A 121,896-nucleotide genomic window follows, 5' to 3' on the forward strand; every position below is an offset into this window, starting at 1 on the left:
AATTCTTTAAAGTTTGAAGGAATTTAAGTTGCAGATGGGTATGATTATTTAAAGGAGTCCAGTGTAGCCAACCAGAGTTTATCAAAGAAAAGGTAAAGATAATAACTCTTATTTTACTAGATTTATAGATAGAACAATAAACGTTGTAAAGTTAAAGCCTTAAGGAAAGCTAGGCTTTAAGTATGTTACTTTAATACAATTGAATAGTAACTGTATCAGTTTCCTGTGGCTGCTGTGACAGATCACCAAAAAACTGGGTGGCTTAAAAAACAACAGAAAGTTATTCTCTCACAGTTCCGGAGGCTGGAAGTCCAAATTAGTAGCACTGGGCTGAAATCAACATGTCAGCAGGGCCTTGTGCCCTCCAGAGACTCTAAGAGAGAAACCGTCCCTACCAGCTAGCTTCTGGTGGCTGCTGGCATCCCTAGGCTTGTGGCCGCGTCACTCTAGTCTCCAAGGTCAATACCATTAAACTTCTTTCCGTACTTCCCTGGCAGTCCAGTGGTTAAGACTCCTTGCTTCCACTGCAGGGGACACGGGTTCGATCCCTGGTCGGGGAATTAAGATCCCACATGCCCCGTGGTGCCGGGGGTTGGGGGGGGGACCTCCTGGGCCTTCTTCTTGTAAGAATACCTGTGCTTGTATTTAGGGCATCCAGGTAATCCAGGATAATCTCATCTCAAAATCGGTAACTCAATCATATCTGCCAAGACCCTTTTTCCCAGATAAGGTAATATTTACAGCTTCCAGAGATTAGGACCTGATAATTGTGTGTGGTAGGGGAGGTATTATGAGCCTATCACAGTAACTTAAAAAAAAGAAGTAATCACAGTCTCTTCAGGTGCACCAATACCACTAATGTGCATCATAGACACAGTGACAGGATTCTCTCCTGCTGAAATTTTTAGCGGTATTATTAGGCAATTAGACCAAGGGAACCCAGAGCACTTTCCTCTTGGTCTTAAAGCTCAGCCCTCTCTCTGTTATGGTGCTTCCATCACCAGGGTTTTTAGGTATAATCTCCTATCTCTCTCTCTCTGGCTAAGATACCTCAAGTCCTTTTCGGAAGTAGGTGACATATATGTATTTAAATTAGAGGGGAAGATTTTGGGGGCTGGAGGATAGTCCTGACTCTACTCCTATAACACATAGCTCCAGTTTCTGTTTTTGTTTTTTTTTGTTTTGTTTTTTGGCTGTGCCCTGCAGCTTGGGGGATCTTAGTTTCCCAACCAGGGAATGAACTTGTGCCCCCTGAAGTGGAAGCCTGGAGTCTTAACCATTGGACCACCAGGGAAGTCCCTAACTAGTTTTTTTTTTTTTTTTTGGCCGCGTTGGGTCTTCATTGCTGCCCACCGGCTTTCTCTGGTTGCGGCGAGTGGGGGCTACTCTTCGTCGCGGTGCGCGGGCTTCTCATTGCGGTGGCTTCTCTTGTTGCAGAGCATGGGCTGTAGGCACGCGGGCTTCAGTAGTTGTGGCACACGGGCTCAGTAGTTGTGGCGCATGGACTTAGTTGCTCCTCGGCATGTGGGATCTTCCCAGACCAGGGCTCGAACCTGTGTCCCCTGCATTGGCAGGCGGATTCTTAACCACTGCGTCACCAGGGAAGTCCCCCTAACCAGTTTTAAAACGTGAGACTAGTAGTTCTCAAACTTTAGTGTGCTTCAAAATCACCTACAAGGCTTTTTTTTTTTTTAATTTTGTATTGGAGTACACTTGATTTACAATGTTGCATTAGTTTCTGCTGTACAGCAAAGTGAATCAGTTATACATATACATATATCCACTCTTTTTTAGATTCTTTTCCCATATAGGTCATGACAGAGCATTGAGTAGAGTTCCCTGTGCTATACAGTAGGTCCTTATTAGTTATCTATTTTATATATAGTAGCGTGTATATGTCAATCCCAACCTCCCAATTTATCCCTCCCCACCCCCCCAAATGCTTTTAAAACAGATTCCTAGGCTTCACTCACCAAGTGTCTGATTCAGTAAGTCTGGAGTGAAGCTCCAGAATTTGCATTTCAAACGTTCCCAGGTGTTGCTCAAGCCACGCAGGTCCAGGGATGACAAGGGCCCCCACTTGAGAGCCATTGGTTGTGGAAAAGCAGAGAAGACAGAGGAGGAACAGAGAGAAGGGTTTTCAGAAGCCAGAATTTCACTTACCTTCGCATAATGGCCCCCACCTCTTCCAAGGACCCCACCTGTGGCCAGGAGTCCTTGAGCCGAGGCTCTGCCACGGCTCTGAAGAGTGACTCCAACTGGGCCCCTCTACCAGGATTCAGCTGGGGAGATCTCCCGCTTGGGAAAAAGGAGTAGCTTTACAAACCCACAATGTGGAACCCCAGGCAGAACTGAGAATGCAATGCCAGAAGGTGAAAACCCAGGGGGAAGAGGGCAGAAGAGATAGGAGGTCCCCAAGACGTGGATTATTAGGCTGGGCACTGGGAGCCACTGAGAAAGCAGCTGTGGCAGAGGAAAGATGCTAAATGGCAGCTGAGAGAACAGGGGGCAAAAGAAAGTATCTGGGTTCCCTGAGACACAGTGCAAAAATCCTTGGAGTTACACATGATTTTGAGCAATTTGTGGTGGAAGAGTTTTTTTTCTTTTCTTTTTTTTTTTTTGGCCGAGCCGCACGGCTCATGGGATCTTAGTTCCCCGACCAGGGATCGAACCCCTGCCCCCTGCAGTGGAAGCACCAAGTCTAAACCACCGGACTGCCAGGGAAGTCCCTGCAAACTTCTACTTATGGCAAATGACTCTTGCTTTTCATACGTTACATTGAGAACCAATATAGACTTAGAACCAGACCACCTGTGTCTGAATCTAGACTTGGCCAAGTAACTAGCTGTGTGATCTTGGGCAAGTTACATAATCACCCTGTGTTCCACTTTTCTCATCTGTAACATAGGATAATAACAGAACCTACTGGGAATTCCCTGGCACTCCAGTAGTTAGGACTCGAGCTTTCACTGCCAACTAAGATCCCACGAGCCACGTGGCGTGACCAAGAAAAAAATAAATAACAGAACCTACCTTGTATTGTCATGAGGATTCAATGAATTACTGCATGTTAAGTGTTCAGAATAGAGTCTGGCACTTAATCATCATTATACAGGTGTTAGCTAATATGATTAAATTTTCCTTTTTAAGTAAGTTTCAAAGTGAATTAATTTAAAGAATAGTATTTGGTAAATGATAGTACAGATGGTTGGTGGACATGGCAGAAGTTGAGAGATAACACGAAAATGCCTGAATTTGGCAAAGATCTCCCACCTGTGCTCCCTGAAGCCCCAGGGCTTTTGGGAAGCTTAGTCAGAGCTAAGCATCTTTGGCTGTAGTTCCACTTCTGCTTTACAGATAGAGTTTCAAGGTACTTGAACAGTGTTCTGTGATTTAAAAACGAAGTTTGAAAACCACACAGCTAAGAGTTTAGAAGAGAGAAAAGTTAATGGGGATACTGATCCCTTAGGAGTAGAAAAAGAGTGGCAGGGGATGGTGAGCAGTTTAGCCATAAATGGGTTAAATCCAGCTAGAATTCCCGAATGAAGGTGAGAGGAGGTCAGGAGGTGGCTGTGAGCAGAGTCCAAGGGGAGTTCCTGCAATGATTCTCAGGTGGAGAAACACAGCCTGGGCCCCAGGCTTAAAAGGACTTGGTTCCCCAGGAACCAAGGGGAGCTGGAAAGCAACCCGCATAGGTTTGGCGAGAAAGAGCAGGGCTAGAGGCAGAGCCAGCAGTCTTGAGAGGGAAACAGACAGGGCCTGGGAATGGGAACAGAGCCAGGTGCATCTAAGCCAAGGCCAGCTGACTGTAAAACCACCCACCTTGTTCCAAGCGGGCAGTGGAAGGGGCAAAGTGCACTCTGCCAGCCTACCATGTCACAAAAGCAGCTTCGTCATGGATGAGCAAGCATGACACAGTCCAGTGGGGGCAAGGGGCACAACAGATGAGTGCGGAGCCCCAGAATTCCCCACCCCAATTCCCCAAGGAATTCGATGTCCTTGGACATCGGCCATCCCTGTGAGAGGGGAGCCTGGCTGGGTCTGCCTCCAGGGGCCGCATTTGGCCTCAGAATCACAGGCACTACTCCCTTAACTTACCCTGTGCCAGGCCCTGTGCCAAACACTTTATTTACTCGATTAATTAAGAGTCTTTTACTTGTGAGTAAGGAAATCAACTCAAGCCACATTAATTTTTTTTTAGAAAGTGGGTGATGATGCATTGGTGGGGGGATGGTCCCTTGACTCCCAGGTCAGGAGGTCGCTGGCCTCAGGAAAGGCCCAGAGTGCGGACTCCGGAGCATCTGGCATTCTCCTGTGACTCTTAGGTTCTCCCTGTGCATCTGTCTCATTCTTCCTCCTCAGCAGATGGGGTTTTTCTGATACTCGGTCCATAAGGCAGGGAGAAGAGGCCCACCCACAGTTCCCATATTCCCATGTTACAGATCCAACCCCAGGGAGAAACTAAAGTTGGATCCACTTTGATTTCTCTGGGAAAGCAAGGCCCTGTGTGGGTCAGGTGTCCATTTTGGTTCCAACTGGCCATAGTGAAGGGAGGGGGACAGGCCACAAACAGAAATATGTCTGCTATGGTCCTTCACTCTGACCCTAAGGAGAAGGATACGGCCCTCAGGAACTGTGTGGCTTTGAATCCAGTTTTCTTTGCCTCTGAAGCCAAGAGGTGGCCCTCGACAGGGAGGACAGAGGCAGAGGTGCTGTGGTTATTAAGCCCATTAAGGGGCAACAGGACATGGACAAAACACAAAGTTCCATATGAAAATAAAACTTTAATTTGCCAAGGGAAGATCACAGCAACGCCTACACACCCTGCACACGAGTTCTCCTAGGACTGGGTGAGCAGGGCCTCCCTCCGGAAGTGCTCAGCAGGGAGGACAGTGACAGACCCGAGGCTGAGGCTGTGCTCAGAGGTGGGCGGGGGGACTGGCGGGCTGCTTTCGCCCGTCGCCAGCGATGGGCCGGCCTCGCTCCTCCCAGATGGTGAGCCCGTCGCAGGAGCAGATCTGCTTGGGGTTCTGGAAAAGGCCAGCAGAGCGTGCGATGATGCCACAGGCCAACCTGAGGAAGAGCAGTGGGGTCGAGATGAGCACCTGCCTGCCCGGCCCCTCCCGGTCTCCACGGGCACTGCGGGCAGAGCCCTCACCTCTCTCCCGAGTTCCCTGTGATCTTGGACAAGGGATGGCCACCCCGGCCCAGGTCGTCTTCTCCCTCATCGACGACCAGGCTTCGGCCAATCACATCACACACCTTTGAGGAGAGACAACGACCTCAGACAGTGGACCTGTTAGGAAAGGTCCCCGCCTTCTTTTCCACCTCACCTTCAGCCTCTCGTCCTCTATCCTGAAGACGGCTCGGCCATCAGCTTCAGCGTGGATGTTCCCCAGGTCTCCGCGGTGCTGCAATGAGACCCGGGGGGAAAGCGCACGTGGGACACGGCTGCTAACTTCTGGCTTCTCAGTATCTGGTTCCCCTTCCTCAGAGTACCAGTGTCCTCCTATGGGTCCAGTCTGGTAGGATGAAGGGACGGCCCAGGAAACAAGGAAGGCAACTGGACTCTCTCTCCCTGGAACTAAAATCCTGGGCACGCTGAATGACAGCACGCTGAAAATGGCCAGTGACTCCCTCCCTAGGAAGTCATGTCACTAGACCAGGCTGCTTCTCCTACAAGGCTGCTGCCCAGTCTGCATCCAAGCCTCAGAATCTAGCCCGGTTCCTGCTTCTTTCCAAGCCCACTTCTCCAGCCTCCCGATGACTCTGTGAGCCCCTGGTAGTCTGCAGTTCCCCTGGGCTTAAGTTGGCCAAGCTTGGCTTCTTGACCATCAGAGGCAGCCAGCATCCCTTCCCTGACGTCCGGCCTCCAGGAAAAGAAGAAACACAGGGGCGAAGGGCGTCTCCTGCCCCCAAGACCTGGTTCTGCCCACCTTCTCCCTTGAAGGTAATAAAAATGTCCTGGGACTTCCCTGGTGGTCCAGTGGCTAAGACTCTGCGCTCCCAGTGCAGGAGGCCCGGGTTTGATCCCTGGTCAGGGAACTAGATCCTGCATGTCGCAACTAAAGATCCCGCATGCCACAACTAAAAAGATCCTGCACGCCGCAACTAAAAAGATCCCGCACGCCACAACTAAGACCCGGTGCAGCCAAATAAATAAATAAATAAATAAATTTAAAAATGTCCTAACACAGCTACTGAGCTCCGCCTACATCAGACACCCTCTACCAGGCAGGGTGGGAGGTGATGGTGTATATGTGGTCAGCCTCCCTCAAGGGGTTCAGAGCATGGTGAGGAGCCAGACCTGGAACAGACTAGTGATTACAAAACATAGGGTTAGCACAACAGTGAGTGTGTTTCCTGGTGACAAGGCCCTACTGGTGAGTCACAGAGACCCACGTCTGTCTGTGCAAATAAACTGCCCCCAACCTGACACTTGGGCAGAAGTAAGAGCCTGAGCCAACATGGGCTGGTACACACGGCCTTGCTGCAAAGCAGGGTCACAAAGCATGTCACTGTGTGATGGGGCTGACGAGCAAGCAGCAAGAAGAGCCACTTCTGCTTTATCTTGTTTTCCTTTAGGACATCTGCTGCTTACACCTGGCACTTTTTGTTGTGCCAGGTGTTGGGGCCTTTTGCGGTAGGAAGATAAAGGAGGGGGAGGCGTTTCCAGGACTGGGCGGAGGAGCAAGTGGCCTGGTGTGTGGCTCAGAGGCGTGATCCGGCAGCAGAGGGTCGGGAGACGCAGGCTTTCTAGTCCCTCCCCTGCACACGGGTGGGTGGAACTGGGCCAGGTGGCACTGAATGTCACACCAATTAGCCACGTGAGATCTGTACCCTTGGGTACTGGGGAGCCAAGAAAGGTTTCAGGCAGGGGTGTGACACGGTTACTCCATGCTTTGGAGCAGTTCCTCTAATACCGTGCATGAAGGGAAAGGGCTGGAGGCGGATGGGGAGAGAAGGGAAGGAAGCTTAGAAACCAGTTAGGAGATGTGCAAAGGGACAACCAGGCTTGGACATAAATCCCCACACTGAATTCACTTCTGTCTGGACAAAACCAGACGCTGAAATCCAAAAGGAACATGCCAGTCATTATGGCCGCTTGGACACGTAGCTCTTGCTCAAGTCCTCCTCCGCCTATACCAAGGGCTCGGGTACAAGACAGCAGCTGGCTCCAGCCCCTTTAGACGCCCTGCCCCGAGAGGGGCCCAGGCCAAGGCACAGGTCGCGAGGTGGTCTCTTGTCTTTCAGAAACTCCACTTCCTAAGAGGCATAGGGCTGCCAGTTCCCAGACCTCCTTCTTGCCGGTTCAAGCCTCCAGGGCTTTGTCTACGGGGCGTCCCCTGTTGAGCCTCCATTCCCACTCTCCCTTCTTCACCTGCCTGATTCCTGCTCAGCACCTTTCAAGGCTTCAATGAGGAAGACTGCCTCTAAGATGCACCCCCTGGATTCACACCCTGTGTGCTCCACCACGAGGGTGGGCTGGACCTGGCGTCATCTCCAAGCGTAGGTTACAAAGGAGTGTGGCTTCAGTCTTGGGCGCCTTCTCTCTCACTCACTTGCTCTGACGGCAGCCAGCTGCTGTGCTGTGCACTGGCCTAGGGAGAGACCCACCTGGCAAAGGACTGATGTCTCTGGCCAACAGCCAGGGAGGCCCTGAGGCTGGCCAACAGCAACATGAGCTCGTGTGGAAGTGGGTCCTCCCCACATCGAGCCTTGAGAGACCCGAAGACAGAGGCCCCCAGCTAAGCTGCACCCGAATTCCTACCCCAGAGAAACTGTGAGATGACAAATGCTTGCTGTTTTAAACCTGGGAGTTCCCTGGTCGTCCAGTGGTTAGGACTTGGCGCTTTCACTGCTGTGGGTTCGATCCCTGGTTGGGGAACTAATATCCGCACAAGCCGAGCAGCTTGGCCAAAAACAACCCCAAAAAACCCTAAGTTTGGAGTAATTTGACTCTCAGCAATAGATAACTGACACACAGAACGCAAGTGTGACACTATGCGATGGACCCAACAGAAAGGCTTCCCCCACTCCCCAGGGGGCGGGGGGCGAGGAGTAAAAACTTTCATCATTAGAAATGTGACAGAGCTGTCAAAAGTCCAAAAAAACAAAAATCACTTACATGAATTAAGAAACACACACCATGTTTTCATTTGTTTGCCCTCCCCTGCACACGGGTGGGTGGGGCTGTGTGATGGGGCTGACGAACAAGCAGCAAGAAGAGCCACTTCTGCTTTATCTTGTTTTCCTTTGGGACATCTGCTGCTTACACCTGGCACATTCTGCTGTGCCGGGTTTTGGGGCCTTTTGCGGTAGGAAGATAAAGGAGGGGGAGGCGTTTCCAGGACTGGGCGGAGGAGCAAGTGGCCTGGTGTGCAGCTCAGAGGCGTGATGCCCTCTGAATCGCTGGGGAGGGGAACACATAGCACCGCACGTGGAGGAGACGGAATTAGGTGTGTGTGGACAGGGCATTAGGAAACATCCCATCACTGAGAGAGGAGGCCGTCCTCCTGGCACGATATCCAGGACAAAACTTCAGCTTTGTGTTAAAACGTCTTTAACGCCTCTCTGACATTCACTAATCACTCTGACAAAGATAAAGCAGGCTGTAGTCCCTAGCAGGAGTCTAATGACACTTTTTAGGTCTGCATTGATTTATTTTCACAATGATCCTCCTCTTGGGGCTAGAAGTACTGGTTTCCTATTTTCTGTGGCCATATCAAGTTTCTTGTTAAAAATAAATCTACCTTAATTACATGAATGATGTCTTGATTTTCTTCAAAATAATGGTGGAGAAGGGCCGGGGTGTAGATGAAGCAGGACTGGCCACGAGTTGGTAACTGGGTGACAGGGACATGGGGGTTCGGGACTCTACTTTCTCCACTTTAGAACTTGTTTGAAACCTTCAGTGACAGATTAAAATGTTAAAAATAACTAAATTTACCTAAGGGAAAAAAAATCAGTCAATTTAAATCAAAACATTGAGTAACTAACAGAACAAGTAGTACTCAGATAAGGTAAGAATCATTGAGGCAGCATGTGACTCACTGCCGATGGGGAAACAATTCTCTGGTGTAAAATTAAACTCCAGGGCCAGGAGCTGCAGCGTCAGGGACAGCCTTTTGTTTTTTTTTTTTTTTTGGCCACACCATGAGGCATGCGGAACTTCCCCGACGACGAGGGATCGAACCCATGTCCCCTGCAGTGGAAGTGAGGAGTCTTAACCACTGGACCACCAGGGAAGTTCTGGGACGGCCTTTTTAGTTTAGGGAAAACCTTTAACTTCCACACCATCACCTTCTCCAGGAAGCTTTCTCCCATTGCGTGTGCCCCCTGGGCTGGATCAGGAGCTCGCTCTGGGCTCCCAGGGCCTCCTGCAGGCTCCTGCAAGGATTCTCTCACTGCACTGCAACCAAGGAGTTCTCAGTGTCTCCCTCACCAGACTCTGAGTCTTAGGGAGCAGGCCTTCAACACAGAAAGTGTCAATAAATGTTTCTAAATGGAACCAAAAGAGTGAGGGAAAAAGACCCCAACAAAAAGGAATCATACTTTCAGGCCCCAAGAGCTGCCTGCCCTGCCTCTGAGACCTTGGGTTCTCTCTCAGCCCAAAATGAATACTTACCTGGTCGGGGAGTTCCCTGGCGGCCTAGTGGTTAGGATTCTGGGCTTTCACTTACCCGGTCAGAGTCCTGGGGACCCCCATGAGACATTCCATCAGGGTTAAAGTGGTCCCCACAGCTAAGAAAGAAAGATAACAGGTGGGCAGTGAAACAACAGCTCACAGGCCAGGTGATCCATCCTCTTACTTTACACTTGTTTCATTCATTCATTCACTCACTTATTCATTCATCCACTCATTCAACACACAGGCCCACTCTGTGCCAGGCTCTGGGCTGAGGGCACTAAGAAGAATCAGTCATGGGACCTGCCCTCAATAAGCTTCCAGGCGAGACACAGATGAGTAAACAACTAATGGCATGACAGCATGACAAACACCATGATATGGAGACCTGACCCTCCCGTGTCCAGGAGTCACCTTCCATCTCGGAGGCAGTAAGGTGGCTATGAGCAGAAACGTCTAGGTCAGATTTTGGTTCAAATCCCCACTCTACCATTTACATGCTCCAGGGTCTTTGACAAGTCATTTAACCTTTTTGAGCCTCAGTTTCCTCATCTGTAGACTGGGCCTTTGTGTATATGCCTCCCAGGGTACTTGTGAGGACCAAATGTGAAAGAGTGTGTAAAAAGCTGAACACAGCCCCCTGCACTTAAGTGGGTGCACAACTGGGGCAATAAGGATGCTACGAGGAGGTTACAGAGGACTCACCTGTTGCAGCTCCTTGTGAGGTCTCCGAACTCATGGACGTGCAGTCCGTGCAGCCCAGGCTGCAGGCCGTCAATGGTCCCCTCGATGAGGCAGCGCTCAGGGGTCAGCTGTAGGAAGTGCACCACTCCCTGCACAGGGCCAGGCCCCCCGAGAATGGCCACTGCTGCCCCCAGATTCTCTGTAAGGTATTAGACACCAGGGCTGGCTCGCCACCTCACCCATTTATCAACTTGGAAAGGGCGTGGAGAGAGCGCCCTATAACTTTCACAGGGTCCCCAAAGCCACACCAACCCAAAGCCCCCAAAGGCTATGGTTGGATCTGTACCACACCCAGGCCACCTCCCTCCCAGAGAGGCCAAGGCCAAGGTTACTCACGGAACAGCCCACTGCCCATGCCCTTGAGTACCGCCTGCCTCCCAGTGCCTTCTAGAAGGGCCTGCACCTCCTGGCTGGGCAGGGTGGTCTGTACCAGGACCATGTGGTTCTCCAACTGCACCTCCACACTCTGGACACCTGGGGGAAGACAGGGGACAGAGGGCAGCAGAGGGCTGGCACCCCTGTGCCAGGAGCAGGGAAGAGAGAATCAGGGGGCCATTCCCCATCTCCATCTTAACCAACCTTCCTATGGTCAGAGGCAAGCTCTGAAGCTGCCTTCTAGCTGTGTAAGGCCCTTAACCTCTCTGAGTTTGTTTCTTTATGAATAAAGTGGGGATAACGCCATCTTGTCCCCGGGAGTGTTGTGAATTCTTATTTCATGCCAGGCATTATTTATAACTTTTGAAACATAGTTCTTTTAAAAATGTTTCAGGGCTTCCCTGTTGGCGCAGTGGTTGAGAGTCTGCCTGCCAATGCAGGGGACACGGGTTCGAGTCCTGGTCTGGGAAGATCCCACGTGCTGCGGAGCAGCTGGGCCCGTGAGCCACAATTACTGAGCCTGCGCGTCTGGAGTCTGTGCTCCGCAACAAGAGAGGCCGCGATAGTGAGAGGCCCGCGCACCGCGATGAAGAGTGGCTCCCGCTTGCCACAACTAGAGAAAGCCCTTGCACAGAAACGAAGACCCAACACAGCCATAAATAAATAAATAAACAAATACTTAAAAAAAAAAAAAAGAATGTCATTATATAAAAAAAAAAAAAAGTTTCAGCACAACATTGTAAATCAACTATACTTCAATTTTTAAAAATTAAACAATAAAAAAAAATGTTTGTATAAAAGTGGGCTATCAATAGCCACATTACTCATGATAGTCAAAAGGTGAAAACAACCCAAAACCCCATCAAATGATGAGTGGATAAACAAAATGTGTACCCATACAATGGAATACTATTCAGCCATAAAAAGGAATGAAGCACTGATACATGCTACAATGTGGACGAACCTTAAAAACATTATGTTAAGTGAAAGCCAGTCACAAAGAGCACATATTAGATGATGTCATTCTGGATGAAATACCCAGAATAGGTAAATATATAGGGACAGAAAGTAGATTAGTGGGTAGGGGAGTAGGAGGGTGATAGCTGAAGGGTACAATTTCTTCATGAGGTGATGAAATAGAAAATTGATAGTGGTAATGGTTGCACAACTCTGCGAATATACTAAAAACCACTGAATTGCATACTTTAATGGATGAATTTTATGATATATGAATATTTCAATAAAGCTGGCACACATAAAAAAGAGGGGGTTATCACCACTATCCTGAAAGCTAACATTTACTGAACATGCACTGTGGACTTTTTCATACTTTACCTGTATTAATGCAGTAACCCTGTGAGTTGGGCACTATTATCCCCACTTTACAGATGAGAAAACTGAGGCACAGAGAAGTTATGCAACTTGCTCCAAGTCACGTTGTAGTGAATGGTGGGACTGAAACTCATCCCAGGCAGCCTAGCTCCAGAGCCCGAGCACTTCACCTGAACACTGTTCACCCTGAGAAGCAGCTCCAGCCTCCAGGCTGGCTTGGCACCCCCTCCTCCATCCTCCTGTGGCAGTTTCCACTTCTCCCATGTAACTCATGCTGCACCGATTACAATCCTCTGTGTGGGCAGGAGCTCTGTGTGGTCCACAAGGGTCAGGTTCAAAAGTCAGAGGGTCTCAACTGCCCTCCAAATCCCTGAAGTCACCCTGGTGTGTACACAACCGGCGGGACGATTCTGACACATGCTCAGTTTCGAGGGCCATCGAGCCAACTCAAAGAAGGATGAGAAGGGGCTTCTCTTTCACTCAGATGTTCAGGGCTCATAAACCTTTTAAGAGAACTCTTGAATCCTGAGCCAGAGCATGGGGGATGGCTGGGAACTCTGAGGGATGATCTCACCTGTGGAGCTTACAACCATTCTGCTCTGATCTTAGTAAGTGTGTCTGTTGCTCTGGCAGGGTAGAGCCCATGGGAGCCGGGAGCCCTGGGCAGCCCAGAAGACATAGGTTAAGCGAGGCATGTCCCTCTGCTGAGCCAGTGCTGTGTGAACTGAAGGTTGCACTGACTGTCTGCGTTCCCTTCATCCTTGGTTCCCCCACCCACCGCCACCCCCGCCCTGTATTCGTTCAACAAATGTGTGCTGGGCCTGGAGGAGGCCAGGGTCAGGGAAAGCACCAGTCCTAGTCCGCAGGGAGCTCATGGGCTGCGGGAGAATCAAGACTACACCTGCCCATTTTTGGATTGGGTTGTTTGTTTTTTTGTTATTGAGAAAACAAATACAGTATGCTAACACATATATATGGAATCTAAGGGAAAAAAAAAAAAAAGGTCATGAAGAACCTAGTGGTAAGACGGGAATAAAGACACAGACCTACTAGAGAATGGACTTGAGGATATGGGGAGGGGGAGGGGTAAGATGTTACAGGGTGAGAGAGTGTCATGGACATATATACACTACCAAATGTAAAATAGATAGCTAGTGGGAAGCAGCCGCATAGCACAGGGAGATCACCTCGGTGCTTTGTGACCACCTAGAGGGGTGGGAGGGAGGGAGATGCAAGAGGGAAGAGATATGGGAACATATGTGTATGTATAACTGATTCACTTTGTTATAAAGCAGAAACTAACACACCATTGTAAAGCAATTATACTCCAATAAAGATGTTAAAAAAAAAAAAAAAAAAGACTACACCTGGATTAACCATCAGGCAGTGACGGGAATAACAATCCCTGAGGCACACACAAGGAACCTCAGCTGTTCAGATTCCTTCGAACTTGAGGCAAAACTGGAAAACGGCACTGGGAGGAGGTAGCACCTGAGAGGCAGGACTGTTTGGCCTGCGGTTACAAAGGGTCCCGTGGTCTTGCTTCTACAGATCCCCTGCCCCACTGGTGACACTGTTGGGGGAGGGGCCGAATTTGTAAACAGAAATCAGACAGACACACCCATCTCCTCCCCGGCAAGTACCCGGCAATTCTGCAATTCTGCGAGAAGAAAGCCCCCCAAATAACCCAACTGCCCGTCACTTAACACAATGTCTCATCCTGGGCCACCTAGCGTGAAGCCTTGGAGCTCCAGGTCCACCCAGAGGTGCCTCTGGATGCCAAGGTGGTAGGGAGGACGGCAGGGAACTCTGAGCCTCTAGGGAATGCCAAGAGCTGTGTGCTCAGCTTTACACACATCAGGACAGTGATACTGTCCTCCTCTGGCGAGTGAAGAAATGAGGCTGGAGGGCTTCGCAACTGGCTCGAGATCGCAAAGCTCAGAAGGCAGCCTGTCCAACTCCAGAGCTGATGCTTGGTCCCCTTGCCCCACAGGAAGTAGGATTGGGCCCCAAAGGACTGATTGTCTGAGGCTCCCAGAGCTCAAGTAAGCATGCAGTGTGAGGGATTCACTTGCCTATTCATTCATTGAACAAATGTACACTAAGTGCCTATCATGCCCCCCGTTCCGGGCAGTAGGGATGCAGCAGGGAGCAAGTCAGGTGATGTCTCTGCCCCATAAAGCAGCATGTGTTCCAGCACAGGAATATGGATATCAAACACATGCACAGAGAGATTCAGATAGTGCAAAGTGTGATCAATGAAACAGGGAACAACTGGGGGGTGAGCCGCTTAGGCTGGTGAAGGAAGGTCTCTGAGCCTTCAAGCAAAGGCCTGAATGTAGTCAGGGCAGAGCATTCCAGCAGAGGGTACAGTTTGGGCAAAGACCCTGAGGCAGGAACGACATCTATGTGTTCTAAGAAGAGAAAGGCCCAAGTGGCTGGAGCTGGAGTAAAGAGAATGATAAGATACAAAGTTGTAAGTGGAGACCAATGAAACAAAGCCCTGCAGGTAACAGGAAAGAATCTGGAATTTAATTTTAATGCAAGGGGAGGCCATTGGGAGAGGCCACAGAGTACAGTGGTTGAGGGTGTGGGCTCTGGAGTTGAAATTCTGAGTCTGCCATCTACTAGCTATGTGGCCTTAGCTTACTCAACCTTTCTGTTTTCTTTTCAGTTTCTTCATCTGCAAATGGAGATAATAATACGACCTACTTCAGCGGGCTACTGAAGGCCTAAACGAGTTATCTCCCATATAGCACTTAGAACAGTGCCTGGCCTACGGGAGGCTCTTAAATATTATGACTTTTAGAGGATTTTAAGCAGAGCAGTGATAACATCTGAGGTTTGATTTAAAAAATCATTCTTGGCAATTTCCTGGCAGTCCAGTGGTTAGGCTTTCACTGCCAAGGGTGCAGGTTCGACCAGCGGGTCGGGGAACTAAGATCCCACGAGCCATGCGGTGCAGCCAAAAAATAAAATAAAATAAAATAATTGAAAATAAAAAATGAAAAAGATCACTCTGGTTTCTATGTGAAGAAGCTATTGGAAAGGGCAACAGAGAGCCCAAACATAAGGTTCTCGTGTGGGTGGTGGAGAGGTGAGGTGGTTTGGTTGGGTGTGAAGCCCAAAGTACGGAAAAAGAGTTTTAGACACAGCAGACAAGACTTTCTGATGGACTGGCTTTGGCACAGGTAGGTTGCTGCTCTGGGGTCTCCTAAGAAGAGCTGCTTCTCTGCACCGAAAGTGGGAGGGCCCCAGTGGGAAGCTCCTTGTGACTGCACTTCCCGAACTCTTGACCTGAGTCTGAACCAAGAAAGCTGGCTCCCCAGCTGAGCAGCAGTTTGGTTTGGCTGGTGTGGAGTGTGGCCAGGCCAGAAGTGCCTGTTGAGCTCAGAGCCCAGGGAGGGAGAAAAGATAAGGCCATAGGGGACTCTAGGGTGGGCGATAAGAGTTCAAGGAAGTGAGTCTTGGGCCGGGAGGTTCTCTCACTTACCCCTAGAAGGAGAGCAGAGCCTTCTTCCCCAAAGCCCAGGCCTCCTGGAGAGGGCAAATCAACCAATCACTCTTTCTGTCTCCCTCTCTGCATCTGGGAAGCCAGCCCATGAGAAAGCCAAGCTGCTTCCAGTTACCCAGACCAGAAAACGTAGTCACCGGAAGTCTTTATCTGGTCTCTAAGAAACCTGCTGAGAGCTAAAAACTGCCCTATGTCCAACAGAAGTCAAGCTGTCTGCTCTCCCAGTAAGAATGTTTTACAGGAGGTAGAGTCCAACAGCCTCGGAAAGCTCTGGTCAGATCACTCCACTCTCAGTGGAACGGCTCAGTTTTCTCAGAAACGCACCCCTCATTCCCAAACACACAGTCAAAGCAAACCCAGCTTTAGGATCTGTCCCCCTCTGCAAACATGGCACTGGAAGCCAGCACCAAGCACTCTGGGGGTTGAGGGCAGGCGCTGCCCGGCCGCTGCGCACCAGCCCCGCTCTGCTCTCCATGCGTAAATTCACGGGCAAAGACGAATGGCTAACAAAAGGAAATGGTGCTGGAACAGTGGGAATCAACAATTTTGCACAGGATGCTTTGGGAGATGTTGTTTACTGTAGTCTGCCTGAAGTTGGGACAAAATTGAACCAACAAGAGGAGTTTGGTGCTTTGGAAAGTGTGAGAGCTGCTAGTGAACTCTAGTCTCCTCTATCAGGAGAAGTAACTGAAATGAATGAAGCTCTTGCAGAAAATCCAGGACTCGTCCACAAATGTTGTTATGAAGATGGTTGGCTGATCAAGATGACATTCAGGAACACCTCAGAACTAGATGAACTAATGGGTGAAGTATATGAGAAATACATAAAATCTATTGAGAAGTGAAAATGGAACCCCTAAATAAGCCAGTTTGAACAACTTAAAAAAGATCAGGGATTTCCCTGGCGGTCCAGTGGTTAAGACTCTGCGCTTCCACTGCAGGGGGCACAGGTTCGATACCTGGTGGGGGAACTAAGATCCCACATGCCGCACGGCGCGGCCAAAAAACAAAAAAAAAAGATTTGTCCCCTCATGCCTCTGCCCAACCAGCTTACCACCTATAAGCCCTTCCCCTCATAATTCCTAAGATTTAGTGGGCTCTCACTGCATGCCAAAGACCTTTCTAAAGTGCTTTTGCATGTATTAACTAATTTACTCTTCACAATGAACCTCTGGGGTAGCTTCTATTACCTTGCCCATTTAAACGCTGAAGAAACAGACACAAAAAGTAACATGCACGAGGTCTTAGTGCCATTACGTGGCAAAGGGAGGATTTGAACCCAAACAGTATGACTCTAGAGCACATATCCCCGAAGACCTAGGACACACTGATGCCTTATACAGAGCCAAGTGCCACCAATGTCCCAGTTTCAGAAGCCATCACATGGCAGCTCCTCCAAGAACTGCTCTTCCCAGCACAATGCTTGTGTGCTCATGTTACCTGAGGGCAGAGGCTGTGCCTGAAACACTTGTGAACACTTTTCCCTAAAAAGCCCCCAGTGTCTGGTCTATACCTGAATGACTGGATAAACGTTTGACAGAATCAAAGGCAGGCAGTTCCCACAGCCATGTTGGTGGCTCTGCCTTCTCAGATCTTTCCAATTGTGCCTGGTCACCTCCAGACCAGCTAGCTGGCTTTTAAGAATCAGGGCCGGACTTCCCAGATGGCGCAGTAGTTAAGAATCTGCCTGCCAATGCAGGGGACACGGGTTCGAGTCCTAGTCTGGGAAGATCCCATATGCCGCGGAGCAACTAAGCCTGTGAGCCACAATTACTGAGCCTGTGTGTCTGGAGCCTGTGCTCCACAACAAGAGAGGCCGCGACAGTGAGAGGCCCGTGCACCGCGATGAAGAGTGGCCCCCGCTTGCCGCAACTGGAGAAAGCCCTCGCACAGAAACGAAGACCCAACACAGCCATAAATAAATAAATAAATAAATAAATAAAATTAAAAAAAAAAAAAAAAAGAATCAGGGCCGCCTAGGATGGAACATGGCTAGGGCTGCTGTTTGCTTTGTCAAGATTATTTTGTTTCTCAAGCAAGATCTGCCTGTGTTCTAGGGAAAACCCCCTGTAGGGGGGGACTATGCTCTGCCTACCTCCTCACCCTCCAGGCACCGGAGGTTTAAGACAACCAGAAGGGCAGGCAGTTAGAGCCAGTAGAAGAATCTGGCAGGGCAGGCCTGAGACCTGCACTCTAGACTCCGCCTCTGGGTCACTGTGTGACTGAGAACATTCCTTCCTCTCTCCAGGTCTCAATTTCTGCATCTGTAAATGGGAGTAGGGTTGGTCTAAGAGATTTGCCTGCCCCTCCCAGAGGCCTCCTGACTGCGCGCAGAAAAGTTAATCTGGTTCTTACCTGCTATCCCTTGCAGGGACGAGCGCACCGCGTCCACGCAGCTCTGACAGGTCATCTGCACCGCGAACTCCAGCTGCAAGGACGGGCCGATGAGAGCTGGCGAAACCTTCTTGCGTGACCCTGTTTCACTACCTCCCCTGTGACCACCCCAAAAGGCCTGGAGTAACGCCCCACGTGACCCCTCCTCAAGCGCCTTCTTCATTATCACTCACCATCATTCCAGGAGCAACACCCCTCAACATTAACGCCAAGGGCCCTGCTACTCTCACATTCCAGCCTGGACCCCAGGCCCCAATCCAGGTGTCCGCTCCTTCCCCCATTCTCAAGTTAACGATCACCTCAGGGGCTGAGGCTCTCTGCCCTGCGAGGCTCCCACACGAGGCCTCGACCCTCACCGTGCAGGCAGTCCCGCGGTCCCCCGAGTCCGATGCCATCCCGGACGCAGTCACCACCGTAGGACCCGAACTGTCCAGGTCCTGTGGCGCCAACCCTGAGATGCGTCGGCGGAGGCGGAGCCCCGGAAGCCACTCCTTGCCCCGCCTCCCGCTGCGAGCGCACGCAAGGCTCTGCATTCCCCCCCACCCACGTCCACGCTGTGGCGGGCAAGTGCTGCGCAGGCGCACTTGGGCCATCAGGCCCCTCGTTGCCTTAGTAACCGCCTGCGCCGCCTGCGCCGCCTGGTGTAAGATGGAGCCATATAAGCCCGAGCCCGAGTTCCAGCGGTTTTACCACCGGTTGCTGCGTCCGCTGTCTCTCTTCCCCCGCACGACGACGCGCACAGAGTCTCAGAAGCGCCTCCCGCAGGAGGTCCCGATGCTGCTGCCCCTACCGGTCTCAGGGCTGACGGTGGCGTCGCTCTGCCGCCAGGTAGCCGAGCGGCTGGCCAACAGCGGGCTGGAGGCGCGCGCGCCTCGCAAGGTACGACTCCGTTTCACCGAGGTCATCTTGGACGAGCTGAAGTGCAGCTGGCAGGAGCCCCCCACCGAACCTGGTCTGAGCCACTTGAACAATCAGAGGCTGCGGAAGCGGCTCCTGGTCTACGTGCTGCTCAGCAGCGAGCAGCTCTTCGTACGCTACCTGCACCTTCAGAAGATCATGTCGACCCCCGCAGCTGTCTTCACCGAATCAGCCACGCTCACCCGGTTGGCCGCCAGCCTCGCCAGGGACTGCACAGTCTTCCTCACCGGCCCCGAGGTCTACCGTGGCCTGCTCGCTGACTTCCGCGCCCTGCTGAAGGAAGGGCAGGTCCAAGTCTGCGTTCCCAGAGTGCGCCCCCTCGGCCCCACTGGGGCTTTCAGGCTCTGCCCTATCCCATGGCATCACAGCACTGGCTTTGCCCAAGTGCCGTATTTCAACCTCAGCCTGAACTACCTCATCCAGCTCAGCCGCCCGCGGGAGTTTGTCAGTGAGCCTGAACCGGATCCAGTGAAGGAATTGAAGTCCATTCCCCAGCTGAAGAAGAAGAAGCCTCTCCGCTGGCTGTCCACCATGCAAAAGAGGAGAGAAAGCAACTTCAATTCACAGATTGCCTCACTGCCTGGGTCCTCTGTGGCTCCCCCCAGCCAGGCTCCCCCCACCTCCCACTTGCCCCTCTCCTCCCAGCTCCCGAGGGGCCAGTCCATGCCCTCTCTGCGTGAGGGCTGGAAACTAGCAGATGAGTTGGGCCTTCCTCCATTCTCTCCTCGCCCCTTAACCCCACTGGTCCTGGTTGCAGAGAGCAAACCAGAGCTGGAAGGGGACACTGTGGCTGAGGACCTGAAGCAGAGGATGAAGAACATGCACTTGGGGTGGTCTCACTACTCACCGCTGGACTCGGGCCTGCCCCCACTCTTGGGGGCCCTGACCTACCGCCCAGCTGCAAAACATCACATGGAAGAAGTGCAGAGAATGTTGAAGGGCCTCGAGGAGAAGGAAGCCTCAGAGCAGTGGAGCCTCCAGCCCCCCAGATCCCCTCCCCTTGAACCACAGCCAGTGACTGTTACTTTGAAGCTAAGAAATCAGGTGGTCCAGGCAGCTGCTGTACAGGTCTCAGCAAGAAACTTTTTGGATTCCTTCCACGTTGAGGGGGCCGGAGTCCTATACAACCACCTGGCTGGTGAACTGGAACCCAAACTTATCGAGGAAATGGATACTGATCGCACTTTTGGCAGTAGCATTGGGGAGGTCTACAAGGAGCTGATGAGCTGTGTCTCTAATGACCACTTCTCTTTTGACCAGGGGCCCCTGGTTGAGCCTGCAGCCAATGAAGACTGGTCGGCCTTCCTATCCTCAGCCTTTCTACGTCAAGAAAAACAGCGTCGTATCATCAACACCAAGCTGGCTGGACTTTATTCCCAGAGAGCTAACACTTTACAGTCCAACCCTGATAAGATGTCCTCCCTCACATCACTCCAAGCAAGTAAAAGCTGGGAGAAGTGGTCAAACAAGGCCTCATGGCTGAACTGGTGGAAAACGACTTTGTCTGTGGGTGACTACTTCAAGTACCTCACCACCCAGCAGACAGATTTCCTCCATGTCATCTTCCAAATGTATGAAGAGGAGGTTCCTGTGGAGATCGTGGCCCCTGTCAGAGAGTCCCTGGAGATTCAGCACCCACCTCCCTTGCTGGAAAACGACAAGCCAGACTTTGTGCCAGGAGAGTGGGATCGGGACACGGTGCTGGAGTGCAGGCTGGGAACTAAGAACAACAGCCTCCTGGAAGACTCTCACAAAATCCTGAGCCTGCAGAAGCGTCTGGAGCGGCTGTGGTCCATGCTTGAGGTCCCTGACAAAGACCGGCTGGACATGGCCATCAAGTACAGCTCCAATGCCCGCCTGAGGCAGCTGCCGTCACTGGTGAGTGCCTGGGAGCGGGCCTTGCAGCCCATTCAGCTGCGGGAGACATTGCTGGGGAGACTGGAGTGCTTTGAGCGACAAGCCTCCGACCCTAACCGCTTCTTCCACAAGACCGACATGGGCCTGAGTCGCTTCCTGGAGGAGAATCAGATCCGCAACCATCTCCATAAGAGGCTCAGTCTAGTGGAGGCTCCTTTGGTTCCCCTCCTGGAGGAGATCGAGTTAGTCTTTGGTGAGCCAGTGACCTTCAAGGGGCGGCACTACCTGGACAAGATGAAGCATGACAAAGTGGAGATGCTCTACTGGCTGCAGCAGCGGCGGCGGGTCCGCCACCTGGTCCGGGCCAAGAGGGCCTCCCATCAGTCAGCCCTGTCCAGGAAGCTCAGCAGCCAGCCTTTAGTAGCCCCTGGGAATACCCCATTACTCTTTGACCAGACCAAGTGCCCTCAGATCCCTCCCTCACCCCCATACACCCAGCAGCTCACCCAGACCTCTTGACTGCTTTGAAAGAAGAAATATCTGGGAGTGCGGGGTTCAGGAAAACTGTGCTTCCAACTACCAGGGGACTGAAATTAGCACTTTATTTTGACCATGAAGTTCTCATAAAAGAATCCACAAGCCCAGTAGTCCCATTTCTGTCAAGCCATGCACAGCACAGCCAAAAGCTCATGTATCAGAAGAACTGAGACCATCCCTTGGAGTTCATTGTAATGGGAAATGTTAGACAGATGGAAACCATCCCCTATGGAACACCTCAGCTTAGCATTTCTATCACGATACACTAGATTGGCTGATTAGAACCCTAAGCCAAGAGACTCTATGGCATAATGGCTAAGAGCTAGTGCTCTGGAGTTAGTAGATGTGGGTTTAAATCCACATCCTGACTGTGTAACCTTGGGCACACTACCTAACTTCTCTGCATCTGGACCTTCCTGTGTCAGGTGAAGGAGTTGGATCCAGGTTGTCACTTCTTCCAGTTCTGGCATACTGTTGGCAGAGCCAAAATTTTTCATTAAATTTTCACCAGTTAATACAAGCACGTGGTACAAAGTACAGAAGGGTATGCACTGAAAAGTAAGTCTCCTTCCCATCTTTCCCTCCAATACCTCAGTTCTCCTCCTTGTGGGTAACAACTGTTACCAGTTTCTTGTGTATCTTTTCATTCCCTTATTCAGCAAATATTTATTGAGCACCTACTAGGTGTTCATGCTTGGTCTCTATCACTGAACAAAACAAAGACCCTTACCCTTTGTAGAGTTTACATTCTACTGGGGGGAAACAGACCATAGACCATAAACATAGTACCGAAGCACATTGGGTAATAGAAAGTTAGAGGGTGATAGGTACTGTGGGAAAAAGAAAAAACAGAGAAGGGCAAGAGGAAATAGAGTGTGAAGGTTGTAGCTTTATTAGGGTAGCCTGTGTAGGCCTCACTGGGAATGGGAGATTTGAACAGAGGCTTGAAGGAGGGGAGGCAGTGAGCCCCATGGACCTCTGGGACAACAGTGTTCCTGCCAGCTATTGGGAAGCGTAAGGCAGGCGGGTGCCTGGGGTGTTCCAGAAAAGCAAGGTGGCCAGTGCAGGTGGAGCGGAGCTAAGGGGAAAGAGGGATGAGTCAGAGGGGTCGTGACAAGGTGCCAGGGGACAGGTTAGATTATGTAAGGCCTGTAGGCCATTGTAAAAATGATTTCAGAGATAGCCTATGCATATATGAACACACATGAATATGTTGTCTATACACATGTCTTTAACTACACCAGCAGTAGCATGCTGTCCCCTGTTTTGCCCCTTTCTTTTTTCCCCAATGAGCTTGCCTCAAGTTCATTCCACATCGATACACATAGATCTGCCTTATTCTTTTTGATTGCTATCTAGTATCCCACTGGGTGTTTTTGGTTTTGGTTTTTTTTTTTTTTTGGCTGTGCCATGCAGCTTGCAGGATCTTAGTCACCCAACCAGGGACTGAACCTGGGTCCCGGCAGTGAAAGCGTGGAGGCCTAACCACTGGACTGCCAGGGAGTTCTCTTGAGTGTATTTTTATTTTGTTTAACCAGTCTCTTATTGTTGGACATTTACAAACAAAAACAATGCTCTAAAACAATCCTTGTTCATCTCTTTAGTATGTGCAGCTATTTCTATGGTTTAAGTTCCTGGAAGTGGAATTATATCCAAGCATAAGCACTTGTAATTTTGATGGATATTACTGATTACCCTCCACAAAGGCTGTAACCATTTGCATTACTGTCAGCACTGCATGATGATAATAATTCCCCACTCTCACCAATAGTGTTATCAAAATTTTTAATCTTTACCATCTAATAGGTGAAAAAATTGTATCTCATTTGAGTTGTGTTCTCATCTCTCTTATGAGTGAAGTTGCATCTCTTAGATGTTTAAAAGCTGGGTTATTTTCTGTAAAATTCTCATGCCCTTTGCCCACTTTTCAATTGGTTTTGACTATTTTGCTTTTTTTTAAATTTATTTTTGGCTACATTGGGTCTTTGTTGCTGTGCGCGGGCTTTCTCTAGTTGTGGCGAGCAGGGGCTACTTTTCGTTGTGGTGCGCGGGCTTCTCATTTAGGTGGCTTCTCTTGTTGCCAAGCCTGGGCTATAGGCGCGTGGGCTTCAGTAGTTGTGGCTTGCGGGCTCAGTAGTTGTGGTGCACGGGCTTAGTTGTTCCGCAGCATGTGGGATCTTCCCAGACCAGGGCTCAAACCCGTGTCCCCTGCATTGGCAGGCGGATTCTTAACCACTGCACCACCAGGAAAGTCCCTTACTATTTATTTAAATTAAAACTAATCCCATTATGTGTTTGCAGAGATAATATATGTTATGAAAAACAACTTTTTTTTTAAAGTAGTGAAGAGTGGCTATTTTACTCTTTTGCAAATCTCCTGAATGTCTGGCTTAATAGGAGACAACTGGATTCTCATTTATGTTTCTGCTGTATCTGTTGCAATATTGCACGTCATGCAGCCTCTGGAAAACACTGTACTCAGAAACAGGGAGGGTAGAAAAGGCAAATAACGTGGCAGCAGTATTATGAAAATGGTTTTGATATCATGAAACCCCAGAAAGGGTCTGGGGGTGCCCTATTTGTATTTTTTTTGAAATAGAGGAAGGGGCACAGGCGGGGGCAAAGGCAGTAGTGAGGGTGGTGTTAAGGACTGTGAGACATGATTTGGGGGAGTGGGCAGTTGCTGGGGCAGGGGCAGTAAAAGTGGGGGAAAGGTTGGTTGACCAGCTTGTTTGCTTATAAAATGTCAAGCCAGAGGTAAAATACAACTTGAAAAAAACAATCGGTAATTCTGCAAATTGGTCATTTAGCTGCTGGACAAGCAGATTGGCTTTTGGTGATATGGCCACTCTGGGAAGCTGAGACCCACAGAGCTGAAGCCCAGTCCTGACGGCTCACAAGTGCTGGCGGGGACGGGATCTGGGCCCAGGTGCTTCTGACTTCACTAAGCCTACAGCCCCACCTCCTGGGTCTTGGGGTTTCTGTGTCTGGCCCGCCTCTTCCTTGTACTGTTGTTTATCAAACACTTTTCTTTATATTGACTCCCTTTTTAAGAAAATTGTATTGAAGTATAGTTGATTTACCATGTTGTGTTAATTTCTGCTGTACAGCAAAGTGACTCAGTTACACACATATATACATCCTTTTTTATATTCTTTTCCATATGGTTTATCACAGGATATTGAATATAGTTCCCTGTGCTTTACAGTAGGACCTTGTTGTTTACGCATCCTAGATATACTAGTTTGCATCTGCTAACCCCAAACCCCCAGTCCTTCCCTCCCCGACCTTGGCAACCACAAGTCTGTCCTCTACGTCTTTGAGTATACTGACTCTGTCTTAAAACTTATTTTAAAAGGCAACTTTAATCACACTAGCTAATACTATATAGTGATTATTAAGTGCCAGACTCCATTCTAAACACTTTTCATGCAGTAATTCATTGAGTCCTCATGGCAATGCAGTGAGGTAGGCACTACTGTTATTTCAAGGCCCAGATGAGGAAACTGAGGCACAGAGTGGTTATGTAACTTGCCCAAGGTCACACAACTAGGAACATGGCAGAGTTTGGATTCAGACCCAGAGGTCTGACTCCAAGTACATTCTCTTAACCACTGTATTGTTTCTTATCATAAAATATAAAAAAACAAGTCTGCCCAGTTGAAGTCCATGGGGAGAAGCTGAATATGATCAAATTTTTGGCTTTCATCGTTACCTGTCCCCGGAGGAAATCAGGCTTTCGGACAGCCCACTTGATTCCCAGCAGTGACTCTGAGGCCCACATCATTCTTCTTTCAGGCCCAGAGCACTGAACTCCTCCCAAGTGGCAGACACTGCTTGGTGGGCGGGTGGGAAGCAGAGCCAGAGGAAACCAGAAAGAACCAGTCGCTGTCGCCGAGGAGTTTAAAGTTTAGTAGGGAAGATAATTTCAATAATATGGCAAGTGAAGGGTACGGTGGGAGCCCGCAAAACGGACATTCAACGGAGCCGGGGCATAGGGGAAGGGTGATCGGGGAGAGCTTCCTGGAGGAGGCCACACTCAATTGGAGTCTAAATTCTAGAATGTTGAGTGGGAGTCAGCAGGCACATGGTGGCAGAGGAGAAGAGGAGAGCTTTCCAAGCCCAGCGTGAGCAAAAGTACAGGAGAGGAGCGTAGTGTATGGGGGAGAACTACGAGCACTTTGGCATTAATCAGCCTTGAAAAGGCCTAGAAGGGAGTGAGACTGGAGGGGGAGGCAGGGCCAGGTCCAGTGTGGGCCTTGTTCTGTAGGTGTTGGGAAGCCATGTATTCACCAGCAGATACCTACTGAGCACCTGCTCGGTGCCTGGGGCTGCTCCAGGTGCTGAGGACGCCACACTGCACAATACAGACAAGGGCGCTTTGTGTTCTGGGGGAGGACCCAACAGCCAGGCAGGTAAAACAAATGATACAGGGGAAAAAAACCAAAATGGCAACAGAAAATTCAGAGAAAAGCAATTTAAAATAGGGGATCGGGACTTCCCTGGTTGCACAGTGGTTAAGAATCCACCTGCCAATGCAGGGGACACGGGTTCGAGCCCTGGTCCGGGAAGATCCCACATGCCGCGGGCCGCGGAGCAACTAAGCCCATGAGCCACAACTACTGAAGCCCGCGCGCCTAGAGCTGGTGGTCCACAACAAGAGAAGGCACCGCCGTGAGAAGCCCGCGCACCGCAACGAAGAGTAGCCCCCGCTCGCTGCAACTAGAGAAAGCCTGTGCGCAGCAACAAAGACCCAAAGCAGCTAAAAATAAATAAATTTATAAAATAGGGGATCATGGAATTCCCTGGCTGTCCAGTGGTTAGGAATCTGCGCTTCTACTGCAGGGGGCACGGATTCGATTCCTGGTCAAGCCGGGGCATGGCAAAAAAAAAAAAAAAAAAAAAAGAAAATAGGGGATCAGAGGAGGGAATATTTGAGCAAAGACTGGAAGGAGTGGAAAGAGAGCTGTGTGATACCTGGGAAAGAACATTCTAGGCTGGAGCTAATGTAAGTTCAAAAGCCCTGAGACGGGTGTGTGCCTGGTGAGTCTGAGGAGGCCAGTGTGGCTGGAGTGGCACAGACCAGGTGGGGAATGCTTGGGAATCAGGTCAGAGAAATAAGGGGGTTTTATCAGGCTTTAGTCAGAGGAGTGACATTTGGCTGCCCCACGGGTGAGGGTTAGGAGGCTGCGGGCTGGAGGCTAGCAGACAAGGGTGGAGGCTGCCACAGTGGGAAGATGAGCCGGAACGGAGTGTTTAGGAGGCAAAGTTGGCAGCGTTTGGTGAAGATTGACTGTGGGGAATGAGGGTAGAGAGTCAAGGACACCTCCTCTGTGTCCTCCTGGGTGTCTGGCTTGGGCCTCTGGTGGAGCCCTTCATGAAATGAGAGGATGGAGGGTTTGGTGGGAGTGCAGTGGGGGGAGATGATGAGTTCAGCCCTGAAAAGGTTAAGTTTGCAAATTCCCTGGTGGTCCAGTGGTTAGGACTCCACGCTTCCACTGCAGGCTGGTCGGGTTCAATCCCTGGTCCGGGAACTAAGATCCCACAAACTTCATGGCCAAAAAAAAAAAGAAAAGAAAGAAAAAGTTAAGTTTGATGTGCCTGCAGGGCATCCAAGTGGAGATCCAAAGGCAAATGTTTTTTCTTAGATGGACAGAAATTTTGCTAAAGATGGAAATCTTTAAACAGCATACTTATATACATAATGTCTTAGGTCACTGCTCAGATATCACAAACTGTAATTTTCTAGATCAATCTGGGGCCTAAAATATGTAAAATAATTATTTGTTTACAATTTTACCAAAGCTAAACTTTTAAAAATAAAAGCTATTATTCACTAAATACAAAGTTCACCTAATACCACTGAGTTAGGCATTGCTATGGACTAAATGTTTGTGTCCCCCCCAAAACTCATATGTGATGGTGTTCGGTGGTAGTTTGGGAGGTATTTAGGGTTAGATGAGATCATGAGAGTGGGGTCCCTGCCCTTATAAGAAGCAGAAGAGACCAGAGCCCCCTGTCTTTCCACCTTGTGAGGATACAGCAAGAAATCAGCAAATGGCAAACCAGGAAGAAGGCCTTCACTAGGCACTGGATCTGCTGGCACCTTAATTTAGGACTTCCCAGCCTCCAGAACTGAGGAATAAATGTTTGTTTAAGCCTCCAGTCTGTGGTATTTTGTTACAGCAGCCTGAGCAGACAGAGACAGGCATCATCAGGTGTATCCCAGCTAGGGAGTCAGAAGTCCCAGCTTTCCCCCATCAACAGAGGAGTGGATACAGAAGATGTAGTACATACATATTGTACAATGGAATATTACTCAGCCATAAAAAAGAACAAAATAATGCCATTTACAGCAACATGGATGGACCTAGAGATTGTCATACTGAGTGAAGTAAGTCAGACAGAGAAAGACAAATATCATATGATATCGTTTATATGTGGATCTAAAATAAATGGTACAAATGAACTTATTTACAAAACAGAAATAGAGTCACAGATGTAGAAAACAAACTTATGGTTACTGGAGGGAAAGGAGGGAGAGATAAATTTGGAGATTGGGATTGACATATACACAGTACTATATATAAAATAGGGAATTCCCTGGCAGTCTAGTGGTTGGGACTTTGTGCTCCCACTGCAGGGGGCACAGGTTCCATCCCTGGTCGGGGAAGTAAGATCCTGCATGCTGTGTGGCCAGAAAATAAAATGAAATGAAAAATATAAAATAAAATAAAATAAAATAAAATCCTACTGTATAGCACAGGGAACTTCTACTCAATGCTCTGTAATGACCAATATGGGAAAAGAATCTAAAAAAGAGTGGATATATGCATATGTATAACTGATCCACTTTGCTGTACACCTGAAACTAACACAACATTGTTAATCAACTATACTCCAATAAAAATTTTTTTAAAAAAAAGAAGAAGAAGAGAAAATACTTGAAGAAAGAACAAAACAAAGAAGTCCCAGATTTCCCGTTCATTGCCTGTGACCTTGGGGAAGGAATTCCATCTCCTTTTCACCCATTCATTTATCGCATATTCAATGAGCTATGGCTGTGCTTAGGCACTGAGGAGAAAGCAATGAATGAGCAAAGCTGACAGGGTTTCTGCCCTCAAGAGAGAGTAGAAGTAATGGAGAGGCCTGTGGATCACCCGTGACCTGGAGCCTTCCTTCCTGCCTTGAGAGGCTCAGGAGGAGGTAGGTTATGTCCAAGCCCAACCAAGCCCTGGGACCTGGGACCTGGGCTTTATGTGCCTCGTTTTATTGTACTCTCATCTCATCCCTGCAAGACATCTATATGCTTACCCTACAGATGAAGAAATGCTCAGAGAAGCAGAGCTATTCACTGAAGGTCTTATAATTAATAAGTGATAGATAAAAATTTAGAACTTGTGCTTCCCTGGACACCATCGAGAGAGTGGAAGACACCCCACAGGATGGGAAAAGAGATTTGCAAATCACATATCCGATAAGGGAATTGTATCTAGACTATATAAAAAACTCTTACAGCTCAATAATAAAGACAAGTAACCCAATTTATTCTTTTTTAAAAAATTATTTATTTATTTATTTATTTTTGGCTGCGTTGGGTCTTCGTTGCTGCACGTGGGCTTTCTCTAGTTGCAGAGAGCACGGGCTACTCTTCATTGCAGTGCGTGGGCTTCTCACTGCAGTGGCTTCTCTTGTTGCGGAACACGGGCTCTAGGCACACGGGCTTCAGTAGTTGTGGCTCGCGGGCTCTAGAGCGCAGGCTCAGTAGTTGTGGCGCACGGGCTTAATTGCTCCGCGGCATGTGGGATCTTCCCGGACCAGGGCTCGAACCCGTGTCCCCTGCATTGGCAGGTGGATTCTTAACCACTGCGCCACCAGGGAAACCCCTAGTTTCAGGTTTTAAATCGCGACACCTCATCTGACCAAACTCCCCAAAATAACAACTTGTTGGCTGGCTAAGGCAGAGATTTAAGTGGGTTCCACTGAGGGAGTTATTAAAATGTCATCCTCTCCTCCTTCAGGACCTTGAAGGCCTCAGATCACTTGGAGATGACCTTTCTAAGTTAAAAGGTAATTCCTATGAAGGGTGTAACACGGGGCACGGAGTAAGCACTAGCTATGCATTACTATTATTGTTGTTGCTGTTATCAGATGACTCCTAGGAGTTATGCAACAGTGAGGTGAGGTCATTCTGGGATTAGGGTGTAACAAGAATCTTCAGGGGCTCTCGGAAGCTGCTGCAGCCTGAGATCTTAGCCACAAAGCAGTGAGGATATGGATCAATTTATGCATGGAGCTCTAGAGCCCTTGGGGGTGGAGGTGGGGAAGGTCAGTACCCTAACCCTAGGCCTAATGATTCAGCCAGGGAGACCTGGAAGTGGACCAGAGCTGCTCACTCAAGGCTGAGAGATGGTCTCTGAGATATATTCACCTCTAGGAAGGGAGTCTGGGCTCAAGAATTGGGGCCCAGAATCTCCATCCATCCATCCATCAAATCATCGAAGAAATATTACAGTAAATCCACTAAGGGCCAAGGCAATGTCATTTTTTGACCCTTGTTGGTCTTAGTCTGTCAGACTTTTGGGGTCCCCACCCCACATCTTCTCACATCTGATCAAATGCACCTATGTCCCACATCAAATAATATTTTGCTGTAAATTTCTTTGAAAGAAATTTTATAGTTTTGCTTTTGAAATTATCTGACTTCATGTAACTTGTTTAAATTATGATTTGTAGAAAAATGTAAAAAAAAAGAAAAAAGAAACAAACAAAAATAAAACAGTCCAGTGGGAATAAGCAAAATAAGGACAGGGTATGATGGATGCTGAAAGATGTAGTGTTCTGAGAGAGAGGGAGGGGGCTCCTTTAGACGAGGTGGTCCTTACTCTGAAGAAATAGCATTTAGGCTGAGACAGGACAGCTGGGAAGGAACCTGCCCCCTACCGAGCAGGGGGAGTCTCTCCAGGCAGAGGGAACAGCCAGTGCAAAGGCCCTGAACCTGGAAAGCACTTAGCTTGTGGACAGGAAGAGGGTCACTGTGGCAGGGGCTGAGTGAGGGGCAGTGAGAGAGCACGAGATTAGTTCAGACAGGAGGGCAGGGGCCAGGTGATGCCCAGCTGTACAGACCATGGTACGGAGTTGAGATTTTGTTCTAAGTGGAGAGCGCCAGTTAGGTTGGGCTCCCTGGGGAGCAGATTCAGAGAGGGTGATTGGTGGGCAGGAGGTCCATTAAGGAGTGCTCTCAGGATCAACACCAGGGGAAGAGAGGGGAGGGAGGCAAGACTGAGCAGAGGGAGAATTTGAGCTGCCGTGCAGTCTCAATGGACACCTCCCCTGACGCAGCAGGGAGTTCTGAAGCTGGGATGACCCTTCAGATTTGTCATTAGATGCAGCTGCCTGGGGGAGTGGGCATGACTCTTCAGCCGAGGCCCCGAGGGGCTGACAGCGGAGGGCAGTGAGCCAGTAGCTGGACACCAAGTCCATCCCTGAAGGAGAATCTGGTCTGTGCGTCACAGCCCACAACCTGATCCAGTTTATGTTTAATGAGGTCCCTCTAGCTGCTGCGTGGAGAGAATTATTGGAGGGAAGAGTGGGTCCAGCCAGGCCAGCAGTGATGGTGGTTTGGCCATGAGCGATGGCTGTGGGAATACAGATAAGTGGATGATTCTTGGAGACATTGGGAGGTGGAACCAGAGCACTTGAAGATGGATTAGATGTGAAGCATGCAGGGAAGGGAAGAAGCAAGGACGCTTCAGGTCTGTGGACTGAACAACCGAGGGAACAGTGATGCCATATGCTGCGATGTGGGATTCCTGAGGGAAGTGGCTGGGTGGGAGGTGAGAGAGCAGGGAGAGAGCGCCCCTCAACTTCTTTACAGGCTCGAGACCCTGGGAGTGTCCAGGACCAAACCTCAACAGCGCCATCGTGTGGTGGTAATAAGTCATAACAGCAGTGGACTCCAGACCTCAGTTGCCTGCAAAGTGGGGAAAAGAGGTCAGACCGCAGGAAGTACCCTCAGAAACCAGCCCCACGGCGCCTCTTTCGGACTAAGTAAATCACTGCGGATTTTGGACAACTCAGAGTGGGACGGAGATGAGGAGCCTCAAAAGAAAGAGATAGCTAGGCATCGGAGTTTGAGGAATTATTTGAGAATGATAAAATGGTGTTATTGTACCTGTGCCATAAAGGAATTAATCAACATAATAATAATGTTGACAGCTACCATTCAGTGAGCACATAGGAGGAGCTGCATGAGCCCTTGTAATCTACACGCATCAATACAAGGAGGCTCAGAGAGGTGAAAAGATGTGTCCCAGGTTATATAATAGTAGATGGTGGTGGAGTTAGGATTAAAACCCAGGTCAGCCTACCAATGGATCTCAACTCTGTCAGATCCAACATGCCATTTTAACAGTAAATATTTTACAATGCCCTCTTTACATCCCAACATCTGGATTGTGCCTGATGCATTATTGTGCACTCGGTCAATATTTGTTAAATGAATTAAATAAAATTCATGGATAGTATCCTACCTAACGACATAATTTTTTAAATCAAGTAAAAAGAAAATGAAAGCAATTTATGCTAAAGAAATCTGCATTTCCACATGTACATGCTCAGTCAGGATCACATCGGAAGACGTAACAAGGTGATTATTGTGAACTGGGATCACCCCAAATACTGATCTAGGCATGATCTTTTTCTTTTCTTTTTTTAAATTAATTAATTAATTTATTTATTTTTAGCTGCGTTGGGTCTTCGTTGCTGCATGTGAGCTTTCTCTAGTTGTGGCGAGCGGGGGCTACTCTTCCTTGCGGTGCGTGGGCTTCTTACTGCTGTGGCTTCTCTTGTTGCAGAGCACGGGCTCTAGGCGCGCGGGCTTCAGTAGTTGTGGCACGTGGGCTTAGTTGCTCCGTGGCACGTGGGATCTTCCCAGACCAGGGCTTAAACCCGTGTCCCCTGCCTTGGCAGGCGGATTCTTAACCACTGCGCCACCAGGGAAGTCTGAGACATGATCTTCTGAAATGGTGAATGCCCTTTGTAAAGATCTGAACTCATACAAGGAAAATTCTTCCCTGGATTTTCATTTTAGTAGACTTCCTGGAAAATTCAGTGTACGCTATAACTGTGCACATAATATTACATGTTTACATATATAACAGAGTTAGGGTTCTTGGCACAGATAATTATAAACAGGTTTTTCCTCTTACATAAATGACCAGTGGGACATCAGAAAGCTGTGCAGGACACGGAACAATTCTTTTATGTGGGACTGTCCTGAACATTGAAGGATGTCTAACATCTCTGGCGCCTGTCTACTAAGGACCAGAAGAGCCCCTATCAATGTGAAAACAAAAATGCCCCTACATATTTCCAAATTCAAATTTCCAGGGACAGTAGAGCTCCCTTGAAACCTCTGGTGTATGTGAAAGTCTAGCCACCTAAGCTTTGCTTAACTGGCCTTCTCCTCTTTCCGAGCCCACCCCTCCCCCCCCCACCTCCCCCCACCGCAAAAACCTGGGCTTTCACACTCTCACTTCTCATCCCACCCTTTAGGACTCTCTCTGCAAGTGTTTGTTTGTTTGTTGCTAGAAGACTAGAACTGAGGTAATGAATGAGCTACATTTCTATCTTATTTCTGCAAATAGGCTCAGAGAAGTAAAGTAACTTGCTCATAGCCACACAGCCAATTTGAAGTGGCTAAACCAGAATTAAAAGCTAGTCAGTCAGTCTGACTCTAAAGCCTGTGATTTTGCCCTCTTTTCTAATCCCTCCTCACTGTCTCCTACCTCTCAGTCTTGGGGAAACAAGTCTTAGGAAACTGAAGTACTTCACTTACTGGGTAAAATTTTTAGAAGTTGTCCACCATTTCCAAAGGTCAGGAGGTGAGCTGGAGGGATCTGGAATGGATTCAGACCATACAACTGTTAACTACCATTTTCATAAATCAGGTGAAATTCCCGGAAGGAAACCCTGCTGTTTGCCCTACCTTGTCCTAGAAAGGGAAGTTCCATTTGGCCAGGTCCAGGGTGTTGGGCCATCCCCTAGACATTTTCATTTCTGGGTAGCGTTTGCTTCCGTGTAAATGCAGACCTTCTCAAACCCTAGTGGCAGAAGAGGGTGAAATCAACCCCTTATCCTGGGACCTAGGGATGAGCTGCAAGCAACTACCATTTCATTGAAAATTCAGGTCTTTAAAGAAGTGCTGCTGGAATTCCCTGGCAGTCCGATGGTCAGGATTCATTTGGCGCTTTCACTGCCATGGCCTGGGTTCAATCCCTGGTCAGGGAAATGAGATCCCTTAAGCCACTTGGCACGGCCAAAAAAAAAAAAAAAAATACTGTAAATTTTGCACACCATCCCTAATATTTGGGGGACGTTCCAATAGAAAATAAATTTAAAATAAACTTCATCTCAGTGTAGAAATTGACATATAAGAGCATACTTTTCAAACATAAATATTTCTAAGATTCACCCACATATTCCAAGTTCCTTACCTAGACCTACCTAGACCTGAAGCAGAAGCCAGGACCATGCATTGTCAACTACTCCCCCATTCCTCACTCCACACCCCCTGGCCACTGGGTGACTGATCTATTTTTTTTTTTCTCTTCTTTTTTTTGACCGCGCGGCTTACGGGATCTTAGTTCCCAGACCAAGGATCGAACCCGTGCCCCCTGCTGTGGAAGCGCAGAGTCCTAACCACCGGATGGCCAGGGAACTCCGGTGGCTGATCTATTTAGTTCATTGAGCTTACCTGGGGGAACAATGCTCTGTTTATCCTCTGGCTTTAAATGGCACCCCTCCTGTACTCCGGGGTCTGCAGAGGCCAGTTTGAGAAGCAGAATCTCTATCTGTATTAGAATTGGATTCAAACCCTGCTTCCATCTTCACCCTTTCTACAACTTGGGCAAGTAACTGAATCTCTTGTTGCCTTAGTTTCCTTATCTGCATCACAGCTGTTTTGTGGGGTTGTTGTGGGGTTCAGCGGGCTAATATATATGCATGTACTGAGAATGCTGAGTTCCTAGCATGTAGTTAGTACTCATAAAATGTTAGACATTATTTTTACTGTTGTTAATATTTTTGTGTACTGGGCTCTCTTCTGGGGAACACGCATGCAGACAGACCTCTAAGGTGGGCCCCATGATCCCCACCTCCTGGTGTTCACATCCTTGTGTAATCCTCTCCCCTCCCCTTGAGTATGGGAGAGACCTGTGACTTGCTTCTAGCCAGCAGAAAACAGCAGAAGTGTGAGACTTCCCTGGTGGCGCAGTGGTTAAGAATCCGCCTGCCAATGCAGGGGACACGGGTTCAATCCCTGGTCAGGGTACTAAGATCCCACATGCCATGGGGCAACTAAGCCTGCGCACCACTACTACTGAGCCCACATGGTCTGGTGCCTGAGCACTACAACTAGAGAGCCTGTGTGCCACAACTAGAGAGAAGCCCACACTCCGCAACAAGAGATCCCGGCTGCCGCAACTAAGACCCGATGCAGCCAAAAATAAATAAATAAATAAATAGTAAAAAAAAAAAAAAAGGAAAGGAAAACAGCAGAGGTGATTGATACAAGTGATTACATGTGTGATTATATTAGACAAGACTTTAATATCCTCGCTTTCCCTTACCCGCTTTGAGGAAGCAAGCAGCCGTGTTGGGAAGGTCCACATGGCAAGGAGCTGAGGGTGGCAGACAGCCATCAGCCAGCAAACAACTGAGGCCCCAGTCTGAGGTCCCACAAGGAGCTGAGTGCTGCCAACAGCCCCGTGAGCTTGGAAGCAGATCCTTCCTCAGTCCAGCCTCCAATGAGACTGCAGCCCTAGCCATTCGTTTTGTGATAATGTTCCACACAGCGATAGAGAACTGATACACCACCCCTCTCCTTTCAAACTCTTGGTTCCTACAATTCTCCCCTCACTCTCCTGAATCATCAATATCTCCCTTTCTATTCCATCAACTCATAAGCATACTCTAGTGTCTCTCATCTTAAAAACACGCTTTTTGGCTGTGCCCCAAGGCATGCAGGACCTTGGTTCCCCCACCAGGGATCGAACCCTGGACTCCTGGCAGTGGAAGCATGGAGTCCCAACCACTGGACCACCAGGGAATTCCCAACTCACCACTCTTAATGAGGTCCCCCATGACCTACATGTTGCCCAATCCCAAGGTCACTTCTGTCTCCTCATCTTACTTGCCCTCTCTGTGGCATTTGACACAGCCAGCCACTTCCTCTTTCTTGAAATCCACTCTCTTCTTCTACTTTCTTGACCTCATCCTCTCAGACTTCCTTCTCTCTCAATGTCCATTTCTTCCCAGTCTCCTCTGCTGCCTCCCTCTTTTCAGCTCAGCTCCTGAATGTTGCCATGCCCCTGGCTTCACTTTCCTCATGTGTAATTGTACAATTTCTCTCTTGAAGGTTTTTGTGAGAATTGCCTGAGATAACATATGTGTGACTTAAAAAAAATTCCTCCCTTTCGTTTGTGAATTACAAGTATGTGCTCTTCCCTTGCTCTGATGAGAAAATGAGGCACCCTTTCCCCCAGACACTTGTCAGGTGGCTCCGGTGTCCAAGGAACAGACTTTGGGGAAGATGACTGTTTCCCACGAAGGTGAAATATGACAGCAATGTGGATCTCTGGAAACCCAGATCTAAGAAAAGTCTCACTGCCTCTGCTGGGCCTTAGAAATTGCTAGACCTTTCAGGAGGAGGAAGTTCAGGGGGCTAAGAGTCTAGGAGTACAGAGGCAGTGGCATTGAGCTCAGCCAGGGTCAGTGGGGGTGAAACCATGCACCTCAGATTGGGACTCGAACCCACGCAGCCGGGACTCAAAACCGACCAAAAGCCTTGGTCTTCCAACTGAGAGCACACACCTGCTTTCAGAACTTAATGCAGCTCAGGTTCTTGATGTCTCATTGCAGAAAGAATTCAGTGAGAGACAAAGTGATAGGTAAGAAGTGGATTTATTAAGAGAGAAACACTCTCCACAGACAGAGTGTGGGCCACCTCAGAAGGTGAGAAAGGCACCAGGTATGGCGTTGTCAGTTTTTATAAGGGTGGGTAATTTCTTAGGCTAAAGAGTGGGAGGAGTATTCTAGCTATTTCGGGAAGGGGCGGGGATTTCCAGGAATTGGGCCACCGCCCACTTTTTGATCCTTATGGTTGGGCTTGGAACTGTCACGGCGCCTGTAGGTGTGTCATTTAGCTTGCTGACGTGTTACAGTGAGTGTATACTGAGGCTCAAGGTCTAGTGGAAGTCGACTTGTCCGCCATCTTGGACCCATTTGGTTCTGATCAGTTTATGTCATGTCCTCGGGCTGTGTCATTCTTTCAAAGGTTGTGCCCTGCCCCCTTCCCTCCTGTTTCAGGGGTGGGTCAGGGATGCCTTCCTGAGGAATCGTCCTCTAAACCGAAAGCTGAAAGGTTTCTGGGAGTTTGGCCAAGGGAAGAGCAATGTGAAGCTTCCAAGGTGCGCAAGAGCTTGAACTCCTGCAAATAGAATGACACTGGAGTGTCAAGTGCACAGCACAAGGTGATGGCCAAGGTGCTTCTGGACCTGGAGGGGGCCTTAGGAGCCAGATTAAGGACCTGGGACTGTCTCCTGTAAGAGAGACAAAGGGAGCCCCGAAGAGCTGCAACTGGGGAGGGCACAAGCAGAGATCAGCCACTGCTGGGCTCCCTCAGGCCCTCCCCTCTCAGACATCAGCTGGGAGCTTGGAGCTGACTCTGGTCTGGCTCCAGCACTCTGTTTTGAGTAGCTGAAAGTCACTTCGTCTCTATAGCCCTCTGCTACCAAAAGAAGTCAGGTGTGGACCGGATGATGTTTAGGACCTGCTCTCCGCACTCTCCATGCCCAAACTAACCCTCTACCCACTTCTGGGGCTTCCCCAACTCCCTTAAAAACTCTCTTCCCTGTTTCCTGTCCCCCAGCTGGTAACATCTTGGAGGAAAATTCCTTTTTCTCATCTCTCTCCACTAGACTGGGAGCTCCGAATAGGCAGCACTATGCCTAGTGTATCTGTTCATGCTTCCTCTTGCTAGGCCTTGAACACAGTGGTGAGTGCTTGGTGGAACAAAAGAACGGTCCCAACCCTGTGCGCTTTCCCAAGTTTGTGTTTGATCCCCATGACAGCCTGAGGCAGTACCAGTGCAGGGAATTTTAGCTGCCATTTTGCTGATGAGAAGAGGGGCCTCGAAGAGCTGGTGGAGCTGTGAACTCAAGCTCTGAAGCCAACTCTCTGGGTTCAAGTCCAGCTCTTTCACTTAGAGCAGATGTTTGGCAAGCCACTTAATCTCCCTAAACCTGTATTTTCTCAGTTATAAGTCGGGGATAATAACATCTACTTCACAGGATTGCTACAAAGATTAAAGGGAGATGGCATATAACATGTATAATAAGCATGCAATAAATGCTAGTTATTTTTATTCTCAGGCCAGCATCCTTTCTCCTCCCCAAATGTTACCGAGTCCAAGCTCGCCCTGCTCGCCGCACGACAGGCCAATAAATCGGGAGACGAGGTGTTGAGGCAAGGAAAACGACTTTATTCAGAAAGCCGGCAGACTGAGAAGATGGTGGACTAGGGTCCCCCAAAACCATCTTATCGGGGTCTGGATGCCAGTTTCTTTTATAGAACAGAGACGGGGAGGAGGTGAGGAAGTAAAGTAAAAATGCCACTTATCTTGCAAAATAGGAGGGGATGTGTTAATCTCTTCTTTTGTGCAGCCACTCACAGATGGACAGGGTCAGAATGTCTCTCTGTGAGCTGAACAAAGGCACTTTAGTTTAACAGGCAGAGGGGCAGGGTTCCCTGTGGCAGGATGCTCACAGCTATAGACAGTGATTATAATAACAAAAGCAACGAAAAGCAAAGGTTAAAGTAAAAGAAACGGAGCCAACAGGGAGTCAGAACTGGCTCTTCCCTGCTACACAAACAGCAGCTCCAAGACGTAAGAAGATTACTTCAAGGCTCCGGCTGAGGCCACCCCTCCCCAGACCCGGCTGGTGCAAGGACGCGTTAGTCAGCGCGGGACTGACGCCAAGATGCCCGCACAGCCAGCGCGCCCCATGAGCCTCACGTGAATAAGCGAGCGCGCAGGCGCCCCCAGCCGGCGCCCATTGGCCGGCACCCCGCCGCCCTGGAGCTGAGGGAGGGACGGGGGGAGGGACGGGGGGAGGGGCGGAGGGAGGGTCCCCAAGGGCGCCCCCCCAACACCCCCGACCTCCCCGGCCGCGGGCTGCTCCGCCCGGTCGGTTGGACCGCGCGTCTGTCAGAGCGTGAGAACGGGACGCCGGCTTCGCCCTCGCCATGGCGCCCTGGCTGCAGCTGCTGTTGCTTTTGGGGCTGCTCCCGGGCGCCGCTCCGGCCCCCAACGAGCCCCGAGCGGCCGGCGCGCAGGTCTGGGAGCTGGCGTCCCCGGAGCTGCTGGAGCCCGCCCGCTTCGCCCTAGAGATGTACAACCGCGGCCGGGCTGCCAGGACGCGGGCCGCGCTGAGGGTCGTGCGCGGTCGCGTCCGCCGGGTGAGGACGCGCTGGGGGCGGCGGCGGCGGTGGCGGGTGGGGGGCCGGTGCGGGGTGAGCGGGGCTCTCGTCCGAGGGCTGGGAGCTTTGGGGTAGACTTGGGGCTGGGGCGTTGGACGCCTGACTTGGGATGGGGGCGTTGGACCTCTAGGGATTGGGAAGGGGAACGGCACGGTGGGGCTGTGAGCCCCACGGAGGCCGGACTGAGGAGAGAGTGGCTGTGCCCGCCTCACGGCGCCCCCCTCCCCCCCCCATCCAGGCGGGCCAGGGGTCGCTGTACTCCCTGAAGGCGACCCTGGTGGAGCCGCCCTGCAACGACCCCACGGTGTGCCAGCTCCCTGTGTCCAAGAAAACCCTGGTGAGTGATGGGGTTCCTGCGATACCCTGCCCCCAGACTGAGTCTGGCAGTAGTTGGGATGATCGGTCAAGTCTAGAGGGAGGGATCTGAGGCCGCAGCTACCCCACCGTGAGTCACTCCCCAGGCCTGGAAGGGCAGAGACCAAGATGCTGTAAAAGGGAGGGTGTCTGGGTGCTCACTCCCGTACTGTGCCTCGCTGTCCCCTCTGGGGATGGTTGCCTTGGAGGTGGTCCTCATTGGGGGACCCTCCGGCTCCGTCTTGCCAAGGCCTTGCTCCTGTCCCAGCCCCGCGACGGGCTTACTCCTCTTCCTCCAGCTTTGCAGCTTTGAAGTCCTGAATGAGCTGGGGAAACACATGCTGCTGAGGCGGGACTGTGGCCCAGTGGATACCAAGATTACAGGTGCTGGGTTAGCCCAGGGATGCTGGGATAGCTCAGGTCAGACTTCGCTCAGGGGTCAGTCCTGATGCTTCTCTGTTCCAACCCTCTCCAGATGACAAAAATGAGACTTTCAGTTCATTCCTTCCACTGTTGAACAAGGATCCCCTGCCCCAGGTGAGGAACCTGTTTGTCTGGGGAACTGGGTGCTGCCTTATATTCCCTCTCTTCCCCTCACCCTGGCCTGGGGCTCCCGGGTCATTCTGAGAAGGACGCCTTGTAAAGACCCCTCTGCCTTTCCAGGACTTTTCTGTGAAGATGGCTTCAATCTTCAAGGACTTTGTCACCACCTATAACCGGACATATGATACGAAGGAGGGTGAGGACCTAGCCTTGGCTGTACCTGTCCCGATCAGATCAGGACCTTCCCCCCAACTTGGCACCTTGGTGTGGGAGAGGGGAAGGGCACAAGGGGCAGTGCCTCCTTTCAAGGGCCCCTAAATCCCCAACTTCTTGCTCAGCCTCCCAGGACTTGGCAGCCGTCTCAGGCACCTGGCCCCTTCTCCCATCTGATTTTCCTGGTCAGAAACCATAGGTCTCCATCATCCTGGCTAGAGTGGGATGGGGCAAAGGCCAGATTTTCTCTGCTGGAGGACCCCTGGCATGGTGGCCTTTTCCCACAACCTCCTGTCTCAGGATGTCCTCTGGAGCCCATTTCGGTTCTGCCTTCGTACCTGGGAAGTCATCACCCCGGTTTGGCCCCATTATTATCACTTGCAGGTCTGGCCCCCTACCCTCACCCACCCCAGGGTTCTGCCCTTCTTGAAATAAGCTTCCGGCCTGATCCAGAGCTTACCATTCCCCAGGGAAACCTCTGCCTCTTATCCCCAAGCACCTCTCCTTTTATGATCTGCCTGGGGCCCAAGCCTCTCTTCTACACCTTGTTCCTCAGAAGCCAGGTGGCGCATGTCCGTCTTTGCCAGTAACATGGTGCGAGCGCAGAAGATCCAGGCCCTAGACCGTGGCACAGCTCGGTATGGGGTCACCAAGTTCAGTGACCTTACAGGTAGGGGTGGTGGCCAGAGCCATCATGGTACCTGGAAGAGACAGGGCCTGCTCCCAAGGCCCCTGGTCAGGACTGGCTTAGAATACTCTTTTCCCATCCCCTGCCCACAGAGGAGGAGTTCCGCACCATCTACCTGAATCCCCTCCTAAAAGAGGAGCCTGGCAAGAAGATGCGCCTGGCCCAGTCCATCCCTTACCTTCCTCCACCTGAGTGGGACTGGAGGAGTAAGGGGGCTGTCACCAAAGTCAAGGACCAGGTTGGACCCCCAAGAGGTGAGGGTGGGACATGAGGACTGCGTTTGGAAGGGACCCAGCCCTGACTCTCCCTGTCTCTCGCAGGGCATGTGCGGCTCCTGCTGGGCCTTCTCAGTCACAGGCAACGTGGAGGGCCAGTGGTTCCTGAAACGGGGGGCCCTGCTCTCCCTCTCTGAGCAGGGTGAGCACCCCGCTCTGCCCGCCCCGCCCCCAGCCCAGCCCCTCCGGAGGGCTCCTCGGGACCAGCCTTGTGTCTCCTAGAGCTCTTGGACTGTGACAAGGTGGACAAGGCCTGCCTGGGCGGCTTGCCCTCCAGCGCCTACTCGGCCATAAGGACTCTGGGTACGCAGTCATGGGCTTCAGGAGGGGCAGCGGGAGCCCCGGCTCCCTCCACAGGAAGTCACTTTGGGAGGGGAGAGACAGGAGCGTGGCAGTCACGTGAACTGGGTTCAGGTCTCAATGCTGACCCTTACCGGCTGAAGACCTTGGGCAGGTCAGCTCTTTCAGAGCCTCAGTTGTCTCACCTGGGAAATGGGGCTCCTTATGCCCTCTTTGTAGGATCATCTTAAGTGTCAAGTGAGGAAATGTCTGTAAAGTCCCTGGTGCACAGCAGGGGGTCTCGGTATTTTCACTGCTTGGCGGTCTGTATTTCTATAATGCTGCTAAAGCAGGGAGCAGCACACCTCACCCCTGAGAGGAGGCACTGTCCTAAATTGGCGATTCAGTTGAGCAGTGGGTCGCAGTGGCAGGAAAATGAGGGCTGAGGGATTGAGGTGGCTGTACCAAGATTGGTGAGGGAATCTGGCGGGGGTCTGGGCCAGATTGGGAGCAAACTGTCAGGGCCGGACAAGCAAGCCAAGGTCAGGAGTCCCAGGAATGCTGGGACGAGTGAGGAGTCAGAAGCTGGGAGCTGGATTCCATCTCTGCCACATTTCTCACTGGTGGCTCCCCCATCCCTCTGGGCCTCAGTTGTGTCACCTCTAGAACGAGGCCTCCCTCAGAGAGGATGGCCTGTCGCTGGGGGTGGATAGAGAACGTGAGGCCTTGTGTAGGAGGGGCTTAGCACAACCCCTGTCTGGGAGCAGATGAGTATTGTGAACTGGGGCCCACGTTTTCTCTAACCCCCGATCTGCCCCCCGCCATTCCCCAGGAGGGCTGGAGACAGAGGACGACTACAGCTACCGCGGCCACTTGCAGACCTGCAGCTTCTCTGCAGAGAAGGCCAAGGTCTACATCAACGACTCAGTGGAGCTGAGCCAGAATGAGCAAAGTGAGTGAGGGAGAGGGTGAGGACAGGCCAGGTGGGACTGGGGCCTGGGTGCCCCTGACACTGCCCCTCCTCTGTCTTAGAGCTGGCGGCCTGGCTGGCCAAGAAGGGCCCCATCTCTGTCGCCATCAACGCCTTTGGCATGCAGGTAGGACCCCAGCCTCACTGCTCCTGCTCCAGTTCTTGCTGACTCCTCCCCCACTTCTCAGAGCTGGCCCCCTACTCGTATTCTCCCCCTCAGTTCTACCGCCACGGGATCTCCCACCCACTGCGGCCCCTCTGCAGCCCCTGGCTCATCGACCACGCTGTGCTGCTCGTGGGCTACGGCAACCGTGAGTTCCGCTGACCCTGCTCTGCCCATCCATCCACCCCAGGTCACAGGCAGAGGCTGGACCACAGCATCTCAGGACCTCTGGAGGGGGCATCAGGGGAACGCCGAGGAACCTTGTCCTTACCTCTGCCTCGGGCTATGGGCCAGGCAGGATCATCCGTCCTCTCTATGAATGGGAAAGCCAAGGCACTGGGAGGTTGAGGTGTTATGAATGGATACCCTGCTAGAGGCGGGTGGGGGTGTCCTCCCCAAACCCCAGAGCCGCACCAGGTCTCCAGGAGCGTGGTAGGTGGGCCTGTCTTGCTTTCCGCTCTTTTCCTAGTACCTGGCACACAGTAGGCCCACAGCAGATGTTTGAAGAGTGCAAAGTGCTTGGGGCCCTGACCCCCTGCTCTCCGCACTGCTCCCAGGCTCTGCCACTCCCTTCTGGGCCATCAAGAACAGCTGGGGCACTGACTGGGGCGAGGAGGTGAGTGTTGCCTGCTTGGCCCCAGCCCTCCAGCCCCCATCCTGCCCCAGTGCCCTCACCCACGCCCCCTCTCCCCCAGGGTTACTACTACTTGCACCGTGGCTCCGGGGCCTGTGGTGTGAACATCATGGCCAGCTCAGCAGTGGTGGACTGAGGCTCACCAGCTCAGGGCCTGGTGCTGACCAGAGCAGCCCCTTCCCCTGCCTGACCTGCATGACCAGACCCCTCCCCAGGAGGCACAGCTGGCTGAGGGATGGGCACCAGGTACCTCAGGGTGAGCAAAGGCCACTGGGCAAGGGGCACAGCCCCTACTCCCACCCTGAAGTTCCCCAACTGCACCTTTGTCGAATTGTGGTAGCTAGGAGGATCTTGGGGTGAAGGATGATGTCTTGGCAGCCAAAGCTGGGGCAAGAACCCTGGGCTCGGGTAAGGAGCAGGGGGAAGAAAATATTCTGGTCTTAAAGCCAGCTTTGTCCTCTGTAGGCTCTGGCTTCCTGCCCCGGCTTTCCTCTGATGCTATAAATTTTCTGGTCCCCCCTGGATCTGGGGACAGTGTTGCCTTCCATGTCTAGAGAAACTGTTGTAACCAACCTTTTCTAACACAATAAAGAGGTGTCCTGGACCCCAGTGTGGTGTGAATGTCGGACCCTGAGGGCAAGGAGGGGTGGTGGGGACCCCTGGAGGAGGGTCAAGGTCAGGCAACTGGTCCTGCCCAGAAGGCTGAGGGCCCAGCTTCTGCTTCAGGAAGCAAAAGGAGATGGAGAGAGGCCCACTATGGCTTTTTATTGAGACACACTTGGCCGGTCATTCTCTAGGGCCCTTGCTCCGAGGGATGGATGGGATCAGCCAGAGGAAGCACCCTCTCTCCGGACTTGCACAGGGAACCTCAGGGGTCGAGGTCAGAGGTCGCTCTCCCCGTAGAGGGCACTGGAGAAGGCCACATAGTCCAGGGCTCCAGCTGGAGCCCCGGCCCCCTTGTAGGGCACCATGCGGTGGATGCAGTACTCGGCCTGCTCAGCTGGGAGTTCCCGCCGCAGCTCCTCAGGCGTGATGTAGTTCTGGGGAAGAAGAGGGATTGAGGGCCCACAGGTCCTGTTCCTTGCCCCCGCCCGCCAGCCCCCTGCACCGCCAGGGACTCACCTTGTCTCCCGCCAGGATCTTGAACGAGGCCACAACCTGCTCAGCCGTGTCGGTCTCGGCTGTCTCTCGGGTCATGAAGTCGATGAAGGCCTGGAAGATCACGACCCCAGCTGCGTTGGGGTCCACCATGGTCATGATTCGAGCAAACTCCACTTCCCCCTGCAGGGTTAGAGGCCGGGCACCGTGCCCGGGGGGTGCTTAAGCCAGGAGGGCTCCTGGTGTCCCCCTGGCCTGACAGCTCCAGTGACAAGGTGCCCCCTTTCTCCATGGACCGTCCGCTGCAGCCTTAGCTGTAGGTCTGGGAAATCCTTTCTGCTAGGCTGTGCTCTGCTTCCTGCCCATGGCAGTGCCCCCTGCTGCCCGTCGGTCCTGACCTTTTCCTGGGCCTCTCTGTAGTGCTGTTTCTGTGATGTAGAAACGTTGCAAGCTCAGGCTCTGGAGTCACACAGAACAAGGTCCAAATCTAGTGTCTTTGGGCAAGTTAATTTACCTCTCTGAGCCTTTGGTAGCCCCTGTGTGAAATGGGGTAATTCTCCCCAGCCCCAGGGGGTGGGTGAGGAGGAAATGAGGTCATGTGTGATGTGGAAGGGACACGGGCACAGGTGGGATGGCTGGGACGCGGCTGGGGGACACTCACCAGGTCGTAGCCCATGGAGATGAGGCAGGCCCGGAAGTCGTCGGGCTCCATCATGCCATTCCGCTTCTGTAGTGAGGGAGCAGATGTCAGGCTCAGTCCCCAACACCCGCCCCCCTGCTGCCCCTAAGTCCACCACCGCACAGGGCTAAGCCCCTGCTGACCCGGTCAAAGTGGTTGAAGGATGCCCGGAACTCGTTGAGCTGCTCCTGGCTCAGGCCCTTGGCGTCTCGGGTCAGTATCTGGTTCTCCACCTCGTTGATGGTGCGGGCAATGGAGGTGAGCAGCTGCTCCCAGCCCACACGGATGTGCTGGGAAAGCAGAAAACAGGCTGGGTCAGTGGGTGGCCAGTGCCTGGCCACTAGGTCTGGCTCCACCCCCAATTCACTGTATGACCCTGGACAAGTCCTCCCCCTGGCTGGGCCTCTGTCCCCATCTGGAGTTTCCACAGAGTGACGTCCAGTGGCCCTTCCTGCCTTAAAATTTGGTGATTTATTACGTATTACGTATTGATCAACCAGCCATGGCCAATCCAGGCCTGGGTTTAGACTGCTCTGTGACTGGCCAGGTCACTTTCACTCGCTGGGTCTCAGTATCCCCACAAGTACATTGGGGGACCTGGCCATGCTGAACTGGGGAACCCCTGGGGCAGATGTGCTGTGTCCAGCTGTGGCCGCCCCAGGCTTCCCCAGCCACTGCCGCCTCCCCTCTGTCCTGAGCGGGTGTGATCCCACCTCCATGCTGTAGACGGTGTGCTTATTGTCGAACACCGAGCCCTCCTGCAGCAGCTGGTGGTCACCCTCCAGCCGGTCGATGTTGCTCTTGTAGTTGATGATGTTCTGCTCCTGCTGCCGCAGCCCCGCTATCTGCTCCTCCAGAGAGCCGGTCATTCCCGCTGCCAGGCGCCCCACTTCCTGCAGGGGGAGCCGGGCAGAATGAGGGCTCCCAGCTGCCGGTGGCCCAGCCCTGGCCCTACTCCCCCGGGCTGGCTTCATGATCCCAGCCTTACCTCCACCTTCCCCTGGATCCAGGGCCCGACGGCATTGGCCTGGGCTGCAAACTGCCGCCGGAGCCTCTCATTCACCTGTTGCCTTGTCAGCTCCTCATGCAGCGTCTGGTCACGGCTGGGTACCAGCTTTAGGACCTGGGAGGGAGGCTGGTTGTGCCAGGGGCAGCTCTGGGAGTGGGAGATGGGCTCCAGCCCCTCACACTGCTCCTGCCGCTCTGAACCAAGGCCTCAGGGCTCTGTGGGGGGCAAGCTCTGAGCACTCAGCCTCTCTAGGCTTGTTTCCTCGTCTGCAAAATGGGGCCCATGACATCATTCTTAATGAACTTAGATTGTTTTATAAAGGATGTCCACACACCGGATCTAATTCTGCTTCAGTCAGGCCTGACAGGGGCTTCCCTGGTGGCACAGTGGTTAAGAATCCGCCTGCCGATGCAAGGGACATGGGTTCGAGCCCTGGTCCGGGAAGATCACACATGCCGCGGAGCAACTAAGCCCATGTGCGCCACCACTACTGAGCCTGCACTCTAGAGCCCGCGAGCCACAACTACTGAAGCCCGTGTGCCTAGAGCCCGTGCTCCACAACAAGAGAAGCCGCCTCAATGAGACGCCCGCGCACCACAATGAAGAGCAGTCCCCACTCGCCGCAACTAGAGAAAGCCCGCGCGTAGCAACGAAGACCCAACGCAGCCAAAAAAAAAGAAAGAAAAAATCACGCCTCACAGGAAAATGCTGCTGTTATGGCCATTTTACAGATCAGGGTGGTTAGAATGCATCTGAGCGGGGAGAGGCAGGGAAAGGCCACAGGTGGCACTGACCGTGTCCCACTTGGTGTTGATGTCCTGCGGGCTGAGGGCGATGTAGGGGTTGGTGGAGCTGGGCCGCAGCCCGTATGTTTGGCAGATCTTCTGGATCTCACCCTGTATGTTCAGGATGGCTCCCCTCTCTCGGTCGGCCTCAGGCAACGTTGCCTTGAACTGCTCGTGTGCTGTCACCAGGCTCTGGGGAGGGCAGGCAGGAAGCATCAACCAGCGCCCCTACTTCCCGCAGCAACGAAGGGCAGCAGCGTGCTCTGGGCCATCCAGTGGGGCCAGGGCAGCGGTGGCAGGAGAACCCAGGCCTTCCGTCTCCCAGCACTCGGGAACTGGGGTTTTTCTCTGGCCCCCCATTCCCCAGGAGCCCAAAGGGGTGGCTGACAGAAACAGGCCGCTTCCCTGTCATCTCATCCCACCGCCCCACACCTGGAACCCCTGTGCCCACCTGCGTCTCCTCCACCGAGTGCACCAGCCACACGTCCTGCAGGTCCTCCACGGCGCCGTCCAGCCAGTTGTTGAAGGGCGCTACCCGCCGGGCAAACTCCAGCTGCAGCTGGTCGATGGTCTCTAGGAGCTTCTCCATCCGCTAGGGGCCACAGGGACGGCCAGTCAGCAGCCTGCCCAGCAGACCCTCTCACTTCCTCCAGTGTCCAGCCTCCACCTCCCTGGCCCCCAACCTCACCTCTAGCGCATCCCGCCTCTTCTGGGTCAACGTGCCCAGGTTGTCCCACTGGTCACAGATGGCCTGGCAGCGGCTGTTCACCGAGGCCACCTCATGGTAGTCTAGATCACTAGGGGCAGGAAGGGGGGCAACTTTGGGGCCAGACTCCAGCCCAGATTTCTTCCTGACTGCCCTCCAGGGGCTGGAACCTGGGCACAGTGGTGGTGAAGGCATAAGGGAGCCAGGGGAGGTGGGGGCGAAGCGGGGCTTTCCTAGAGCAGGGGCTTCCCAGCGCATTCCTGGGAGAAGGGGGTCCTCAGCTCCAGTCCCTGGAGGAGCTTGGGTGGAGGGGCAGGGCCTGGAGTTTCGGGGGCCGGTTTCCAAGACGTGGCACAAGGCCCGGGCTGCTGGTGAGGATTGGGCCTGCCTGAAGCTGAAGGGAGCTGCCAGGTTTGGGGGCAGGTCGAGCGCCAGTGTGGGAAGAACGTGGGTAGCAGAGCGGGGTCTGGAGATGGGGAGAGGGTTACAGGAGGAGGGCAGAGTAAGTGGTGACGGGGAAGGACATGAGTACCAAGGCAGGGTTACCAAACCAGGGAAAGCAAAAGGTCTGGAGGGCTATGGGAGCAGGGAGAAGGGGTGGAGCCAGGTAGGGGCGTGGTCACCCCCGGGCTGCCCGGGGGCAATCCGCGCCTACTTGAGCTCCTGGGCCAGCGCAGCGATGTGCTCCACGCGGTCCTGGTGCGCCGCCAGGTCGCTCTCAGAGGCCTCGTGGCGCCGCAGCAGCGCCCGCACCTCCTGCAGCGAAGCCGACTCGTAGTCCCGCTGGCTCAGCATCTCCTCCTTCCCTGCTCGGAGAGAGGCCCGGCTCAGGTCACCCAGCAGCAGCCGCGACAGGAGCAGGGGGTCCAAGCCGGGCTGTGTGACCATGGAGGGCCCTCATCTGTGAAATGTAGGTGACCACACCTGCCCAGCCTACCCTCGGGGTTTGCTCTGAGACACTAGTGTGATAAAGTTAAGTGAAGCTCCTGTTCCAGGGCATGGCCCGTGAGTGATGTCAGGGTCCCTTGACCCTGCACGATTTGGGGTGGCCCTTGGTACACTTCTGGTATTATTCGATCGCAAAGTGCTTTCCAATGACTCTGTGAACCCAGTGAGCCCTTGATCCATTTTTCCTTTGCTTACCCAGTGCCTGGCACTTGGTAGACCGTCTATGAATATTTGTTGGATGAATGAATAATGAATGTAAAAGTGCTTTGAGAATGACAGTTACCATAATTATGCACATAAGACCACAGTCACAGTAATTGCAGCAGCAACCATTTATTGAGTGCCTCTGCATTTTGCAGAGAAGGTAACTGAGGTTTAGAGGTTCAAAGACCTGTCAGGATCACATAAGTGGCCGTATATTTAAGGAATTATTCTGTCAAACCACTGCTGTTCAATATGTCCATAATCCATTATTAGCGTTCATTATTTTTTTAAGCAGGACTCATTCAGTTATAGGATTAAAATCCTTGAGAGAATACAGAGCGAATGTTTTCACCCAGTGATATATTTGATTCATGCAATATTTTGGCATCAGTATACTTTGGGTATAATGTAAATTATGTTAGCGTGGGGACTCACCTTTGGACACCTGCCACATACACAAATAAAGTGCTAAATGACAAATTAATCAGAGCAGACCTTACAGAAGACCAGAGCCAGGAGAAAGGGGCCTGAGTCTACAGATAAAGAAACTGTGGCCCCAAAAGGGGCAGTGGCTTGACTGCACAGCAAGTCAGGGTGGGACTAGCAGACAGACCCCCAGCTTCCTTGCAGAACGCCTACCCCCGACCAGTCTCCACCCCAGGACAGAATCAGGCCCCAGAGGTACCTACTCTGGGTCCAGGCTTCGTGCAGGGAGGCCTTCTGCTGGAACTTCTCTGCCAGGTGCTGCAGCCGCTGCAGGCGCCGGATCTCCGAGAGCAGCCAGTCCTCATAGCCCTTCTCCGCTTGCTGCAGCGCCCCCCATGCGTTGGCGATGTCCTGTGGGGCAGGCAGAGGTGCCCGCCATCACAGTTCACCCATTGTACGGATGGGGACAGAGAGTCCAAGGTCACCCGGAGGATGTGGGCAGGGCTGGGGTCACCACCTCCCCTGGCCTGGCTCACCGAGACCAGCTTGCCCTCAGATGGCATGAAGGCGGGCCGTTGGCTCAGCCGCAGCTTGGTTTGCAATGTGTTGAAGTTGATCTCCAGCTGGCACTTCTCCTGCACGCGGGGCGGCTTGTGCAGGCGCCGGTAGTCCCGGAAGTCCTCCAGCCTGCGCTGCATGGCGTTCATGCTGGGCTCGCCGATGCGGTTCTCCAGCCACGGCACGGTGCGGCGGATCCATTCCAGCAGCTGCGGGGCCAGGCAGGGGCAGAGCAGAGAGCGCTGAGTGGGCCTGCTCACCTCGCCCACCCCTCTCCACCCAAACCCAAGCTGTGGCCAGAAGGCCGGGCCTCAAGCAGGGTGAGGGTCCCCGCTCGTCAGGGCAGGAGCAGGATGGTTAACTTCTGAGTCCAGGGACCAGTGTAGGTCGGCAAAGCACAAAGGGCCAGGAGACTGGCTAAAGATGAGTGAATGGAGAAATGAACGAGTAGCTGGATGGATGACGAGTGGATGACAGGAGCCTGGGTGGGCGGAAGGGGGCAGGGGGTGGGTAAAGATGGCAGGAGGAGGCTGGGAGAGGCCACGGCTACTCTGAGGAGAGGGAGGCTCTGCAGGTCCAGGCCAGGGCTCAGCTGGGTTGGGAGGAGCGGCAGGACCGGGTTGGGAGAGCACAGGTAGGGGAGAGGGGGCGGTCCTCTCAGCCCCAGCCTCACCTCACTGGCCAGCTTCTCGTACTCCTCCATCAGCTTCTCGTTCTCCTGGTTCACGGCCAGCACCTTGCAGATCCTGTTGGCGGCTGTCTCTGCCTGTGGTGGGAGTGGGCAGAAGGGCTGGCGTTAGAACAAGCTGCCACAGACACCCCCGACCCAGCCTCCCTCTGTAAACCCTTCAAACCTGGGCCCATGCAACAGAGGAGAGGATGAGGGGGCACACCTTGTAGGGTAAGGATGGGCTTCCAGGCCAGAGGCCTCCGCGCCTGAGCTCCCCCAAGGATCGAGTATGTGCGGCTGGGACGGTGGCACTCCCACCCACATGGGGCCTGGCACCTCCAAATGTGGAGGTGCTGCCCAGCCCAGGCAGCAGCAGCCGAGCCCCTACCTGCTCCGCCCCCGCGAAGGCGTGGTAGAAGCAGGAAACGTAGGTCATGACGGCCTTCTCATCGGGCTTTGGGGTGTTCACGATGTCTGCGGGATGGCAGCGAGGTGTCGATTGGCCGAAGCCAGGGATGGGGAGTGGGCCCCTGTCCCCACCCAGGCAGAGAGTTCCCTCGGGACTGTAGGGTGCAGAGACATCTAGTCATGGCCACTAGCTGCCAGATGCCCCAAACCCAGCTCTTCCCTGGAGCCCTCTTGGATCACCCCAGGGCCTAGCAACCTCCCCCTCTGTGGGGTGAGGAGAGCATGAGGGCGTGGGTGAGTGAGCAGACACTGTAGCCCTGATGAGGCCCCAGTTCGCACTGCCTGGTTTCTCTAAGCATCCCATACCTTGGTCTGTCTGTCTGTCTGTCTTTCTCCTAAGTTCACATCCAGGGTACCAGGCACAGTAGGTGCCCAGAAAATGTTTGCTGGTTCAACTGACTAAAGCCTTTATAGGCACAGGGACAAGAGGCAGGACCCACCCGAGAGCAGCTCCCAGGATGGGTGACCGTCATGCCGCCAGGTGACCCAGGTAACTGGGTGGAGCCATTACATAAGGCAGAGGCGGCAGAGCCTGGTTCCACTGGGTGGAGAGGGACAGGGGACCGGATAAGGGCTCCTGGAGAAGGGGGCCTGTTGGCAAGGAGGATTCGCCCAGGGAGCAGGGTGAGGGGCAGAGCATTCCAGGAGGAGGGAGGAGCAGGGGCAAAGGTGTGGAGGTAGGACCGTGCGGACTGGTGCGTAAGCGGAGTCCTCGCCCCGGCGAGGCTTACTCTCACCTTCTGCATCCAACATCTTGGGGATGTCCAGGTACTTCTCTGCCACCTCGAAGGCAGTGTTCAGGTTGCCAATGGGGTCATCCTAGATGGTGTGCGGGAGGGGGGGAGAGGTGAAAGGTCAGCTGAGGGCAGAGACTGGGGAGTCGGGGCTGGGGGTGGTGGAGGCCTACCTTGCGCAGTTTGGTGTAGTCAATGAGGTCAGGGCGGTGCCGGTGGATGAGAGCACAGAGGGCCAGGCCATCCTTCCAGCTGGACAGAGAGAAGGGGAGTATGGGAGTCCAGCCTGGGTTCAAGCTGCGGCCCTGTCCTACCCTCGTCCCAGGAGCACCCCTATCAGGACGGCCTCATCTGTAAAATGGAGTAAAGTCCAAACTCCTTGGCTTGGCATTTAAGGCCCTTGATTGCCAACCTGGGACCATTTCCTCCAAGCTCATCATGGTTCCTTCACATCCTTGTACTTAAGCTACACCAGTTTCTAGATGTTTTTGGTCTCCAGGTCTTTGCTCACAAGGTTCCCTCTGGCTGGAACACCCTTCCCGGGATGTCTCCCGTGCTCCCTCCTCCAGGAATTTCCCCCTTGCCCTCCTGGATTCGATTCAACATTGACCGAGTCCTCCTATTTTCAGACACTGTTGCAGGAACTTGGCTGTGACCTCTTCTGCCTCGTGGCTTATGCCAGGGCCCAGAGCCCGGCTGAGGCCCCACACACTGATGGGCAGACGGACCTGGTGTGGAAGTTCTGCACATTGACGTTGCGGTACGGCGCCGTCTTCCGCTGACACCACAGGAGCAAGCCCTCCTTGGCCGAGGTTTCTGGGCGGGGACGGGGGTGAGTGTTGGTTGGGGAGGGCTTTGGGCCAGCCCTCTCACCCTACCTGCCTCCTTGCCGCTCACCTTCCACGGAGATGTCCTGGATGGCGAAGCGAAGGATGATGGTCCAGATCATGCCCAGGGTCATCTTCAGGTTCCCGTCGACAACCTCTGCAGAGTGGGGGGGTGGAGACACACTCCGCCTGGCACTCGAGGCCTTGGCTGCCCTCCCCCTGCTCCGCCCTCTGGCCCTTGTCCCCATCCCAGGGCCGGCACCTAGTAGGTAGGTGCTCAATCATTTTCCTTCAAAATGATTCACTGAACACCTACTGGGTGCCAGGTCCTGCGCTGGCACTTTGGGTACCTTGGCTCCTGACAGTCCCGCCTGCGAGGCACGGACGGTTATCCCTATTGTTGAGATGAGGGACCGCACCCCCGGCCCCTGCCCAGGCCTCCTCCTGCCATCGCCTCACCTTCGGCACCGATGGACACCAGCTTCACCCCCTTGCTGGCAATGAAGTCCAGGGCCTTGTTGACATTGGCGATCTTGTGGAAGCGCATCTTGCCTTTGTCTGGCCTGGACAGCCTCTCTCCTGGGTGTGAGGGGAGAGGTCAAGGGTCAAAGGTCATGAGAGGAAGCTGAAGACATGGTCCTCAAACTTCCCCCTCCCTCAGCAATCCCCCTCCAGCACTCTGATGCCACTACTCCCCCAGCTCTCTGGGTTTTCCCCTGGGTCCTGGGGTCCCTGTGCACTGATTTGCACCCCTCACCTGAAATGACCTCCAGGAGCAACATGAGTTTGAGGCCATTGCGGAAATCCTCCTCGATGTTCTCGATCTGGGTGCCAGCCTTGCGCAGGTGTGAGTTGCACCAGGCAGTGAAGGTCTGGGGGCAGAGGACAGTGCTCAGACCCTAGTGCTGAGGACAGCGCCCTGGCTCCTCTGTCAGCGCAGATCTCAGAGCCCAAGGCCCTGGATTCAAGTACTGGCTCAGCCACTGACTTGCTGTGCATCTGGGGCCAGCCCCTTTCCCTCTCTGAGATTTAATTCTCCTGGAAAAGGAGAAATGGGGTCTGGGGCCCATTCAGGTCCCAGTTTGGACTTGGGGTGCCTCACTGCCGGCACAACAGCTTGTGCCAGTCTCAAGCACTGAAGGGGGAATTAGAAATCTGTAAAGCAGACACTCCAAAGTGTGGGGCTCTCTGAGGCACAAGGGTCAGTGCAGGGTGATACTGCCTCAAATCTGAAAAATTCTGGGTCAAAGCACAGATAGCTCTGAGGGACTGTGCACCTGTGTTTTTATTATCTCAGCTTCACCGACCTCTTAAGGCTGTTGTGAACTGGCCTTCAAGCAGACCATGAGGCTGCAAGAGCTTTCTGCAGGCTGTAGAGGATCAGCTGGACACTCAGGCCCAGCCTGACCTAGTTTCTGGAGGAGAGTGCCCTCCCTCTCCGGCCAGAGTGTGCTTCCGCCTCAGCCTCTGTCTGAGATGGGCAGGGTGCTATATGGCTGTGTGTCTTTGGGGGATGGCAGTGACCTAGAGCTTGGTGCACAAGTTTCTACCAACCTACCAAGCCTCGAGGCCCTGGATTCTGCCATCAGCACTCCTTGGTGGAATCCATACTTGGGCTCCAATCCCAGCTGAGCTACTCACTCTCTGTGACCTGGGATGTGCCCCTTGACCTCTCTTGGGCTCAGTCTCTCCATTTGCACAATTAAGGGTTCAGACTCAGTGATGTCTCAGGTCCTTCTTCCCCTGACCTTGCAGGATTCTGGAACTGAGAGCATCCCCCTGCCACCGCCAAGCAGATACTCCAGGGAGGTGGCCCTGGAAATCATTTGGAATTCTTTCCCTCCGCTGTGTAAGTGGGTGCTGAGCACTAAATTGACGGGGCCCCGAGCACAAGAGAGGGCAGTTGGATTCTCTGGACTTCCTTCCAACCCTGGAGTCTCAGATGCTCTGGGTCGAGATAGGGCAGGAGGAAAGGCAGGACGGGGGGCCTCCGTGGTGGAGGAAAGGGCATTCTTTCATCTGACAAACATGACTTTTAATGAGATTTGCTCCTTGCCCTAAAGGAACTCACAGTCAGTCAAAGAGTCCTGTTGGTCTGAGAAGTGCTGGGGAGACTAGTATTGGGGAGACTAGGGGAGGAGTTCTTCATATCAAGTGGGGGACCTCTTGGGGAAGGTTAATAATTGATCAGAACTGTGATGGAAGAGCAGGAGTTACTCAGGCAGGGAAGGGCAGGCAAGGGCATTCCAGGCAAGGGCAGCCACACGGGCAAGTGCTTGGCGACGAGAAACAGTTACTAGGTCTGCGGGGCTACAGCTATCCGGGCACTGCTCTGGGGGTGTTGGGGTATACGTGGTGAGAGGCAGGCCGGAGGGGCGGCAGAGGCCAGGTCATGCACGATCTTGAGTGCTAAGCCAGGGAGTCTGAACTTGATCTTGAGGGCAACAGGGGAAGCTTTCAGGCACAGGAGGGGGAGGGGCAGCACTGTGTTTTAGAAAGCTCATTCTGGTCGCAGAGGGGAGGCAAAGGGCTTGGCAGAGCAGAAGGGAGAAGTGAGGAGGTGCCGACTGAGACCAGGGTGAGGGAGGAAGGGTGTCAGTGAGTGGGACAGGGCAGGATCAAGTGGATGAGATGGAAACATTTGTCCTTGCTAGAATATAAGCTCCCTGAGGCGGGGTCTTTACTTTTGTCCCCTGCTGAATTGCTGGCACCTAAAACAGTGCCTGGCACATACTAGGACCTCCCTAAGAAACAATGAATGAATGTTTGCAATGAGGTTGAATAAAGAGGACTCGGTTATCAGGTGGGAGGAGGCAGGAGTGCTTCAAGACATGGAGGAGAAGCAGGCATGGGAGTGGGACTAAAGCTGAACACAGAGATGTTCATTACATTGTAATAAACAATGTTAGATGAGAAACAACCAGAATGTCCAACTCCAGGGGGTGCTGATGAATTTACAGAGCGTCTACTCTATGCAATCATTGAATGAGTCGATGAGGTGGGTGGCTGTAAGTTGGGTTGGAAGGATGCTCCTGATATTTTAAGTGATGAAAGCAAGTTACAGACTAGCCTGTATCTTATGAGGGGCATGTGGACCTGGATCTGGGAGAGGCCTGGGTGGGTGGGTGGGTGGGTGGGGGGATAGGAGTTGTTGCAGAGCAGATGGCAGCTGGAGCCAGGGGCAGGGATGACATCACCGGGAGATTGCTGGACCCAAGGACCACAGCCCTGCTTGGAGACAGGTGCAGGAGGAGCCTGGGGGGAGGCGTGTCACCCCGGGCACCCTAGCTGAGTCAGCTGAGCCTCCCAGCCCCTGGGGTCATCTCCTGTCAACTAACCCAGTGGAAATGCTCTGATTCTAAATTCTGGGATTCTCAGATCCTGCAAATTCCACCAAACACCCCTGTTCCCCTGCCCTTTCCTGGACTCATACACTGTTGGCAAGTGCTGAGCAGGGTCTAATGACCTTGTGGTACACTCCTACCGCTGTCCTGCCACACTCCCCAAAGTTTCCTCACTCCAGCCTGGATCATTTTCTCTTTTGGGTCCCCAGGTGTCCTGCCCCCTCCACTTGGGAAAGTCTGGGAGTGAAAATAGATCGGGGAGGGGAGGCCCGAGTGCCTTACAAGGCTGGGCCTGGGCAGCAGCTGCCCATGTGCCCCTCTCAGCTCCTCCAAGGTGCTGCCTCAGCACGAAATGTCTATCTGGCCAGAGAGTCAGGTTACCTACCACGAAAGGGAACCCAGGGCTCCCCTCCTCCCCGACCTCATGGCCTTTTCAGCAGATTCAGGGCCGCTGGGGTGAGGAGGGGTATCTTGGGAAAGAATGGGGGTGGGGCAAGCAATGGGCAAAGACCCTCAGGTTGCGGGGCGTCCTGTTTTCTGACAGCATATGATTTGGGTCCTATCTCAGCCCCAGTTTCCTCATTTGACAGTTGGGATAGAGTGACCACGGACACCACGCTGGAGAGAACATAGAGAGGGTGGGGAAGGGGTCTGGGACGGTTACCCCTTCCCCACACTCCCAAGTCCTCTAGCTGCCTGGCTGCAAGTCCGCAGGTGGGGTCTGGGAATATTTCACTAGAGAGTGGGGTTGTGGAGACAAAGATCATTCTTCCCTACCCCACCCACACCCCGAACTTGGATCTCCCGGGCTTTGCCCAAACCATATTCCTTAGCAGAAGTGGAGCAGTGGGCCCAGGGGAATGAACCCTGTGGGGTGGGGACCCCAGAAATTCTTCTTGTCCTCCTAAACCCCTCGTGAGGGTCTCCAGCCCTCTATTCGGGCCCTGGGGGACAGCAGAGGACTGATGGGCAGAGCCTGGGCGAGGAAGTGGCACTGAGGGTTAAGACAGGCTCTGCCCTCGACCTGCTGAGATGCCAAGGACAAACCGCCTGGCTTCTCAGGCCTCAGTTTTGCCATCAGGAAATGGGGTAGCACTCACTTTCCGCTGCTGCTTCTCCCAGGCCGGGTCCAGCAGCAGGTCGCGGTCCCAGTCCTCCTCCTGTTCCATGTACTCGCCGCCCCTGCCGCCGCCGCCCGCGAAGGGCCCCTCCGCGGTCCCCAGACCCTCGGGCTGCATAACCATCATCATCTCGCTCGGGCTCCTGGCTCCGCTCCGCTCGGCGGGCTCCAGAACATGGGGGCCGCGTTAAGTAGCGCCCGGCCCAGCCCCGGATCGGATTCCCGCTAAATATGGGGGAGGAGGGAGGGGCCGGATGGGGGCGAGGCCACACGGGTCGGGACCAGGCAGCAGGTTGTCCTGAGGCTAGGAGACTGCAGAATTTGGGGGCACTGGGGTGTACCCCGTGGCGGAGATCCGGGGTTCGCGTTCCGGCTCCGCAGCTTGGGCGCTGTGTGACTCTTGGGAAAGCCACGGGCCCTCTTTGAGTCTGTTTCCTCACGTGTACAACGAAGATGACGATAATAATAGTGGCTGCAGACTGCTCTAGAAGCTACCTTTTGGGCCTCCTCATGACCCTTTTCCTGCGCCGCGCTGGTGGGGAACAGGGAGCACTATTCCCATTTCACAGTCAGAAACACCGAGGCGCCGAGCTGTTTTGAATGTTTTCTGGGGTGATGAAGGGAGACACTAGAGCATGGGGAGGGGCTCCAAGGCAGCTGGATGGGCCAAGGCAGGGGTAATATCGGGGCGACTAGGGTGAGAGGGGTAATATGCTGAGCCGCGAATCCCCGACGCCACCGAGGCTGCAACTCAACCCTCCCGGAGGGCCGGCCAGCGGCACCAGTGTGCGGGACTTCTGCGGGAGGGGCGGGGCCTGAGCGGGTGGGCTGTAACCGCGCTGCCCTACCGGCTTTAGCGCCAACGAGATTCCAAGCATCTCTTTGGCTCGTTCGGCCGTTCAATCACATCTCCGTATCTGCGGGCCCTCCCCGTGAACCTGAACGCTCACTCACCACCTTCAGAGCTTCTATTGGTCGTAGCAGACGTCCGTTTGCCACTCTCCCCGCCCCAATACGGAAGCGGCGGGGTACCCGGGATCCGACCGCTAGTGGGTCCAGGCCATGGGGCAACCCTGGGCTGTGGGGGACGCGGAGGCGGCGTCCGCGCGGCTTCCTCTTGTGCTCACCGCGCTGTGGGCCGCGGCCGTGGGCCTGGAGCTGGCCTACGTGCTGGTACTGGGTCCCGGACCGCCCCCACTGGGACCCTTGGCCCGGACCTTGCAGCTTGCGCTGGCAACCTTCCAGCTGCTCAACCTACTGGGCAACGTGGGGCTCTTCCTGCGCTCGGACCCCAGCATCCGGGGTGTGATGCTGGCCGGCCGTGGTCTGGGCCAGGGCTGGGCGTGAGTGGGGCACGGGATCTGGCGGGGGGAGAAGCGGGAGCTTTGGGCAGGGGGAGGGCCTCAGGACCTGAAGATGTTAGAACCAGTTTACAGTAAGATCCGCTTGAACCAGACGGCAGAAGGAGTATCATTCATCCACTTACAAATATTCGAGTACCTACTACGTGCAAGGTACTATTCCAGGCACTGGAGGTACAATAAAACATATTCCTGATTTCAGGGAGGGGGCAGATGATAAACTTTAGGCGTAATAAGTCAGCAAATAATGTAGTATGTTAGAAGGTGTTGGTGGTAAGGAAACAGAGCAGGATAAAGGAGACTCAAATTGCAGTTTGAAACAGGATGGTCAAGGTAGGCCTCATTGAGAAGGTGGCATTTGAGCAAAGACTTGAAGGAGGGGGGAGAGTTAGCCACAGTCATCTGGGGGAAGAATGTTCCAGGCAGAGGGAACAGATAATGCAAAGACTCTGAGGCATTTGTGTGCCCAGCATGTCCCAGGAACAGCAAGACAGCAAGTGTGGCCAAGGTGGAGTGAGGGGGGAGAAGAGAAGTCAGAGACGTAAAGACCTTGTAAGACCTCGAAGACTTTGCTTTTCACTAGAAGTGAAATGGAGAGCCATTGGAGGGTTTTGAGCAGAGGAGGGACGTGACTTAGATTTTATTTATTTGATTTATTTTTTTCTTGGCCGTGCCAGGGATCGAACCCGGGCCCTCGGCAGTGAAAGCACGGAGTCCTAAGCACTGGACCTCCAGGGAGTTCCCCTGACTTAGATTTTAAAAGGATCAGTCTGGCTGCTGGGGTGAGACTACACCAGCTGGGACAAAGGTGGAGTCAGGGAAGCCAGGCAAGAGGCTGTTGCAATAATCCGGGGGGGAGCTCATGGTGACTTGGACGGAGGTGGTAACAGTGGAGGACAGGAGAAGTTTGCTTCCGGATGTTAGAGACCAGAGAAAGGCCTCAGGACTGGGGCTCTCAGAGCTGGAAGAGCCCTCAGACCTGCCGTGCCAGGAATGGAAGGGCCTGGGAAGTGGTGTTTAGCCTGCATTTACCTGTGAAGAACCTGAAGCTTAGAGAGGGCAGGGGCTGTGCCTGCTTCCCCAGGATGGGCTCAGGGGCTGACCGGGCATGAAATGGGGCACTCAGAGCTGCTGGGGGAACTGACCCTGTGGTTCCTTCCCTGCAGTTACTGCTACCAGTGCCAAAGCCAGGTGCCACCGCGCAGCGGGCATTGCTCTGCCTGCCGCATCTGCATCCTTCGCCGGGACCACCACTGCCGCCTGCTGGGCCGCTGCGTGGGCTTCCACAACTACCGGCCCTTTCTGTGTCTGCTGCTTCATGCCGCAGGTGTCCTGCTGCACATCTCTGTGCTGCTGGGCCCTGCCCTGTCAGCCCTGCTGCGAGCGCAGACACCCCTCCACACCGCCGCCCTCCTCCTGCTGCCCTGGCTCATGCTGCTCACAGGTGGGGGGCCGGGGAGGCCTGCACAGGGAGGCAGAGGCCCATTCTGGTGGGCGATGGGATTTCCGGCTGGTTCTCCAGGCAGTGCCCTGGGGACCTAGTCCCAATGTCAATTACGGGAGGTGAGGGGGGCCTGGTATTCACTTGGGTGTGCGGTCTGGTAAAATACAGGGCCTCAACGTAGGTACAGAGTTCTGGCTGAGCGAATCAGGGGAGGGTTCCAGAAGGTGGTGGCAGGGGAGGAAAGACTAGTGGGATTTCACCTAGAGGGGGATGGGACGGTGAGAGAGCATTCTAAGTGGGGGGCATTCGGAGCTAGGGGAGCAGCTTGAACAAAGGCTTGGAGGTTGGGCATGGAGTAGTGAAGGCATTTGATGGGAATTATGAGAATTAAGGCTAGGGCAGTAAGTGAGGACTGGATGGTGGAGGGCCTTGAATGGAGTGTGAGGAGATGGTCCTTACTTGACTGGGCAGTGGGGAGCCAGTGAAAGTTACAGGCAGGGGAAGGTCCAGTCTTGGAAGTGGGGAGGGGACGTTTTGAATCAGGAGACTGATTGAGAGGCTGTGTTCTGGTTGACACTTTCCTCTGACACCACCCAAGGTAGAAACCCCACTGGTTTTTTATACTTTGTTCTCTGCCCCCCAAAATGCTTCGGGCTTTCTTTTCCCTGACTCCTTCCTCCTGACCTGTCCACGGTCCTCTCTGTAACCTTGTCCTGCAATTACTAAACTCCCTGACCACTCTGAATAGTGGCTCTGTCTCCTCATCCTATCCAAGCCCAGCTCTGTCCCCAGGACCCCCCTCCCTGCAGCCCAGAGGGGGTCTTGGGAGGCCCAGTGGGGCTGTCAGGGTCTTCCTGTGCCCACACTGGCTTCCTGAGCAGCCCTCCTCTGCCCTCCTCATGACCCCCTGCCTCCACTGAGACTCAAGCCCTCCAGCTGCTCCTGTCTGCACGCCCCCAACCCCCGGTCATCCACGGTCTCCCACTTGCTCCCCGCAGTCACTGAAGACTTGCGCTCCGGCCCCTCGTCTCCCTCTCAGCCCTGGGCCTTGCTGAAGGCATAGGTATCTGAAAGTGTGGGTGAATGGCCCCAGTCGTTCAGCCTCTTGACCTTCTCCTCCCCTCCTCCCTTCCCCTACTCCCACATCCCCCCGCCCCGAGTCGTGTCAGAATCCAAAGTGTGTCACCTCCCAGAGCACCCCATGTCACCCCTCTCTCTGCCCCCACCGCCTCTCCTATCCATCTCTCACTCTGTGCTCCGCGACACCTGCTCCAGAGCTCCTGGCCCTCACCTTTCTGTCCATCAGCACCTTCCCCGCTCACTGCCCTAGGTCCAGCGTAGCGCCCTCATTCCACCGGCCTTCTGCAACATTTCATCTCAAGCCTTTTTGCTCCGTCCTCCTTCCGCTGTGCCTTCCTGGCTTCTCTGTGTCTGCCCTTGGCTGTGGAGAGCTGCCAGAGATGCCTGGGACTATGTGGCAGTTGCTATCATGCCACGTTCATGGCTGCTGACCTCAGCAGGCCCTCAGCGGTGCCTGGCCGCCCTGCTTTCTCATAAGCTTCCTCCCCCTAATGGCTGCAGCTCAATCCTTCCCACTTTCCTGTCCTCCAAGCCCCAGCCTCTCTTGAAAATACATCACAGAGGAAATTAGACATCAGATGGCACGTCCAGAATCGGCTGTCCCGTCCTGGGGGCAGAAGCTGACTGCCCCAGCTCCTCCTGGTGCCCGACCCCTCCTCCCCTCTTGGAGGCCTCACACCGTGTGTCGTTTCTCCTCCTGCCACTCCAGGCTCCCTCCACTGGCCTCCTTCGGGTTTTCCCACCTGGTACAAAGCCTCTCTTCACCCCACGTCCTCCTCTTCCAGCTCATGCCTTCTGGCTCTTCCATCAGCAGCCAAGTCAAAGGACTTGCCTGGGCTCATAGGCTGCTTTTCCTTGCCTCCCACCCAGTCCTCCACCTGCTCCAAACTGACTTCTGCCCCCACCCATCCTCCGAGACTGCCACAGTCCCCAGGCCTCTGTCTCCACAAAACCCAGAGAACCCTTCTGTGTTCTTTTCTTGCTTATGAGACCTTTCAGCCTCATAAAACTGCTGGCCTTCAGCCTCCTTAAAGGGCTCTACGCTTGACGTCCCCGACAGCTTGTACTTTGGGGTTTCCTCTTTCCTTCCTGGTTTCCCTATATCTGATCCCTAAGGACCTGGTTTCCTGGCTGAGGTCGAGACGCCGTTCTCATCTCCCTACACACTCTGCCGGGTCTCGGAACCGCCCGGGTACCAACCACTCACAAATCTGCGCATCCAGCCTGGGCTTCTCTCCTGAGCTTCCAGAACTGTCCACTCACTTGTCTCGCAGGCACCTCTCCATCCTGCCTCAGGACCTTCAAACAGAATGTGTTCTCCCCTCTTCACTTAGCAAGTACCTCCTTAACCTTCAGGCATCACCCAAAATATCACTGTCAAAATAGATGAAGTTTATTTCCCTGAGCCTCTTAATACGTTTCCATGTCATCTCCCCGCCAGTAGGCTCTCTTTTTTTATTGAAAAAACATTCACATAACATGAAACTCATAATTTTAACCATTTTCAAGTGCACAATTCAGTTGCATTTAGCATATTCGCAGTGTTGTGCAGCCATCACCACTAATTCCAGACCATTTTCATCGCCCCCAAAAGAAACCCTGTACCCATTAAGCAGTCACTCCCTATTTCTCCCTAGTGCCCCCAGCCCCTGGCAACCACTAATCTTCTGTCTCTATGGATTTGTCTGTTTGGGACATTTCATATAAATGGCACCATACGATACATAACCTTTTGTGTCTGGCTTCTCTCGCTCGACATAACATTTCACGGCATCTTGTAGTTCATTAGTTCACCTGATACTTATTACCTACTGTGGGTCAAGATGATGCAAGATGCTGTACTTTTCCATTGTCACACACATCACAGCTGTAATTAAGTAACTGAGACATGATCTCTTGAATGTCTGTCTGTGAGCTCCCTGAGGTCGGAGATGCTACCTGCCATTCATCCTGGTATTCATGGGGGGTGCTCACAAGTTTGTCATGCATGAGTGAAAGTCACATCTAGGGCAGGGGGCTGTGTCTGCCCGTTTCACCGGTGTGTTCCCATCAGCCGGCATGGGTTGGCCAGGGAGCAACAACTCGGTGTTTGCTGAGCGGAGCAATGCGCCCTGCTTCATGGTGGAGTAGGGGACGGGAGGAGTGCAGGAGCTGGGCTCTGGGACGGCTGGGCCTGCTGCTTCTCCTTGACCCTCTCTGCTCTCTCCTTGCAGGCAGAGTGTCTCTGGCGCAGTTCGCACTGGCCTTCGTGACCGACACGTGTGTGGCGGGTGCACTGCTGTGCGGGGCTGGACTGCTCTTCCATGGGATGTTGCTGCTGAGGGGCCAGACCACGTGGGAGTGGGCTCGGGGCCAGCACGCTTACGACCTGGGCCTCTCCCACAACCTGCAGGCGGCCCTGGGGCCCCGCTGGGTCCTTGTCTGGCTCTGGCCCTTCCTGGCCTCCCCGTTGCCGGGGGACGGCATCACCTTCCAGACCACAGCTGATGTGGGACTCATGGCTTCCTGACTCCAGGAAGAGCCTGAGCTGTACGAGGAGTGGGGAACAGGAGAGGGCACTCAAATAACTCATTTCAGGCCCACCCCCAGCCTCAGAAGGGGAGGCAGGCTGGTACGCTGGTACTTGATGCCTGCTTTCAGCAACTCGAGCCCCGCCCTTAGCCTTGCCCTTGCCCAGCTTGGACTCCTAGTGTCCAGGGTTTGGACCCTGCGGCTCTGCCTCTATCAGTGGCCCCTGAGTACAGCGAAGGGTCTGGCAGGGGGCTGCTCGGCCTGCCCAGCTGCCCCTTTGCCAGGTTAATAAATTGCCCACTTGGTTCTTGGACTCCCTCCATCTTTGTGGGTTTCTGGACCTTCACTGTTTCCTGGGCTGCTGTTTTTGGTTCCTCTGATTGTCAGGCCTGGGAACCACAGAATGCTTGAGGGTGTGAGGAGCCAGGGCTCTGCCTCCTGCGGCCTTGGGGCGGGGGGTGGCCAGCAGCTTAAGGCAGAATGTAGTGATCCAGGGTATGAGAATCCAGAATTCTTTCCCAGGTTCAGTGCTTTATAGTTAGGAACACTTCACAGCAACAATTTCAATGAACTTCTCTCCAGCTAACCCGGTGCACTGGGCAGCAATTATGTGGGTGATAAAGCCCTGAGAGTTGATGTGATAAGATCACGTGGTAGTAAATGGAGGAGTCCGGATTTGAACCCAGATCTTTGTGCTTTCTCCTTCACCCTTGAACAGCCGAAAAAATCAAGGCAGAGTAATCAGGTGGGGATGTTCAAGCATCTGTGCTGGCTGGATGGTGCTGAGACTGGTAAGCTCCTCCTCTCTGGACTCTTCAGGAGCTACTTGTTAAACACTTTTATTTAAATATAGTAAATAGACATTTCCAGTTAAATGTGGCAGGTTTAAACATGTGAGTTTGTTTCCTCTTAAAATCTAAAATGATAGTAAAGAAATTAAAAATGGTGTAAATTTACAAAGACAAAGAAAATAGGAGGGAGACAGAGCACTAGACCAAAGAGCCTGACAACATTCTGAAAGATGGAAAGTGGATAGAGGCTAATTTACTCTCTTAGAGAATTAGAACTTGAAATTAAGCGTTCCCCTCTTGGAGGGGCCGAGAGGCAGCCCGATTGCCCCCAGGAGCCCTGGAGAGGTTCACCATGGAAGGCAAGGTTTGGGGCTGACAGTAGGGATGGGACTGATTCAAGGTCTCTATGAGAAGCAGCTAGGTTGCCCCGCCCCCCAGGACCCACCTGACCCCTTGCTACCCTGCTGGGGTGGAGGCGGGGGCTTTTCGAAGAAGCTTTGCATCTCGGGGGCCCTGGGGAGGGTGGGGGTGAGGGACTGGACCAAAAATGGAGTTAAGTGAAAACCTACAAGTGCTGCTGGGGGAGGAGGGTAGTCCTTCAGTGACATGGCAGGCTTGCCTTCCAAGAACCCTCAGAGAAGCCCACCCTTCTGACAGGCCCCGCCCATGCCCACAAAGGTTTGAGCTGCTAAGACTTCTTTGTTTTTCTGAACAGCATGCTCTGTTACTAGTTTTTAACTCTGTTAGGAACTTGGTGTACTTGTCACTTTGTGCTGTACATAAGCATTGGCAGACTTCTGTTTCCTCTACTGCTTTACCCCTCACCCTCCAGAATATCTTTTCTTGTTTTTTTTTATAGTGAAAATATACAAGGAAATATTTATAAAATAGAAACAACACCCTCCCCCCCCCATTTAAGAAATGGATACTATTTCCTTTGAGGTCCCTGCTGTGCCCCTCCCTGGTAGAGGAAACACTGTGCTGTCTTAACCATCCCCTTGCTTTGCTCTGTGATTTTATTACATATGTTTGTACTGGTTTTGCATGTTTTTGAATTTTATATAAACGGAGCCACACCGTGTTTATTCTTCTGTGATTTGCTTTTTCCTTCAATAACATGTTTCTAAGATTTATCCAAATTAATGTGTGTGGCTGTAGAGCATTCCTTTTCCTTGCTGTACAGTGATCCATTGAATATACCACAATTTATTTTTCTCTCTTGTCCCACTGATCATTTTATCTACCCCTGTGTATGATCTCCTAAGATCTATACTTGGCCCTTGCTCTTCCATATAAATTTTAGAATCAGCTTGTCAAGTTCTACCAATAAAAACCCCCCTTGAAATTGTGAATGGAACCTAACTGACTCTATATAGATCAGTTTAGGGAAAATCAACATCCACATGAAATTGACTTTTCCAGTTCGTGAACATGGTGTATCTCTCCATTTAATGTTTTCAATAAAGTTATGTATGTTTTCTCATAAAGATCATGCCTTTTTTCTTTAGATTTATTCTTATGTATTTGATATTGTGATGCTATCATCCATAGTTTATGAAAATAATTTTCTTATGTCCAGCAAATCTAAAACTTATTATTTACTTGAAAGTTCTTCTGGGTTTTCTGTATTTATAATCATATCTAGGAAAAGATAGTTTTGTTCTTCCTTTTTAATTTTTATATCTCTTACTTTTAATTTTTTTGGCTGTGCCACGCGGCCTACAGGATCTCAGTTCCCCGACCAGGGATTGAACCCAGGCCATGGCAGTGAAAGCCCAGCATCCTAACCACTAGGCCACCGGGGAACTATCTCTTATTTTTCTTGCCTCTCTGGGTGGAAGAAAGGGTGGCTACCCTTGACTTGTTTCTCACATTAGACGGAATGATTTCAATATTTCACCATAAAATATGTTTGCTGTGTTTATTTATTTAATAGATGACTTTTATTAGGCTGAGAAAGTTCCCTTCTATTCCAAGTATGTTGAGTTTTTGATTCTTTTACTTTCATTCTCTGCCTCTTAAGAATGGCCTGTAGATGGATTGTTTAAATCTTTGTCTTCTAATAACTGAAGTATAGTCAATTTTTTTTGGCCACGCCACACAGCATGTGGGATCTTAGTTCCCTGACCAGGGATCAAACCTGTGCCGTTTGCAGTGGAAGCACAGAGTCTTAACCACTGGACTGCCGGCCAGGGAAGTCCCAGTATTTAGTCATTTTTATCTGTTGTAATTAACGTTCTTGGATATATTTCTACTCCTTTATTTTGTGCTATTGTCCTATCTTGTCTAGTTTTTTACCCTTTTAAGTTATTTTTTGCTGGGTGTAGAATAGTTATTTCCTGTCAGTATATTGAAAATATTCTGTCTTCTGGTGTCTATTGTTGCTGTAAGTCAGCTGTCATCTATTTCATTGTTTTGTTGTTACTGTTCCTTTGAAGATACTTTCTGTCTCCAACTGCTTTTAAGATTTTTTTGTCTTTGGTATTCTACATTTTACTGTGATGTGTCCAAGTGTGGTTTTCTTTATATTTATCTAAATGGGATTCCTTAGGTTTCTTGATTCTATGAATTGATGTCTTTCATCAGTTCTAGAAAGTTCTCAGTCATATCTTCAGATGTTTTCTCTGTCTCTACTGGAACTCTGATTAGACCTTCCTACTCCATCCTCCTTGTCTTTTTAAAAAAAAATATTTATTTGGCTGTGTCGGGTCTTAGTTGCAGCACACAGGATCTTTAGTTGCAGCATGCGAACTCTCAGTTGTGGCATGTGGGATCCAGTTCCCTGACCAGGGATCGAACCCAGGCCCCCTGCATTGGGAGCACAGAGTCTTAGCCACTGGACCACCAGGGAAGTCCCCCTCCTTGTCTCTTAATAGCTCCTATTTTCTCTGTTTCTAGCATTCTGAATAATTTCCACAAATCTATCTTCCAATTAAGTCTTTCATCAACTGCTAAACCAATCTATTTAAGTTTTTTTTTTTTTTTTTTTTTTTTAGTGGTTGTACCAACTCATCGAGTTTTATGTGTCAAATGTTTTTTCATTTCTAGAGGTTCTGTTTGGTTCTTTTTCAAGTTTGCCTGATCATTTTATATACTCTTGCTGTCTTACATTTTAAGTTTTTTAAAAAATAATCTTTTTCTTATTTATTTATTTTTGGCTGTGTTGGATCTTTGTTGCGCGCGGGCTTTCTCTAGCTGCGGCGAGCGGGGGCTACTCTTCATTGCAGTGCGCGGGCTTCTCATTGCCGTGGCTTCTCTTGTTGCGGAGCATGGGCTCTAGGTGTGCGGGCTTCGGTAGTTGTGGCTCGTGGGTTCTAGAGTGCAGGCTCAGTAGTTGTGGCACACGGGCTTAGTTGCTCCACGGCATGTGGGATCTTCCCGGACCAGGGCTCGAACCCGTGTCCCCTGCATTGGTAGGCAGATTCCTAACCACTATGCCACCAGGGAAGCCCAAGGTTTTTTTTCAAATTATTATTATTATTTGGCCATGCCATGAAGCATGTGGGATCTCAGTTCCCTGACCAAAAATTGAAGAATTATGAAAAAAGACATGGGGTCCAGGAATTAGGGAATCTAGCCCAGAACATGGCAAACAGAATTCCCAGGAGAAGTGCTCACTGCAGTTCTAGAGAGCCAACAGCATTCACTTAGGCGGGGGATGAACAGAAGTGTACAGAAAAAAGAGGAACCGTCAGACTGGGTTGAGGAAGAATTAGCAATCGGTATAATATAGAAAACTAAGCAAATGAAAAAAACAGGGCAATTATTAACTCCATGAAAAATAAGTACACAAAAAAGGTAATTTAATTATAGCCCAATTCTTGGCTCTGTAGTAAGTAGATAACTTTCACACAGTAATCCAAACAGTGAGTATGGATTTCCATAAAAACTGGGGAGAAAAGGAGAGGGCAGGGTGCTCCCACAAGAGAGCTATAAGCCTCATCTATTACAATAGGGAGCCAAGAAATAATGTCTAAGCATAAACATATTTAAAGAATAGCTAAGAGAACTGTAGCATGGGAGAAGTACTGGGGAATGGGGAGAGGCTTGCAGGATCTTAGTTCCCTGACCAAGGATTGAACACGGGCCGCTGCAGTGAAAGCGTGAGTCCTAACTGCTAGACCGCCAGGAAATTCCTGAGAGGCTGTTTTCTTGTTATAAACTGCCTAATTCCATAGTACTAAGTAGGTACATGTTTTTAGATACTTAAAAAAAAAAAAAAAAGGCGGCGGCACCACTCGCCTCATCTTTTTTTTAAAAAATTAATTAATTAATTAATTTATTTATTTTTGGCTGTGTTGGGTCTTTGTTTCTGTGCGAGGGCTTTCTCTAGTTGTGGTAAGCGGGGGCCACTCTTCATTGCGGTGCGCGGGCCTCTATCGTGGCCTCTCTTGTTGGGGAGCACAGGCTCCAGACGCGCAGGCTCAGTAGTTGTGGCTCACGGGCCTAGTTGCTCCGCGGCATGTGGGATCTTCCCAGACCAGGGCTCGAACCCGTGTCCCCTGCATTAGCAGGCAGATTCTCAGCCACTGTGCCACCAGGGAAGCCCTCTCCTCATCCTTAATGTACAGTTTCTTGGAGCTCTAACTGGTGAGGGCATTGGGTATCATGCACAGTTTCTTGCTTTGTATTGCTTTATTTACACTGTCCAGACCAGTACAATTCACATATTTTTTAATAATAGGTACATTGTATTACATCATATAAATTCACGTTAGGTGTTGGGCTTAGGAATAGTTTCTCCACTTTCATCATCATGAATAACTACGAGTAGAACCCAGATCAGACTTCTTTGTTCCGAGTTAACACAGTTCATCACTTCACTGGGGTGAAAGGGATTGTGAGGTCATCTGGCCCAGCCCCAGTGACACAGCTCCAGTGACAAGGGGCCCAATACCTGCTAGGGCAGGCCCTTCCATCTCTGATAAGCTCTCTCAGAAAACTCTTCAGGTTAAGCTGACATCTCTCTGACTGACAGCGACACTCGCTCTTCCTGTCTTTCCATTTCCAGACGAAACCTCCTGCTTATTCCAACTGTGCCTCAGTCGGCTCGATCTAGAAAGTCCAGACCACCCTGATCCAATTGGTCTATGTTTGCGAGTGGCTGGACTGTGCAGAGAGGATGGGGATGGGGCTCTTTCTCTGGTCCAGTCCCCCTGCTTCTCTTAACCTGGCCCCAGAATGCATTCCCTGGGGAGAACAGGGGGTGACTGTGGGCTGTCCCTCACTGTCTCCGGCACAGAGGCTGTCGCCTGGCAGAATCGATCAGCTTGGGGCCCTTGGTCTCAAGAGCAAAAGCTCTGCACTTACTCCTGTCAAGTACCCCCTTTCTGGAGTTGACTCCTTGTTTCCTCTAGAGGCGCTGCCAACTCTGGGATGTTAGAGCTGAATCTGGTCAAACTGCCTCATTTTACGCTTGGGGAAACTGAAACACACAGGGATTTGGGTACTTCCCACAAGCCTGAGCTGTCTGCCACATGCTAGGCTGTACCTGGTCAGACAGAAGATACCGGTCTTTCCTCAGGCAGTAGGGTTCCTGGCTCACAAATGGCTCAGGGCGGCCCTGGCGGTGCTAACCCTAAAGAAGGCTGTGAGGTGGGCCAGGCAGACTAGCCAGGGGGCTCCAGGAAGCACCAAGGGCCCAGACTGTGGGTCTCTGATGCTTATGGTCTAAACACGTACCTTCGTTCAATCTTCAACCTGACTCAACACCTACGGTCCATGCCTTTCCAGTGAATCTCTCACACTATGGCCACTGCCCAGTGAACTTGCCACTCACCTGACCGATCTGGGCTCCGGGGCATAGAAGAGCATCTCGACCGGCAGTTCTAGGCTTCTGCCTCCCGAACCCCCTCCCCAGGACCCCAGAGACGCCCCTCCTGTGTGCCGCGGCCCCACCTCTGCTCTGCCTAGCTGAGCCTTCCTCTCCTGGGATGCTTTCTGGGCACGAGCATCCAAGTCAGGAGCAGCAGCTGTGTGGTCTTCCGAAGCCTGGCGGGGGCTGGGCCACTAGCGCCTGCACGGCACTCTCTGCCCCCCCGCGGCGGCTTCTCCCTTGGTGATCTTCATGGAGGATCACAGGCCTGAGACCTTGGCTGAGCCCAAGACTTCCTGTGGGAAGGCAGCTATTCCCTGGACACCCTGACTAGAAAGAGGGGCCCCCTGCTGAGCTCACGAGGGGAGATCAGAGCATGTGTTTTGCCTGCAAGCTGAGCTGGCAGGAGCCAAGCCTCTGGAACCCCAGGGAGCGACAGGGGGCTCAGTCTCACCGAAGAAAAGCCTCTGACTGTCTCAGGCAAGGCCCCAGCCAATTCTGCAGCAGCAGCAGAGTGACATGCCTAAGGGAAGCGGCAGACAAGGAGGCTGGGCCTATGCCCTCATCTCACCTTGAGCACTTCAGAACTCTGCCTTCAGACCTGGGAGTGGTTTCTGGGGAAAAGTGGGGAGAAGAGAGAGCCCAAAGGGCCAATGCCTGGGTTTCCCTGAGGAGGACGGAGCCCAACCTCCTGGGGACTCACCGACCTGCTGCTGCAGGTCACCCAGTGGTCAGGGTGGTGAGAAAGGGGCACTAGGAGAGGAGAGGGAGGCCGTCGCCCAGCACACTGCTGCACCGGAGTGGGCCTGGGGCCGTGGACTCTGCCCGGCTCAGTGGAAGGGGCTGGATCTCCCTGGTCCTGATTCCACAGGGGCTTTAACACGGGCTCAGGGGTCAGGCAGCTGCCAGCCCCTCACTCACAGGCATGCTGATGTGGGCGCTCAGCAGGGGTGCGCTCTGGCCTTCTCGGAGCACCAGCACCTATGGAGAAGGTGCCCAAGGTAGTAGGGGGCATTCCCCCTCTACCCCTGCTCCTGCAAAGGCCAAGCACGGCCTGGTCTGCACTGGCCCTAGTGCAGGGCTCTGTCAAAGGGGAGGAGGAGGCTGGGAGGCCTCTACTGGGCAGACACCCACCCCGTCCTGGCAGCCACCCGGGGGCCTTGTCCGCACTCACTCACACTGACCTCCCCAACTAGTACCAACGGGCAACCTACCTTGATAATGTCTGAGATGCCCTTGTCACTAAGACTCTCCACAAAGGTCTCCAGGGGGTAGTTGAGCCCTGGCACCAGCAAGGGGACCTAAGTTTGGGGACAAAGAGGTAAGGAAGTCAGCCCTCATGCCTAGACGGTGTTTGGTAGATTCCAAAGCACTCTCATACCTGTTGTCCCCGCTGAACTTCAGTGTGCCCTGGCAGGGTGGGCAGGGATGACAAGCCCGTTTGAGGAGGATGTGGGCTCAGTGGTGGGAGTGAATGCCGCAGGGCTGCATGCATGTCCCTAATTAAAGCTAAACCTTTTTTTTTTTTTTTTTTTCCCCTTTTGGCCACACCGCACAGCAGGTGGGATCTTAGTTCCCCGACCAGGGATCGAACCCGTGCCCCCTGTAGGGGAAACGTGGAGTCCTAACCACTGGGCCGCCAGAGAAGTCCCTAAACCTAAACCTCCAACCAAGTCCAGGGCTATTTCTTTCACATCCCGAAGTCTTTCTCAGTTTCTGGTCCTTCCAACTTAGGGTCAAACCTGGACCCGGGGGGAAACCAGGCTCTTCACTCTGGAAGAGTCCCCTTGGGGCTCCCATTCCTGCTGCAGGAGTGGCTGGAAAACAGGGTGGGCTCTGGGACCCCAGAGCACCAACAGGCTTCTGAGAGCAGCACCGGTGAGGCCTGAACTCTCACTGTTCTCCCAGAACCTGCGGTGTGCCTCCCTGAGACCTCGCACAGGCTGGGAGAAAAGCAGCTGAGGCAGGTCTCGGGGGCTCCCCCAGGGCCCCTGCTGCACCCTAGTCTGGTCTGTGGCTGTAGCCACTTGCCAGCTCCCTCACCTCTGACCTGCGGACATCTAATCCGGCCCCGCCCCACCCTGTCTCACTCCAGGTCTCAGTAAGGTGGGTCCAGTACCTTGAAGAAGGCCCGGGGCAGAGCATAGAGCCCCTCGTTGTACAGGAAGCAGACCAGCAGCCCCAGGATGGGTCGGGCTGTTGAGGTGTTCTGCAGGTGAAGGGTGAGCTTAAAGGTGGGGCCCAGGCCCTGAACCTGTGCAGAGGGTGGGGTGGGGAGAAAGCCCGTAGGACCTAGTGGCCTTAGGGGCCGAATACAGCCTACCCCAGCCCTGCCCGCCTGCTCCCCCATCAGCGCCCTCAAGTCACCTTCCTCGAACCGCTCTAACGCACTGTCCATCCGCCCCTCAAAAGGCACGGAGCTCAGAAGCTTGGCTCCATGTGCAAGGGATGAGCAAAAGCCCAGAGCGGAGAAGGGGCTCGACCGAGGCCACGCAGCAAGTTGGTGGGAGGCACAGCTGGCCTGGGGAAGCCGGTCCTGGCTCCCACCTGCGTCCGCGCCCCGCCCCGCCCCGCCCCGCCCCGCTCTTCGCAGGGCCTGGCCCACCTCCTCCTCTCGTCCTCTGGTGGCTGCAAGGATTTCACTTTCCTCCCTCTTCCCCTCGACTGCTCTGCAGCCGCTTCCTCTCTGTATCTATCCACTTTCTTTAGGGAAAGAGACATCAGAAGCCCAACTGGATCAGACAGCACACCTCAGGGACCCATTCAGAGCCGGCTGGAGCCCTGACGACCTTGAGGTCACTTGTGTCTGAGTACAAGGGCCCCGCATCCTCCTTGTGCCAGCGTAAGTCTCGGGATGGCCCCTTCCCAGTACCGGGCAGTCCGAGCTCCTTGGGCTGCCGGCAGTTACCGAAATGAACAGGTTTCTTCCCTGTACCACAGCTGTAAGAGTCCCTCCAGGCTCCTGGGAAGAAGCATCCCAAGGTGACCACCTGTGTGCCCTGCCCCAAGTCTGGGGGCTCGTCTGAGGCACCGCATGGAATGAGGGGGCTGGAGAGCGTGCCCCACTCTGCGGCCAGCCAAGGGGAAGAGGCGGCACAGGGAAGAGAAGGTGAGAGCGCTCTCACAGAGGAGGACATGAGACTTGGGCCCTGGGCCTCTGGGAAGGCGAGAAGGGGCACGGGGCCTAGTTGCCTTGGGATCCGCTCCGGGGCTGAGGGGGGCCCGTCCAGCCCTGACCTCTGCCCCTCTGGCCCTGAGGTGGCCTGATGCCCCCCGCCACGTGGGTGCTCACCACAGCGTGCAGCTTGAGCGGCTCCCGCGCCGTCGCAGACACGGGGCTCAGGCTGGACTCGAGGGCCTGCACGTAGGCACGGGCGGCCCGGAGGCGCAGCAGGTAGAGGTCTGCCTGGAAGGTCCGGTGCATGGCTGAGGAGGCACACAAAGGGCCGATGCTGGACATGAGGCGGGAGGAGGGGGCAGGGCTGGGGGAGAGCGTGCTCAGGCGGCTGTGGGGAGAGTGCAAGAGGAAGGCACAGCGGGCAGAGGCTGGGAACGCGGGGAACAGGAGCACCGAGGGCCCACAGCCGGCCTCTGGTGACACGGGACGCTGCGGACCACTCCCTGCTCCTCCTTCCTGGTTCTCCCACCACCTGGCTGCCCACACAACCTCAGCCTCCTTTGCTGGCTCCTTCTAGTAAGGGCTGGGGTTCCCTTGAGTTTTGTCCTTGGTCCTCTTCTCATCCTGTCTTCCTCGCTGCACCATCCATGTCCTGCCCCGGCTGTGACCACCCCAAAGAGGAACAACCGCGAGCTCCTGAGGGCAGAGGCGCATCAGGGCCCGGCCCACGTCTGCACCTGGTACTGTGCGCTCATTTTTGGCAGCTCGGCGCCCAGCCTGCCTGCTGCTTCTAACTGCCTGATGGGCACCTCCACCTGGACGTCCCATCAACCCCTGAAGCTCAACGCTGTGGAAACCAACCTCACTTCCCTAACTCCGTCACTGGATCCCCATGCATCAAGTCACCAAGGTTCACCCCTCACAGTTAATCATTTGCCAAGGTCGGATGACTCTTCCTCAAGGCCTCTCCAGAGCCCACTCCCTCCCCTCCATCCCGCTGTCCCTACTTTCCAGACTGAGCACCTTGGTCAGCCAGTCTGTCCTTGCTCCTTGTGCCTGCGAGGAGCCTTCTGCCATTCAGAAGCTTTCATCTTTATGTTATCCCATCCTTTCATCTTTCCTTTTTCCTCTAATACTTTCACAGTTTATTTTTAATTTACCCAGAATTAACTTTTGTGTTTGGTATGAGGTAGAGTTCTAACTTTTTTTCTAGAAACAAGTTGTCCTAATTATGTTTTTTGGACAGTCTCTCCTTCCCCCACTAATTTGAAATGACACCTCTATCATATACTGACTTTCCACGTGTACAAGGGTCTGCTTCTGGACTTCCTAAACATGCCACTGAGCTGTATCAATTCCCATACTGATGCCACAGCTGCTAATTCCTACAGCTTCATAGTTCATTCTGCTATCTGACAGGCTGAGTCTCCTCATTCTTATTTTCCCCAAACTTCTTAGATGTACTCTTAGAATCAACTGGTCAAGTCCTCAAAATAAACCCCATTGGGATTTTAACTGTAACTTTGCTATGTTTCTAGATTAATTTCAGAAGCTGTTAACTAATCAACAGCTTTACAACTTTAGGTCTTACTACCCTGAGACTTCGTAAGTCTCATCATTTAAATATTCAGGTGGTCTTTCCTGTTCTTTAAAGCAGTTTTATAATTTTCTTTATTAGACTTTGTATGTTTTCTTGTTAAGTTTACGTCTAAGGATTTCTTTGCTATTGTGAATGGAGACTTTCTCTTTTCTAACTGGATACTGTTGGTATATACAAAAGCTATTGATTTTTGCTATTTTCATTATACCTTAGAGAACTTCCTAATTATTTCTCTAATATATCAATTGCTTCTCTTGGGTTCTCTAGGCTACAACAGCCTGCTAGCTATTTTCTTTATCCTGTAATTTATCCTTTAAACTGTAAGCCAGATTCCTTTCAAAGACAGAGGGGGTTGAGTTACTGTATTTTTCTGCTTAACATCTTTCCCATCTCTCCACTACACGGAATAAACCAAAACATCTTAACTTTGCATTCCAGGCCCTTTCGGAGCCAGCTGACCTGCTTTTCCAGCCTCCCCTCTGGCCACTGAACCTTCCTGCAATGCACCCGCAGCTACATGGCAGATGCTGCTTATATCCAGGTAGGGCCAGCCCTGTGCCTTTTCCCAAGCCTCTGCCTAAATCGCCCTCCCCTCTCCCTCTCTGGCTGGTAGGCTTATAATCATCTTTTAGGGTCAAATCCAATATCACCTGTCTCTGAAGCCTTTCCCAGGCTCCCAGGCAAACACACTCCCTTGTGTGTCTCAACAGCCCTCTGCAGAGACTTATTCTACACCTGTCATGCAACGTGAAGTTAGCAAGGTCTACTGAGCTCTTTAGGTAGGGACTGACCTAATTCTAGGCACCTGGCACAAGGCCTGACATAATCATAGGTATTAAGTGAATGAATGAATGAATGAATGAACAAAAAGAGCAGGAAAATCAAATAGGATAAGGAAGAACCTTGATCAAATTCTACTTCTCTCATGAGAATTCCTGCATCTAGAAGTGGCTGCTCCTTCCTCGAATTCTAGGGGCTCTCGCCCTCACCCACAGCACCTTCCACCTTGAGGTCTAGCTCTTTGTTGGCAGGGTGTACCTCCTAGGCTGTCTCTGGGCTTCCAGAGGCATGAGACCCACCCGGTTCACCCAGGTCTCCTCCCACTGCTCAGGGCACCCAGGTGGCATTCACCCAGTTCCTGCTGCTTTGGCGCAAGGGAGGAGGAAGAGGAAGGAGCCGGCCTGAATCTCACCGGTGCCGGCTTCCCGCTCTCGCAGTGTCTGATCCACATAAAGCCGGGTCTTTCGGGGCATGTTAAGTTTCATGGCCTGGGCTGGTGGGGGACCTGCTTCACCTCCCCCCTCCACAAACACTGCTGTGCGCTTCAGGATCTTGATAATCAGGCCACCACCTAGGGAGGAGGACAGACAGAAGCAGATTTGTCCTCCCCAGTTCTACCCTACATTCCCATTCTTTCTTCCCAAACAATCTGTCTCATATCGACCCATTTCAGTCTTCCTGCTGAGACTCTGAGTTTCTGGAAGGAATGAAGTGTGTCCTACCATTAATTAATTCATTCATTTAGCAGTTGATTTACTTGTTTATTTTTGGCTGCGCTACTCTGCTTGCAAGATCTTACTTCCCTGACCAGGGATCGAACCCGGGCCCCCTGTAGTGGAAGAGCAGAGCCCTAACCACTGGACCGCCAGGGAATTCCCTAGCAGTTATTTATTGACCACTGTGATGTTCCTGGCATTGTGGCTGATACTGGGGTGAACTGGAGACACAGCCAGGGCCTGGCCCCCAGGTAGCGACATCAGACTGCTAGTGAGCTGTCCCCAGTGAAGGCCCAGCCCAGACAGGACGTGTGTCTGCAAGCCCTGCTTTCCAAACCCAGGCCCACCCATGTTCCACATCCGCCTCCTCTTCTTTCCCAGGATCTGGCCTATCTCACTGACTCCCAACTTTAAAACCCTTGCCAGGCCTGACTCTCCTCACCTCGTGTAGTCATGATGAGGGTGTGATCTTCCCGCCCATAGCGGCCAAAGCAAAGGCTGGTCACTGCATCCTACGGTGGAGATGTCAGAGTTTAGCTGGGATAATGACTCAGTGAGGAGAGCAAGACTGGGGGGAGGGGGATAAGGCTGGGAGACCCCAGGTATGACGTAAGAGGTGAGATGTGAGGCGAGGCCTGGAGCCACGCCGCCTCTAATCCCAGCCCCCTCCTCACTGCCGCGGCCACAGTTCCAGACTGAACGTCACTGGCTTTGGGGTCAGCTTTCTAAGGGGTCTCCCAGCCTAGTCTTCCTCCCCAGTGTCTTTCACACTGCTGCCTCTGCTGCCTTTCAAAAATACAAACACGACCACACCTATTCCCTGCTGAAAAACCTCCAGTGGCTTTTGCCCTCCTTGTTAGGACATTCAAGGCCTTCCGCATCTGACGCCAAACTGCCTTTTCTATCAGTTCTCTCCCTGCCCTTTCCCCAACCCGCACACCACACCGCCTGCCCTCCCAGCAGCCTGTGGTCCAAACCAGCTGCTTTCCAATTTTACATTGTGACATACGACACTTTATACATACAGGTACACAAAGTTTCACATGTGATATATTCTGAACTTCTTTTTTCTGGTTCTGTTGCTGGCCTATTAAATTGATTTTGTTTGAAAAACTCTGGTCCACGTTCATCAAACTACCTGGATTCCTTTAAAGAACACTCATGCCTCTCAGCCTTTGTTCATGTTATTTCCAGTCTGGAATATTCTATCTCCATTTATCCACTCCATTTATCGAAGCAGACTGCTTCAAGGCCCAGCTGAATTGTGATTTGCCCTGTGAAATGGCTCCTGAGTTCCGTCCCCATTTATCCTTCACCACCGCCCCCAGTCACTAGGCTGCCTCTGTGCTTTTTCAGTGCTTTGCTCTGCTTTAGTCTGCCTTGTATTTGAATCAGCTGTGTCTCTAGCTGGCTATCACTTCAGACTGTAAGTTCCCTGACAGTAAGGATTCAGTCACTGATTTATCCTTCTAATACAGTGAGTTGTGCATATGAGATGCTCAGCGAATGTTTTCAAAATGCATCAGAAGTTAAGGGTGGCAGGTGGAGTGGGGTCAGGAGAGGCAGCTAAGGGGCCCCACCGGCGGGAGCGGGGCAAGGAGGAGTCAGCAGCTCACCGGCGTGCGGATGACACTGAGCAGGGCCTTGTCGCGGTAGATGCGGACCTCTCCGTTGGCCAGTCCGGCCATGACGGCCTGCAGGCCCCGGGAGCGCTGCTCCAGGAGGTTCATGGTCAGGATGGCCGCGGGCATCTGCACTGTCCACAGCCTCTTACCCTGCAGGGGGGACGGGGGACGGCTAAGTGTCTGCAGGGGGCTCAGGGCTTAAGAGCGGAAAGAAGGGGTGGCTGGAGTTGCTGGGAAGGGAAGGCCAGAAGGGCTCGCCTGCTGCGGGGGCGCTGAGGAGGCACGGGCGGAAGGGCTGGGGCTGCTGCTCGCCCGGAGGCCACACCTTGTGGGTGAAGCCGTGCAGGCTGTCTTGGTTGCTGCCCACCACCAGGACCTTGTGAACCCGGACAAGCCCCACAGGCTGGGCGCTCAGCTCGATGCAGTACTTGGGGCGCTTGGAGTCTCTGTGGAATAAAGACACACTCTCCCAGCCCCAGAGAAACCCTCTCTCCTTCCCCGGCTGACCTTCCTCTTTCCAAGCCCCACAGACTATCCTGGCAGGAACCTTGGCCCACAAGCAGATGACTGTGGTATTAGTTCCACCTCTATGACTTAGTAGCTGCATGACCTTGGATAACAGGAAGTGTGTCTTCCCTCCTAGCCTTCCTCTCAACTTCACCACAGTAATTTGTGTGATAACCTGGCATTTACCAGTTTACAGTGAGCGTACCGCAGGTTAGACAAAGTAATGGACCGATGCAGTTTAGTAATTTATCAGAAAAGCATGAGGAGTTTACTCTGTGTAAATGCACTGTTCTCAGTTTCCTGGCCTCTGAGTCTTAATTTCTCTTATCCAGAAAGTAGGGATAATTCCTGTCTGTCCATCACAGGCTCTAGCCCACCTTTCTTAAATCTGAGCCAGAGTCATCTCCCACCTGCTGACTCGTCTGAGAGCTTCCCCACTGGTCTCCGGGGCTCCTTCCAAACTACCCTCCACCCAGCACGGTAATCTTTAAAAAATGTAAACGGGTCATGTCATTCTTCTGAGTAAAACCCCATAACAGTTTTCTACTGCACTTCGGATAAAATCCAAAATCTTTACCATGTCCCACCAGGTCCTGCATGACCCGACCCTGGTCTCTACGTCATGTCTTGCCACCAAGCTTGAGTGGCACATGACAATGTCTTTCCCACCTAGAGTTCGCTTAAATTTCCTCTGCCTGTAACACTCTTGCTTCACTTTTTGAACAACTGGCTCCTTCTTAACCTTCAAGTCATCTCCCCAGACAGGCATTTGCTGATCACCCTGACCCCATTATTTTTTCCCATTGAGCCTAGATTTTTCCTCCATAGCATGCATCCAGTTTGCAATATTATCTTGGTTTGTTGACTTTAATATCTATCTTCCCACAAGGGCAGGGACTTTGTTTATGTTTTGCTCATCAATATATCCCCAATACCTTATACAATGCTTAATACATAGTAGGTGCTCAAAAACATTTCTTGAATTAAAAAAAATGACTGTTGAGAAATATCAAACTAATGCATAAGGAAATTTCACATACCTATAAAAGCAACAGAACAAATATGAGAGACTATTTTTATTTCTTCTAATATCTGATTGCATCACTCGTGTTACGGCCACCCAGCCCGGTCTCTCACTTTGCCAGGCCCCATCGGACAAGCCTCCACACGTCCCCTGTGCTCAAGGGCTCTGCCTCCTATATGAAGTTCTCAGCTCTTTCCATTCCCACATTCCAGCCCCAAAGCCCCCTGCTCATCCTACAAGCCCTCAAAACCACCAGGTTTCTGAGATGTTCCTCTGGCCCCAGAGACCACGGATGTGGCTACCTTCTCAGCATATAGATGTTCCCGTTGCGGCAGGCAGCAGCAAGACGGAACTCCACATCGAACTGGCCAGAAACCTCCAAGAAGACGGGGACGCTGGGTAGGCTCATCTGCAAAGAAGAGACTCAAACATCCGGATTTCCCTGGAGCCCCAGCCCTTCCCTGACCTGAAGTAATTCCTCCAAGTCCCAATCTCCTCACTCACACCCTGCTGGTCACAGTTTAAACTTGTACAATTTTTCTGGAAGGAAACTCAGCAACGTGTAGCCCTTTGACTAAACTAGGCCACTTCTAGGAATGCATCGTAAGGAAGCATTTAGATAAGCACACAAAGATGTTTGGGCAAGGAAGCCCACTGCGGTGGTGTTAATAATAGCAAAAAACTGCAAACAAATGTACAATAGGTGACAGGGTACATCTATATAATCAATGTTGTGTGGCCTTTGAAAAGGCTGGTGTGGTTTTATATAGATATGGAAAGATATTGATAAGCTTCTGCTACATGAAAACAGTAGCTTACATGATCCTATACCACGAGGCCATATTTGTAAAAAAAAAAAAAAAATTATGTAAAGTTATATATCTGTGTCTAAATATGAAAATGTCTGGAAAGACTTATGCCAAAGACTTATCTGTGGGTGGTGGGATTTGGGCATATATATCTTTTTCTTTTCTTCTTCTTTTTTTATTTTTTGGCCCCATCACATGGCATGTGGGATCTTAGTTCCCCGACCAGGGCTTGAACCCGTGCCTCCTGCAGTGGAAGCACAGAGTCTTAACCACTGGATTGCCAGGCAAGTCCCTATATCTCTTTCTTTACGCTTATCTACATTTTATAATTTTCTACAATGAACACATATTACCAAGAACTAACTGGGGGGCAGGAGATATTGGGGAACGGGGGAGGGAATGGAGCCTGGGCCACGGGTGTGCCCACAGCCAGGCCCCACACTGACCTTGGCCAAAACAGTGAAGGCCTCTGGGTCCAGCACCAGGAGCTCCTTGTTCTCAGTGCCCAGCACCAGGCAGGACACAGCGTCCTCGTCAGCCAGGTTCTTCTTTAAGGTGGTCATGGAGGTGATGACTGTCTGCAGAGGGACTCCAGGGGTCACCCAGTAGCTCCCCTCACACCGTCCCCCCAGATGCTCCCAGGACGCCCCAGGAAGAAAAAGGGCAAAGGAGGAGGAAGAGTATCAGAGATGTGACAGAAGATTTATGTACAAAGGTGTTTACTGCAACAAACCTAACTTTCTAACAAAAGAGGATTGTCTAAGTCAATTATAAACTATCTGTATGATAAAAAACCCATGCAGTCATTTACAAAAATCACATTTTACAAGAAGACGCAATGACAGGGAGGATGCTTCTAACGTATTAAGAGAAAACACAGGTAAAAAGTTATGTTAGTATTATCCCAGTTTTAAAAAAATATATGAATAAAAAAACATGCTGGAAAGCTAAACCCTTAAATACAAACACTGGTTATCTCTGGACAATGAGATCATAGGTGATGTTTAATTTCTTCATTGTGATTTCCTACAGTTTCTACAGTGGGCATATGTTCTTTTTCTAATTGTGATTGGAGAGAAAACAAGAGAAGGTGATGATCCCTTTTTTAGGAATTTCTCCTATGGAAATAATTTAGTGGGACTAAAATGTTTCTTTGGATAAAGCTGTTCATTATGTGACTATCTTTAAGACAAAAAAAAAGGAATGATCCTCAATGCCTAGTGGAAGGAGAAAAGTTATAGAAATCTGGATGTTAGTGGCTCCCAATCATGTAACCATGGCACATACTTGGAACGATGGCCTCCCCAAAACTGCATCTCTTAAGAAATACTTACTTAATTCACTTACTGATTTTAAAAGTACTCAAAGATAGTGACAACTGTGGACCTGAGCTGCTGATCAGCAGGAGAGAACAATGTCTCTCGCAGAACTGTCTAGGGCTAGCCAGATGCTGCAGTATGTGTTGGTCAGTGTGTTCGGCTCACGTGGCCTCTACAAGAAGCAGCCGGTTCCCCTGCGGCTTTCTGAAATGCAGGGACAGCTATGGGAGCCCATCCCTGGGCTAGGGTCAGGAAACCCTAGGTCAGGAACCACTGGAGTTCATCAACGAATAGGATCATCAATAAAGCCATTAAAAGCATAACTAAGAAAAATATGAAGTGCATAAAAAGGAGACATTTCTTCTCCAATGACCTGCATGTGAATAGTTACATAAACTATGAATGAAATAATGAATAATCAATGAAATAATCAAGGGGCCACTTGATTAAAAATGGAGTTCTTCAAGACTAATGCTTAAGATATAATGTTATGTACTCACGGGAAGCAGGGTATAAAAGCATATTTATAAAGGAAATGTACCAAAATGGTAAGAGTACCTCTGAGTAGTGAGTGTAGTCACTTATATTTCTCCTTTATATTTCTCTTTATTTTCAAAGTTTTCTCTAATGAAAATATATTACCTTTACCCCCAAGATGATAAAAGTTATATAAAGCTACATAACTATATATCAATTCAGAGCTGTCACTGTGGGGCTTCCCTGGTGGCGCAGTGGTTAGGAATCCGCCTGCCAGTGCAGGCGACACGGGTTCAAGCCCTGGTTCGGGAAGATCCCACATGCCGTGGAGCAACTAAGCCCGTGCACCACAACTACTGAGCCCATGTGCCACAACTACTGAGCCCACGCACCTAGACCCCGTGCTCCACAACAAGAGAAGCCACTGCAATGAGAAGCCTGCACACCGCAACGAAGAGTAGCCCCCGATCACTGCAACTAGAGAAAGCCCATGTGCAGCAACAAAAACCCAATGCAGCAAAAAATTTTAAAAATGAAAATAAATAAATAAATTTATTTTTTTAAAAAAAAGCTGTCACTGTTAACTGGAAAGTAGAAGCCCTGCAGCTTTGTGACTATATATGTGGAAGGGTAACTGCACAGTAAAACTAGTCACGTTTGTCTGTAAAATTTACCACTAATGTTACATGGTCTTTTTAAAAAACTGTCCATGTTTTTTCTAGGGAAATAAGAGAGGGGGCAGTACCTGCCGCCTGATGGACTTGGACTTGTGCTGGTTCACAAATGCCTCCATTTCACTCAGCTCCAGCTGCAGAAACCTGGACACACAGAGCACTGACACCTGCATGCCTTGGGCCTGGCTGCCCTCCCCAGGCCACTCCACAGCCGCTCCCTCCCCCCTGGGAGCTTCTGGAGCTCTGGCCCTCCAGAGGGCCCTTACCTGAGTGACTGCACAGACAAAGGCAACTCTGCCTTCTCCCTGTAAGGAGAGGGACCATCATGGCAGGTTTAGTTAAGGAACAGGGCCTGGGGGTCAGACTGCGGGCTCTGGGATGAAGGCGTAGGGGTGGGGGAGTGAGGGAGGGGTAGGAGGCATACGAAGGGGGAAGTGGGATCTCACCGGATGCCCTCCAGCATCTCCTTCAGGGTCAGGGGGTCAATGCGGTCCTGGGCCAGCATGGGAAGAAGGTACAGCGTGTGAGCACCAGAGCCAGGCAGGGAACGAGGACAACCCCGAGGCTGCCCCCTTCGCCTCCCTGTTCTCATCCCGCCCATCACTCACCTCTTTGGCCTGGTTCCAAAGGTCTTGTTCCAGGGGGTTTGGAGGCAACTGGGGCAGGGTGAACTTGAAGTAGGGCCTGAGATTCTTATACACATACACACAAGGGCCTGATGCGAGTGCCAGCGCTGGTGTCCGGGGTTCGTGTTGCTCCATGAGGAAGGTGGCAGCAGCGGCTGGCAGGGCAGGTAGCGGGCTTTCGCTCAGCACTGTGGGTCCTTTAAGCACCTTCAGGCGGGGCTGCTGCCCACCTGGGCCAAGGTCCCCCACCACCAGCTGTAGAGAGAGGCTGGTTGATTCCAGGCTCAGGGTCTAAAGACCCCCCTACTGCCCCTCTTCTTGGGCTTAGCTTTTTGCTGGTACACATTCATATATGCTCACAATGCACCATGGGTGGGTGGGGGAAGGGCAAAGGCTTTACAATAAGGCTTGCAAGCCGTGTGATCTTGGGAAAACTGATGCAACTTCCTGAGCCACAGTTTTCCGACGTGCAAAAGGGGAATACCTACCATATGACACTTGTAGTGAAAATCAAATGAGATAATCAACTAGAGAACCTAGCGAGGAATAGGTGGCAGCCGATGTTTTCATCGTTTGTTCAGTAAACATTTCTTCAGGGCCTGCTCCATGCCAGGTACTGTTCTAGACACTGGAACAGTTGCTGAGGTCAGTGGGGGGCCTGAAACTCATATCTGGGCTCTGAGGCCTGGCTTCCAAACGGGAACAGAGCTAAAGATGCAGAACCAATCATGCAGAGCAGGATGTGCTCTATGGACCCAGAGAGGAGAACCAAGCTCCTCAGCCTATCTTTTCCACCCTCCAAGCCACTGTAGCTGTCATGCAAGCCCATTCTCCTGAGTGAGGCCTTCAAGGCCCCTCTGATCTGGTTCCCAACTTGTTTTCTAACACCTCCCTATCCATGCTATGCTCCAGCCAGAATGGGGGCCGCCACAGAACGCCCAGATTCTGAGCATGTACAGTGTGCTAGGAGCCACACCAGTAACTTCACGCATCCTTTCATTTAATCCTAGCAACAGCCTGTGAGGTAGGTACGATTATTAGCCTCATTTCACAAATGAGGAAGCTGTGGCTTAGAGATGTTAGGTAAAAGTCACACGGCTAGTAAGTGGTAGAGCTAGGACCTGAACCTAGGTCTGTCTGGATCCAAAGCCAGTGGTCTTAACTATTATTTCATATTGGCCTCAACTTTCTAATTTCAAATTTACTCTTTCCAAATATGCTGTGAACTTCCAAGCCTCTCTGCCTCTGCTTGTGCTGTTCCCTCTGCCTGGAATGCCCTCCTCTCTCCCATGCCTTCTTGGTACACTTCATTCATCCTTCAGCACCAGTTCATGTTACTGCCCTCTAGTGCCTCCTGATAGATTCACCGTTCTTTCATTGGTGCTCCCGTAATACTTTCCATATATTCTATTTTAGCATCCACTCATCTACCCCAAAAATATTTATCAAGTATCTAATTTGTGCCAGGCACTGGGTTAGATGCTGGGAATCGACAGTAAGCAAACTAGCCATTGAAAAAGTTATTACACAAAAGCATTACCATTTCACATTAGTTATTGGGTCTGTGATTTCTCTACCCTTCACTGCTATCAGCCCAGCGCCAAGCATGCACTAGGTGTTCAGTCAACATTATGGATGAATTAAGGACATTGTCTATATCTCCTTCTGACTATGGACTGACTCATTTCTGAGTTTAGTGAGTGCACAACACCTGACATACAGAAGGGGTTCACTGTATGCTTGCCGAACTGTTGAATGATTTATGGATAGGAATTTGGGGGCCAAAGTCACCAAATCCTACTGCACAGTCCATGTAGGGTATGATTCCCTTCAAGTTGTCCACATAACACACCCATTGTGGGTTCACTGCCCTTGCTGAGGGCTGAGCTGACAGACCGAGGTCTGCCACCTTTTACAAACTCGGTAAACTCGGCCTCTCAGAATCTATTTTCCCACTAATAAATAATATTTATGTATGTGAAACTGCCTCAAAGAGAGTCTAGTCCAGACATGTTAACTTCCTTTCTTTAGCCCAATATATATCTCAACCTTTTAAAAACCTGTGCCTTCAAAATTTTTTATCTTTTTTTTTTTTTTTTTTTTAATATTTTCTTGACTGCACCATGCGGCATGTGGGATCTTAGTTCCCCAACCAGGGGTCGAACCCACACCCCTTGCATTGGAAGTGTGGACTCTTAACCACTGGACCGCCAGGAAAGTCTCCCAATTTTTTATTTCTTTATTTACATTTTATTTACTTACCTTTATACTTTAAATTAAATTTAAAATTTAACCTTTTTATTATGGAAAATTTTCAGTCATATACAAAAGTAGAGAGACTCATATAATGAACCCCCAAATACTCATCATCCAGCTTCAACAATGATTAGCTCATGGCTAATCTTAAAATCTATGCCTTTTTTTAAAAAAAAAAATTTTATTTATTTATTTGGCTGCACCGGGGTCTTAGTTGCGGCACGTGGGATCTTTAGTTGCGGCATGTGGGATCTAGTTCCCTGACCAGGGATTGCACCCAGGTCCCCTGCATTGGGAGCATGGAGTCTTAACCACTGGGCCACTAGGGAAGTCCCTATGCCCTTTTGATAAACATAAAACTCTCACTCTCCTCCCTTCTACTTTCCCTCCAGAGTAACGCCCACCCCCAACCAAGGGATGTGCCGTTCCAGCAAAGAATTACCTCAAGTTAACAAAATTAAGAGGCTTTATCTTAGTATAATTTCCAGCAGCATTTTGCTTTGCTTTACTTTCCGCAGTCTGTACTGTGAAATCAACAGGTTCTCTTCACTTTCCACATTAAAAATAAAATTTAACCCTAAATGTGCTTTTTCAAAGTACACGTTAATCCCAGATTATGCTGAGCTTCTTTGGAGCCATCGGGAAGTCTCACCTCTGGGGTGATATGCTTACCTTGTACTCCCCGTCCCCATGCAAATCTGCCAGCTCTGGAAAACATAAAACAGCCATAAGCCAAGGTCTCAGAATTCTAGAGGCTTCACTACAGAACCATCTGACTCCTCCGTCCCCCAAGAACCGGGGTTCCTGGTCCCAGAGACTCACCCAGGCAGGCGGAAAAGGTGTGGATGTTGGCCATGGGGTCGTAGTGTGCATCCAGCCATTTCGAACTGGCTTCACTGCTGGGAGAAGAGGGAAAGAGTTGCGGGGGGGCGCGGAAGATGAATCCCAAGGGAGGGGAAGAAAACTTGCCGGAGCTGGTTTCTGAGAATGAGGTGTGTAGGGAGCTCTGAACTAGGGGTATAGAACATCTGGGTCCAAGTCCAGGCTCCACCACCGGCGCACAGAATGACCTCGAATCACCCACACGCACCCATTCACTCCTTGGGCCTCAGTTTCCCCACTTGATCTCTAAGAGCCCTTCAAGGACCGCCAGCGCTGCTGAGAACCGCAGGAGCCCAGATCCCGGGGACCAGGGCACCCTCTTTACATAGGTAGGAAAAGAGGCCTCCAGGACCCCAGCCTTCACCTCTCAGCTCTGCCGCTGTCGGAATCCGACGAAGACGCAGCAGCCATCTTCTCAGGCGTCACCCTGGCAACTAGCTCCCGCAAGCCGCCGCGCAGCGCCTAATAGAGCCCGGGTTCTGGAAAGCTCGCGTATAAAGGTTCCGGGCGCTCAGCTTTCCGGCCCGGGACGGAGAGGCCAGCGAGCAGGATGCTCTGGCTTCTGCCGGGTTTCTAGCTACTGAGATGCAATCCCTCATTCCAGCTTATATCATTTATCCTTGATCCTTCCAGTAGGAGCTTCTGGGCCCTGCAGCTCAGGGTCAGCGGCAGGGCCCTCTGGCTTTGAGCCCTGGAGAGGAGCCCTTCTAGTGTTTATGAACAGCAAAACTAACTCCTCCCCTCTTCATCCTCATGGTTAACCGGGTGGAAAAGAGGCCACTCCTTTTCTCCCTCCTTACTCTAGAGGTCCAGGCTCAGAGAAAAACCACAAAGGGTAAGACATTAAATCCTAGGATTGTGACTGAAGTTGAGGCTTTCCAGTTTTTAGGTTCCTGGAATATTTTAAAATAGAAGAAAAACCACGAAGGAGGACGGCAAAAATTGTGCTATGTTCATCTCTTGACTCTCTGTACATCCACATTTAGAGGTGATGTCAAAATCCCGTTGTGGATGGGAGCCTAAAAATGACCCTCCTTCTCCCTCCGCAGGCCTTGATCCCAGCACCCTGCTGGGAGCAAATGAGAAGTGAGGCAAAGGCAAGGAAGAACCACACAAATTGCAAAGATGGTGGTGGTTTCTAATATTTATTTTTCTGGTTATAAAAGTAATACATGAAGAGCACTGGGTTGGGAGAGGTTTTGAGTCCTGCAGGGTGACAGGTCACTTTCTCAGAACCTGCATTGCCTCATCTGGGAAGCCGGATACGGAGCCCTGCCTTGCCCACCCCACAGAGGGCAGTGCAGATCAAATGAGATAACACAGGGGAAGCACTTGGTAAGCTGGAAAGTGCTGTCAAATGGAAGGGCTTAGTGTCACCACCCTCGGCTGAGGTAGCACCAAGGTCCGAGCTCCTGCCCCTCCCCTGGCCCTTAAGACACACACAAAAAGGGGGCCACTTGCAGCCTTGGTTTAATGGAGTGGGGGAAAGGCCGCGCAAATCTGCCTCAAGCCTGGCCAGATGGGGTTTCACTGGGGCACTTCCAGAACCGGGCATCAGCTGTGGCCAGCTGGGTGAGGATCTCCTCCAACTCGGGCCCATCCTCTGGGAAGCGCTCAGAAAAGGATCGGATGAGGCCAGCAGCTGAGGCCTCATACTCAAGAAGCTGTACTTCTGAGCCTGGGGAGGAGATGGAGAAAAAATCAGCAGCAGGAAAAGGTCTTCATAGGGAAACAGAATCATAATCATAATCATAGGAGCAGCTAGTTCTTCCTGAGCTCTTACCATGTGCCAAAAACTGTGCTCAATATTTCTTTATCTAACTGAATCCTTAAAATAATCCTATGAGATAGGAAATATTAAAGGGGGAGTATTCAGTGAATTGCTGCATTCATTCATTCATTCATTCATTCACTTAATAAAGATTTACACCAGTGCCATGTTAGGTAAAACAGACACAGTCCTTGGCCTCCAGGAATTGCCTTATCTCTGTCTACTGTTGGACCCTGGGCAAGTTTCTCAACTTCTCTAAGCCTCAGTTTCCTCATCTGTAAAGTGTGGGCAAGCACAGTGCCTGTTCTCTCAAGAAGCTGTGGTGATTAAATACAATAATGCATTGAGGGAATGCTCACCAGGCGCTAGCTACCACGAGCACCACGACCTCTGAACCTATTACTCATCTGTTAAATGGGGCTGTTCCCAGGGTACCCATCTAACTTATGGGGTGTTCCTGAATACTCGTGGGAAGCACTTCCCTCTAACATCCTTCCACTGCTCTACCCGCTCACAGCACCTTGTTGTGCTCTGTGGCATCATGGGATGGACGCAGCTAAGAGCACAGGCTCTGAGTTCAGATGGCCCAAGTTCAAATCCTGGTCCTGCCACCCACTAACTGTGTGACCTCAAGAAAATACATTCCCTTCTGTGTCTTAGTTTCCAGCTGAAAAATGGGGATAATAACTTCCTCATTGAGTTGTTGGGAGTTGATCCACGGAAAGTTTTCACCCAGACTCTGGCACATGGACGTCCTCAAAAGTTAGCTACCATCATCATCAGCATCCTCATCCTCGTCACCACCACTACCTTGGAAAATCCAACCTGTTCTTCAGGCCTTAAAGTTTTACCCCCCACTTCCTCCCCAGACCCTTCCCTGAGTCCCTCAAAAGTAGAGGTGATCTTCCCTTCTCTAAGTGTTCAGACCACTGTTTGTGTCTCTTGGGCACCCATGAACACTTCCCTTATAAGATCATTTCTCTCTCTGGCTTATTCCTAATGGGCTGTGAACTACTTGAGGTGAGTAGTCCGACCCCAATGCCTGCCCAGGGCTGGACAGTCAGAGCAATGACGATATTGTCCATGTAGTGAGCACTGACTATGTGCCCGGCATGATCCATTCCCTCACTCGTTTGACAGGCACTGAGAGGCTCCTGTGGGCCAGGCCCTGTGCCAGGTGTCAGGGATGTGCTGCTTCTGCTGCCACGGAGATGAGCAGACGAGCAGACAGGAAAATGGCAGAGTGACAGCCGTATGAGGAAGAGGAAGCTGGGTGATAGCTCAGAGGGTGTGCCTGGAGGGCGGGGAGCCGGGGAGAGGGTTGCCAAGGGATGGGGGCCGAACTCCTCTATTTTATTTTTTAAATGAGGTATATTTTCATTGTTATTAATTTTTTCTTTTGGCCACACCACGCATCTTGCGGGGATCTTAGTTCCCTGACCAGGGACTGAACCCGTGCCCTGGCAGTGAAAGCGCCGGGTCTTAACCACTGGGCCACCAGGGAATTCCCCAGAGTACAGTTTAGAATAAACCTTTCAAATGCTTTTTCCTCACCAGGAGGAGGTAATTATTTCATTTAACCCTCACAACTGCCCATGACTATGGTAGTGAGGAGCAAACGCTCTTAATACAAAAGGGCCTTTAATACAAGAGGTACAAGCGCAAGGCAGACAGGGCCAGGGATTCTGGAAACGGCATCATTGCTTGAGGAGGGAGAAGGACCACGGGGATGCTGATCTCCCCCCGGGCTCTGCCGAGTCCTGTTGTCCCCTGGGCTCAACTCAGCCTGCGGGGTGCCACCTCTCTGCCTGAGCTGACCTCACTCCTGGGCCCCCGACAGGCCTGATTCTCCGGTGTGATGCCTGGCCTCCTCACAGGCCCGGGGTCTGCCTGTTCTACTAGCCCCTGCTCTGCTGGCCTGCCTCAAAACTTCTGTTGCCGTCTGAGAAGCAGCATGACCCCGTGTGTGTGGGGGTGGTGGTGGATGCCAAGATGTGGGCCTGAGGTTTGGCATGGGGAGGAGGGCCACGCCAGGTAGCCTTTCCTGAACCCCGGGTTGGTTCCAGGCCTTCTCTGTGCTCCCAGAGGGCCCTGCACGGCCCCCATCAGTGGGGGCTCAGGAGCCCATTACCTTTGAGGCGAGTGTTGGGCTGAACGATGAGCTTCCGGGCTTCCTTACGGAGCAGCACCGTGTCCCTGAGGGAGAGGAAGCACTCGGGGGGCGCATCGGTGACCGCCGCATACCCCTCATACAGGGCCCGGCCTCCGGCCACATCCCCCGTGGACTTCAGCACCTGTGGGAAGACAGGAGTTAGTGCCTATCATGGGCGCCCTCCCGGCATCCACGGGGCTTTGCCAGGGGCTATAGCCAACGGTGCCCAGCCCTGGACTACATCTGCTCTCTCGCAGCTTTCCTGTGCTGAATACGCGAGGAATGTGGATCACATGTTAGCACAGAGTAAGTGCCCATACTAAAGTGAAGCTAATGGTTCTCCTCTGCTTGTCTCACTTGAGCTGTAGACAAGGAAGGTATTATCATCACCCTCTTTTTTTTTTGAACATTTTTAGGGACTTCCCTGGTGGTCGAGTGGCTCAGACTCTGTGCTCCCAATGCAGGGGGCCCAGGTTTGATCCCTGGTCAGGGAGCTAGATCCCACATGCTGCAACTAAGAGTTCGCATGCCGCAACTAAAGGTCCCATGTGCCGCAACTAAGACCCGGTGCAGCCAAATAAATAAATAAATATTGGGCTTCCCTGGTGGCGCGGTGGTTAAGAATCTGCCTGCCAATGCAAGGGACACAGGTTCGAGCCCTGGCCCGGGAAGATCCCACATGCCGCGGAGCAACTAATCCCGTGCGCCACAACTACTGAGGCTGCGCTCTAGAGCCCGCAAGCCACAACTACTGAGCCCACGTGCCACAACTACTGAAGCCTGCGCGCCTAGAGCCCATGCTCCGCAACAAGAGAAACCACGACAATGAGAAGCCCGCTCACCGCAACGAAGAGTAGCCCCCGCTCACCGCAACTAGAGAAAGCCCGTGCACAGCAACGAAGACCCAACGCAGCCAAAAAATAAATAAATAAATTTATTAAAAATATAAATAAATAAATAAATATTAAAAAATAATAATGAAATTAAAAAATAAAAACATTTTTATTTTCACCATGACAAATGTTCAAGCAATTATTCTTAGTGTTCAACAAATACTTTTCCTCGGCTGCATGGCATGTGGGATCTCAGTTCCCCAACCAGGTACTGACCCTGCAGTGGGAGCTCAGAGGCTTAACCACTGGACCGCCAAGGAAGTCCCCACCCTCTTTTTTTAGTAAAACATTTCACACACCCAAAATATATAGTATGTATGTTATAAAGAATAAGACACCTGTACAACCACCACCCAGCTTAAGAGTCAGTCCAATCGCCCCCTCCTTGACGCACCCTGTGGCCTCCCCCATCTGAGGAATCAGCACTCGACTTGGTGCTCATTAGTCCCTTGTTTTCCCTGAGTTTTACTCTCAACCATAAATTTTTGCCCTCATCCTGTGATTTGCTTTTTCTGCTCGAGTTACATCTGAGATTCATCTGTGTTTGTGTGTGTAGTTTAGTTCACCCTTCTCACAGCTGTACATATTCCACTTACAAACACGCCACAGTTTCATCTCTTCCACTGTTGCTGTGTAACCTGTGCTTTTTGCCCTTTGAGGCTGCTGTGGACATCCTGTACGTCTCCTGATGCTCAGAGGCAGGCTTCCCCAGAGAATCAAGGTCTGGAGGTCAAGTGAATGCTCATCCTTAAAGGACGATGCCCACATTGTTTTCCAGAGTTGTTGCACCTGTTTACATTCCCAGAAGCAGGGGATGGCAGTCCGTCCTGCTCGACACACCAGGGTGGCGTTGACAGTTTTTCATTTTGCCAAGCTGGTGGGTGGAAATCTCATGTTGTTTAAGTTGCGCTTTCCTGATGACTAATGAGATGGAATAACATCCCACAAGTTTGTGGGCTACTTATTTTCCTCTTCTGTTCATGAGTTTTGCCTATTTTTCTGTTAGGTTGTATTTTCCTCCCTTTTTTTTTTTTTTTTTTAAAGTTCTTTATATGTTTAGATGCTAACCTTTTGTTAACACATATGTGGTAAATACCCTATCCTAGTTTAAGACTCATCTTCTCACCTTCTTTATGGTAAGTTTTGATGAATAAAAGTTATTATTATTGTTATTATTTTGGCTGCGCCGCATGGCTTGCGGGATCTTAGTTCTCCGACCAGGGATCAAACCCAGGCCCACAGCAGTGGAAGCGCAAAGTCGTAACCACTGGACCACCAGAGAAGTCCCTAAAAGTCATTTTTAATGTAGTTAAAGGGATCGATCTCTTCCTTGATGGCTTGTGCTTCTTGTATGAGGAGAAATTCTCCTCCACCCTGAGGTCATAAAGATATTCTTTTCTCAGTTTAAAACTTTGCCATTCACGTGTAAGCCTTTAATCTCTCTGGGATTGAATTCTGTGTGTGGTATAACGTAGAAATCCAAAGGGTCTCTCCATAAGGAAAATCTATTGTCCCAGGGCCGCTATTAAATGGTCCCTCCTTCCCCAGTGGTCTGCAACGCCACTTCTGTCATATACCAAACAATCAAGCTCTTGGTTCTGTTCCACTGGTCAATTTGTTTATTCCTGCCCCAGTGCCACACTGAATTTAGAAGTCTCAGATTAAAATTTGATATCTGGTGGAACAAGTCCCCAACCTGTTTTGCTTCTAGAGTGTTTTGGCTCTGATTCATGGTCCTTTATGCTTCCATCTAAATTTTACCATCAGCTTGTAGAGTTCCATGAAAAACCCTCTTGGGCCTTTATTCAACCTTGCTGAACTCTTCTTACTTTCAATAATTTATAGATTCTTTTGGCTTGCCTATGTAGACAGTCATATCATCTGCAAAACGATGTTTTTGTTTTTCTTTTTTTTTTTTTAATTTTTTGGCAGCCCACATGGCATACGGGATCTTAGTTCCCCGACCAGGGATAGAACCCGTGTCCCCTGCAGTGGAAGCACAGAGTCCTAACCACTGGACCGCCAGGGAAGTCCCAAAACGATGAGTTTTGTTTCTTCCTTTCTAATGCCTAAACTTTTTACTTGTTTTTCTTGTTTCCTTCTAAAAGCTAGGACCTTCAGTACACTGTTGATCAGAAGTGGAAATAGAAAGTATATTTGTCTTCTTCCTGATTAAAAGGAATGTTCTAGTGTTTCAACAAATGACATTTACTGTACTTTCTTTTTTTGAGACACTCTTATCGGTTAAAGAAATTCTTTTTGACTCTGAGTTTCTTAAACGTTTTTTATCATAAATACATATTGACTTTCAAGAGCTTTTTCTAAATCTATTGAGATGATCATGGTTTTTCTCCTTTAATATGGTGATTTTCATAAATATATTTTATAATGTTAAATAAACATTTCTGGGATTTCTTTCATTTCTGGGATTAAACCCAAACTGATATTTTCTGGATTTGATCTACTAAGATTTTGTTTTAGAATTTTGGCATTTACATTTTCCTTTCCTGAACTATCTTAGATTTTGGTATCAAGATTAAACTGGCAGGGCTTCCCTGGTGGTGCAGTGGTTGAGAGTCTGCCTGCCAATGCAGGGGACACGGGTTCGAGCCCTGGTCTGGGAAGATCCCACATGCCGCGGAGCAACTGGGCCTGTGAACCACAATTACAGAGCCTGCGCGTCTGGAGCCTGTGCTCCGCAACAAGAGAGGCCGCGATAGTGAGAGGCCCACGCACCGCGATGAAGAGTGGCCCCCGCTTGCCACAACTAGAGAAAGCCCTCATACAGAAACGAAGACCCAACACAGCCATAAATAAATAAAAATAAATAAATTTAAAAAAAAAGATTAAACTGGCATCTTACAATGAGGTAGAGAACATTCTCTCTTTTTCTATTGTATGGAAGAGTTTATATAAAATTGATACCATCTGTTACTTGAATATTTCGTAGGATTCATCTGTAAAACTCTGTGGGCTTAGCTTTTTTAAAAAAATTAATTAATTAATTAATTATTTTTGGTTGCGTTGGGTCTTCGTTGCTGTGCGTGGGCTTTCTCTAGTTGCGGCGAGCGGGGGCTACTCTTTGTTGTGGTGCTGCAGGCTTCTCATTGCAGTGGTTTCTCCTGTTGCAGAGCATGGGCTCTAGGCGCACGGGGTTCAGTAGTTGTGGCTTGCGGGCTCTAGAGCGCAGGCTCAGTAGTTGTGGCCCACGGGCTTAGTTGCTCCGCAGCATGTGGGATTTTCCCGGACCAGGGCTCGAACCTGTGTCCCCTGCATTGGCAGGTGGATACTTAACCACTGCGCCACCAGGGAAGTCCTGGCTTAGCATTTTTTGTATGAAGATTTTAGACCACCGATTTAATTTCTGTAATGGCTATAGGATTATTCAAGTTATCTATTCATGAGTCAATTTTAATGTTATTATTTTTTGAGGAATTTGTCCATTCATCCAAGTTAAAAATTTATTACCATAAATTCCTGCTATATTTACAGTTATGTCCCCCTTTAAATTTCTACTCTTATTTTGCCTTCACTTTTTTTTTGGCCATGCAGCATGCGGGATCTTAGTTCCCCGACCAGGGACTGAACCCGGCTGGGCCCCCTGAGATAGAAGCACAGAGTCCTAACCACTGGACCACCAGGGAATTCCCATTCTATGATGTTTCTAGACAGGGGTTCCGCTTGTCATTCTTGGTATTTCTAGAGCTTCCTGGATTTATGAACTGGGTCTTTAATCAGTTCTATAAAATTCTCAGCCATTATCTCTTCTAATATTCCCTCTCTTACCTTTTCTCTCTCCTTTCCTCTTAGAACTTCAGTTTATGTACATTAGACCTTTTCACACTATCCTCCATGTCTCTTAATCTCTCTTTTAAATTTCCTAGCTTTGTGTCTCTGTGCTACATGCTGTATAACTTCCCTTATCTTCAGCTGGATTTAAAACCTGTTTCAGCTGCCTATTTTTAGTTTCAGTGATTATAAAGATTATTGCTAGGAGGTCTATGTGGCTCTCTTCCAAATATCTGACATTTTGTGGCTCTGATCCTTACTTATTTTGCCAATTTGCAGGTGGCAAAGTAGGATTCCTACTAGGGCACCCTCCAGGTAAGCCTCCCCCTCTTAGACCCAGGGTTAGAATGATTTTCCCTAGCTTTGGAGTAATTAAAACCGACTGGGAACTCCTGGGGGAAGGTTAGAGAGAATACCTCACCTTTCTCTCTTCTGCATGATACTTAACACCCAGAATGTGAACACACATTCATCAGGTCGACAGGTTAGACCCCAGGAGCTTAAACCAAAGAGTTGGCAACAGGGGTGCTGACGGGACCCAGGTGTTCACATCATGAACAAGAGAGTAAGGCAGGCAGGCAGTGAACCCAGCAAACTGGAGAGTCATGCCATGTCCAAATGTCCAAGTGTGCAAATGCAGTGGCTGCTGGTCAGTTCCAGCCCATCATTCACGTGGGAATTACGTCTATTGATGTCAGACCTTCCAAGAAGTCAGAAATACACATTTGTATCTCACCTCACCAACTTTTACCATACGGGTGGGCCAAAGCTATGACTGTGTTTGTGACCCATGGCTGAAGCCTTTCCCTATGGAAAAGCCTTCATCTTCCCTGGGGCTGGCTCCTTGCTGTGCTCTTGGCTTTTCCTGGGGGGCTAATAAAAGAAACAGCAACACCAAAAATGCTTCCCTACTGTAGTAGGGAACTACTGCTGCAGACACTGTCCATTCTGCTGAATGACTCCTCTCGTACAGAGACCCACCTGCTTCAATCTCTAGAATGGAATGCTCTGTGTTCACTCACTACTAAGTCACAATTCAGTACTGGCCGAAGATTTGGCAGATTTGACTCCTTTATCAAGTGACTTATTATTATTATTAATAGACTGTTTTGGAATAATTTTAGATTTACAGAAAAGTTGCAAAGATAGTACAGAGAGTTCCCGTGTGCCCCTGGCCCAGTTTTGCCTGTTGTCAACATCTTACAAAATTGGTACATTGGTATTAACTAAACTCTAGACGTTATTTAGATTTCACTAGTTTTCCCACTAATGTCCTTTTTCTATTCCGGAATCTAACCCAAGACACTGCACTGTGTTTTGCATCTAATGATTTTTAATTTCTAATTTTATTCTACTTTAATGGCCAAACACATATCTTTTTAGGAAAAATGCCTTACATCCCTTCTGGAAATAGGTGGGAGTACAATCATAAAGAGGTATTTGCTGAATTGAAGGCTGGGCCTTCTTCAGGTTGAAAAAGCCAGCAGAACCCTGTTCTGATGGAAGGCACTGCCCAGTAAGGAGTGGGTCACCATCAGTGGTCCTCCAGCTTTGTTGAGTGTCAAAATCACCTGGCAGGCTAGTAAACATGCAGGTTCCGGGGCCCCGCACTCAGAATTTCTGAATCAGGAGGTCTGGGGTGGGGCCTTTGAGTCTGTATGTCCTGGGCGACGCTGCTGCTGGTCCCTGGACCACACTTTGTGTCACACTGGCTCAGATAACACGACATTCTATTGCTCAGTTCCACATATACGTTGTTTCATTTAATTCCTATCAGGTGAGGCAGGTGATGTACCTCATTTAACAGATGAGAAAAGTGGAGGCCAGCAAGGCAAAGTATGTTACCCCAATTACACAGCTGGTTAGTACTGGCACCAGAACCCCAAAAGGTCTCCTGACTCTAAACATCCCTACGTGGGAGGCATGTCAGGGCTGCAGTGACCACTGTCCCTCCCTCCTTCACTCACCAAGCTCCAGGCTTCCTCCTTCTGTCTCTCAACCCACCAAGCTCCTTCCAGTCCCAAGACCAGGCTTTACGCTTTGTTTCTTCTGCTATCAGATCTTCTAATAGCTGGTTCCTCCTTGGCACTCAAATTCCAGCTTAAATACCACCTCCTCCAAGAAGCCTTCCCTGTTACAGGGTGGGGAGACAGGGTGAGGCTGGAGGGGGCCTCCAAGGTGAGAGGCCCCTGTTTACCTGGAGTCTCCGCAGGAACCTCTCCAGGGCGGGCTTGCCCACGGTCCGGATCTTGTTGCGGTCAAGGTGGACCTGGGCATCTGGGCGCCCATCGGAGCCTGTGGTGGGAGTGACGGTAACAAGTCCCTCGCCAGCCTCCAGCAAGACCCTCAGGATCACAAACCGGGCCTGCATGTGGGCCTGCCGGGGCCAGAGAAAGGAATCATTTGCAACCCCGAGGCAAGAAGTATCAAGAGCTCATTCCAAGGCCTGATATATCACATGTGCGCACTAACTGTCAATTATTATTGTCGTTTTATTCTTCCCCAGCCTGTGGGTCCTTTTGTGCCTATTCCTCTCCCCTCAAATGCTTCCCTTCTCCTCTCACAAGGGAGGGCAGGCTGCCCTGGTAGACAGGAAGGCCATTTCCAGGCAGGACCCAGAGCCCCATGTTCCCCCTTGTCACCCACCATCCCCTCTGCTGCTCCACAGCCCACCCTCATGACAACAGTTACCCCCAGAGGGCCCCTCGCCACCAGGACCCCGAGCACTTTCTTCTCCACAATCCTGTTTGCATTCAACAGTGGGATCAAGAGGGCACCGTTATCCCCAGTTTACAGATGACAAAACAGAGGCCCAGAGAGGTGATGTGACTTGCTCAGGGTCACACAGCTCGTAGGAGAGAGCAAGGACTAACCCAAGTTTCCTGACTCTAAAATGTGTATTCTTTTTTTTTTTTTAAATAAATTAATTTATTTTAAATTTATTTTTGGCTGTGTTGGGTCTTCGTTGCTGCGCACGGGCTTTCTTTAGTTGCAGTGAGCGGGGGCTACACTTCATTGCGGTGCGCAGGCTTCTCATTGCGGTGGCTTCTCTTGTTGCGGAGCATGGGCTCTAGGCGTGTGGGCTTCAGGAGTTGTGGCACGTGGGCTCAGTAGTTGTGGCTCGCGGGCTCCAGAGCGCAGGCTTGGTAGTTGTGGCACACGGGCTTAGTTGCTCCACGGCATGTGGGATCTTTCTGGACCAGGGCTCGAACCTGTGTCTCCTGCATTGGCAGGCGGATTCTTAACCACTGCGCCACCAGGGAAGTCTCCGTGTGTTCTTTTGATGACACAATATTGCCTCCTCAAAACAGACTTACTTGACTTCTTTTTTTTTTTAATTTTTATTTATTTATGGCTGTGTTGGGTCTTCGTTTCTGTGCGAGGGCTTTCTCCAGTTGTGGCAAGCGGGGGCCACTCTTCATCGCGGTGCGCAGGCCTCTCACTATCGCGGCCTCTCTTCTTGCGGAGCACAGACTCCAGACGCGCAGGCTCAGTAATTGTGGCTCACGGGCCCAGTTGCTCCGCGGCATGTGGGATCTTCCCAGACCAGGGCTCGAATCTGTGTCCCCTGCATTGGCAGGCAGATTCTCAACCACTGCACCACCAGGGAAGCCCACTTGACTTCTTAAAAGATTTCAATTGCTTACCCTGTCTCTAAAGTACATCTCATCACCGAACAGTGTAGCCTAATGGCTCTGGAGGCAGGCTGCTTGGATTTGAATTCTGGTTCGGTTACTTACCAGCAAGTTACTTAATCGCTTTGTGCTTCAATTTCCTCATCTCTAAAATGAGGGTGATTATAGTACCTACCTCCTGGGTTGACACTGGGGACAAATGGGTTAATTCACATAAAGCGCTTAGAACTAAGTGGCACAGAGTAAGTCCTATGCAAGTCATCTGTTAGTGGTCATAGTAAAATCATCTCATCTGATTCACCCTCAAAGGTGGGCAAGGAGATTATTACTCCCATTTCACAGACAGGGACACCGAGACTCACAACAGTGACGTGACTTGCCCTCATATGCAGTGGACTCTGGGATCAACCTAGTTTATGCGCCTCGTAGGTACGGTTGTCCCTTCCCTACACCCAGAATCCTGATCTTGGTCCCCACCTCAGGCTCCTCCCTCCTGAGGGGTCCCCTGGCCCCCACCTGTCTCCAGCTGGAGGCCTCGGGGGTGTAGAACTCCAGAGCAAGCAGCCCGGCCCGAACCATGTTGAGCCAGTTCACGTAGACCACATCTTCTGCATCAGCCCCCTCAAAGCCAAAGATCCTGGGGGCGGGAGGGGAAGTGGCGGGGGGGAGGGGGGTCAGAGGCTACCCGGGCCCTGCCCGCCCCGCCAGCACCCCCTCCATCCACAGAGGAGGCCCACCCCCAGGGCCCAACCCCCCAGGCCTGCTGCTCGTACCCCAGCACTTGGGGGTTGAGGCAGAGGTAGAGGCCCACGCTCTCTGCCCGGCACTCTTCATAGCTGGAGGCGATAGTGCTGAACTTGCTGTCCCAGGTCTCCCCGCTCCGGTACCAGCTCTGAATCTGGGAGGGGAAGCCCAGGAAGCAAGCTTAGGGGTGCCTGCCACTCCCCTGGGCCGCCCCACTCCCAGCACCCCAAGGCTCCGCCGAGGCCACCCTCACCTGCTCCCCTGTCTCTGGGTTGATCACTGTCTCCTGGTCAAAGTTGAATGCTCCTTTCTCATCCTGCAGGAGAAGGGTCATGAACGTGGGCCAGGTGAGGGCAAGGTGCCCCTGCCCCGGGCCAGGCCTTCAGCCCTGGATCCAAGTGGCTCAGAAAGGTGACCGGGAGCAGTGAGTGGACGGCAGGAGCAGCAGGTCCACCGACACACTGCTGCCTCCAGACCTGTCCTGGGACACATCTCGGAGGCCCCGGAGGTAGAAGAACGTGAGGCACCTACCCCTGCACGGAGAGTGACACTGCAGGCCAGATGGGGAGGGACATGCCCAAAGTCACATGAAGACTTGGACTCAGTATCTCCAGAGCCCAGCTGGAGATGTCCCAGTGGGTGGACCAGAAGGCCTGGCCGCTCCTCACCTTCCTGGCCCCTCTGCTGGCAGAGGAGGTCACAGCATGTGACTCTGCCTCAGAAGCATCACCCTCACCGGCCTCTCCATGTGCCAAGTGTCTTTCGTGCACCACCCATTTCACCCTTGCAACCACCCTCTAAGGAACATTCTATTACTACCCCACTTCACAGAGGAGGAAACTAAGGCTCAGAGACTAAGAACCCCAAAGCGGAATCAGAGCACATAATGTCTGTGCACACTGTCTCTTAACAATAACACCCATTTTCAGAGGGCCTATCGAGTGCCAAGCAAATCCCAGGGCTTTGCCTTTATTCCTCACAAAAGCCATACAGTAGGAGTCAGGAACCCCATTTTACAGATGGGCCAACTGAGGCTCAGGGAGGGGAACTGTCTTGTGCAAGGCCACCGAGGGGCCACACGTGTCCCCGCTTCCCTGGGACTTCAAAGCCTGGACAAAGCCTAATGCCAAGCTGCTCCCCCATCAGCTGCTCTCTGGATCCTCCTGACTTGCAGGCCCAGCCCGTCCCCATTCGGGGAGGCAGCCCCACCCCACAAGGAGCAGGCCCAACCCTGCACTCTCTGACAGCCCTGCCCCACCCACCCCCAGTCATGTCATCCATGCAGCTCCGGGCTGGGGGTCCACAGTGGGCTCTTCCCGGCCTGCCAGAAAGGCTGCCTGTCTTCTCATATTCCCTGAGTGGGTGTTGAGGGGGCTCCAGCCACTCTGGCTGGCCAGGAGGAAGGGGCAGCTCCGGGGAGAAAGGGCCCCTACAATACCTGGAAAGGTACAGGCTCCGGGGAACAGCAGTGCAAAGACAGACAGTGCTGCAGCCTCAGGACTAGGGGCTCCAGACACTGCCCCCTCCCGGCCTCTCTAGCCCTGGGGCTGCCTGGGTCACACCCTCAGGGCAGGCTTCCCTGGCCTGAGCCAAGCAATTCTTCCTGTGGGGGGACCTTAGCTGGACGGTCCTGCAGGTCCCACTCAATCCTGGGACATCTTGGGGGAGGCTGAGACACTGAGGGCCAAGACTGGAGCCCCTGAGGGGCTGACTGTGGAGGAGGGGAGCCGTAGGCCTGGCTCTGCGGAGGCTCCTGCGGGCACCAGGGCCAGCCCCGTGTTCTTACCTGCACAAAGAGCTTGCCGCTGCCGTGGCCCAGCAGCTCGTGCAGCCCCACCTGCACGTCAAATGAGGGTCCCTTCCAGCGGATGTACAGGTCCTGCCGAGACAAGCAGAGACCCACGCTGCCCACTGTCCCACCACGGCCACACGGCCTGCCCACACTCCCCGTGCCAGGCCGAGGGCCCATCGTGATGCACACATTTGCTAAAGGCCTACTACGCTGGGCGCCACAAAGCCCATCCCATCCTTGCAGCAACCCGCGAAGAAGGGGCTGCCTCCACTGTTTGCCAGCTGGGGAAACAGGCTCCAAAGACACAAGGTCAAAGGTCACAAGCAGGGAAGCAGCAGAGCCAGGCCCGAAGCCGTGTTCTTTCCTCTCCTCTGCACTGGCCTGTCCGCCTTCCTGCATCAGCCGAGGTCAGGCCAGGCCCAGCGCCGGCCCTCGGGCTGCCGGTGCCCACCTTGTCCTCCTCCTCCAGGAAGGTGAGCTTCTCCCGCTGCGTGGCGTAGGCCACGGCCAGCACGTTCCCCAGCGACACGTTCTTAAAGCCTTCCGTCTGCCTTAGGTCGTCATCTGGAGAAGGTGGGGGCGGGGACCAGGGAGAAGGGGCAAAGGTCAAGGGTCACAGACGAGGAGTCTGGACAAGAGGGGCAGGCCGGGGTGGTGAGCGGAGCAGGGTGATTTGTGGCCAGGGTGAGTGTGTGGAGGCGGAGGGTGCGACTCTCAGTGGGGTCTCCTGGGGGTTTGGGCCATCCTGTTGTGTTCGAGGGGCAGGGCCCGCGGAAGCTCACAGTTGGGGATGTTGATGCCGGCAGGGATGCCGGAGCCGGCGAAGGTGAGAACATCCAGGGAGGTGAAGTCGGGGGTGAGGAACTTGTCCTTCTCGAAGGCTGGGGGCCAGGGAAGCTCCTTCAACAGCTGCTCCGCACTTGCCACCAGCCACTCAAACTTGGCACTCATGGCCTTGTTCACCATGGCCACGAAGCCTGTGGGGGGAGAGAGTGGGCTGTGGGTTGGCAGGGTTTGGAAGGGATCCCACACCCTCCTCAACCCCTCTAACCCTCCAGCCGTCACGCAGGTATTGAACGCCTGCTGTGCACAGTGACCCTGTGCTGGCCACTCAGGGGAACAGTGACCCAGGCCCGGGCCCTGCCTCCACGAGGTCACTGTTTTGGGATGGGTGGGATACAGAGAGAAGGCTTTGCTGGGTAACGCCTGAAGTGGATCTTAAAGGAGATTGTGGGGAGTACACAGGGGATGATGGGGAAAGGATCAGATGCCCAGTGGAAGGGATGGCGTGAACAAAAAAAGATGCTCTCGTTTTGGGGGGAACTGTGAGCTGTCCTGCGTGGCTAGCGCACCTGGCTTATGCGGTGGTGAGTGAGGCTGCTGCACAGGCGGCTGGGGCTGATCCGTTCAGATTCGGTGCAGTAGAGTTCCTGGCTCAAAGCAGTGTTTCCAAAATTGTACTCCATAGAACACATTTTCTATGAGAGCCTTCATAAAGAAAGAGCTCCCTGGTCAGATAAGTTTGGGCAACACTATACACTCTACCTCCATCTTCTTAAAGGTTCCCAATGCACATCTGCACGTTAAAGGTACTGAAGAGTCCTGCAAGCAGAGACTCCCTGCTGCTCAGCAACAAATCCTTCTTGATGTAATTCCTGCTAACCCTGCAGGGACTATGCCCTGGGAAGGCCTGACCTAGACTGAGGAAGGGGTCAACCTTAACCTGGCCAAGGGATGGGCTTGGCAATGCCTCCCCATCTGGATTCTTTCTGTCTGATGAAATCATCACACCAGGGCAGGAAGAGAGGATGACTAAAATAGCAAAGAAGGAAAAGCAACCTAAATAAATGTCCAATGATTGGGGATTATTAAATAAATCAGGGGGCAGCTATGTGATGGCATGCCATGCAGCTGTTAGATATGTAGTACAATATCAAATGTTGTGGGAAATTATTTATGATATATTGTGAATACTATACACCTATTAAAAAGAATGTTGTAGGTCTATATGTACCGATAGGAAAAATATCCACTATACATGATTAAGTGAAAAAAAGCAAGTGGCAGAACAATACATAGAATATAATCTCAGTTACCTGGATGAGTTAAAAGGAATGCATGGGGACTTCCCTGGTGGCGCAGTGGTTAAGAATCCGCCTGCCAATGCAGGGGACATGGGTTCGAGCCCTGGTCCGGGAAGATCCCACATGCCTCGAAGCAACTAAGCCCGCGCGTCACAACTACTGAGACCACATGCCACAATTACCGAAGCCCGCGCACCAAGAGCCCGTGCTCCACAACAAGAGAAGCCACCGCAATGAAAAGCCTGCGTGCCACAACAAAGACCCAACGCAGCCAAAAATAAATAAATTTATAAAAAAAAAAAAAAAAAGAATGTGTGTGTGTGTGTGTGTGTGTGTGTGTGTGTGTGTGAATGCTTTGACAAAGGCCTGGAAGGACCTGTACTCGACTGCGAACTGTGGTGATCTCAGGAGGGGTGTGACATAGGAGAGGGTAGTAAAGGAGGGATTTCACATTTTATCCTACATACGTCTGTACTGTTCCAATTACTTGCAACAAACGCAGATTTTAAATCACACACACACGTTTTTAAGCATAGCACTATATAAAAACAGAAGACAAAAAGTACATTCCAAATTTTAACCTTGGGGTGGGTACAATCACAGTTGATTTATTTTGGTCTGTATTTTCATAATTTTTGAACATGAACAGAGACTACTTTTCTAATAATCACAATGAGTTATGTAAAAGGGGGGGACCTCTGAGACTGAGGCTGCTGAGGAGGCCCTGGGGTCTTGGCCCTCAGAGCAGGCCTGGCAAATCAGGACCCAGGCAGGAAAGCTGTGAGTGTGCACACCTGTCTCACCCTCCGGCCCCTGCACTGCCTGCCCCTTACGCCTTGTCCCTGGGCCTGGATCTCTGGGCTCAGATCCAAGTCCTCACGGGCTGTCGGGGCTTTCCTCTCTCCTCCAAGGCTAATCTCGTGGGCTTTTGGCAGCTGGATGCTCCGGACTCTACATCCAGGGGCTGGGGAGGATAAAGCTTGGCAGAAACAAGTCCAAATCCTCAGGCTGGATGCCCTGCCCTGCACTAGTGGGTCCCATGGGGGCTTGGGCACAAGGGCCGAGGCAGCCTGCCACCTGCCCTGAGATGACAGCAGCCGAGTCAAGTTCACAGTCTCAGGGTTAATTCTGCTCCCATCAACCCAGCCCCGTTTCCGTGCCTGGCGTTGTGCTGAGCCGTCTGCATATAATACCTCACTTCCCACGACACCCGAAAAGCAGTGACGGATGCGCAGAGGTGGGGTTAAGTGGCTCAAGGTCACACAGCCATTAAGGGACAAAGCTGGAGCCTATGCCTGGACCAGACACGAGAGGCAGCACAGCAAAGTGGCTCAGAGACAAGGTGCCTGGGCTAGGCCACCCACCACCTGTGCCTCAGTTCCCACATCTGTGAAGTGAGGAGAGACGTTCTCATAGGATGACGGTGTCAAAATGAGCTAGGTGTCCAGTACATGACAAATCATCAATGGCTGTTGTCATTGTTATTATTACTGCTGAGGGAGGGGCGGGGAGGGGAGAGTCCTCAGGGGACAAGGGTAAGGGTTTCCATCTGACCACCCACCTCCCAGAAGTTACCTTCAAACTCTCCGCGGGAGCCAAAGGGGTCTCGGTAGCTCTCGATGAACCCGATGTAACTGGGGGAGAGAAGGGCTGAGATGGAGGCGGGGTGGGCGGGAGGGGGCAGGGGGGGGGGATGAAGGCTGGTGCCTCACCTCTCCACGATGGGGCCTTTGTCCTGGATCCAGAAGCGAGAGCCCTTCTTGTGGGCCTCGATAGAGCCGTGGGTGAAGCTTTCTATGTACTGGGCCAGCATCTGCTCCTGGTGGCTTGTGGCCGCATAGGCCTGGGGGTGAGCAAGGGTTGGTCAGCCTCAGGCCACCCACCCATCCCCATACCCGCTTTTGCTGCCTAGAGGGGCCTGGAGATGCACTTCAGCCCCTAGCCAGCCCTACCTTGGCTTTTTCCAGGTGCTCCACCACCTTCTGGAGGATGGGTGCATAGTCTCCCCGTGTCACCCGGAAATTGCTTCCCTGGAATTCATAGCTCTTCAGCTTGGAATTCATTTCAGAGTCCAGAATAGGCTCTGAGGGAAAAAGGATGGCTCAGGGAAAAGGCTAATATAAGACACCCCAGCAAGCTTCTCGCTGTGACACTCTTTTACTCTAAGATCTTCGATGGCTCCCCACTGCCCAAAGAAATTAGTATAAACTTTCATCTTCAAAAATATAGACATTGGGTTGGCCAAAAGGTCGTTTGGCTTTTTCTGTACCACCTTACAGAAAAAGCCAAACGAACTGTTTGGCCAACCCAATGTTATGTTACATGAAACGTTCTAAGTGATTTACATGTTAACTCATTTGAGGCTTGCGTCAGCTCTGTGGGGAGAGGGAAATTATTATCTCTATTCTACAGATGGGGAAGCTAAGGCACCGACAGGTTAAGTCAGTTTTTGAAGGTCACACAGCAGCAAGTAGCAGAGTCGGATTCAAACCCAGTGTGGCAGATTGTATTTAAAAAGCTAGCCATACCCTACATGTAATCACAAGAGTCCTTATAAGGAGGAGACAGGAGGGTGAAGGGAGGTAGATGTGATGAGAGAAGAAAGAAGGGGGAGAGATGTGAGGAAAGGGCCACAAGCCGAGGAATGCACAGGCAGCTTCTAGAAGCAGAAAGAGGCAAGGAAACAGATCTCCCCTGAAGGCTCCAGAAGGAACTGGAGTCTTCTTTTAGACTTTGGACCTCCAGAACCATAACAGAATAAATTTGTGTTGTTTTATGCCATTAAATTTGTGGTGATTTGTTACAGAAGCAATAGGATATTTTTTTAAAAAGGATTTTATTTTTTTCGCTGTGTTGGGTCTTTGTTGCTGTACGTGGGCTTTCTCTAGTTGTGGTGAGCCTTCGTTGCGGTGCGCGGGCTTCTCATTGCAGTGGCTTCTCTTGTTGCAGAGCATGGGCTCTAGGCGCGTGGGCTTCAGTAGCTGTGGCTCACGGGCTCTAGAGCGCGGGCTCAGTAGCTGTGGCGCACGGGCTTAGTTGCTCCGTGGCATGTGGGATCTTCCCGGACCAGGGCTCGAACCTGTGTCCCCTGCATTGGCAGGCAGATTCTTAATCACTGCGCCACCAGGAAGTCCGTAATGGGATATTAACACTGTTGTATTTTGCCTGTTGTCTCTGATCCATACAACATACTTCTAGCTTATATTTAAAAAAAAAAAAAAGATGGCCACAGTATCTCCCATCTCCCAAAGTGATTTCTCCTATCAGGACGTCTCCTCTTGAAGCGGGGCAGGCAGGCTTGTGGCTACAGCAGAAGTGACGCCATGTGACTGCCGAGGCTAGGTCATAAACGGCGACACAGCGTCTGCCGGGCTCTCTTGGGGTGTTCGCTCTGGAGCCCAGCCACCATGAGCAGTATGGAGATGCTGTGTGAGGTGTTTTGCTTGACAGCCCCAGCTGAGGTCCCAGCCAACAGCTAACGTCTAGCACTGGACGTGTGAGTCGGTGAGCAGGCAGCGGATCCAGCCCCTAGCTGTTGAGTCACGCCCCACCTCTCAGTCTTCCCAGCTGAGGCCTCAGACATTGTCAGCCAGAGGCATGCTGTTCCTAGCGGGCCCCATCCAAACTCCTGACCCACAGAGCCCGGGAGCATGAAAAAAGCATGAATTTTTACATCACTAAATAAGTGGGGGTGTTTGTTACGTCAGGCAGCCTGGATCCAGAGCCACACTCTTAACCGCTGTCCTCTGCTGCATCCTATAGGCCCAGCTCATATCCCCGTGCGATCTCCTCCTATTCCCTTGAGCCCTTATCCTCTTCCCTAGTCAAATCGAACCACGTACGTGCTGATCCCTAAACTTTCCCACCACCTTGCTTTGGCTCATGATGTTCCCTCCACCAGAAGTGTTGTTCCCGACCTGTCCTCCTTTGCTTGGTATCTGAGGATCAACCAAGGCCCAGCTGCTGGGAAGGCACCGGTGAATGAAACACAAGAGTTCCTCCTCTCAAGGAGCTTGAAGTCAACAGAAAAATAACTGGGAAATTACTGGGCGTGCTGATGAGCAAAGAGGCTGTGGGAAGACAGGGAAAGGTCCTGGGAAGGTGAGGTCCAAGCTTGGCCTACAGGACGATTAGGGTTCCTCAGTGGAACACCTAGAGGGGAGGGAGGACATTCCAAGCGGGAATGGGGAACAGACCGTGCAAAGGCCTGGAGGGGGTAGGTGAGAACATGGGGTTTTCAGGGAATTGGAAGCTGCTGAGCGTGGCTGCAGCCCAGAGTCTAAGTGGGAGGCTGGGGCTGGGAGGTGGGAGCTGGGTGGGGAAGGGAGGGCCGGGTTACAAAGGTCCTCACAGGGGCCTGGATGCTTCTCTTAATGCTGCATCTGTATCCCCCTCACCTGGTAACAGACTCCAGTTTTCTTTTGAGAACCACCCCCTCACAACCACCCCGAGTCCAGGTGGTGGGTCCACCTGGCTGTGAGTCCACCTGGCTGTGAGGTAGGCTTGGGACCAGCGTCCCTTAACCACAAGGACTGGTTCACAGGTAAACAGGGGACGCGAAACAGAGAAACTTGAGCCACTCCCAGACGTTAAGACACTACTTCGGGGAGAAAAGGGCTCTCTTGGCTGGAATGACCCAGCTGGTGGCTATCAGGCTGTGTGTTTTGGTTGACAGCCCCAGCTGAGGTCCCAGCCAACAGCTAACATCTACCACTGGACGTGTAGATGGGAGCAGCCTGCTGTGGGTGAAGTCAAAGAGAGCTGAGCCAAGAGACAGAGAGAGAAATTTCTGAGAATATTGTCTGAGCAGCTGGATCCAGCCGTGCCTGAAGCTATTGTATTCTGGGCTTCTTAATTACTCAAGCCTATGAAGTCCACTTTGCTATAGGCAAATTTGAAATAGGTTTCCTCACTTATAACCAAGAAATTCCAAATGATGGAGCCCTTAGAAGTGCATCTGGGCTTTGCCTTGAAGGTACTTTGGGAGATATTTAGGAAGTGGATTTTAGTAAGTTCACCACCCCCACCTTTCTGTATTCTCCCCAACCTCCAAGACACACGTGGTCACCTTTTCCATTAAGCCTTCACTGAGGTGCAGTTTGGATTTCTCCTCTAGGCTGTCATGGGACATATGGTCCAGCCTCTACTTCCATTGTTTACATGGATTGTTGTCTTCTGCACCACTGCCTGGAGGATGGGGACCATGGCCAACACATGGCCCGTCAGAGGCTTGCAGCAGTGATGTTCGCCAAGTGGAACGAAGGCCCTTCCCCTGCCCTCGTGCCTCCGCTTAGCTTTACATCACCACCAGCACCGGGGCTGGGGGTGCTCACCTCACAGGAACACCATTTGCTGAGCACTAGGGCTTGCACCTAGCAAGCCTTCGATCAACATCTGCCATAACTATTACAACTGTGGTTACTCCCTGCAGCTACCGTAGTCGGCTAACCCCTGTCCTGGGTTCTGGCCCCCTCCACGTTGGTCCAGGAACACAGGAAGGAGGAGAAGGGGCGTGAGCTCACCTGTGCTCAGCACAGAAGCCAACCGCACCTCGTAGCAGGGCTTCCCATCCTGGCCGACCTCCTTGAAGAGCCGTGTGTTGTAGGCACTGAGGTTCTGGAAAAGACCAGGGCAGGGGTTTGGGGGAGAGTAAGTCCAGAGCGGGCTGTGGGGTGGGGGGGAGGGAAAGTGGGTCACACCAGGGAGAGAAGATACACAGGTAAAGCAGTCCAGGGCCTCCGGTGGACCTGCCTGAGTTGTCTGCGAGGGGAGAGAGCAGGGTGGGCAGGCCAGGGCAGACTCCCGCTCTGCTCAGTACACTGAGCGCTAACTTTTACTAAGCGCGGTGCAAGACACTTCGTGACCTCAGCTAACCCGGGGTACAGGAGGCAGGTCCCATTCCACAGATAAGGAAATGTCGCTGTGTGGCTGAGCTGGGAGGTGAAAGAGACACATGGATGCCAGAGCCCAATCCAAGCAGCTCTGACGTTCTGTGTCCTCCTGCCCTGAGGCTGTCACAAGGCCCTTCAGCCCACGGTGGGGCAGGGGCGGCTCCATCAGGGCACACACGGGGACATCTTCATTCAAGCCAGGCTGACCCTTAGACGAGGATTCCCAAGTCTTCTCCACCTCAAGGACCCAAGATGCCCATGCCTCTGGGCCCAAGCTGAGACCCAGGAGTGGGCGCCAGTGCCAAGGGGACCCCCAAAAACCACCACCCCAAGTTCCCCAACCCCCAAACCTGTGAGTCCAGAAAGTCTTGGGCTAGTTTGGCATCTTCCATGGTACAGTTCCCAGAGAAATAGGTGGTGATTCCCTGTCGGGGAAGGGGCAGATGGGAAATAGGAGTTGCTGAGTTGGGTTGGGGAAGCTGGTGAATTCCTTCCCAGCCACCCTCTCCAGCCTCTGGCTTCCTCCACTTCCTCTCAGCAGCCTCCACTGTCCCTCTCCGACTCTTTCCAGGGGAAAAAAATTATAACACAAACAACAAACAGAGGCCCAAGTCCAGCCTTCCTGCAGCTCTGTGCCAGCCTCTCGCGGGCCCGCCCCTGAGGTTTGCTGCATCCCTCACCCCACGCAGCTCCCAAGCAGCCTCCAGAGGTGGGAAGCTTTGGCCCCCTCCTTCCCCATGCCCCCTCCTCAGCTCCCTCCGGCTCTCAGCTTCTCTCCTTCCTTCCTCCTGCACATGGCATCCCAGGATGTCAGAACTGGGAGGGCATTCAGAAAGCGTTCCATCCAACCTGCCATCCAAACGATGACGCTGAGGCCCGCGGTGGAGGGCAGCTTGGCCTCAGGCGTGACGGACAGCCCGCTGCCTCCCCATCGGGTGCCCTTCCCTCCATACCAGGCGGCCCCCAAGGATGCCCTCCACTCCCCAGTGTGGCTGGGGGCACCTCACCTCCTTCCCCAGCCCGAGGTGTCGAAGCCTCGATTCCAGAGAGAACATGAGCTCCCCGCAGGTCTGCCAGAGGCCCCTGACTTCCTCCGGGTGCTGCTCCGCGGCCTTACTGCCCAGGATCACACGTTCCAGCTTCTCCTGCAGGGGAAGGGAGGCCCGTGGCCTGGCCACACCACCCGAACCTGCCTCCTGGAGCACCCCCCCTCCCCGCCCCCATCGACCCCCAAGCTCTTCTCCCACAGTCTAAGACCTTCTGGCTCTGAGTGCAGTTGACGGACCGGCAGCATTGACATTGCCCGAGAAATGCAGACCCTCACGCCCCCCCTGCTCAGGCCTGCTGGGCCAGAAGCTGCATTTCAACAAGCTCGCCAGGCAATTCGTGCACTCAGTAGGGGCTGAGAGCCCTGGTGTAAGAGCTGCCTCTGCCCCAAAAGGGCCCGAGCCCCGTGGTCCCAGAGAGGGACTCCTCATGCCCAGGCCCCTCCGCTGTCCTCAGTGGTGACCAGCAGGCTCCATCTCTGCAGCACCTAACAGCGCACAGAGCCCTTTCACAGCCTCCGCTCATTCGTCAGCAGGGTCAGGAGGTGGCTGCAGCGCCCAAGGCCGTGCAGTGTGGTAGGGACAAGGTCAAGGCTCCTCTCAGGGCCCGACTCCCACTGGGGCTCCATGTGCTGCATGCCCCGCCCCCCCATCCCACCGGCCCCAAGCTGCCCACCTTCCCCAGCCCTCTTCAGCTCACCTTGGGCAGGTTGGGAACAAACTTGGTGTCACCAAAGGACTTGTAGTTGCCCATGTTGGAGTAGACACCTGCAGTGTAGACCAGGAACGCCTGGGGGAAAGGGGGTCAGAGGAAGCACAGCCTCCCTACCCCACGGAGGTTCCCTCCTGGGATATTAACACCCCAGAGGAAGCAGCATGGGTGAGGCTGGGAGATCGGCGGGGCAGGACCCACATCCTGGGAGGCCCCAGTCTGGCCACAACATGCTTTCACAGCCCAGTCTTCACACACCCATCGTCCAGCCAAACTGGTCTTCTCAACAGCTACCAAATACATCCAAGCCCTCATGCACCTTGTTCCCTTTACATCAGCACCCTCTCAGCCACCTGCGGCCCTCTCATGTGACCCCCGAGGCCCAGTGCAAACACCACCTCCTTCTGCAGGAAACCTGTCCGCAGCCCTCACCTGGCAGGCAGCCAGCACCGGCAGCATCAAAAGTTAGGGCTGGAGGGGCCTTGGTCAACTACTCTATGGCCTTTGCTGGCCCCAAAATCTAGCCTCCCTTCCTCTGGCAATAAGGCCTCACATCTTCCTTTTGAGATAGGGCGAAATCTCCCTTCCCCAACTCCAAGGGTGGGCACAGGCCCAAGCTGGCCAATAAGAGCCCAACCAGGAAATTTCCCAGTGGCAACGAGCCTCTGTTTTATACCAAGAATCATCAAGCCTGAAGCCCCTGGAGCTCCCCTACTGGGGTGACGGAAGAAAGCAAAGCTGAGAGCTGAAGACTGCATCACCACGGTATCACCGAGTCCCTGAATCTAGTCGTGCTTGAAGCCTCCCTAGCACTGGACTTTTCAATTATGTGAGCCAGTAATTCTTTTTTTAAATAGACTTTATTCTATAGAGTAGGTTTAGGTTCCCAGCAAAACTGAGCGGCAGGTACAGAGATTACTCCAAAGTCCCCTATCCCCACACAGGCACAGCCTCCCCCATTTTAATAGCCCGCACTAGACTGGTGCATTTCTTACAACTGATGAACCTACACTGACACGTCATCACCCAAAGGTCATAGTTTACATTAGGGTTCACTCTTCGCATTGTACATTCTATGGGTTTAGACAGATGTATAATGACATATATCTACCATTATGTATGATACGTTACTCTGTATTATACAGAGTAGTTTCAGTGTCCTAAAAATCCTCTGTGCTCGTCCTCCCTCCCAACGCCTGGCAACTACTGATCTTTTTACTATCTCCATAGTTTTGCCTTTTCCAAAATATCATAGAGTTGGAATCATACAGTATGTACCCTTTTCAGATTGGTTTCTTTCACCCAGTAATATGCATTTAACTTTCTCCATGTCTTTTCATGGCTTGATAGCTCATTTCTTTTTAGCCCTAGATAATGTTCCATTGTCTGATGTACCACAGTTTGTTTATTGATTCAGCTACTGAAGGACATCTCAGTTACTTCCAAGTTTTGTCAGTTATGAATACAGCTGCTATAAAAATCGTGTGCAGGTTTTTTTGTGGACATAAGTTTCACTTCAAGTTTTCACCTTGGTAAGTACCAAGGAGCATGACTGCTGAATCGTATGGCAAGAGTACGTTTAATTTTATAAGGAAGTGCCAAACTCTCTTCCAAAGTGGTTGTACCATTTTGCATTCCCACCAGCAATGAACAAAAGTTCCTATTGTTCCACATCCTTGCCAATATTTGGTGTTGTCGGTGTTTTAGATTTTGGCCAATCTAATAAGTATATAATGGCATCTTGTTTTTTAAGTTTGCAATTCCCTAATGACATACGATGTGGAGCATCTTTTCATATGATTATTTTCCATCTGCATATCTTCTTTGGTGAAATATCTGTTAAGGTCTTTGGTCCATTTTTAAATCGGGTTGCTCATTTTCTTACTGTTGAGTTTTAAGAGTTCTTTGTACATCTTGGATAACAGTCCTTTATTAGACATATATTTGCAAATATTTTCTCCCAGTCTGTGACTTATCTTTTCATTCTCTTGACAGTGTCTTACACAGAGCAGAAAACTTTAATTTTAATAAGTTCAGCTTATCAATTATTTCTTTCATGGATCATACTTGGTGTTGTATCTAAAAAGTCACCTGCATACCCAAGGTCATCTACATTTTCTCCTATGTTATCTTCTGGGAGTTTTATAGTTTTGTATTTAACATTTAAGGCTGTGATTCATTTTGAGTTAATTTTTGTGAAGGATGTAAGGTCTGTGTCTAGATTCTTCTTTTTTTTTTTTTTTAACATATGGATGTCCAGTTGTTCTAGCACCATCTATTGAAAAGACTATTTTTGATTCATTGTATTGCCTTTGCTCTTTGTCAAAGATTTGTTGACTATATTTATGGGGGTCTATTTCTGGGCTCTCTATTCTATTGCACCAATCTATTAGTCTATTATTTTGCCAACAGAACACTTTTTCTTTTTAAATTAATTAATTAATTAATTAATTTTTATTTTTGGCTGCGTTGGGTCTTTGTTGCTGCACGCGGGCTTCCTCTAGTTGCGGCGAGCGGGGGCTACTCTTCATTGCGTGCGGTGCGTGGGCTTCTCACCGCAGTGGCTTCTCTTGTTGCAGAGCATGGGCTATAGGCACATGGGCTTCAGTAGTTGTGGCACGCAGGCTCAGTAGTTGTGCCCCACAGGCTCTAGAGCACAGGCTCAGAAGTTGTGGTGCACGGGCTTAGTTGCTCCGCAGCATGTGGGATCTTCTGGGACCAGGGCTTGAACCCGTGTCCCCTGCGTCGGCAGGTGGATTCTTAACCACTGCGCCACCAGGGAAGCCCCAGAACACTGTCTTGATTACTGTAGCTTTATAGTTAAGTCTTTTTTTTTTTTTTTTTTTAAATTAATTAATTAATTTATTTATTTTGGCTGTGTTGGGTCTTCGTCTCTGTACGAGGGCCCTCTCCAGTTGCGGCAAGCGGGGGCCACCCTTCACCGCGGTGCACGGGCCTCTCACCGTCGCGGCCTCTCCCGTTGCGGAGCACAGGCTCCAGACGCGCAGGCTCAGCAGTTGTGGCTCACGGGCCCAGCTGCCCCGCGGCATGTGGGATCCTCCCAGACCAGGGCCCGAACCCGCGTCCCCTGCACCGGCAGGCAGACTCCCAACCACTGCGCCACCAGGGAAGCCCCTATAGTTAAGTCTTGAACTAGAGTACTATCAGTCCTCCAACTTTGTTCTTCTGCTTCATTATTGTGTTGGCTATTCTGAGTCTTTTGCCTCGCCACATTAACTTTAGAATCAGTTTGCTGGTATCCACAAAACAACTTGCTGGGATTTTGACTGGGATTGCATTGAATTTATAGATCAAGTTGGGAAGGAGTGACATCTTGACAATATTGAATCTTTCTATGCACAAACATGGAATATCTCTCCATTTATTTAGTTCTTCTTTGATATTTTTCATCAGAGTTTTGTAGTTTTCCTCATATAAGTCTTGCACACATTTTGTTGGATTTACGACTAGGTATTTCAACTTTTTTGAGTGCTATTGTAAATGGAATTCTGTTTTAAATTTCAAATTCTACTTGTTCATTGCTGGAATATAGGAAAGCAATTGGCTTTTGCATATTAACTTTGCATCCTGCAAACTTGCTATAATTACTAATGAGTTCTAAGAGTTTTTGGTTGATTCTTTCAGATTTTCTACATAGACAATCATGTCATCTGTGAACAAAGACAGTATTATGTCTTCCTTCACAATCTGTATACCTGTTATTTCTTTTTCTTGTCTTGTTGCATTAGCTAGGACTTCCAGTACAATGTTGAAAAGTAGTGGTGAGAGGGGACATCCTTGTCTTATTCCTGATGTTAGTGGGAAAGTTTTTCACCACTAAATATGATGTTAGCTGTAAGATTTCTGGTTTTCTGACAGTTTTTATCATGAATGGGTGTTGGATTTTGCCAAATGCTTCTTCTGCATCTATTGATATGATCGTGTGATTTTTCTTCTCTAGCCTGTTGATGTGATGATTTACATTTATTAATTTCTGAATGTTGAACCAGATTGGCAGGATAAATCCTACTTGGTCATGGTACATAATTCTTTTTATATGTTGTTGGATTCAATTTACTAACATTTTATTGAGGATTTTTGCATCTATGCTCATGAGACATATTGGTCTGTAGTTTTCTTTTCTTTCATTGTAATTTTTGTCTGATTTTGGTTTTAGGGTAATACTGGCCTCACAGAATGAGTTAGAAATTATTCCCTCTGCTTTTCTCTTCTGAAAGAGATTGTAGAGAATTGGTATGTTTAGTACCAATTAAGTTAGTACTACTAACTTAAATGTTTAGTAGTGAACCTATTTTGGCTTGATGTTTTCTGTTTTGGAAGGTTGTTTATTAATTATTGATTCCATTTCTTTAATAGATATAGGCCTATGTAGATTATCTATTTCTTCTTGTGTGAGTTTTGGCAGATTATGTCTTTCAAGGAATTGGTCCATTTCGTATAGGTTATCAAATTTGTGGGCATAAAATTTTTCATAGTATTCCTTGATTATCATTTGAATGCCCATGGATCTGTAGTGATGTCCCTTCTTTCATTTCTGATATTAGCAGTTTGCGACCTCTCACTTTTTTTTCTTAGTTAGCCTGGCTAGAGGTTTATCGATTGCTATGATCTGAATGTTTGTGTCCCTCCAAAACCAGTATGTTGAAACCTAACCTCCAAGGCCACGGTATTAGGAGACGGGGCCTTTGGGAGGAGATTAGATCATGAGGGCATAGCCCTCCTCATTGAGATTAGTGCCCCTACAAAAGAGATCCCAGAGAGCCAGCTCAAACGATCCATCATGTGAAAACACAGTGAGAAGTCAGCAGTCTGCAACCCAGAAGAGGACTTTCACCAGAACCCGACCATGCTGGTACCTGTCTTCCATTCTTTTTCTGCCTTCTGTGGTTTTAACTGAGCGTTTTAATATGATTCCATTTTCTCTCCTTTCTTAGCATATCAGTTGTACTTCTTTTTCTATTTTTTTCAGTGGTTGAGTTTGCAATATACATTTACAACTAATTCAAGTCCACTTCATGGGCAGTTTGAGTACCTTATAATAACAAAATAATCCTAATTCTTGTCTCCCCTCCCTCATATCACTTCTGTCATTCATTTCACTTCTACATAAGCATACATAAGCATATACATACATGTACACATAAGCACACATAGTTGGATATGTTGCTGCTATTATTATTTTGGACAAACTGTTATCTCTGAGATCAATTAAGAATAAGAAAAATAAAAGTTTTTATTTTACCTTCACTTATTCCTTCTCCAATGCTTTTCCTTTTTTTACTGTACATCTGAGTTTCTGACCTATATCATTTTCCTTCTCTCTAAAGAACTTCTTTTAACATTTCCTGCAAAGCAGGTCTATTGGCAACACATTCCCTCAATTTTTGTTTGTTTGAGAAAGTCTTTATTTCCACTTCACTTTTGAAGGATAATTTCACAGGGTACAGAATTCTAGGTTGGTGGCTTTTTATCTCAACACTGTAAATATTTCAGTCCACTCTTCTTGCTTGCGTGATTTCTGAAAGGTCAGATGTAATTCTTATTTTTGTGCCTCTGTGGATAATTTTTCCTTCTGGGTTCTTTCAGGACTTTTTCTTTCTCTTTGATTTTCTGTAGTTTAAACATGATATGCCTACATGTAGGTTTTGTTTGTTTTTCTTTTTTGTTTTGCACTTACTATCCTACTTGGTGTTCTCTGAATTTCCTGGATCTGTGGTTTGGTATCTGACATCAATTTGGGGAAATTCTCAGTCATTATTATTTCAGATATTTCTTCTGTTTCTTTCTTTCTTCTTCTGGCTTTATCACTATATATATGTTACACTGCTTATAGTTGTCCCAGTTCTTAGATATCCTATTCTGTTTTCTGCAGTCTTTTTTCTCTTTGCTTTTCAGTTTCGGAGTTTCTATTGAGATACCCTCAAGCTCAGAGATTCTTTCCTCTGCTATGTCAAGTCTACTAATAAGCCCATCAAATGTGTCCTTCACTTCTATTAGTGTTTTTTTGATCTCTAGCACTTTTTGGATCTTTGTTGGAATTTCCATCTCCCTGCCTACATTGCCCATCTGTTCTTTTTTTTTTTTTTTTTTTTATTTTATTTATGGCTGTGTTGGGTCTTCGTTTCTCTGCGAGGGCTTTCTCTAGTTGTGGCAAGCGGGGGCCACTCTTCATCGCAGTGCGCGGGCCTCTCACTATCGTGGCCTCTCTTGTTGCGGAGCACAGGCTCCAGACGCGCAGGCTCAGTAATTGTGGCTCACAGGCCCAGTTGCTCCGCGGCATGTGGGATCTTCCCAGACCAGGGCTCGAACCTGTGTCCCCTGCATTGGCAGGCAGATTCTCAACCACTGCGCCATCAGGGAAGCCCTGTTCTTTTTTTTTTAATTGAAATATAGTTAATTTACAATATTGTGTTAGTTTCAAGTATACAGCAAAGTGATTCAGATATATATATGTATATATCTATATGTATATATCTATATATGTATTCTTGTTCAGATTCTTTTCTATTATAGGTTATTACAAGATACTGAGTATAGTTCCCTGTGCTATACAATAGGTCCTTGTTGTTTACCTATTTTATATATAGTAGTGTATATATGTTAATCCCAAACTGCCCATCTGTTCTTGCATGCTGTTTACTTTATCCATTAGCACCCTTAGAATATTAGTCATAGTTGTTTTAATTCCTGGTCTGATAAGTCCAACATCCCTGCCATATCTGAGTCTGGTTCTGATACTTGCTCTGTCTCTTCAAGCTGTGTTTTTTGCCTTTAAGAATGTTTTGGAATTTTTTTCTTGATAGCCAGACATGATGTGCTAGGTAAAAGGAGCTGTCATAAATAGGCCTTTATTAAGGTGATGGTAAGGTGTGGGGGCAGGGGAAGCATTCTAGAGTCCCATGATTAGGTCTCAGTCCTTTAGTGAGCCTTTGCTGCTGGACTATGAACTTCACATGTGCTTCTCAGTCCCATGTTCCCACCACTCCTCTTAGGTGGGACAGATGGTCAGAGCTATGGAGTTGGGTATTTCCCTTCTTCCAGATCAGTTAGACTCTGATAAAACCCTAGCAGGTTTGGTTCTGGTTAAACAGTTTCTCCTGAGGGCAGACCATGTTAGGAAGAACTGAATGTTCTAGCATATTTCAAAAATGGTTCCTTTTCCTCTCCTCCTGTGAGGAGCATGAGGGACTTTTTCTCGGAAATTCATTATGAGAACCAGGTCAAGCTCCTGGAGGTAAAATCCCCCAAACTGTGGGCCCCCCTTATGACTGGGTCCCCTTGGAGTTTTTAACTCTTAGAATTGTCCACACTGAGCCTCCAGCAATTCATCAGTTACAGTTCAGGTTTTCCTACCCCAGCACTGGTTCTGTGGAGGTTTCTGCTCATGAATTTTTGCTCTGGTAAGTTGTGATTCTCTGTACCTGCCTGTCTGTCTCTCCAATTTTGGGGGCAGCAGTTTGCCCTGTGACCTCACTTCTCTTAAGGATCTAAGAAGAGTTGTTGATTTTTCAATTTCTTCAGCTTTTTACTTGTTGTTAGAACAGATGGGCAACATCTAAGTTCCTTACATGCCAGACCAGACTGGGAGTCAAGGTTCTTTTTTTTTTTCTTCATTTAAGCCAATTTGAGGTGGGTTTCTGTTACTTACAAACAAAAGAATCCCACTGAAAATAATGAATACTTGGGTAGCACTTTTCCATTAATAAGCACTTCCCCAGCTATTAGCTCTTTTAATGAGTAAATCAAGGCCTAGAGGCGGGATGTGATTACTCAAAGTTCAAAAAAACGTAGAAGAAACAGCCTGGGCCTCAGCGCAGAGATAAGCAATCCAATCCCTTTATTTTACATATAGAAAGACAGACCATATCCTCATACATTCTTGGTGAAGCTTTTTCAGATGATGATTTAACAGCACCAATCAATTGCCAATGTACAGAGTCTTTGACCCAGCAATTCTACTTCTACAAATAGATCCTACTCACACATGTGCATAAGTATGCTCATCGTGGTATTGTTTGTAAGAAGAGTAGAGAAAAACCTAAATGTCCATCAATAAAGAAAAGATTAAATTGATTATAGTGTACATTGCTGTGGAATGCTTCACAGCCAATAAAAAAGAATGAGATGGATTTATATGTACCCCATGTAAGTTCCCCAAGACATGGTGTTCAGTGAAAAAAGCAGAACTCATAAGAATACATAGAATGTGATCTCATATGTAAAAGAGAAAATAAGGAACTAATACATGTGCATATGTACATGTACAGGTATGCAATACAGACAGAGGACTGAAAAGGTTATATATCCCACCATCTTCAGTGGTTACCTCTGGGGAGGGCACTGAGAACAAATGATCTTTTTGTTTTGTTTTGTGTCTTTCTGCATTGCTGGAATGCATTAAGAATGCATTAATGTGTTCCTTGGCCAACAGACCCACAGACAGACAAAAACAAGGGGACAGGCAGAACATTCTGCCCAGGGACACGCAACACGGTAGAGGAAGATATGGTCCAGAACGCAGACCTCCTGATTCCTACACTGGACTCATCCCTCTACCGCCTCCGAATCTCCACGGCTGTTTCCTTTACTCCACAGCCCTTGTTACAATCACAGCAGCCACCACTTATCTGGCGTCAGGTCACTACAACCCTAAGAGGTACAGACTACCCTCATGCATATCTTGCAGATGAGAAGACTGAAGCTCCAGGAGGGGATGTCCCTGTGTTTGAAAACTTTCATCTAATGCAAAGAGACAGAAAGTCCTTTGTACCCCTGCTTCCTGGCCCCTCACACCCAGAAGCCACTCAGGAAATGCAGGTTGGCCTGAGAGAACTGACCTGATATTCCTCCTCGGTAAGGCCCTCAGCCAGGGCATGCTGGCGCAGCTGGTCGGGGTCCTGCGCACGGAAGAGGCGGCTGAGCAAGGCATAGATGTAGGGGGCCTCAGGGGAGGTCTGCAGCAGCACGGCCAGGCCTCCATACCAGGCAGCCCGTGACAGGTGGTGGGCATAGAGGCGCTCTGTGGGTAACAGCAGGCGGAAGGCCTCGCGGCAGTCCAGGCTAGACACGCCGATGTCATTGGGGAGGATGTACTGGGTGTCCGCCATGGGCCCTGCTGAGAACCATCACCATGATCACAGCCATCATTTATCGCACGCCAACTGCACACCTGACTCTGTACTCTCACAGTCTGATTTAATCCTCTCCAAAGTCCATGAGGAAGGGAATACCATTGTACCCATGCACCAGATATGTTAACTGAGGCTCAGAGACGGTTAGGTGACTCACCCAAGGAGATTACAAAACATTCTGGTAGGCAATGTTTGGCCCGTGGCCTCTCAAACTTAAAGATTGAATCCAACTACCTAATATTACAGTTGGGGAAACAGGTCCAGAGAGGCTAGAGCTTTGCCTAATAACACAAGGGAGAGGTCAGAAGCAAAGATCTGCATCTCTGGACTCCCAGCCCCAGGCCTCACTCCTCCCCTCCTCCTTCTCTGACCTCCTAGCCTCCTCCTTCAGAATTATCCTGCAGGTTCTTCAATTCTGCCCACCACTGTGTTCATAAGGACAAAGTCCCAGTTGGAAGACCCAGGTTCCAATCCTGGCTCAGCCCCAGACTCCTAATATCAAGTCAATTGTTTTACTTTTCTGCCCCTCCATTACGGCCTCTGTAAGATGAGATTGATAGTAACCCCAACCTCACCGGGTGGGTATGCAAATTAGACGAGGTCACGAGGTCACAAGGTCACTCCAATCGAATGGAATGTACCTACAGCAGTAAATGATTTTCCCTGAACTCTTCCTCTTGCACTGATCCCAGGATCTGTCCCACCCTCAGCTCTCTGCCTTTTCTTCGGTCCTCCGTCCTCCTGTCCTCTCCCTGTACTGGGCCAGGGGAGCTACCCTAGCTACAGAAGTTCAGAGTTGGGAGAAAACTCATTTTACAGTTAGGGAGATTGAGGCCAAGCAACTTACCGAAGGTCTCACTGCCCGGTTGGGATCCGGGTGTCTCCCAACCCAGAGTATACTCCACAAAGCCCTCTCTTACTCGGAATGAGTTTCCAACCTCCCCCGCCCCTCCCGATGCTGCTCCCCAACAGCACAATCCCCTGGGTTCTGAAAGGAGTGTTAACCCTTTGCTGCCTGGAGCATTCCTTGGCCTCAGGGCCGCGATGAATTTGGCAGGGGTACGGGATGGGGGGCAGAAAGAGAATGATCTTGCGCTCGGCCCAGACTCGCCCTGTCCCCCGAGGGTGACACATTGTGACCCCGAAACCCGGGCGCCGCGCCTCACCTCACCTGCAGCAGCTGCTCCGATCGCAAACTCACTTCCTGCTTCCGGCTCCCCCCATTCATTGGGGCTCCGCGAACTCCGCCCCCACCAGCCAATTGCCGGGCCTCGGGGCCCGGACGGGCATCGCCTCCAGCCAATAGGCGCGCCGAGGCGAGCTTCGCCGGCATGCCGGCTCCCGGCCCCAGGCACCACGGGGTCGTAGCAGAACTGCCCCTGCGGTCTTGGCCTTTTGTCGGCAGGTGGCGCCCGCGCGGGGGTCAGAAACCTCAGTGGCCTGGCCGGTGGCGGCCTAGTCCCGGCTTACGGGACCCCGAGTCCAGGCGGGAAGGCGTGGCTGTCACGGCCAGAGCACCAGGGACTCCCCCCACACAGTCCTGACCTCCGCTCTCCTTTGGGGTTTTTCCCAGTCCCCCGACCTCAGTTTTGTATGGGGGAACCTGCACCGTGGGAGTGATGTGGTCCTTCCTCGGTGGAGTCGAGGGCCAGGGGGCGGAGACTCTTCCGAGACTGCAAAACCCTTCGTGCAGGGAATCGAGGCTACAGGTGAGCGGGCTCCTGCCAGGGCTGACATGGTTCTACCGTGTGGGGGGCGCGGAGAAACGCCCCCAAGTGCTTCCCTGCACCGCTACCGACTCACCGTGGGCCTGATGGGGGCTGTAGCTGAGTATCATCAAGCCTCAGTTTCCTCAGCACAAAGGGGCGAGGGGCCTGGCAGTTCCCCGGTGCTTGCTGGGTGCCTGACGGATGAGAAAGCCGCCTGCGACCCCAAAAGGCTGTCCAGGGCAGAGCCGAGCCTTGGATGTCTGGAGAGACTCACAGGAGGATGGCCTGGGCAGGGAATGGCATGTGGAAGGGCCAAGCGCCCAGCCTGGGTGAAGTGGGGAACATGGTGAGGGTCCCAAGTCAGAGGTGGGGCAGAGCCAGGCCATCTACGGTCCAGTCAGGCCTCCCCTGCCTACTGGCTGTGTGTCCTTGAGTGGGACACTTTACCTCTCTGAGTCTTGGCTTCCTCAGCCAGAGAACCAGGCTAAAAATCGTCTTTACTCGGAGGGATGTTGTAGGCTTCAGTGAAGTGTTGACAGGGTAGTGCTGCCCCCTAGTGTTGTGCAGAGAGGGGTG

At 51.3% G+C, this 121,896-nt stretch overlaps 7 protein-coding genes across 21 annotated transcripts; 3 read left to right on the top strand and 4 right to left on the bottom strand.

Annotated features, from left to right (window-relative positions):
• Window positions 1-4,764: 4,764 nt before the first annotated feature.
• On the bottom strand, window positions 4,765-18,473 carry CCS (copper chaperone for superoxide dismutase; the record flags this gene model as incomplete). Of its 2 annotated transcripts, XM_082340882.1 has the most annotated exons (8): window positions 4,765-5,073; window positions 5,159-5,262; window positions 5,334-5,411; window positions 9,684-9,744; window positions 10,334-10,511; window positions 10,709-10,846; window positions 17,949-18,021; window positions 18,344-18,473. In XM_082340882.1, the coding sequence occupies 8 exons, from the start codon at window positions 18,380-18,382 to the stop codon at window positions 4,920-4,922; spliced, it is 825 nt and encodes a 274-aa protein (XP_082197008.1). In that variant the 3' UTR covers window positions 4,765-4,919. The 2 variants fall into 2 exon arrangements, with proteins under 2 accessions (XP_082197008.1, XP_082197009.1); XM_082340883.1 differs by lacking the exon at window positions 10,709-10,846 and having other exon boundaries at window positions 18,344-18,382.
• Window positions 18,444-21,284, top strand: CCDC87 (coiled-coil domain containing 87; the record flags this gene model as incomplete). The annotated part of the gene is given in 2 exon segments (XM_082340808.1): window positions 18,444-21,161; window positions 21,163-21,284. Coding segments are annotated over 2 exon segments (2,739 nt in total). The 3' UTR covers window positions 21,184-21,284.
• Window positions 21,285-37,808: 16,524 nt separating this feature from the next.
• Window positions 37,809-43,563, top strand: CTSF (cathepsin F). Of its 2 annotated transcripts, none has more exons than XM_082340859.1 (14): window positions 37,809-38,819; window positions 39,079-39,177; window positions 39,494-39,578; window positions 39,670-39,731; window positions 39,858-39,933; window positions 40,510-40,620; window positions 40,731-40,876; window positions 40,959-41,055; window positions 41,136-41,216; window positions 42,025-42,144; window positions 42,225-42,289; window positions 42,383-42,473; window positions 42,883-42,941; window positions 43,021-43,563. In XM_082340859.1, the coding sequence occupies exons 1-14, from the start codon at window positions 38,607-38,609 to the stop codon at window positions 43,093-43,095; spliced, it is 1,380 nt and encodes a 459-aa protein (XP_082196985.1). In that variant the 5' UTR covers window positions 37,809-38,606; the 3' UTR covers window positions 43,096-43,563. The 2 variants fall into 2 exon arrangements, with proteins under 2 accessions (XP_082196985.1, XP_082196984.1); XM_082340858.1 differs by having other exon boundaries at window positions 37,811-38,819; window positions 40,507-40,620.
• Window positions 43,564-43,699: 136 nt separating this feature from the next.
• ACTN3 (actinin alpha 3) lies at window positions 43,700-56,716 on the bottom strand. The gene is made up of 21 exons (XM_082340809.1): window positions 56,516-56,716; window positions 52,829-52,943; window positions 52,531-52,650; window positions 52,142-52,228; window positions 51,973-52,060; window positions 51,418-51,496; window positions 51,248-51,329; window positions 50,431-50,516; window positions 50,046-50,138; window positions 49,351-49,581; window positions 49,078-49,225; window positions 47,892-48,042; window positions 47,219-47,327; window positions 46,982-47,122; window positions 46,540-46,722; window positions 45,725-45,859; window positions 45,450-45,629; window positions 44,880-45,026; window positions 44,719-44,784; window positions 44,082-44,240; window positions 43,700-43,999 (listed from the first exon to the last, which is right to left on the bottom strand). The coding sequence occupies exons 1-21, from the start codon at window positions 56,663-56,665 to the stop codon at window positions 43,841-43,843; spliced, it is 2,709 nt and encodes a 902-aa protein (XP_082196935.1). The 5' UTR covers window positions 56,666-56,716; the 3' UTR covers window positions 43,700-43,840.
• An 802-nt stretch (window positions 56,717-57,518) lies between these two features.
• ZDHHC24 (zDHHC palmitoyltransferase 24) lies at window positions 57,519-65,209 on the top strand. Of its 3 annotated transcripts, none has more exons than XM_082340879.1 (3): window positions 57,519-57,878; window positions 59,063-59,340; window positions 62,634-65,209. In XM_082340879.1, the coding sequence occupies exons 1-3, from the start codon at window positions 57,598-57,600 to the stop codon at window positions 62,927-62,929; spliced, it is 855 nt and encodes a 284-aa protein (XP_082197005.1). In that variant the 5' UTR covers window positions 57,519-57,597; the 3' UTR covers window positions 62,930-65,209. The 3 variants fall into 3 exon arrangements, with proteins under 3 accessions (XP_082197005.1, XP_082197006.1, XP_082197007.1); XM_082340880.1 differs by lacking the exon at window positions 57,519-57,878 and adding an exon at window positions 57,889-58,070; XM_082340881.1 differs by lacking the exon at window positions 57,519-57,878 and adding an exon at window positions 57,889-58,049.
• A 2,775-nt stretch (window positions 65,210-67,984) lies between these two features.
• On the bottom strand, window positions 67,985-86,963 carry BBS1 (Bardet-Biedl syndrome 1). Of its 4 annotated transcripts, none has more exons than XM_082340847.1 (17): window positions 86,315-86,963; window positions 85,891-85,964; window positions 85,741-85,775; window positions 82,795-83,067; window positions 82,633-82,679; window positions 82,453-82,491; window positions 82,258-82,330; window positions 80,163-80,294; window positions 79,210-79,316; window positions 77,702-77,822; window positions 77,368-77,526; window positions 76,194-76,263; window positions 75,448-75,606; window positions 72,830-72,963; window positions 71,657-71,791; window positions 70,752-70,838; window positions 67,985-70,518 (listed from the first exon to the last, which is right to left on the bottom strand). In XM_082340847.1, the coding sequence occupies exons 1-17, from the start codon at window positions 86,359-86,361 to the stop codon at window positions 70,432-70,434; spliced, it is 1,779 nt and encodes a 592-aa protein (XP_082196973.1). In that variant the 5' UTR covers window positions 86,362-86,963; the 3' UTR covers window positions 67,985-70,431. The 4 variants fall into 4 exon arrangements, with proteins under 4 accessions (XP_082196973.1, XP_082196974.1, XP_082196972.1 ...); XM_082340848.1 differs by having other exon boundaries at window positions 71,657-71,746; window positions 85,891-85,967; XM_082340846.1 differs by having other exon boundaries at window positions 85,891-85,967.
• Window positions 86,964-87,079: 116 nt separating this feature from the next.
• Window positions 87,080-120,959, bottom strand: DPP3 (dipeptidyl peptidase 3). 8 transcript variants are annotated; one of them, XM_082340810.1, is made up of 18 exons: window positions 120,783-120,959; window positions 119,318-119,595; window positions 110,448-110,537; window positions 109,709-109,871; window positions 109,052-109,126; window positions 108,333-108,426; window positions 104,763-104,893; window positions 104,523-104,653; window positions 104,386-104,444; window positions 101,509-101,703; window positions 101,178-101,290; window positions 100,721-100,813; window positions 99,188-99,250; window positions 98,964-99,088; window positions 98,707-98,827; window positions 96,753-96,932; window positions 89,853-90,015; window positions 87,080-87,628 (listed from the first exon to the last, which is right to left on the bottom strand). In XM_082340810.1, exons 1-18 carry the CDS (start codon window positions 120,942-120,944, stop codon window positions 87,456-87,458), a joined length of 2,409 nt encoding a protein of 802 aa, XP_082196936.1. In that variant the 5' UTR covers window positions 120,945-120,959; the 3' UTR covers window positions 87,080-87,455. The 8 variants fall into 8 exon arrangements, with proteins under 8 accessions (XP_082196936.1, XP_082196943.1, XP_082196937.1 ...); XM_082340817.1 differs by having other exon boundaries at window positions 109,709-109,846; window positions 119,318-119,592; window positions 120,783-120,938; XM_082340811.1 differs by having other exon boundaries at window positions 98,668-98,827; window positions 109,709-109,846; window positions 119,318-119,592; window positions 120,783-120,914.
• Window positions 120,960-121,896: the final 937 nt, after the last annotated feature.

This window comes from Balaenoptera borealis (genome assembly GCF_965194805.1).
Source record: "Balaenoptera borealis genome assembly, chromosome: 11".
NCBI classification, from domain to species: domain Eukaryota; kingdom Metazoa; phylum Chordata; class Mammalia; order Artiodactyla; family Balaenopteridae; genus Balaenoptera; species Balaenoptera borealis.

Coding starts and splice junctions, on each gene's coding strand:
- DPP3 (XM_082340810.1), bottom strand. CDS start 120,944: ATGCCGGCGAAGCTCGCCTCGGCGCGCCTATTGGCTGGAGGCGATGCC. Junction 108,427..109,051: donor AAGACTTTCTGGACTCACAG/GTTTGGGGGTTG, acceptor GGTCTTTTCCAG/AACCTCAGTGCCTACAACAC. Junction 99,251..100,720: donor GCGGCAAGCTCTTTGTGCAG/GTAAGAACACGG, acceptor CTTCTCCTGCAG/GATGAGAAAGGAGCATTCAA.
- BBS1 (XM_082340846.1), bottom strand. CDS start 86,361: ATGGCTGCTGCGTCTTCGTCGGATTCCGACAGCGGCAGAGCTGAGAG. Junction 82,492..82,632: donor GAGATGCTGGAGGGCATCCG/GTGAGATCCCAC, acceptor CTCTCCTTACAG/GGAGAAGGCAGAGTTGCCTT. Junction 77,823..79,209: donor AACATCTATATGCTGAGAAG/GTAGCCACATCC, acceptor TTTATTCCACAG/AGACTCCAAGCGCCCCAAGT.
- CTSF (XM_082340858.1), top strand. CDS start 38,607: ATGGCGCCCTGGCTGCAGCTGCTGTTGCTTTTGGGGCTGCTCCCGGGC. Junction 41,217..42,024: donor CTCGGCCATAAGGACTCTGG/GTACGCAGTCAT, acceptor GCCATTCCCCAG/GAGGGCTGGAGACAGAGGAC. Junction 42,290..42,382: donor TCAACGCCTTTGGCATGCAG/GTAGGACCCCAG, acceptor TCTCCCCCTCAG/TTCTACCGCCACGGGATCTC.
- ACTN3 (XM_082340809.1), bottom strand. CDS start 56,665: ATGATGATGGTTATGCAGCCCGAGGGTCTGGGGACCGCGGAGGGGCCC. Junction 44,785..44,879: donor CCTTCAACCACTTTGACCGG/GTCAGCAGGGGC, acceptor CCCTCACTACAG/AAGCGGAATGGCATGATGGA. Junction 44,241..44,718: donor TCTCCATGGGCTACGACCTG/GTGAGTGTCCCC, acceptor CTAACCCTGCAG/GGGGAAGTGGAGTTTGCTCG.
- ZDHHC24 (XM_082340879.1), top strand. CDS start 57,598: ATGGGGCAACCCTGGGCTGTGGGGGACGCGGAGGCGGCGTCCGCGCGG. Junction 57,879..59,062: donor GGTCTGGGCCAGGGCTGGGC/GTGAGTGGGGCA, acceptor CCTTCCCTGCAG/TTACTGCTACCAGTGCCAAA. Junction 59,341..62,633: donor CTGGCTCATGCTGCTCACAG/GTGGGGGGCCGG, acceptor CTCTCCTTGCAG/GCAGAGTGTCTCTGGCGCAG.